We start from the raw sequence: 136273 nt of genomic DNA, 5'->3' as shown, positions 1-136273 counted from the left end.
TAAGATGTATATTTGCTACATAAGCTCCCTCTATAGAGAAGGGAGAATAAAAGAAAAGCAAAGGCTCAAAGCAAGGAGTTCAACAGATTACATCTTGTAATAATAATTTTACTAACTGAAACCTTAGAAAATCTGTAAACATATCCTAGCTGTGCCTAGAAGACAAAAAAATGTCGTGTGTGTTTAAAAGAATTAATAGTATTAGAGCCATACAGGTACCCTGAGACCATCATAGCTCAGCTGGATGTCAAGCCCCTCTGTCTCCATCAGCTTGGCAAGTTCATTGTTTACTTTCTCGTGATCCATTAAATGCATCATTCCTGAAGATATCATTCAGTCAAGTCATCAAGAGCAACATCATGTAAACAATAAAAGCTACATCATGTGAAATTCGATCAAATTAAACGACCTTTTCTTATCGTGTCCATAAACAAGAAATAAGTAGCCGAACTTTGATGCTTTAGTTCTGAATAAACTGGAGTAACATGAATAGTAATAGTTAACTTCTGACATTGAAAGGTTCTGAAAAGTGACCAACATGAATATTTAGATCTAAGTTACTATACAGATATTTTCTTCTTTTATGTGACAAGCAATAGGAGAAAATATCAAACACACCATTGGAAAACAAACAGCAAGCTCGGCGTGAGTGATTGTAGGACACCCTCATCATGCTTATTGTGCACATGAAGTATCAAATTATTGAACAGTTAACTAAGGAGATCATTTTTTTAGTATATTGCCCCTTTTTTCCTTTCTGAGATTAAATTCTGCCAATCAATAGAAAGGCAGATAAGCTTTCTCAAACATGCAATAGAACAATGTACCTTTTCTCATAGTAAACTGTGCATTCTGTTCCAGAGTGATTAATGTTTTTATAAATTAACATGAAAAGTTAAAGTGCACATAGAGTTTAAACTGAAGAAGTCTAGCAGCGTTAATTCAGTAAAGGCATTAAACGAGCCTCAAAATGATTACCAGTAAACAGTGTTTTCTTTGGTTTGATTTTCCTAACTTCCTCAAGGGCCTGCAGAAGTGAAGAATATATCACCATGGAATACAGTGAAGCAATAAGAAGCTAGAGCTGATTGATATATTAGAACTAACTACCCACCCGTGGTAATCCAAAGTGTGTTGAAGAAGAACGATCGGGTCTAAGAGCATCCTGGACATAATTATAATAAAATCAAGCTTAAATCCAGTTATACAAAAAGTTAATAAAAACACTAAGTAACATAAGAAAATATGCAGCTTCAAGAGAATCCCATAATCTCATGCTTTAACAATTCACATATATATATAGAAAAAGTTATAACGTCAATACCATTATTAGAAGTTCACAGTCTTCCAGAAGTTTGTAGGTTTCTTTAGGTATATCACTGACATCACTGTGTACATCAGAGATATTAAGACCATGTGTGTTGAACTTGAACCAACAGAATATATTGTAAAAAATTAGCTTTGCACTTTGATCTACCTTATGTAGCATACACGACCAAAACGAAAACCAAGAGAGCGGTAACCCTGACCATGCCAGACAGGCAAAGGAATAACCTGAAAAATACAGAAATCATATCTTCAGCAAAATAAATTAGACAGGGTACACTCGAAAGTACACTTAGCGCAAACTGACATAATTAAAAACATATTAATTTCGTTTGGACATGCAATTTAAAAAGGCACATTCAAAATTACTTACCTTATAGTTTACATACTTTTGGCCAACAAATCGATGGTCACAGGTGTCTACCGGAGATCATGACCAAAACAACATATTTTGAGAACATAGGTGTTAGAATTTCAATGGTTACTCTCATTGAGAAGAGGATGGCACTCGAGATAGGGCAATTTTCTGGTTTTCTTCATTCACTAAACACAAAAGCCATGCCTACCCGAAGGAGGTTGGATACATATATATAGCCATAGCTGGCTGCTAGCCTATTGCTGCACCCTCCTAGTCTAAAATTCGAAATTTGAATGGGATGCTGTCCTAGAGGGCATCCAAACTGAATAAAGCATAAAGGAGGCATAAAGGAGATGCTAACTGCTGTTGTCCTACTAACCGCAGCTGTCCTAGCAACTGAAAAATATGCTAAAGGGTAGATGCTATCCTGAAAAAGGTGAAACTACCCAAAAGCAAAAAGAAGAATCATGACTAAGGACCACAAAGACTTATCCAACATTCTCCCCCTAAGTCTTGTGCGTCGTCTTGTGGGGAAGTTGGGCCATCCCGATCCTAGAGCAGAGCTCGAGGAACTTGATCCTCCCAAGAGGCTTGGTGAGCAAGTCCGCAAGCTGGTCCTTGGTGTTGATGTAGCTCGCCTTGATGCTCCCTTCCTCCAAGTAGCTTCGGATGAAGTGGTACCTCACCCGGATGTGCTTGCTCCGTTCGTGAAAAACGGGGTTCTTTGCCAGGGCCAGAGCGGACTTGCTATCCACCCTGAGCTCCACCGTTCCAGTGTCTCTGCCGAGGAGATCACTAAGCAGTCGAGCAAGCCAGAGCGCCTGGGTCGAAGCGGCGGAGGCCGCCATGTACTCGGCCTCGCAGCTGGACAGGGCCACCACCTGCTGCTTGACCAACTGCCAGCTAACGAGGCACTTGCCGAGGAAGAAGAGAATCCCGCTCGTGCTCTTGCTGGTGTCGATGTCGCCGGCGTGGTCGCTGTCGCTGTACCCGACGAAGTGTGCCTTGCTAGGACACCTCGGGTAGTAGAGACCGTGGTCGAGAGTCCCCGCAACGTAGCGGATGATCCTCTTCACAGCCTGCTGGTGCTTCGTCGTCGGTCGCTGCATGAACCGACTGACGTAGCTAACGAAGAAGGCCAAGTCCGGCCGTGTGTGGGTGAGGTAGCGAAGGCTCCCCACAAGACGTCGGTACTGTGTAGCATCCACCTCCTCCGCCGTGCTGTCGCGGCTCAGCTTCAGTCTCTCCTCCATCGGAGTGAGAGCTGGGTTGCAATCGGTGAGCCCAGCCAGCTCAACGACGCGCTTGGCGTAGGCGGTCTGTCGAAGCGTGATCCCGGAGTTGTCCTGGTGCACTTCGATCCCCAGGTAGAAGGAGAGAGGCCCCAGATCACTCATCTGGAAGGTGGCCTTCATCTCCTCCTTGAACGCCGCGACCTCCGCATCCTTGGTGCCGGTGATCACCAAGTCATCGACGTAGACACCCACCAGCAAGGCATTTCCTCCATTGCCCCGCCGGTAGATGGCCGCCTCGTGCGGGCTTTGCTCGAAGCCCATCCCCTTGAGCGTGGAATCCAACTTGGCATTCCACGCCCTCGGTGCCTGCCGCAAGCCGTAGAGGGCCTTGTGCAGGCGTAGCACCTTGCCCTCCTTGCCGGGGATCACAAATCCCGGCGGCTGGTGCACGTAGACCTCCTCCTTCAAGTCGCCGTTTAGAAACGCCGACTTGACGTCCATGTGATGGACGCCCCAGCCTTCCTGAGCAGCCAGCGCAAGGAGTCGCATGGACTCCATCCGTGCCACGGGAGCGAAGGCATCGTCGTAGTCGATCCCCTCCTGCTGCACGAAACCGCGTGCCACCAAGCGAGCCTTGTGCTTGACGATGGCTCCGGCTTCATCCCTCTTCAGCTTGAACACCCACTTAAGAGTGATCGCGCGGTGACCACGAGGGAGGTCAGCAAGCTCCCAGGTACGGTTCTCCTGAACCGCGTCCATCTCCGACTGCATCACGGCACGCCATGCCGCGTGTTTCTCGGCCTCTGCAAAAGACCGAGGCTCACCGTCGTCGCACACAAGGTGCAACTGCGCCTCTAGGTCGCGAGGCACTAGTCCCGGCACCGGCTGGTCGCCGAGAAGATCCTCCATCGTACGGTACCGTAGCTGCTCGCCGTCGTGGTACGCGTCAATGCGCTCCCCGTCGTGGGAGAGCGGAGTAGCGAACTCCACCGGGCTGCGCTCAACACGAGCTGGCGTCGGAGTAGACGTGCTTGGAGTGGCTGTTGGTGCTGGAGCATGTGGAGTCACTGGCTGGGGTGGTGTCGACGAAGAGCTCGTCGTAGTCGAAGTCGTGGCCCGAGGGTGTGTTGGTGTCGGAGTCGGTGGAGATTCGGGGCCTGGGCCTACTCCCCCAGCTCCCTCGAAGTGGACGTAGTCGACGGTGAAGTCGTCGTACGTCGGAGTCGAACCATCGTCCACCACCTTGTCCCATACCCACCCTCGCCCTTCGTCGAACACAACGTCGCGCGCAGTGCGCACACGCTGTGTCTCCGAGTCGAGGATGCGGTAGGCCTTCGAGCCCTCCGCGTAGCCGATGAACACCCCTGGGGTGCTCCTGTCATCGAGCTTGCCGATGTGGCCAAGCTCCTTGGCGAACGCGAGGCAGCCGAAGACCCGCAGGTGGGAGACCGCCGGCTTGCGCCCATGCCAAGCCTCGTACGGTGTCCTGCCATCGAGGGCCTTGGTAGGCGAGCGGTTGAGGATGTAGGCGGCCGTCACCACCGCCTCCCCCCAGAAGATGGCCGGCATCCCCCTCTGCTTGAGAAGGGCCCAAGCCATCCCCACAACCGTCTGGTTGCGCCGCTCGACGACGCCGTTCTGCTGCGGGCTGTACAGCGTGGTGTAGTGGCGCTGAATGCCCTCATCAGCGCAGTACGACGCGAATTCAGCCGCTGTGAATTCGCCGCCGTTGTCGGTGCGCAGCACGCGCAGCTTGCGGCCGCACTCCGCCTCTGCAGCAGCCTGCGCATGCCTGATGGCGTCCGCAGCCTCTCCCTTGCTGCCGAGGACCATCACCCACATGTAGCGGGAGAGATCGTCGATGAGCAGCAGGAAGTAACGTCGTCCTCCTGGTGTGGCCGGTGTCACTGGGCCACACAAGTCCCCGTGCACGAGCTCGAGCCGCTCCTTGGCTCGGAAGCTCGTCTGCTGGGGAAAGGGGATCCGCCGCTGCTTCGTCACCACGCAGACGTCGCAGAGCTGCTCCACGTGGTCAAGGCACGGCATGCCTCGCACCATCTCCTTGGCACTGAGCTGCTTCAGGGCCTCGAAGTGGAGGTGCCCGAAGCGCTCGTGCCACTGCCACGCCTCGTCGTCCCGACGAGCGGCGAGGCAAACTGGTTGTGCGACCTGCGCGCTGAGGATGTAGAGTCGATTAGTGCCTCTGGTTACCTTGGCAAGAAGGCGACGACGGCGATCCCAAATCCTCATGAGTCCGTCCTCGACCAACACGCGTGAGCCGTTCTCATCCAGTTGTCCCACGCTGATGATAGAATTCCTCAACGCGGGGATGTAGTAGACTCCGGTGAGCAGCCTGTGCTCACCGGACTTGGCGGTGAAGGTGACGGAGCCAACACCCTTGATCTCCACGCCGGAGGCGTCCCCGAACTTGACGGAGCCTCGGACGCTGGAGTCGAACTCGGTGAAGAACTCCCGTCGGCCGGTCATGTGATGGGTGGCGCCGGTGTCGAGGTACCACCCATCAGCCTTGTCGTTGCTGGAGCCGTTGCAGAGGGAGACGAGTACCTTCGGCTCATCAAGGTGGAGGAAAGCCGCTGCGGCCGGTGCCGCTGGAGGTAGCTCGATGCTTGCATGAGCTAGGAGCAGAGCCGGCTCTTCCTCCACCCGTGCGACGTGGGCCTGGCCGCGTCGTGGCTGTCGACAGTCTTTGGCCCAATGGCCAAGCTTGCCACAGTTGCGGCAGGCGTCGTCTCATGCCGGCTTGTGGTTGCCGGTGGCAACGCCCTGGGCGCCTCTGCGGGCGCCACCCTCGGCATGTCTTCGCGCCCACCGTAGCTGGACACCTCCCCGCGCCTTGCACGGCTTACGGCCGCCTGTCGGGGAAGATGACTCCCCCTTCCTCCCGTCACCCTGAGAAGCCTCCCACTGCTCCCGAGTGAGATGGAGCTTCCCGCCGATGGTGATGGGCCCCGAGAGAGGCTGTGGCTCATCACCATCGACGACCTTGAGGCGACCTAACGCCTCCTCGATCGACATCGAGCGAGCGATCTGCCTGTACTTCTCAGGGACGCAGCGGAAGAGCTTCTCGACAGCTCTCTCCTCGTCGTAGGTGTCGTCGCCGTACTGCACCATTTTCTGCAAGAGAGTGTTGAGACGGAGAGCAAAGTCATCAACATCCTCACCTGGCTTGAAGGCCAGGTTCTCCCACTCCTTGAGGAGTGCCTGCAGTGTGGACTTGTGGGCGTGGTCGCTGCCGATGCGTGCCGCAGCGATGGCGTCCCAAGCCTCCTTGGCAATCCGCTTCTGGGAAAGCGAGAACTGCATCTCGGGTGGGACTGCAGCGATGAGGGCATCCAGTGCCCGCCGATCCTCGTCGTAGTTGACGTCACCGTACCGGACTGCCTCCCACATGTGCCGCACCTGGAGCCTCACCCTCATCACCGTGGCCCACTCGATGTAGTTGGTTTTGGTGAGGGTAGGCCACCCACCGCCGGGACCAAAGTCCCTGACCACCGTCTGGACGCCGTGGTGACCATGGCGCCGGTCAGGGGAGAGAGAGCCGCGCTGCCTGCGAGGGCCGCGTGCGGGCTCCGGGCTGCCGCCGGCACGCCCGTGCCCGTCTAGGTTCCCGTCGGCGGGCGCGCGGTCCCTTGGGCCGCCGCCGCCGCCGTGGAGGTGGGCTGCTGCCCACCGCTCTGCTCGCTCCCGTGCCCTTCCTCTTGCCAGCTCCTCAAGCTCCCTGTCGGCGGTGATGTCGCCGGCGATTGAGCCGTTGATGCTGCTGCGCAAGGTCTCAACCTCTACCTCCGCCGCACGTGCCGCATCTTCCGCCGCCTCCGCCTCCGCCCTGGCTGCTGCCAACTCAGCTGCCGCCAGTCTGGCCGCCCTCGCTGCTGCTGCAGCGGTCTGAGCCGTTGCTCGCCTGCGCTCTTCTGCTGCGGCGAGCTCGGCGTCCTGCTGACGCCGAGTGCTCGAGGCGACCGAACGCCGAGACCGAGCGTCGGACATGGCGCACCTCCGGGGGGCTGCTGCGTGGAGAGGGGGAAGGGAAAGGGGAAGGAGGAGCAACCGGTGCTGCTGCTGCTGCTGGCTGAGAGCTCAACCGAGCTTGGGAAGGGGTGGAACAAGAGATGTTTAGCCTACAGGAAAGTGTGGCTCTGATACCAGATGTTAGAATTTCAATGGTTACTCTCATTGAGAAGAGGATGGCACTCGAGATGGGGCAATTTTCTGGTTTTCTTCATTCACTAAACACAAAAGCCATGCCTACCCGAGGGAGGTTGGATACATATATATAGCCATAGCTGGCTGCTAGCCTATTGCTGTACCCTCCTAGTCTAAAATTCGAAATTTGAATGGGATGCTGTCCTAGAGGGCATCCAAACTGAATAAAGCATAAAGGAGGCATAAAGGAGATGCTAACTGCTGCTGTCCTACTAACCGCAGCTGTCCTAGCAACTGAAAAATATGCTAAAGGGTAGATGCTGTCCTGAAAAAGGTGAAACTACCCAAAAGCAAAAAGAAGAATCACGACCAAGGACCACAAAGACTTATCCAACAATAGGATGTAACTAATAGGTTCATGACGGATTTACTAACATTTAACTCAGAACAACATTGGAATTCAAATAACTCAAAGTATAGACATGGTCAGTTAATTAAGTTATGATAGTAAACAAAAATAAGGATATAGAAGTAAATTTATCCTTTTATTACCTGCCTACATAGAGTATAAAGTATTATTACAGTGCAGTCAACTGAGTTGAGAAAAAGAAATTTCTTTGCGGATTGAAGAGCTAATTATTGCTGATAGCGTGTGGTTTATGTCTACTTCTTGCTTACATAAATTATTATTTTAGACAACAGACCTCAAGGTTATGAACTGTAAATGGTTCCTCTTTAATAATGTTGAATTGCAATGCTGAAACTGCAGCTCCAGGTATAACCACACTTGTGTCAATCAAATAGTAGTGAGTCATCTTCATCACCTGATAGCGAACAAATAGTACAAGCATAGAAAGAAAAGTGAGCCAGTGGCCCAGTTGTTAAAATCTTGCATACATAAAGAGAAGTTGTGAGTTTCATTTCAATTGGCATGACAGTTGTCTACGTGAGGAATGAAACTTTCTGAGGCTGCAATTCTAGAGAAGCAAAAACAAAACTACAAACATAGCACCAACCTCATAATCACGTTCTGCTACATAAATCGGGATGGTGGGCTGGACATTGTTCGTCCAATCGCGAAGACAATCAAGGCCTGTACCAAAGGAGTTCTTATTTCTTTTAGAAAGCTCAAGAGCAAAACGAGCATGGTGTGTTGTCTCAATCAATATTAATAAAGTTGCTTGCTTCAATAAAAGTATTTGCAAACCTCCGATTGCATCCGCATGAGAATGAGTAATAATCACAGCATCAATTGTCCTCAATCTGAATGTCAGAAGCTAGCGTTTAACAAGGCTAAATTTCTCGGAAACAAATATGGAGCACGTCAGCAGTTCAATACCCATAAGCAGGAAACCACTGGAGCGCAGAGTGGTAGAAGAACCTAGCAGAGGAAGCAGAGAAAAACACAGTGGTGTCTCATTACTCTCTCTCACTCTTTTTCAATTCAAGAATGATAACCCAGAATGGAAGAGAAATGAAGCAAACTTTCAGACTCCCAGATCAACCAAAGGCGCATACTTACTTGCCAGCGTCAATTAGGATGTTCGCCGTGCCAGACGGCGTGGCATGGCGCAGGAGGATGGACGTGTTGCGCCTCCTGTTCCGATTCCCTGGCTCGGCTGCCTTGGTACAGACCTGCGTGCAGGAAAGGACAAAGAAGAAAGTGAGCAAATGACATTGAGCAACCAATCAACAAAAAGTATGACATAGAAACGACATCGCGCTGCTGCAATGAAGAGGGTGGCCGTACGGTGCAGGTCTTGGAGGGATTGGTGAGGCAGCTGACACGCGGGATGCCCTCGCTGGTGCCCGTGCCGAGGAAGATGAGCTCCGACTGCTGCCGCTGCTTCTCCTGCTCGGACGGCGAGGTGGACACCGCGCCACCGAGGGACGCGCCGGCGCTGCACGATGTTGAGGAGGAGAAGGAGCGAGCTGGAAGAAACGGGAGCAATTCATCAGAAGGAGCTAGGCATTACGTCGAACAGCTGAGGCGCGAGCTGTATGTACGTCATACGGCAGCAGCAATTCACGCCAGGCAACGCACCAGAGCTGAGGCGCGGGAGGTAAGGGCAGAACGATGACGGCGCGATGGCCGCCGCCGTGGCGCGGACGAGAGGAGGGAGCCCGCGCGCCACGGCGAGGCCCCGAATCGAGCGCGCGCGCGGCGCCGGCGGCACGTGCGCGGCGCGCAGGAGAGCGGCGATCGCGCCCGCACCCGCACCCGCGCCGGCCATCTCCGGAGAGGATAGAGAGAGATACGGCCACGGTTCGCCGGCGGGCTGTGGCGGCGGGCGGCGGCGGCGGCGGCGGCGGCGGGCGAATCGGGGACGGTCAAACGACGTCTCGGCCACCGGCCGCTCGCTTGTCGCGCGCGGCGGGGTTGGAGACGGAGCGACACGGGCGACGCTGACAGGTGGGCCCCGCGTAACCGCACAGAAAGTCCCCGACCTTTCCGTCCGTTCAGCGCCCATCCCATTGACAGGTGGGGTCAAAACCGATATGGTCCTAGTAGATGTCAGAGGGACACATGGGCCTCTTTAAGCTAGTTTTGGGTACATTGGGCTTTTGTGTTGGGCCGGCCCAAGAATATTCCATTCCTCCCTTTCCCTTCTCCATCGTCTGGGTTCCATTCCACGAACTACCCAATCCATCCATCCGCCGCGCCTCTCTCTCCTTCATCATCAATTCCGGCGAGGATATCGCCGGATCGACGCGCCGCCGGCGGGAGCCAGCCGCAGGTGCGCAACTATATCTTTCTGTGTACCCCGGCGACATGTTCTTTTTCCATAGTTAGGTTTGGGATCTGACGAGAGAGAGAGAGAGAGAGAGCAGTTCGTATCGTTTTAGCACTCGCCGCGCAGGGCAGGGATCCGCGTAGGGTTCTCCTGATCTGGGGATGGGGAGGATTAGGAGTTAGGGCTTCGATTTGGGAAGCTGTTGATTCCGGATCAGTGAGCTCTCGATCAAGAGTACTACCTGCAGACTGCAGTCTCCCGAAAAAAAAAACAAAAAAAAAAGAGTAATACTGTGGTGATCTGATTATATTGAGTGTACATTATGTTTTCTTTTGCTTGCCATTGCCGATTTGATGGTTCAGCACTGACAGCCGAAAAACAGTTGCCCTGTGCAACGTTCCCAGTGTATTATTTGGCTGGATGCTGCAACATTTAGCAAGCAGAACGGTGAGGAAAGATGATTAAAGTCTTTTTATTTGGGCATGATGTCAAACGGTGTATTTACCATTTTCGCTCGATTGGATTAAGGCAAATGGTCTGCTATTTACCTTTTTTTTTTACGGGCACGGATCCTGCGTAGGGATGAATGGCAAGTATCAGGTTTTGTGTTGTTTATCACGGGCTGAAATCCTGAATGCTCTTGTTGGAATTTTGTGCAGAGTGGAGCTTGGAATAGGCAGCTTTCTACTGTGGATCAAAAGCGTGATGAACAAAGATAAAGTTCATGACAAGGAGACTCACGGAACGAGCAACGATATAAGTCATAAAACATCTGTGGACAAGGTTAAGGCCCCCAATCTGTTTGAACGAGCCAAGGAAGAGGTTGAGGCTCTGGTTGGAGCTGTTCATGATAAGATGGAGCACAATTCCAGTCCCCATGGAAATAATGCTGGTAATTTGTTTGAACCAACGGTGTTTTCCGTAATTTAATTTCTGTGAAGATGCTGAGCACCTTTTATTATCCCCAGAAAGAAGAGTAGGATTTTAAACTATCTGGCAGAAAAGATGGAAAAAAGGATAATATAGAGGAGCATCGGCTAGGCCCAAAGCACCCAGAGAGACAATTCACATCTAAGCTTAATGTTACCATCAGTCCATCACAGTATCGCACGATCCTTTGCCTCATCACCTAAGTCACGACCTTAGCTGCTTAACAACAGGACCAAAAAACACAAAGCTCATATAAGATAAATGCACAAGCTTAAGCTCTTCAATGCCTAATAGGCCGACACGTAGTTCTTCAGTAATTATGTCCTACTTCCTTCGTTTTACAATGTAAGTCATTCTAGTATTTTCTATATTCATGTTGATGTTAATGAATCTGGATAGATATATATGTCTAGATTCATTAACATCAATATAAATGTGGGAAATGCTAGAATGACTTACATTGTGAAACGGAGGGAGTACAAAATCTGATCTAGCAATTATGCGCTACAGCATACTCAATTGACAATTGCTAAATTTTAGCTTGATGTTTTTTACCTTGTGTATTGAGTTCCTTGTATAATATGATGGGTCATTAATCATGCATTGGGCATATATCAGAATTTATTTCTCTTTGTTGAAAAAGTCTGGTTTTCTGTAACAAGATTTTTCTGAGATAACACAAACACAAGTTCAAGAATATTAGCATCTTCATTTTTCTCCCTTTTATTGCAAAAACATCCTTTTCAGTAATTGTTTGTCAAATTTGATGCCACCAACCGACTTTAAAACATGATGCAGCTAAATCATGAAACTTTCTGGAAATCCTTTCAGGCATAAAAGTTTAGATATGTATGCCCTAAAAATAGTTTGAATACAAATACCTTGCTTGAATTCCTTTGAAGAATTTGCAGCACACAAAAAAAAAAATCAACAATGACTTGTCAGCTCTTTGTGTGTGATATTCATGCATGATGGTCAGATTCTTTTATGCATTGATTAACCTTATCTTCCTGTCTAATGATTATGATACACACCATTACAAAATTGTGTAGACCTGCATAAGGACTCAAAGGATGAAAGCAAGGTGTCAATGAACAAAATAGAGACCCACAAGAATGAAACTCATGGTACAAGCGATGATATAAATGAGAATACACCAGTTGAGAGAGTTAAAGGTCCAAATGTGTTTGAGCGTGCCAAGGAAGAGATTGAAGCTATTGTTGAAGCCTTCCACCCAAAGAAGGGATCTGACAAGTGAAGATTGAGATGTTCTGTTGCCTCTGTCTGCACTTGATGTGAAAACATTGACATGAGTTATTAATAGATCCATGGATGAGTTGTGAGATATCCATCGGCTGGTCTTATTATGGCCAAACTATGGAGTTGTAACTGTTGAATGGTTCATTGTACCACTGATATATATATGAGCAGAGTGTGTATCATGTGTGACATGAAAGTATTACTGTTCTTCAGTGTTTGATTTTAGTGTATGTTGAACTTAGTCCTTTGCATGATATGGTATTTTACTTGCTACCATACATGCAAAAATCTTTTGAGGTGCATAAATAAAGAGAGAGTCAATTGCTGTACAATTTTATAACCTTATGCTAAGCCTGTGGTTTGGGTTCAACATGCTTCACAAAATAACAGCATTTCCTTAGTGAAACAAGACAGAAACGCGAGATATGAACGATATGATACCTCAAACCACATGTTCTTTGAAAAATAAAATTTTGAGTTAAATGTTGGTGTTGCTACACCTAGTAGTATAGAGTCTTGAAAAAAATTCCTCTCTTTTGATTTGTGTGGTTTCAAACGCTTCATCTAACTGATCATTCCTGTTATTTTCCTATCCATAAGATTTGAGGGAACTATTTCGAAGGATCCTTTCTCAAGACTCTAAACGGTGTGATTTTCTTAAAACTTTTTGTATAAATTTCTTAGAATACTGTTCTAATATTTTTTTTAACTTTATACTCCATCCGTATTTTAATGTATGACGCCGTTGACTTTTTGACAAACGTTTGACCTATCGTCTTATTCAAAAAATTTATGTAATTATCATTTATTTTATTGTGACTTGATTTATCATCAAATGTTTTTTAAGCATGATATAAGTATTTTTATATTCGTATAAAAAATTTGAATAAGATGAATGGTCAAACGTTGGTTAAAAAGTCAACGGCGTCATACATTAAAATACGGAGGGAGTAACATTTATTTAATTTGTTTGTTCCCTCGAATAATTATCGCAACATTACGCGAAGCAACAACTCAAATGGATATTTCATATTATTTTATCAATGAATAAGATCTCGTCGTTGGCTTCTCATCACAAAAAAAATAAATATAAATTTATTAGAATATTGTTTTAACCTATTTTTTAAAACTTTATAACAGTTAGTTTATTTGTCTGTACCCTCAAATAATTATTACAATACTGTAAAAAAAACAAATCAAATAGGGATTTCATATTATATTTTTTAATAATGAATAGATCTGGCCGTTGGTTTCTGATCTAAAGGCCCAGCCCAACCAGCCGCTGTCTCTTCCCCCCACTCCTCGACTCGCTCTCGCTTCCGAAGCAGCGGCGGCGGCGGCGGCGTTGGCGGGGATGGACGCGCGGGGGTGGGACGAGGCGGCGTACAGGCGGGGCATCCTGCGGGAGCGGGACCTCTCCTGCCGCACCCTCTTCCGCGCCGTCTTCTTCGACCACCACGACGACGACGCCGACGTCCTCCTCGCCGCCGCCTCCAGCGACGGCTCCCTCGCCTCCTTCTCCCTCTCCTCCTGCATCTCCTCCTCCTCCTCCCACCCCACCCCACAGGTTCGTTCTTCCCCACACCCGCTCCATGTGCCGCGTCCTCGTGCGCAGCTAAGGTGTTCGATCTTTTGTTTTGATTTGATTGGATTCAGACCCACCCGGATGCCGCGGTCTCTCTGGTTGATCCCGTCTGCATCGTCCAAGCGCACAGTGGCCCGGCCTACGACGTCAGGTTCTACCCGGATTCGCAGCAGCCGCTGCTCTTCAGGTGAATTGCTGTGCTGCTGCTCGTCTTCTCGGTGGCCGTTTTTGTTCAGGTGACATGGCATGACATTTGGCGACGTGATCCGTTGGTTGTGGCAGCGGCGGGGATGACGGGCGCCTTCGGGGATGGAGATGGCACGAGATGCAGAGCTGCCTTGTGCCGCTATCTCTGCAAGGTGCTGCAAAAGAACCCTCACTTCTTACTAGGATTGACTTGGTTAATTAGTTTGGTGTGTGCTTTACCTAGAAGTTCTACCTGTACTTGCTTGCGCACACCCCACAAAGAAAAGGCTAAATTTTTAACAAAGATGTAAAACATTTTGCAAGTCCCATTTCCTTTTCTAGTGCTCTAGTGCATGTTTTTTTTGTGGGGCTAATGCATGTTGTTTAATAGGTTACTTTGTCATTGCTTTTCTTTCCAGGGGATCATTTGGAGCCAGTACTTGATTTGGTGAACCCTCAGCATGAGTAAGTATTCTGTGAAAAAGGACATACATCTGATAATCATTTGACATATCGTTTATTCTAGAGAAATATGCACTTGCACTCTCATCCTCCATCTTTTCAGAGCTTTTGTTTTCGATTTTGTAGGGGTCCTTGGGGTGCTCGCTCTCCAATACCTGAAAACAACGCCATTGCGATTAACAAACAGGTCAACACCAGAAAGTCTGCATTTTCACTTCATCCAAAGAAGCAAAATAATCTCTTGTGTGCATTTTTGTTCATTGTGTATATTATATAGAAATGATGCACATTGTTACTTGCTTAAAAAAAGATATCTTATTCAGTTATTCTTTCTCATCATTCTTCTTCGCAACAGGAAGGATCTGTTTATGCAGCGGCCGGGGATGCATGTGCTTATTGCTGGGATGTGGTATGTATTTTCTTGAGGTAAATGCAATATATAGAAGTCCTGAGCTACATGGAAGGAACTACAGATTGCTTATGATTCATGTGGCACAGGCTTCCATAATTTTCTATTTTCTGTGTGCCTGCTTGAGAAAATATCTGATAGTAGGTTTTACAATGTCTTGTTCTTTCAGGAGAGTGGTAAATGTAAAATGACCTTCAAGGGACATACTGACTATTTGCACAGCATTGCAGTCCGCGAAGCGAACCGCCAGGTTGGTTTGTTATTATTGTACTGATATAGTCCAATACCATTTTCCCATAGATGTCTTGCCTTCATTTTGTAGTAACTTTTAGTTAATAGAGCCTTTCCTTTTTCAGGTAGTTACAGGATCAGAGGATGGCACAGCCCGTATCTGGGGTGAGCAGTGCTTTTGATAGGATAATTTTGTCTTGTACTTGAAGTGTGCCTTCTCATGTTCATCCTGTTCTAACTGGTCATTTTGTATATCTGCTCGTTGATTCAAGCAAAGAAAAAGCACCAACTAGCTATTTGTCTTTTTGTACTCTTTAATTCACATCTGGTGATCTGGTCACAGGTCACATCATATTCACAAAATTTATCCTCTCTCTTATGAGTTTACCTTCAGACAGGTTTAGAAAGATTTGGCACTACATGGAAATCCATAAAAAGGCATTCTCTTATTTCTGCTCTTTGTGCACTGCAGATTGCAGAAGTGGAAAGTGCACTCAGGTTATACGTCCGGTGAAAAACAAGACTTTTGAGGGGTCATGGGTCAGTTGTGTTGCCATTGATGCAAGTGAAAGCTGGCTGGTAGGATGCACTTCAAGCTGATATAACAATGTGTTATGCATCATGTATTTTACAGTTATTATTATCTTGGTCCTATTTTTCCCAGGCTTGTGGTACTTCTAGTGGTATATCAGTTTGGAGCCTTCTTTCAAATGAGTGCATCTTTAATGTGGATTGCCATGCTCCTGTTCAAGATTTGCTGTTTGACAGAAACCAAGTAAGTCTATCTATTCGTCATGTTCAAGCTAGAGTTTAGCAAACCAGTAAAATTGCCCATGGTTAGAAATGGCTCATCTTGTATTTCAAAGATGGGCTGGCAAAAAATTTAGGACGGATCATTCCATTCTTTAGTCTTTGTGAGTTTAACAAATGCTATACCTGTAGTAAACTAGTGTTCCCCTAGTCAATTATTTCCATTAACAAGGCATATGATAGTTCCACAAGTGCATGATTTATCTATTTAACCAATGCCCTTTCTAAATTTTTTTATGCATAATTGTTTGCCAAATGAAAGTTTGCATAATTGTGTGGATATGAAATTATTATCAGATAATCTCTCAGATATGCACAGAAAATGCAATAAATTATTTCCTGATGATTTATGACATGGTTGCCAAAATTTGAAGCTTTGTGATGTTATTGTTGGAGAGAAACAGAATAAAATCAAAAGCTTTTGCTTCCAAACAAATATAAGAGTGCCTCTTCAGCCAACTAGTTATTATTCCTGCAAGGAAAGCATTTTATTATTGTCTGCTCACATCTATTAGAGATTTACCAAAGCAATGTTGAGTCTGGCGATAGACAATAGAGCAGCACGAAGGATGCATTGTTTCCCAACTCTTGTGGTTTAGGAATTATCAACTGTTTGTTTTCTTATACTCCATTTTCACCATTCAGATCTTAGCAGTCGGTGCTGAACCTCTGCTCTCTCGTTTCTCTATCAATGGGACTCTTCTTTCACAAATCAAGTGTGCTCCTCACTCAGCATTTTCTGTCTCCATACATTCTTCAGGGGTATGTCTGTCTGTCTCTTGATTCTCATTTTGAAATGACTTGGGTATCTGTTTCACCCTACTTCTGGAGTCTGGCCGATTTGTCCTGAGTTTACTACCTTTGTTGTGCAGATGGCAGCTGTTGCTGGATATGGAGGCCTTGTGGATGTAATATCACAATTTGGGAGTCATTTGTGCACTTTTGGCTGCCGGAGCCTGGATAAGTAAGATCTATTGGAACAATTAGCTAAGCACTCTTAATAGTGTAAAGAACTGGAAAAACACTGCCAAGATCTAATTAAGTACTACTACTAGTAATCATACACTTGGGAGCTGTTCAGCTGTAACACTAGTTCATCTCTGTGCTAACTTATGTAATTCACAGTTGTGCCGTTGCTGCTCCGACAGAGATGGCTCTAGATCCTTAAGTTTATTGCTGTTACTATTTCCCTAATGAATTCCCTTGTACGGATTACCTGCTGGTTGCTGCAACACTGCTCTCTTTGCTGACTTGCTCCCTCCGCCCCCATAAAATACAAACTCAGGATAGGATTTCCCCATAAAATACAAACTCAGGATAGGATTTTAAGATGAGATGTGACACATTTTAATATTCTTCAGATTATTCTTAGATAGCCTATCCAAACTCAAGTTTGTCTTTTTATGGGACAAAAGGAGTACATCAGCTTACCTGTGGCATCACGTGGCACTTGTTTCTCTTTATTAGGCAATATTTATCACAGCTCCATATCTAGATTTAAAATTTATATGCTACTACCTCTGTCCCCTAATATAAAGGATATTCACTATTTTCTTGTAACGTTTGACCACTCGTCTTATTTAAAAAATTTGTGTAAATATAAAAAACGAAAAGTTGTGCGTAAAGTACTGTGGATAATAAAGTAAGTCAAATAAAATAAATAATAATTCCAAAAATTTTTCTTGAATAAAACTAATGGTCAAACAGTGCAAGCAAAATGTCTAAATCCCTTATATTAGGAGACGGAGGGAGTAAATTATAATCACTTAAAAATTATATTTCATCCAAAAATGGAATAAATAATTCATTCAGAAGTAATCAATGTAATTGCCGATTGAAAAATCTATGGATTTGTGGAGGTGGAAATATCCAACTCCAAAAAAAAAAAAAAGAAAACCTTAGATCCAAAGTTATGCTAGCTCTAAAACATCTTAGATCGGAAGCTATGCCAAATCACAGTAACCTTTAGAAGTTTTGATGCATAATTGATAGCACCTTCGAAGCTGTAAACCTGTAATAACAAATTCTTTTAGGAGTTACCAAGAATGAGTTATCTTATGTCTGAGATATCTGGACTGCAAAATTCAGTAGCAAATGCAGAGCTGACAGCTGGGCATATTGACTTCTATCCCAAAGGATAACAGATCACATTCTTGCTGATTACAGCACTTGCAAAGCTGACCAAGATTTGAAAAGAAAAAGACCAATTTGGCAAATGGAAATTCATAGTGTCACAAGCGTGCTAAGGCCTAGGCCTTTATAATACAAACAAGAGCCGGCTAAACCAGCCACTAAAAATACAAGTTTTTATTATACAAACAAGAGCTGGCTACTCCAGCAACTGAAAATACAAGTTTTATACTAAATACATTGTTGATGTCGACGGATTTTTTTTCCCCAGTTCCACCACCACTGACCCCATATATGTACAACATTCGGGCAAACGCATGCAACATACAGAAGCACCCAGTTTCTGAAAATATATACAGCAAATTCATCCTATATGTACATGAAGATATGAAAATATCATCAGCAAGGCTTCCAAACCAACAACAGAACAGATATGAATGAGCTCCAAGAATATGGTCTTCATTCTTCTAACATCATGAAGCACATACCTGAAGCTTTATCTATCACCTATTCGATCGAAGTGCGCGCTAGGCGTTAATCTAGCCATGGTGGTAGATGATAATGGAACTTACAACCTGGGCAAGAGCCACCCAAGAGTCCAGCCGAGAAGCAGTCCAGCACCAACGATGCCTACACCGACCGCAAACACGACAGCCTTGCGCAAGTGGCTATCCTTGTTATGCTTCCTTCCTTTCTTCCTTGTTCCATCCTTCCGTTCTTGCCCTGGCGGCACCTTTTCTTTGAGCATGATCCAGGGGAGTTCAGGGAACATGGCTGCTATCTGGTGTTCCTTGAACCTGAGCTGGAGGCATATGTTCTCCAGCTGCAGCATTTTCAGCCATTGCTTGCACGCAAAGAGATGAGAGGCCTGACGGAATAATAGCTTGATGACATGGTCTTTCTCATCATAAGCTTTCTTGGCAGCCATCTCAGCCTCCCTCGCGCGTGTTTGTGAATGGCGGAGTGCATCCAGCAACTGGGCCCTCTCAGCGGCACTCCGATATGTCGGCTTGCTGCCTGGTGTGCGATCATCAGAATTACAAGAATCCTGTGTGCCCCTGCATCTGAATGCGATTATGTCAATATATGGACCATAACCAGGAAGAAGCTTGGACAAACAAATTGGTATCTGGGACTTTCCAGGGATGAGAAATAACACGACATGGAAGGCATGCATGACTACCATTACTTCAATTTTGGATCATAACAAGGAATCAAAAGATTCACACAATTTCATACATACAAAATCGGAATAAAATTTGTGTTTGCTCATTTTCAGAACTAGTTTCACACATACAAAATTGGAATAACATTTGTGTTTGTTCATTTTCAGAACTAGTTCGTAATGTGATACGTGAAAATAATAAGCCATAAGATTTATCCTTGTAAAGCAAAACATCGGTATTCTAAAAGTGGGTCTACTGGGCTGTTCACAAGGAACAAGCACACCTACTTGTTATCACGTAATCACCTGTTTGGCCCTCTAAATGGGCCAGTTAGACCGGATTTGCCTAGGTTGGGGACCAAACAAAAAGCCACATACCACTTTCTTAAAATAACTAGTATCATTAAGAATTTAAGACGGCCTGAATCCAAGAAGGAAGACACCGGCAAATCATAGTGAATTCCAGCGATTGTGAAAGAATATAACATACCCACGTGCATCATTTCTTTGATGTTGCCAGCCTTCACCATCAGATGAATTTGTCTCATTGGTGCTTGAAATGCTATAGCTGCACAGCATAGTGTCATACTGCACTGGAGGTGATTCTTTGCCAGTATAAGGTCCATAATCATCCTTGTTTTCGTGGTTGTTCAATTTTGAACCATGAGCACGTTGGGTGGGTCTTGGCAGCTCATTTTTGCCTACGTTGTGCATTTCACTTTCTGCAACTACGGAAGCCAAACCATCCGCTTCAGCTGCCTGCCACCATGGCCGAGACTTCCTGTTTTCTTGCCAAGGTGCATCCATCTCATAGCATGCCGTCTGTGGTTTCTTTGGATACAAAGGATCAAAAGTTTTGAAGTCCATATGTTCTTTGTCCTCATGAAGATAGGTGGCACTTCCCCTGCATTTGAGGGTCATTTCAGAATAGGCAGGAAGACTCTTGAGCTCTTCAAAACCTGTCTCATATGTTTGTTTCATAAAAGCTGTTGAAACTATCCATGGGGGCTCAAAAGGATCAGCTGTTTTCTTAGGATTGATGTCCTCAAGTTTGGACACTGGTGCGAAACTTTCGACTTTCTTTACATCAACTTCCCCACACATATAATTCAGGTCCTCGCTAGCAAGCACATTCTGGCACCCAAAATTGGGCTGCAACTGAAGCCACCATTGGGTATCTTTTGGCAGATTGGAGTTCATTGCATTCCAGTTTAAAGGCATAAAGTTGGGGATATGGCAGTCTTGCGGATTTGTTTGATTTCCATTGTTGGTCTCATGCTGTTGCCCAGATGGCGGGCAGCAACCGAGTTTCGGAGCTCTCTTTGCGTCCTCTTGAACCCGGCAGCGGTTAGCAGCACGCTGCCAAGCAGCCCTTGTTTCAGCAGCTGCCATTACTCACATGCTAAGAAACTGCACCCTGCACATCAGAAAAATTGTTTGTCAATGTCCTCGGAAAAAGTTGTTCATCAGCACTACTTCCATAGAAGCTCTAAAGAAAACAAATGATAGTATTAACAGCCTATTTTACAATGTTTTCATGACAGAAAGTGCATGCATCATCCACGCTAGAAAATTTGAAGACCGATCCATCAAGATTCATGAACTGTTTGCTCAAAAAGAATCTACAACCATAAAATGAATACGGACAAGCACAATAACGAGAAGACATGATGCTCAGATATGCAAGCAACGTCGAAATAAATGAAATGAAATGAAATGCCCATGGCAAAGTAGAAAACAATCACTACTAATTACAGCCAGATTTGAGGCGGGAAACGATTATCCAATTCTCCGACAGATTTCACTGATTTGAGGTAAGGGACGAATCACAGATGCAGAAATACAGAAACAGGTCGGATTCTTCGAACTAGGAAAATTTCAAGTATCTGACTGGACCAAATGGGCACGCAAAATGAACACTGAACCCGAGATGCTCGAGCAAGTCAGACAAAATCGAAAGATTCCGAATCTCCGATTCTCCTCGCTCCCTCCTCCCGATGATCCGATTCTCTAAAATTTTACAGGTGAAGGCAAAAGCCACCTCACCTGGATCAGCAAAAGACCGGAAGCTTGAACAAAGCTGCAAGATCAAGGCAGGTTCTTGGACGAAGAGGCTCCAACCCGACGACGATGACGATGATTCCTTCGGATCACCACCATCTCACGACCGGATCTCGCAGCTCCCTCGCCGTCGCCGCTGACAGACTGAATCTAGAAAAGCGAACCCCTAAAGGGGACAAGAAGAACACGGAGAAGAGTGGAAGCCAAGGGAGAGGAGCTAATAAAGAAGGGATCTTTGCTCCTCTCCGGATAATGACGTGAAGGCAAAGCAAGCAGCAATCCTACCAGAAGAAACAATCCATCCAGCAATAATAATAGTAGTAATAAAGATTTCAATTACTCCCAAAATCAAAACTTTTTTATAAATTGGCAAGAAAGACCAATTAAGCTGCCGTTTCTGCGCTGCTCACCGCCCCTGAAAGCGCCATTTTTTCTCCCCACAAAGATTGGATTTTTGCTCGGGTCCTTCCTCTCCCAACTCCCAGATTTTTTATTTTTGTTCTTCTCCTTGCCGTGTCATCTGATTTTCTCGCTCATTTTTTTGTTGGTATTTTTATTTTTGGGGGAAGAGGTTGTCCAGGAAAGGGGGCAAAGATCCGTGCCGTCCCGTGGCTTCCTGGATCAATTTGGGTGATGAGAATCTGAGAAATCCACATCCATTTATGGGAGTGACGTGGGCTTCTCTCCCGCTGGTGAGGTGGGGACAGGTGTTTCCTTGCTGATGCAGCCACCTCAACCCCCACTGATGAGTGTTGTGGCAAAGCAGGGAGCCACTGGAATTTATTTCTCGAACCTCTCTCTCTCTGCCGCCTAAAGTAATGGAAGTAAAAAGAAGAAAAGCATATGGTTCATAGGAAAAAGAAAGGGAGTACTGTATGCTGTGATGAAGTGCTGAGTGACTAGTCAACTTTTTTTTTTTTTAAAGAGTACAGTAAGAACCAAAAGAGTACGGTTTGAGTCTATATAAGGTTATTCAAATTTCTCAATTTAACTTTGAGAGCGAAGTTTAGAGTAAAGTCATGAAGCGGCTTGAATCTCGATCCATCTCTTTAGTTTATCTTTCAAATCATTTTAACCCTTTCTATTTTTTTTTAAGTTGAGTTAAAACCATTCAATTGGGTTCCAGCATTAAAAGAGGTGGATATCAAACAAGCCCAAAACAAATTGTAATATGTATTGCCAATACATCATAAGTATGTTAGTGATAAGTCATAATTTTAAAATGGGGACACTAATTTTACATTAAGTAATTTTATGAGATATTGCAAATTTATAGTGAAATTTAATTAGTTCGCGTGCACTATTTAAACTTACGGCACAACCCTAGTGCTCTCCTTCCAATCCAAAAATGTTAGTATAATCTGTTAGTGGGTTGACCAGATATGTCACTGGCTAATTGGGTTGTACTAGTTAAATTAAAGGTTTGATACATAGAACCAACATCACTAATCTATTTTTTCTTAATACAAACCTTTGATGGTTTATATATTTCAAACTATTAATACAAACCTTTGATGGTTTATATATTTCAAACTATATGTTATTTATAAATTCCATTTAAACCATCTTACCCTACTTAAAAGGTATGATAAAACGACTTTAATATTAATTATTTTTAAATATTTAATAGTAATTTGCTCACATTATAAAAGTAACTCAGTTGAGAAGTAACTTTCCATAAAATAATGCTACAATAATTACATAGGGATAAGTTGGAAATAAGAAACTATATGAAGTAAATTCACAAGTAAAATGTAGAGAATATTCATAAGTATATACATGGATTTTCTTATTTGAAGTAATCACTATATTATTTTTCTTGATATAAGAAGTAACTTTTCACGATATTAAAGTAACGATATTGTTATAGGGAAATAACTATAAAAAAATAGAATAACTCTCAATGATATAAGAGGCAACTACACTACTAGGAAAGTACTATATTCTAAAATATAAGGCACAACTATCACTAACACAAAGACCAAAAAATAATTTAATCACTTCCTCGGTTGGATCACATTGATGCATACAAGTAATGTGAGGGGGGTTGATGTTAGAGTATTTAAAACAGAGCAAATTTAGAGTACGAGGTGCTAGTTAATGTATACATGCATGCACGCATTATATCATGAGACAGAGAGAAAAAAAGTGGTTGAGACGCAGAGGGAGTAACTCATAAAAATATATAGTAATAATTTCTTCACAGTATTAAAAGTCATAAAAAATCTACGATGTCTCATGCTTACGTGCCGTTCCTCTTTTTTTCTTTATTGTGTGTGTGGTTTGGGCTTATGCATGAGAGGTGAGCGCATAACAGACCTTTTCAATACCATGATTAAGCATTTGGGAAGTTGGCTGGCTGGCCAAGTAGCACCTTTGGATGTTGCCAAGTGCTACATTTTGAATTGAATGCAAACTTGAGAGCGAGCCCAATTGACCAATTGGACAAAACGAAACGCCAAAGATAGATGTGAACCTGTAGAAAACTTGAGGATCAAATTAGTATCACACTCGTATGTAGATTTTCACAAGAACTAACCTAGACCATTTTTCTCTTCATCTCTTGTAAATTCTTTTATAGAGCACATAGTAAATTCATTCGAACTTTCTCGATTATTTCTATCAACGGAACGACCCCACATCTCTTTCAGCTGTCCAATCCAATATGGCCACATGGGTTAGACAGCTACGTCGGTGAAGTGCCCAACTTTTTCAGCAATCCGGATGCTGCCATGATGCACGAACTTACTATTCTACTCCCAGTTCCAGTTGTTGGTGAAGTGAAGATTTTCAGCGTACATCCTGGTCCTTCAGGCTTCAATAGATCATAAAAAAGAGCATGGAACATGCTTTGTTTGTAGTTTATCCCACACAAGAATCTAATTCTCGATGTTCTCTTTACACTGCACTACTACAGCAACCACCTTTTACACGTTACCGTGCCAAACAAAGGCAAACGATATCAAAAAAAAGGAGAAAAAGAAAAAGAAAAGGTAAAGGAAAGATAAACTGTACGGTGTAATCTTTATCTGCCTAACTCGTCTTTACTACTACTTTACTCCCAAAACTGCTACATTAAGCTGAACCAGATCCTGTCCACTAATCAAGAATTAGTCTTTTTTTACCTGCCCATTGTTTTGTTGCAACTTACAACGCAGAGTGCGCCTTCACGCCATCCATTCTCCTTAAGCAGTGAACAGATTGAGTTTAAGAAGGCCAAGGAATCCCTCAACGAAACCCTGGATGCAAAGCAAACTTATTAAGATGCAATCTTAAGTAATGTTAATGTTTGCAAGCAAAGGAAAACCCAGTGACCCACAGGAATCAATGATTTCTCTGCATATAATTACTTTCATTTTTCTTTTTGAAACTTCTGCACGTTGATCTTTACTGAACTTGACAAAATAATCGTTGTCTTGAGCTGTGTGCGCGGTTGCTTCCTATTCGAGGTTCAGGCAAACTGGCCAATGTTTAGATTCAGGCAAACTGGCCAATGGTTTGACTAAACCACATATAACTCCGGCAGTGGTTGGTCCACGACTAGGACATGCCTCTCTTTCCCCACCATAAGCAGCAATGACCCAGCTTATAGACTTATAGTTATAGCTTTATAAGTTGGGGAAAAAGGCAGCAGGTATTTCCGATGTGATGCTGTGAATTTATATTGCATAAATAAATACATTCTTCAAAGCGATAGATGATGTTATGTGGTTAACAACCTAGGTTAAGTTATTGTTATCCAATGCTACCATGGGATATAAAATAGAGTTGTACCTTCCGCTAGAAGCCAAGATCAAACGAAGGGCAATCATCATCTGTTAACGTCAGGTCGCCTGCAGATAAAAAGGGGTAACTGCCACATTTTTTTTCCACCACTCTGTAATCTGAACTGAGCTGCAAATGCATATGTAGTCAACTAGTCATTGATTAGCATAGTATAATCAAACAGTAGGTGCTAGTACTCACAGCATGATCTTATGATGCAAAACAATATGCAGCTGTGGACAGTTATAAAAACCAAGTAATTTGATTGCTCTCATGAATCTGAAACTACCTTAAATTCACAAACGGCAGTCTTTTTCCAAGAAAGGTTATATAGGATGCAAACCTGGTCTGCAGTTTCACCTTTACCCGATGGAGGGTCTGAGCTAGTAGTACACATAGCTGGTGCAGAATCTGCCATGTATAGACCAATATATGTACGTTTACTCTTGGATGGCAAAAAACCCTAAAAGTAAAGCACAATTTTGCTCTAACTCCACAAAAGGGAAATTAATTGAAACAGCTTCCAGTACCTTTAGAACTTTCAGTTTGATGGTTCCTTGTTGAACCTTGACTCTGCTCTTTTGCATTGGATACATCAGATGTTGGGGTATCCACCATGTCCAATTCCAGACTATCAAAAGTTGTTGGTCTCCTATAAAGCATATTCGAGTAAACCCATTTTCTTATTCGACTTGTCATGTTAGATATTACTACTTTATTGTCCAGAAGGCAATCTTCTAGGATATAACTGAAGATATGCACACAAAATCTTACATGACTGTCTGATGATCATTAGTTGGATGGGCACTCCCTGATAACTCACTCTGAAGTGTAGTGCATATTGAGTTCCTTGGCTGCAGAGTTTCTAAATTTAAACAAGCCAGCACTGATGCACGAAGTTGTGTAGCACAATGAGACATTCGAGAGTTCATATTAACACCAATAGTTCTGTTTGAACTGTTGATCACTGAAATGTTAGAAGCTGTCTTGCTATGATCCGCATCACGAGCTATATTTGATCCAAAGGATGCTGAGGAGTGTACTTGTGAAGCTGGAACACTTTGGGAGTATTTCATTTCCGATGGGGGCCTCATGATAGACAGTATTTGGGATGCTAAAAAAGCATAGCAGTGTTATTAATATGAAGCACATGATCAATAAGTAAGTAGCGTAAGTCATTCAAGTTAGCCATGCAATCCACAAAGGATCACTAACATACACTTGTAAAAATGAATGAATTTCTTGAAAGTACTCTACTGCGTGAATTGTTATTGTATGAGCACAATGCAGGAACTCTTTGCATTTTATTTTTATTTTATGCTCTTCAGATTGCCAAAGAGAAATATTTGATGATAAACAAGAAAGGGTAAAGCAGAACGACCACTATAGAAGCATACAGAACTGTTTCAGCTTTTATTTAAATTTGATGAAGTCATAAAGAATACCTCAAATATCCCTTGTAATATGTAAAATCACATATTTAAATAGCTACTTACCAGTAAATAAACCTGAATAATTAAGCTACACATTCGCAGGAATAAGGGACGACCATTTTCCTTATCAGTAATACAACTATGAAATAATTACTGCAAGATGCATGCAACAGAGACATATCTAATCTGACCATAAAGAATGTCCTGAAAGTACGCTGCTAAAAGGCACCTACCAGAAAGCTATTTTGAAATCCATATCATGGAGTTTCTGAAATAATCAACCTTAACTGAAACTAGTCTTAATGAACAAAGTCAATATTGGTCACAACAACCTTAGCATTGCACAACAGAAGAGAGAACACTGATAGAATGTGCCAGTAAAAGTTTCACTAGAGCAGACTTGTCTTGTATTTTATTTTCTGAAGTGCACATATATCAAATCAATTATCTATTTAATACAATAAATAAAAGCATTACAAATTTGTTAAAACAATGGCTGATTGGATTGTCTTACTTTCGGTGCTTGGGTATAGGGATAATAGTAGCCAGGTGGGTGCATAGATTACTTATCTACTGTTCGTGTTGTTGACATACATGAAGGAAACATGCAACATAATTTTTCTGTTGCGTGGTCAAACCTTTTCAAACTAGAAAGTAGGTAAAGTATACATACCAGTTCTCAAAGAATCATCCGTGTTACCAAAAGTTGTTCTGCCAGCCTCTCTCCTCAAAAAACTAGTGGAAGATCCTGATTTACCATCCTGAAGATCTGCAGAAAATAAATAAAACATGGGCATTTCTGGATTAGAGTATGTCAACAGCAGGAGGGTAAAAAATAGGTGTAAGTATGCTACATCAAGTCTGTTTACCACAGAATCCTAGAGGACTGTCCACTCTATCATAACTTGATTTGCCAACTTCTTGTGGATTATAGCTTGCAGCATATTCTGTTTTATCTTGCTTATTATCTGCAAAAACTGGGGAAAGAACCAGCACTTTAACTATATAAAAATATAACTACTGGAAGACAGATATTGTGCATAAAGTTAAACCCAATTACCATTAAATTGATGTGGATCATCCAAGTTACTAAATGTTGATTTGCCAAGGTCTGTCTTGTAGCCAACAGTAAAATCTGGTTTAGCCTTCTGAGTATCTGCAAACAGGCAAACAGCAGCCTTACTACCTAAAGATACATAGGGAGTAGTAGGACATAGAACTAAGTGTTTATGATATCATGTTCAATTACCATGAAATTTTAGTGTATCAATCATGTTAGTATGTATTGATTTGGCAACCGTTGGCCTGTTGAAACCATTACTACCTTGTAATCTACTCTTTTGAAAATCTGAAAATTTGTAGAGACAAATGAATTATTACATTAAAGTATGTCATAAGCAGCAAAGTACTAATGTGTGGAACTCTGTGATCACATACGATTGAACTTCAGTGGACTGACAAATTTTGGAGATTTGTTTCTCCCATCTGTCCTGTCAGTTGTATTATGTCCATTCGCTGATCCAGTTTGACTCAAAACCACCTCTGAAGGGTGTTTAGACTCTACATCTGCACACCAATTAATGCAGTAAAATAAATATGTGCATGATATAGAAAAAAAAAGGAATATATGTTTAAAAACTACATTTGAATATTTTCAGAGTATCGTAAGCTACAGAGTGGACACAAATGAAAACTAACCATTCTTTTGTTTTCTTATCTCACAAACTTCGATAAGATAATTAGGCAACTGGTATTTCATCCCGCTTTCAACAGATTCACCTGACTTGAGATATCTGCTGCCAAGCACTCCACCATCTTCATCCAGCAGAACAATCTGAACATCCAATTATTAAAAAACTATAACACCATTCTACAACTAGCAAAATATCACAGCATTTCATTACATAGCATCTAGCAGTGACATCGAAAACAGCAATCATATATTGCCAAACCTTGCACTAGAAACTTCTCAGTGTTGATATTAATAAGCATGAAACTAACGGATTGAATGCTAATTGCTAACCTGCTTTGCATGCGAACCAACTTGCACAAGCTTTATCACACCATCATGGTACTTCTTTGCCTTCTGTGTTAGTTGGGTGGTATATAAGGCACTCCATTCTACAAAGAATGTACATTCACTATTAGCTTTGAAATATATCAATAATTTACAATTTGTACATATCGCAAATATCTGACATATACAGAGAGAACACATGAACCTTTAAATCCAGAGTCTGTTGAACCCATAATGCTTCCTGAGCTACCAGCATCCACAACTCCAATCTTTGAAGTTTCTGGCTTACTTGAACCAGCAGTATTTGATGATTTACTGTCCTCAAGATCTATACTTGTAGAGACAAACATTTCGCACTGTGATATGTTGGACGAGGACAATCATAGCTAACTGATGTTTAACATTAATTCATTAAATCAATCTTAAAAAAAAAACATTATACCCATGTACCATGAAATTTCTGTGGACTGGTAAATTTGAGTGGTTTACTCGTTGGACCTGATCCTGTTTTGTTACTTGTATTCTCCCCACTCCTTGGTCTTGTTTGCACCATAGGTTCCTCCGAGGAATTAGTTTGTAAACCTGCGTATTGGCAATGCAGAAATAACAACCTTTCAATATGTGGGCAAAGGAAAAAAGGAACTCCAATTAGGCACAGCAAAAATGTTGACGTCTCACAACGCACAGGTCCAAAGATTAGATACAGAAATCGTCAATATATTGAAAAATGCACAAAACCAACCTTTGTTTACACTCTTCGCCTCACAAATCTCAATAAGACAGTTAGGGAAATGACATTTCTTCCCAGTTTCCAAAGATTCCCCTGACTTGAGGTACCTGGTGGCTAGCACTCCGCCCTCTTCATCCAGCAAAATTATCTGGACGAGTAATCCAAAACAACATATCACATCATTTTTCCCCAGTCCACTACCACAGCATTCTAAGATAAACTGGTCTCATGAGGATCAAGTAACCTACCACCAATCTATCATCCATTAGCTACCCAACAATCAGAATATGCCGTATACCAAATTACCAACTACGAAATGTGCATTCTGCTAACCTGCTTCGCGTGCGAACTGACCTGCGCGAGCCTGACGACACCGTCATGGAACTTCTTCGCCTTCTGAGTCAGCTGGGTGGTGTACAGTGCGGTCCACTCTGCAATCAAAAGCACACCCGATTCATTCATCAGATTACGCCCATTCTGTTCAGCGATCAAACACCTTGTGAGCATACGCAGAGCAGGCGGCTCGCAAACCTTGGAAACTCGAACCCACGGCTTCATCCTTGCCACCGCCACCGCCACCCCCCTTCGTGTTAGGGTCCGCGAACGCACGGGGAGGCCGCGAGTTCACCGCGCTGGGACGCGCCCTGGCGCTTGCGCCGCCGCGGTGGACGCCTCGGGAAGCGGGGGATGCGGCGGCGGAGGAGGACCCCGACCCGGGGTGGGGCTCGGGCTCGCCGACGTCGACGAGGTGGCGCTGGAACGCGAGCGAGGCGCCGGGGAACACCTCCTCGCCGGCGCGGAGCGTCCTGCACTCGACGGTGCCGCCCGCGTCGTCGAGGAGGACGAGGTTGCCGGAGGCGCGGTGGAGGACGATGGCGCCGTCCTGGTACGCCTTGCGCTTCTGCTTCACGTGCTTCGTGTACGTCGCTGCCCACCGCCGCGGCTCCGCCTCCGCCTCCGCCGCCATCGGAGACGGCGAGCTCGATCGATGGGTGGGGGAATTGAGTTTTCGCGGAGAGAATTCGAAAATGGAGAGAAGAGGGAAGCTGCAAAGGGGAAATTTATTGGGCTTGATTTGGGCCTGGAATGGTAAGCCCGGCCCAGTACTAATTCTGGGCCCATCTAGATCGTGGGCCATACGGAAATCACAGGAATTGGTTTTGGTAGCTGCGTGTGCTCTCAGCTGGGGACTCCTAGCTAGCGTGTCCTCGCTGCTAGCTAGCGCTCCTCCCCTATTAACTACCTCTATTAACACTATTAGTTAATATATACTAACTATCTCTATTAGTTAATATACTTAACACTAATAATAGTAATTAGGAAAGATTATGGAGATTTTTTTACTAACAGATTAAAAAAATTTTAAGTTAGATTTGAAAATTTTCGATTTAAATTTTAAAGTCAAATTTTAAAAACTTTCAACTCAGATTTGAAAACTTTCAACTCAAATTCGAAATTTCAAATCGAGATTTGAAAACTTTCAACTCGATATTCGAAAACTTTCAAGTCCAGATTTGAAATTTTGAAAACTTTCAAATTGAGATTTGAAAATTTTCAACTCGAGATTCAAAAACTTTCAAGTCCAGATTTGAAAATTTTGAAAACTTTCAAATCGAGATTTGAAAACTTTCAAGTCAAGATTTAAAAACTTTCAAGTTCAAATTTGATTTTCAACTCAAAATTTAAAACTTTCAAACTCAAAACATGCTAAAGATTAAAAAAAATAATCAGAAAAAAGGAAAAAGCGAAAAAAAAGGGGGTAAAGAAAAACGAAAAAAAAAAAAGAGTGGGAGGCGCGCGCTGGCGGCGGGCCGGAAACGTGCGCGCGCGGAGTAGCAATCGCGCTCTCAGCTTCGAGAGATTCCGCAGAAAACCGTTCAAAATTCCGTATCAACGAAAGGTTCACATGTTCATGTTGTAAATATGAATCTAACGTGGACCGGAGGATTCTTCTAAAATGGCATGATATAATTACAGCTTCTGCAAAATGAAACGAACTCACACGAGCCTGATTTATACACTGCCACTTTGCAAACATTCTGCACAGCAGACAACTTGATCGTGTGTTGACAGAAACCTTTTCAAATCTGCAGGATGTAGAAGGCCATCAGGGCATCAGGCATGGATGGAGCTATGGAAGTAGCCAAGGTAAAAAAAAAAAAAGGAATGGCAGCAACTGCAGACCATGCACCACAATCCACACACACTCAAGCTACATCCTTTGTCGTTGATCTCGCAATGGACAAAGGCCACTAATGCTGTTGCAGGTCAACTTGTGTTGGCAATAATCCATAGATGAATCTTAAAACTGCCTGCCTCTTGAGTAACACTGCAGAAATTTCACAATATGAACATGCAATGCTTTACTACTGACTTTTCTCCCGGACTCAACGAAGTTTCGCCAGTTAAGATTCAGAGATATTCATTCTGATCATCCTCAGGTTCCTCTTCATCCTCACTGATGTAAGTTTGCAGGTAGGCCTCCTCTCCTTCATCCTGCAACAACAGAAGCTACCTGTCAACCACTAGCGATGTGCCGGCATTTGAAGGTGATCACAACACCACCAAACACCGCGAGCTATAAGTGTGTATTAACAAAATGTAATTTGCAGCAGTGCTTTTGAACTCAGCATTTTTCATGCATGATTACCTCTATTTTATCGTCATCTTTAGACAAATCAGCCTCAACTGTTTGAAGTAACTCCGCATCTGGTTTTTCCCCAGCAACTTGCATTCGTACCTGATGGTCATGACATAGGAAGAGAACATCATCAAGAAATGTTTACTACTATAAGAAAATATAAGTCATACTGTCATAGAGAACTCGTGTATAAATGACTTACAAGTTGAGACTTCAGCTTCCAGATCTTGTCTCGCAGATTTGAGATATGATGATTTAATCCCTAGATTATTTTAGACCATGTAATTGATTAAATACATATACAACTTACGTAGAGTTCAAAAAATAAAATAATGGAAAAAGAAAATCAGATTTTGCACTTGAATTACCTCCCGCCTTTGGAGCTCTATAGACCGTGCCAATGCTTTTCTCCTTGACAATAGGTTTCGAGGCTTCAAAATTTGGGGCGTCTTGTAGTTCTTACCCCGGTACAAAATGATTGCATATCCTTTTGTCGTCTTATCAACTGAAATGAGCACTCCTCCACTTTCAGCTTCCAGAGATATTGCAATATGTTTTACTTGTGGAAAGCTCTTCCCCTTTACAAGAACCTTGACTAATTCTCGATGCTTCCAATGCAAGTGCATGTTCTGTACTGTTCCATCAAAAACTTCTCGTCTTCCTGAGAAAATTTTAATGCATATAGACAAGTCATAAAACACCACATGCATTTTATATCACAACTGTTAAGTGAGAAGTGCCAGTTGTACCAAGCATTAGAAAGGCCTTCATTTTCAGGCCAATTCTGCGAAGTAAGAAGCGTTCCTCATCTGTAACAGTTTCCAAATCAGTTGGAAGCTCTGCTGGAGAGAGAAATTCTTGAACTTTAGCCAAGGCCTTTTCTGCTTTTATGACCTTTGTTTTTGCCTGCACAGGAGTAGATATTACACAAATAATCACAAAGATATCTTTGTGCAATGGAGGAAAAAGTAGCTAAAATGCTACTTACAAATGAGTAATGAAATTAAAATACTAAACTTTTGTTTCTAGAGATGCATTTTGAAGAGCATACCAAAATCAATTTTCTCTTCAAGTTCCTCAAAAGAGAGGTATGTTTTGTTAGAATCATGTGATTCTTCTCCTTTTTCCTGAGCTCAGCATTAATGGAATCTCCCCATCGAGATTTTGCCTCTCTAGTTTCCGTGAGAGTGCCAGCAACTGGGGGATTTTTAAATACTTTGGGTTTGACACTGATCGAGGCTGATGCTTTAAGCCGAGCCAATTCTTCCTCATCCTGCCAAGTGATTGCTTGCTCTTGCTTCTCCACCAAGACTTGCCTTACTTTAGGTGTTATGAAATCATTGCCCCTGTAGAAGACAATGTACTCCTTGTTCCTCGATAGAAGCACTCCTCCTGTTAATTTCTGCAGGTGTTCCGTTACACAGATTCAAAACATGCATAGGCTGCAGTGTGCAAGAGAAACTAATACAATGATCATATTTCAAGGTTAACCATCAGTCATGCATCGAATCAAGAAAAGAAGGCATTCAATACGTCACAAGAACAAGCAGGCGAAGAGGTAAATTAGTATGGAAGTGCAGAGGAGAAGAAAGCAAAGTCCATTAGTGGATTTCTTAAGCGTTCTTTGTCAGATTGTTACTCTCAGCTTTCTCAGAAATTTGACATTTCAAGGATTCAAAAAGTGTGAATTAAGCAAAAGAACTAATTAAGGCAGCAAAATAGCTACTTATCAAGCAATGCCATGTTTATTTGATTCAACACATACATAACACTGTGGAGACAGGAATGCAAACAGGCAAACTACTGATAATAGTTATCTTGATCTTTTACCCTGATTTCTTCTGCCATTCTGTCATTGCATGTATTTGGAACCCCCCTCTTGATGGCAATCTTTGCAATAGAACTTTTCTCCCACAATTTAACGATAGCAGTAGCTAATCCTTGGTGTTCCCTGTTTCTCCCTAAACCACACGGTACGCATGAAGTGTGAAAAGATGGAAATTAATTGACAAATTGAATACTATGCGGTAGATGAAAAGCTACTCAGATAAGTTCACTGAAATACCTAGAGCAAAATGAGGAGCAGTTTGCCTTGCAAGTCTACGCAGAGCCGTCATTTCCTTATTCCGAAGGGTACTTTTAACCTTGTAAGGAAGTAGTCTAAATGGTGTCTTGTAACCAGGAACAACACCAGGAAGCAAGTCAGCATCCACAGGAATAGGGCCACGACCAGACCAATCTTTATACCGCGGTCCCAACTGATCCAAGAAGCTATCGATATCAAATGTCTCTGTAGGTTTTTCAGAGGAATTGACAATATATGCTGAGCGATTCAGTCCATCTGCACCTGACTTCTGAAATTTATGTTCAACATGGATAGGTTCAACACTATTACTACTAACTCTTTTATCAAAATTAACCTCTGTAGTTTGTGTATACGACTGCACACATCGAAGGTTGTAGTTCATTCCCCTATATAAAACAACTGATCTCCCTGACCTCCATATTACAATTCCTCCAGTCCTCTCCTGATAGATAAGAGCAAGATAACAAAGTAACTATCAGATTTCACGCCACGAAAAAATTGTGATGAACAAAACATGAGACAGCAAAAGGTAACCGCACCTCTAGTATATCATGAGTTCTCTTCATGTTCAGGCTTGGAGGTCCTTCAAATCTCAGCTTGACCACCTCTTCCACCCTCCATTTCTGATGAATGCTCTCCACAATGAGCTGAGTGACCCCTCCTGGACCAACCCTCATCCTCTCCTTCATCCTCAATGCCACATCTCTAAGCCTCCGCAGCTCGTGCTCAGGGATAGTCCTCTCAGCCAGCTCCGTGTTGCTGCGCTTTCTCGGCCTATCAACATCCCCCTCCCTCTCCCATGGGAGGAGCACAGGACCGAGCTTCTGGACAAAATCCTCGGTCTCGGGACACTCAATTGCAGCATTTCTACTACTTTCCTCCATCGAATTCCTCATTGTGTTAACAATTGAATTTACGCTACTCCGCCTAGTACCTCTATAAAACCCACCACCTGAAGAAACATGGTCCAGTACCGAATCCATCATAGAAGAAGAATTTGCGGCCGGTGCTGCATAATCCTCGGAGAATTCCCCGTCTGAGCTATCACCTAGCGTCTCCTCCTCACTCCCCAAATCTTCGTCTTCGTCTCCGTCTTCATCAACTAAACCCATCTCATCCTCGGAAGCACCATCCCCATCCAACCCTTCCTCGTCAGAAACCAATTGGTTCGTCATGGGCTCTTCTTCCCCGTGCATCCACGGCGCTGACACCGGCCGGCTCCCGAGAAGGAAGCTCGGCTCGGGACGCGGCCCATCCTCCTGGGCCTCGGCCGCTTCGCCGCCGACCACGACGCCATCGCCATCACCATCCGAGGAATCGTAGTCGAAGTCGAAGTAATCCACGATGGACTGCAGCGTGGAGCTCCCACTCCAACCGGATTCCTGATCGCCCGCGGCCTCACCCTCACCTCCGCCCGGCTGCTGCTGCTGCTGCTGCTGCTGCCAGGGGAAGGAGGCGCGCTGGGACGGCGCCCTCGCGGACCAGCGGCGGATGGCCTGCTTCTCGAAGCTCGGCTTCAGGGACCTCCTCTTCTTACCACCCCTCTTCCCGCTGGCGACGTCCAGCGCCGGGGCCTTCTCCGGCGAGGAGGTCGAGGGGGAAGAGGAGGAGACTCCGGCCCCGGCGGCGGCGGCGGCGGTGGCGCGGCGGAGACTCAGTGGCCTCGTGGAGCGGAGAGTGGAGGGGAAGGGGGGTTTGGGGGAGAGCGCGTGCGGTGGTGGTGGGAAGAGCAGCGCCATTGGAGGCGAGGAGAGGAGCTCCGATGAGAGAGAGGTGGGAGATGATGGTCGAGGAGATATGAGCGGCCATGAGAAGTGGGCCTTGGGCCATAATTTTTCTCTTGGCTAGTTCTTGGGCCGTCAATCTTTTAGTTTTGGGCTTTAATGTTTGGGTCTGCACCCACAATATTTATAGGAAAAAGTACACCAGAGCTCCCTCATCTTATCACCGAATTATAAAATCATCCCTCAACCTAAAAATCAGATATATAACATCCCTAGACGGGTCACTCTAGGTCCCTAGACAGTTTTTACCCCGGTTTTGTCCTACGTGGCAGATGAGTCAACGTGGGGCCACGTGGGACCCACGTGTCAATGACTACTTCCTTTTCTCTCTCTACCTCTCTTCCTCTCTCTTCTTGGCAACCGGCCGCGCGGAAGGACTGAGGAGCGCGGCTGACGACGGGCGGGGAGAGGAGCGGAGGGGGAGATGGACGCGGCGGCGGTGCCACCGGTAAGGGCGAGGCCGTCGCCTCGCCCTCGCCGTCGCCTCGCCCTCGCCTCGCTCTCCGCTCTGCTTGACGGGAGGCAACTCCAGCGCTCGGCCACGCGTCCCCCTGGGCGCTGCGTCCTCCACCGCTCCCAACCCGGCAGCGGCGGCTCTCATTGGCGGGATGCTGAGTCGAGAGCTGCTACTGATTGACAAGAAAGAATCAACTAGCATCTCGCGTGTTACTCGCCAAGTTTCAGTACGCAGCGAGGTGACGAACAATAATCAACTCGATTTGATCGAGCTTCGCTCCCAGCTGATCCCATGGGGGACTGTTTCGGCTCCGAGGAGGCTGAAGCTACTGCGACCGTGAGGGCACCAACATAAGGCCACCATGGACGCTGGCAAGGTATTCAAATGCTTGTGGCATTTCTTCTCCCTTGGTTCTTGACAACATATTCTGATCAAATTTCAAACTTCGCAGCAGAAGCAGCCGCTCCAGCAAATAGGCGTAGTCCCATCATGGCACTGCACAACGTGTTTGCTTCCATAAGCAGCGCCACCGGGCATCACGTCGGAAGGTCGAGCTCGTCCATGAGCAGCATCACCAAGCAGCAGCAGTAGCAGCAACAATATGCCCCTGGGAGCAGCAGGCGGCGCAGTCATCGGCTTCGCCGGGGCGCTCTACCCGGAGCCGGAGGGGAGGATCCTGGAGGTCCCCAACCTCTGAATCTTCACGTTCGCGGAGCTCAGGGCGGCGACGAGGAACTTCAAGCCGGACAGCGTACTCGGCGAGGGTGGGTTTGGGCGAGCGCTGGAGTTGCTTCTCGTCAAGCAGAGCGGAGAGCGAGGCGACGGCGAGGCCATCGCCGGTGGCGCCCCGCCGCATCCATCTCCACCTCCGCTCCTCTCCCCGCCCGTCGTCAGCCGCGCTCCTCAGTCCTCCCGCACGGCCGGTTGCCAAGAAGAGAGAGAGGAAGAGAGGTAGAGAAGAAGAGAGAGGAAAGAGGTAGAGAGAGGGGAAAGAAAGTAGTCATTGACATGTGGGACCCATGTGGGTCCCACGCTGACTCAGTTGCCACGTAGGACAAAACCGGGTTCAAAACCGCCTAACGGCCTAAAGTGACCTGGTTTTGTAAGTTAAGAGATATTATATATCTGGTTTTGGATTGAGGGATGATTTTGTAATTCAGTGACAAGATGAGGGACCTCCGGTGTACTTTTTCCATATTTATATGGGCTCGGCTTTTGTGCCCACGGTCGTTTTTGGGCTTTTGGCTTCGGCTCACAATCGCCTTGGGCCCACAGCAAACGAAATGATGTCATCGGCAAGTTTCTTCGAGATCGCTACCTCGCGCATGCGCTAGCTTCGTTGCTGGCGCACGTGTACGTTTCTATTTTTAATTTAAAATTTCTAACTCAAATTTAAAAAAATTTAACACAAAATTTAAAACTTTCCCCTCAAATTTTACACTTTATCATAATTTTGGAAACTTTTAACTCATCTCTTCTCTACTATTATAAATATTAAATATATTTTTACCGGTATTTTGGTACGTCGTCCGTGTTTAAGTAGGTTTTAAGATTGATTGCTTTTGGAAGTATATATCCGTGTTTGAGTTATATTTTAAGCTTGTTTGCTTTTAGAAATAAAAAAAAGTCGTATAAAGTTAGATTTTAAGCTCTTTTGCTTTTGGAAATACAGGAGTCGTATAAAAGTTGGATTTTAAACACGTTTGCTTTTGGAAATACAAAGGAGTCGTATAAGAAATTAATTTAAAAAAACTCTCATGCTAACTTGAGATGACGGACTCCTAATTCCACCTCATGATTTTCTAAAAACAAAATCCAAGCGAATTCCCACCGTGAATTTTACCCTAGCTAAACCCAATAACAATAATAATATTAAAATAGCATTCACCCGTTGCAGCGCACGGGCATTTTTCTAGTTTATTAAAACATTCAACTTATAAATTTTAAAACTTTCTATTTCAAATTTAAAACTTTTCAACTTATATGTGAAAACTCTCAACTCAAATTTTGAAACATCCTATTCCAAACTAAAAACTTTCAACCACAATTTTAAAAACTTTCAACTCATGTAAATCTTTCAGTTGAAATTTAAAACTTTCAATTCCAAACTAAAAAATTTCAACCTATATTTTAGAATTTTCAAATCAATTTGTATATTATTATTATTATACTATTAAGAATCAGTAAAACCAGTAAGAAGTAGGATTATTGCTAGTTACGTAGGCTTAGCATGGGGTTGCACGAGATTCGCTCGCGGCGTGTACAATAGATTAGCTCTAATCCACAGCCATGTACTAGAGATGAACTTTATTTTATTTACCATATTGGGCCCACCATCTCCTTCTTTCATGTATTGATTGGGAGAGAATGCAGGTGGGGTCCACCCTGCATCGTACTGTGCGCCTGCTGTCGACGCTAATTTAGTCGCCCACTCTGATTCTCTCTCCTCTTCTTTATCTTCCAACTCATCCAAAGATCTGACATGGCATGTATATAGCCTGCTGATATTGCTAACTAGTGGCCGCTAGTTTCTTTTCTTAAGACATCCACTTTTGATTTCCTAAATATTAGATTGAGAAAACAGACGAATAAGAAAAATATAAGATTTAGACAATAATACAAATATAAAATAGAGAATTGTAAAACATTGGAAAAAATACATAAATGAACGTTTGATGGACCGCGGAAAAACCCGTAGGAATTGAATTGAATGACGAAGATACATTCAAAGTAAACTTTCCAGTAGGTTGGACTCATGTTAAAAACACCCAAAACTTGCCACGTGTTCCTTTGAAGCGTAGAAATAGGAAAAAGACAAGATCTGACAGGAATGCAAGTATATGATTGCAAAACACAAGATAACCACATGAATAACCGTTTGATTAGACCGCGAAAAAAATATAGGAATTTGAGAAGAGATAAAGACTCAAAGGAAACTTTTCATGAATTTCTACCCTATGTTAAATCTCCTCAAAAATTTGCATAACATGAGACATTCCACATAAATTTCTTAAGATTTAATTGTGTCTATTCATTTGATTCAAAGGGCTATCTAGGAAATCCTTTAGAAATGAAATCCTCCAAAATTCCTACAACTTTTCTTGGAATCAAAGGGGTTCTATAGCAACATTACTTACGAATTTCATAGGATTCTATAATTTTCAATCATTTATTTCAAACGGTCATATATGTGAAAAATCATATAAGATTGGAATTCTACAATATTTTTATGTTTTTCCTTCAAATGAAGGGCCTTAACATTATCTAAAAAAAATGAAGGGCCTTAAAAGTTAAAATTGTTGTTACTATAAAAGGAACTTCTAAAAATATCTTCTTGGACCTAAATTTGGATGGCTCTGGATGACTTGGCAGCATGTGGCATCATAGTTAGCAATTTTAAATAAATTATATATAGGGTTAGGGGAAAAGACAAAGGAAAAAAACAAGATTGACATTTATTATTCATTGTATTTTGCTGTCGTTACTCTTCAATCACGTTGACTCCATGTAGACGCCAGTTCATCGAATAACATAAGACCCATGATAAAATGTGAGTGGTTTTCAAAGTTAGGTTTCGTAGTTGAGAGTCCAAAGTTATAACATTCTTTTTTTAAGTAAAAAAAGTACACTCCTGGTAAAAAAAAAACTTGGTATGTAGGTGTAATTTAGTTAAAAAAAAACTTAGAAATTGAATGTCTAAGTACAATAAGTTAGTGAGTATATTCCAGTACAAGAAAATGTGTGTAACAACTTGACTAATTACATGTTGTTTGGTTAACGAGTGCTAGATGAGTTTTCTTATGATGTCAAATTGTCAATGCGACGTAACAATCATGCAAATATTACCCTACAATCTTGGATTAAATCTATAAAGAATTGAATCAATTTGCACCACCGGTTTAGAATTTATCTTCACATTCTCATATCTCAACAGAAATACACAATTTTCTACGTGGTAAAATCTAATTGACTTTTAGTGACTATATTTTAAAAAATAAGTATGCTTATATAAATCTGCGCAAGTGTGTTGACACAATATGTTGTTGTATCAATATACCAAAATTGTACCCACCTTGCAAGTCATCCACATACTAAGTTATTGCATTAGCACGCTCACTTTGTAAGTTCTTAAACTAAATTGCACTCACATATCACCTTGCAAGTCATTCACCCAGTACGTTACTCGCTTAGTAAATTCGTGAAACTAAATTGCATTCATATCACCTTGCAAGATATCCATTTGCTAAGTTAATTATTGCATTAGCACGCTCACTTTGTAAGTGAACTAAATTGCACAGTATATCAAGTTGATGTCCCATGAATACAGTTTACTTCTTTTTTTTTTGGTTTTTTTTTTCTTTTCATCCGGTCAGTTATAAATGGCGTACCATTCATTTGTGAAAAATATAGATATATATAAATTGCTTTTATCAAATCAGGACTAGCCTATTGCAAAACACAGAAAATGTTGGTCAAATGGAAAAAAAAACTGTAGATTGAATATGACAGACGAATAAATATATAGTGATTGAGCGAAAGGGCTGGTAGCCTAGTGGTTACAAGAGCCTCAATAGCACCTGAGGTCCTGGCTTCGACTCCCCATGGGAGCGAATTTTCCCATGGGAGCGAATTTTCCAGGATTTAACGGCGTTGTGCTTTCAGTGGTAGGCGACGTACCCGTCGACAGCGAGGAGATGCTCATAGGGGTAGTCTGCGTTGTACTGTGTAATTTTAAAATATATATATATATATAGTGATTGAATATAATAGACGAATAATACGAAATAAATTTATATCTGTTCTAATTTATATCTGTGTAATTTTAAAATATATATATATATATATATAGTGATTGAATATAATAGACGAATAATACGAAATAAATTTATATCTGTTCTTTTACGCTCATAGGGGTAGTCTGCGTTGTACTGTGTAATTTTAAAATATATATATATATAGTGATTGAATATAATAGACGAATAATACGAAATAAATTTATATCTGTTCTAATTTATATCTGTGTAATTTTAAAATATATATATATATAGTGATTGAATATAATAGACGAATAATACGAAATAAATTTATATCTGTTCTTTGCCAGCAGTGAAGGAACTTGCGGGTTGTGACCATTCCCAACCCAAAACACTAAATATAGTTTCCATAAACTCCAGACCAGATCACTAATAAACTAGTACTAGTCACTACTCTTCCAGTCGTGGTGACTTCGTCAATCGGTCCAGTCTTCGAAGATGCACTAGTACTAGTCACTACTCTTCCAGTCGTGGTGACTTCGTCAATCGGTCCAGTCTTCGAAGATGCTCATTAGGGACCAGATCACTAATAAACTAGTACTAGTCACTACTCTTCCAGTCGTGGTGACTTTGTCAATCGGTCCAGTCTTCGAAGATGCTCATAGGGGTAATGGCAGTGAAGGAACTTGCGGGTTGTGACCATTCCCAACCTAAACTAGTACTAGTCACTACTCTTCCAATCATGGTGACTTCGTCAATCGGTCCAGTCTTCGAAGATGCTCATAGGGGTAGTCTGCGTTGTACTGTGTAATTTTAAAAAAATATATATAGTGATTGAATATAATAGACGAATAATACGAAATAAATTTATATCCGTTCTTTGCCAGCAGTGAAGGAACTTGTGGGTTGTGACCATTCCCAACCCAAAACACTAATATAGTTTCCATAAACTCCAGATCACTAATATACTAGTACTAGTCACTACTATTCCAATGCAAACATCACTATTCCATACTTAAATTTAGTGCTACTTATCTCATATGATGTCTTCGATGTTATGTAGAAATCATATCTCATGCAAGACATGGTTTCCTTCTCTTTCCTCATTTATTCACTTGCCATATCATTTTTCATCCTAGATGGCAAGACATAGTTTCCTTCTCTTTCCTCATTTATTCACTTGCCATATCATTTTTTATCCTAGGTCGCAGCTTATTTAATACTATGGACACTATCCTAGTCATTAGGATGGGAATAGCCTAACATCAATTCCATTGCAATTTAGTCGGTGCTCCAAAAGATGCGGTAAGAGTTCAATTCAGGAGATAAAGACAAAGAAGAGAACATTACATGCTACCCATGACTGCAACTGTACAAGATGAACAAGTAAAAAAATAATGGAGGTAAAACAAAGTATCAATAGCACGACAGAACAGTGTTCCACTGAAAAATGGGCACCATTGTCGCCATCATCATCATCAGCCAACAGCATCTCAGTACAGCCTGCGAGAGCAATCAGGCGAACCACAGAAGCAAGGTTTAACCTTCTCCTTGCCATTCTTATCCTCGACTTTACCGTAATTGTAATCGTAAGTAAGCTCTTGCAGCGGCGGTATGTTCTCGGTGGCAAAGAACATGATGTGCGGTTTCTTCATGTCATCATGATCCCAGAGAACATTTTGAGCATACAGATTAGGCGAGCAGCTGTGGTTGATGAATCTTCCAACATTGCTGCACTTTGATGCATCGATAGTACTGCCTTCAGTATCCTCCGTTGTTTTACTGCCTTCAGTATCCTCCGTTGTCTTGGACGTAGAAGATTCTAGACCCAAAATGCCTTCAAATTTAGGATCCTCCCAAACTTCATTATGATAGTGATGACCAATATCAAAAAGGTACTCATCAGTCTCTACATGTTCATCTCCATTTTCTTGCAGCACCTCACCTGCATACTCACATACGAAACTGCCTGAAGAGACAGAGCTCAGAGATCTTACACCCCAACCTTTGTTCCCCGTCTTGAATATTTCCAGCGGAATTTTGATACCATGCTGACTCACCCTGTTGTGGCATGTTGGAGGGCACCTGCACATAGTTTTGACCATTAGATTAGCTAGATTAGCTCCCTGCTTTAGAACAGAACTTCTACTTCCGGTTTAACTTGATATTCCAATACAAACAAATAAATTCTATTGTAAAAACTAATTAACTTGACGTGAATTGGTTGCTTCTGTAATCAATATGTTGGTTTGAGCATTTGGTATTTCACAGCTTTCAAACAGAATTTACAATTCGGGTTTAATCTAATAATAATTCTGGCGCGAAAAACAATTAACTTGAGGCAAACAATGCATATTAGCATTAGTTAGCTCAAAGCATCGGAACAGAACTTGTAGTTTCAAATTAACCTAATTGTGCAATGTGAATGAGTAGTTCTGATATGCAAACCTACCAATTTAAGGTGAATGAACCAATTTCGCTGTTATGATAATATGTCTAGCTCTCTGATTGAGAACATATTTTATTATTCCCTTCAACCTAATGATCTGCTGTAAATGAATAGTTCTGGTGTGAAAACCTACAGACTTAAGGTGAAAATGGTTGGTTTTATGAGAAATTTTAAACTATGCCACCAACAATTTTATGTTCCTTGTGTGTTGCAGGGTGTTTCACTGACAAATGAATCTGCAACCAAATGTCAGCCCTCGTTGAAAGGGTAAAAATTTCAGAAGCAATGAGAAATATTTCCTGGTTCTGTGAATCTACTTTGGTATTATCAGAATATGATGCAAATGTTACTCCTATTTAGTTATTGTTATTATTTTGGATTGCTAAGCTTTTGCACGTCATACCTGCATGATGGGCCACACTCATATACGAGAGGTTTTGCCTCAACAATAGCACCATTGGAATTGAAAGGGATTTCACCTCCATTCTTCACTGCACAGGCACATCTATTAGAGTCTGAGCAACCATTCGTGCAATCACAGCCTTTCAGAGGTTCTTTTGCATAGGAATGTGGATATATGACTTCCGTAGTGTACTTAAATGCTGTTGGCTGCGTATCGTCAATTGTGTTGATCGCAGGTATGGGAATCCTCTCCCTTCCTTGAGATATATCAGGCACACAAACACCTTCGCGAACTTTGGACTTCCTCGTTGCCTTGATTATGTGTAATGCTAACTCGGGTTGACCTGGGATCCTTTGCAACTTGTACTTGTAGACCATCGAGCCCTCTGGGCCTTCTTTCCAATAATCCACCACCATGTACAGCCCATCATAAATATATGTTGAGATTTGCTTGGATTTAGAATGGCTAGCTTCACCTTTACTATGACCTTTGAATCCATGAATCACTCGGACCGGAGTCTTAGTTTCAATAGAATTCTTCAAAGCTAGATTACCACGCTCAAGCTTTTGATCTCCAGCTGCCTTATTCCCGATGGCCTTTCCTCCAGAACCCGTATATATGAGTTCATCGGAGCTAGACAATTCATCATGATAACCTCCGGAAGCAACAATACTTATAGCAACGAGGATTCCATTCACCTTTGTACTGTCAATACCTCCTTGATATGGGCGATGGAGTCCAACAAATGACAATTCGATTCTAAAATTAAACTCATCTCCAACTTCAACTCCCGCAACATTGCCAACAATAGGTCCGGGCTTAATAAAACCGTTTTGTTTTAGGGCTTTACCAGCCTCGATGTCAATTCTTCCAATATTACCTTTATGTTGTTCCTCAACTTGCACAAGCTTTCGGCATGCCGCATGGAATTTTATGAGTAAATTCCTTATTTTGCTTCGGGGATCTGTGCCAGAAGGAGCAGAAGGAGGGAGTGTAACACATAACTCCTTCTTTCCTCCACAAACAACTAGTGCCTTTCCTCCACGCACTAGCTCCTTAGAGTTGCCTTCACCATCCGAGTAAGAAGCCTTAGAGTTGCCTTCATCCTCAAAGTAAGAATCCTCCTTGTCCTCTATGGCCTCATGCTTGATCGCTTTACAAGAGGCAACTTCCGGGGAAACTTCTTCCCTTGGAGTAGTATCTTTCAATTGTTTCCTTGGCCTACCAAACTTTTTCTTAAGCTTAGGAGTACGAGACTCGGAGGAACCACCAATAGACTTCCTTCTTCGTGTCCACGGGCATTTGTCTGGGGCCATTAGTGCTTGTACAATTATCCTGTCACTGACAAGGTCTCTATCATCATTTTCTTCAATTCCATTAGTCGTAGCATGCTTCCCAGATGTAGCCTCCTTTATGAGGCTATTCACGCCGCCCTTGCATTTGCCTGTGGCATCAACCTTACGAGCAATATCACCTTGCTTCAAGCTCATATCCGAGCGCACCACACCTCTCTGAGTGCTTGAAGCCTTCGTTTTCATCTTACCATCTCCAGAGAATCTAGCGTCATTTTGCAATGCCCCATTCATCTTATCACTCTTTAATATCTTCTTTTTTGCTTTTACATCGACAAGATCTCTCATACGAGTCTCGGGAGTACCTTTTTGTAATCTCTCTTCATATTTGCTTACCATCTTGCCATCCCCAGCACTTCGTGCTACAAGCTTCTTTTCTTGTTGTGATCCCTTTCCATTCACCCTCTCAACAAAACCATGGCTAGGAGAAGGTTTGGCAATAGAATCATTTGGGTGCGTACTACCATTCTTGGCTCCTTCAAAATCATCTAGGGCAACATTTGTGGCAACTTGGAACTCTTGGATCCTATTTTCTACCTTGCTAGATTCATCATCTTCAATTGTCTTGCCATCTATTGCCTCACTAGAATGGTCTAGACCGCACACCAAAGAAGCACCCTGGACTGAAATAGGGGTTCTCGCCAAGGAATCCTCCATAGAGGCACCACCGGTAGCTACACTAATAGGTGTTGCTTCTAAAGGCAACTCCTCCATAGAGGCACCACTTTCCGCAAGAGTAGAAGCAGCCCTCCCACAGTCACGTGGAAATTTGCGTATGGCTGAGATCGCCCTTCTTTTGGGTGGAGGATTCAGAACTGACATCAACCACCTCTTTTTTCTGCCACCATCATGTACATCATTTGTCCTCTCTAATTGACCAACACCTACTCTACTTTCCGTCTCTCGGCCATCCCGATCGCTAGTAACTTCCTTTCTCTCGAATTCACAGCCCCCCTTGCCTCCCTCCCTGTCCATCAACAAACTGGCCACATCCCTAACATTCTCCGCAGAACCGTTAGAGACATTAGCACCACAACTAACTGGTGCAGCTACTGCCAAAGGCATCACATCAAGCACCTCGCCCATTCCCTGATCATCTGACAACCGAGCATCTGTATCATTAGGTAGCTGCGCCTCTCCGGTCTCCCGCCCCTCTCCCTCATCCACCTCCATCCTCTCTGCCTCCGGCTGAGACGGGCCGTGCGAGAGGGCACCATTGCATGCGGCCGAGGAAACCGCAGCCGAGGCAACCTGCTCCTCCTCATTGCCCTCGGTGACACCATGGACACCCTTATCTCCAACATCTCCTCTGCCCTCGACACTGTTATCCCCAACATCACCTGCTATGATAGACGGCGGCGGCGGCAGCGAAGAAGCTGCGGTTGGGCCGCCTGATAGCGGCACGGAACGGTCAGGTGAGACAGCCACCCCCTCCGCTCCGCCCTGGTTGGCGACAACGCCCTCGACGCCCTTACTTCCATCGTCACCGGCCACGGGAGCAGTCGGCGGCGGCGGCGGCGGCGGGGCGGGGAAGCGGCCGCAGAGGGGGGGCCAGGAGCGCTTGGCGGAGACCGCCCTCCGCTTCACCCCACGCGCCACCAGCCACGCCGCCAGCCCCGCCGGCGCCGGCGCCGGTGGCGGCGGCGGTTCCACGCCACCCATCACCACCAACACCACAAAAAAAATACAAACCCTACAAACATAGTACAGATCGGAATCAGACCACCACGCGCACACCGCCCGCCTCACCAAATCAAACCAAACCGAGGAACTACAAATCCAATCCCCCTCCCCTCCCCCAAAACAAAATTCCCCACCCCCAAACCGTAAAATCCGAAACGGCGCTACCGCGGCGACGAAGAGGGGGAGGGACGAGGAGCTCACCTCCGCGGCGGAGACGGGCGGCGGCGGCGACGGTGAGGGGATCGAAATGTGGTAGGCAGGGCGGATGAGTCGGCTGGGTGTGCTCTGCTGCTCCGCGCGCAGACCTCGGACTGGGCGTGTGGCCGCCGCGTGTGGGGGTTGCTAAAAATAGGCCGTCTCTCTCTCTCTTCGGCTCTTCTGCTCTTCCTCTCGCTCGAGTCTCGAATGTTGAATCCGCCCCCGTGGATTCGGGACGGTGGGGGCTACAGGGACTGATCTGGTCGCCGCGTGTATATTTGGGAGGGATTTGTGGATTTGTTTTTTTTTTTTTTTTACTTTCCTTCGAGTGGAAATGGGAGGGGCTGTTGAATGTTTTCTCCCTTTTGTGAGTTAGTCCCTTGTGATGTTTGTGGAAATTTTTAATCTTAAGTAAACTTGGAAACAAAACATTGGCTATGGTGGCATTGGATGCTTTATTTATTATAGATATTTGGCGAGGTGGTACAGCTGCTAGCTGCGGATGCGCCACAGTCATGGAAGACAGTAGTTGTAGTAATTTATTGTCAGAAATAAATTTAGGGAAAACATTGTCTGTTGTGTAATTGGGCGCATTATTATAGAGCATATAATGGGCGTGTTTAGCTGAGTGGTACAACTGCTAGTTGCGGATGCACTACAACCACGGAAGGCAAGCAGCTGGGTACAACACATTTGCTATCAAGTGAAGTGGAACATGATTAATATATTAATGGTAAATTTATGCGATACGTAGATGGAAAGTCATGGCTTCTAGGAAGTGCTTAATTCATCCTCCGTCCCAAAAAAAAAAGACAAACCCTAAATATAAATCTGGACATAATGTATTTTCAAGATTTATTTCTAGGATTTATCTTTTTTTTAACGGAGGGAGTATGGGTTTAAAAAATTAGATAGTAATAATACGAGGCATCAAAGTATAATTCAACACTGTAAAAAAAGGGGTGATGATTTGGTTTTATATAGTGGATTATTGATAGGAATTACTTTGTTGGTCAGATGGTGGTTGGCGTGGTGTCACCAACAAAATTTATCAACTGAATAACAATTATTATTTTTTTCAGCTGGTGCTTGCACAGTATAGCAATAATTATACCGAGCTGTTTTTCAGGAGATAAGTTTTGGTTGGTGACACCACGCCAACTCTCTTTAACGTCTTGTTTGGATTCTTCTAGTTTTCATTTGTCACATATATAAGAATTTTTTGCACTTGTTATGTGAGGTTGTTTTATCCAACTGCAGCGGCCGAACTTCAAACTAGGGCCTTACGATGGCAGACACTTGGGGAAACTTATCACGTGCGCGTGCGCTAGTAGATAAAGTCACTTACATACCTATGGAACTTATTCGATCTGTCTTTTCTCTCGTTGAGAACTTTTAATTTTAACTTGATTTAAAAATTTTCTAGTCAAAGATTTGAAATTGTCGAGGGTGGATATCCCGACCACGGTATTTATAGAGTATGGGGATCATTAGAACCAAGGTATATACGATACAACAGACAAATTTATACCGGTTTGAGCCTTCAAAATGAGTAATAAACCTAGTCTAGTTTATATGAATTATAGACGAAAATAGCACAAAAGAGTACAATAGGTACAATAGGGAATAAGAAGATTGGACTCACTTGACTAGACGCTGTGGAGAAAAAGGTCCGACGAGATCTATCTTTGGCTCCCTCCGGATTGCCGACGTGCAACTCGATGCCCCTCCCTCCTTGAACTGAGGGTGGGGGACTTATATTTATAGCGTAGATCATCTTCTTCTGCAAGTAGATCTCAAAGAGATAAGACCGGATACAAGCCCCAGGTTACTTTATCTTTTCTGAACAGGACTTTAACACCTTATATTCCAAGAAGATAATTTCCTTCTTTATTTGTCGTATTTCCTTAATTAAAGTATATCTACTCGTATAGTATATGGTATTGACGTATTCCATAAATCCATGTATAGGAACTATGCCTTATCTTTAACACTGATAAAAACTTTCAACTCAGATTTAAAAACTTTTAAATCAAGATTTAAAGTTTTCAACTCAAATTTGTAAACTTTCAACTTAACATTGGAACTTTTAATTTAGACTTGAAAACTATAAAGTCAAGATTTGAAAACTTTCAACCCAAATTTGGAAGCTTTAATCTCAAAATTTAAAACATTCGACTCAAAATTCAAAAACTTTCAACTCAAAATTCAAAACTTTCAACTAAAATTTAAAGAAACTTTCATCTCAAAAATCAAGTTGAAAGTTTTCAATAGAATATTTTAAAATTTGAAATGAAAAATTCAGATTGTAAATTACAAAAAATCACAAAAAAAATCAAGTGCGTGTGGGCTCGTGAAAAAAAAGTCGCATGTGGGCGCAGACACTAACAATGGAGCTGGCGCGTCGGGCTGAATAGGATTCTCGCAGATACTTGTGGGTGCAACAATGGAGTGTCCATCACTTGTAGTCACTCATGTCCACTAGAAACAGTGGAATAGCCTGCATGCATATTATGCTTACCCAAGCTGTATGAACCTTTTGGCTCTACCACTATTCAAGGTGATTTACACCTAACAGTTGTTTCAGTCAACAATACAAAGAGAGGGATTAGCTCTTGATATAGAATCTTTAGGTCCTCTTTAAAACACAAAATTGAGAAAACAGACAATATGATTATATGAAAAACACATAATTTTAATAGAATACAGTGTAAAACAAATTATTATAAAACATACAAAAATACAAAAAATGGTCGTTTTAATTGGACCGCAAGAAAAACACAGGGATTTAAGGAGAGATGAAGACTCAAAAGAAACTTTCCATGAGGTTGGGCCTCATGTTAAATTTCTTCTGAAACTTGCATGGAATAAGACATTTCATAGGATTCAATAGTATCCAATCATTTGTTTCAAATGACTATATAGAAAAAAGTTTATAGGATTAGAATCCTATAAAATTCCTATGTTGTTTCCTTAAAACCAAAGGAGCCTTAAAGGTAACTACAGAAACAATCCTTGTTAGTTTAGATTATGATAAAATCCATATGATAGAGTCTGATTTGAGCATAAAACTTTTTATGCCCAAAAAGAAGTTGTACTTAACGATATATTTAAAAAGGAAATAGTAATTAAATAAAAAATGCTTATCTACAAATCACATTAAAATAACACCACCGGAAGCGTGTGCGTGTCCAAGACTTTGTAAGAATTATAAATGTCTGTACATATGCCTGAACATACATACGAGAGATTGACAATACATAACGACACTTCTTGAATTATGACTTCATAAACAGGGCAACAATGAGCTGCTATGTTGAAAGAAGCATGTGGGATTTTCTCAAAAAAAAAAAAAAAAAGAAGCATGTGGGATACTAAGGAAAGACTTAGCATCCATTATTGATAAAGAATAAATGGTAAGAAAACCTTGCATCCAGGAGGAATTATTTGAACTCAAGCTGACGGCATACTCCTACATGTTTTTCTCACAATGAGCTGCTATGACAATGTATGCTTTGGCGAAAGTTGGCATCACAGCAAATGCATCAAATTCTGGAGGCATCAAATCAGAGTTTGATGAGAAGATCATGCACAGTCTGAGCAAGCTCAGCTTCACCCCTGATGCCATCAACCCACCTTGCGCTGATCCGCACATTCTCCAGGCTCTGCTTTAGTGCCCTCTTAAACCCGGGCTTAGTGCGGGTTGCGAAGAACTGGGAGATCTCTGCTTCCTTCTCTTTAGAGGTGAACTGCCAAGAAACAAGGATCAGCAATGGCCCGATCAGAATAACATATACGGAATTGGGGAATAGAAAAGTGCAGATGTATGATACCAATGTGACAATAGATTTGACATAATCCGATAAGATTGCGCTTGCTGCAAATGTCTTCGTGATACGATCCCAGTTTTCCTGCATTCACATAATAGGGCATGTAAGCAAAATGTTTTGAATATCCCACTGTTGGCTTATAGTATAATAGCTCTTTGTAAGGAAATAGAAAGAACACGAGGTTAACAAAACGTGAAATTTAATTCCTGAACAAGGGCATCCCACTCGATTTTTCATTCAAAGGTTTTTCTTTAAGAGGCAACTTGCGTATAGTTTCATAGTAACTAAAACTGACTTTTAAAAAGTCATGATTTATTTTTCAAAAGTATTTCATACATACGGTAAGCGATCATCTATTATCATATTCCCTCTGGTCAAAGTACTTGAAGTTTGAGTTTTTCACGGTATTTGAGTTACGACTTTGGCCACAATTTTCTGTAACAGAACAAGTTCTTAAAATCCAATAGGTTTACGAGATTATGAAATACTTCTGAAGACATCGATATTTTGACATAAATATTAACCAGATCTTGTCCAAAATATCAAGTAATTATGATCAGAGGAGGGCACACACAATTTCACTTAGCTTGTATAACAAGAGAGCAAACAGAGATTCAATATAATGAAGCACTTCAGCAGATAGTAGATATTCCCTACTAGTGTGGTTGGGGGGTAAATTGATGAGAACAAAAATTAAGTGCTTCAGCGGATAGTAGGGAAGTATTTTTTTTTTCCTTTACAAATATAATCACCACCTTAGCGTACGTATCTATGGAGTATTATTTCAGCATTGAAGTGCGCAATGAATTTAGCTATTTACTATAATTTGGAATGTAGAAGCATACATAATATTTGATGATTTATAGAAGAATAAACATGCAAAATTCTTAAGTGAATCACGTCACAATTTTTATGTGGCGATAACACATCTATCCCTACCCCTATACTAAATTGGGCACTGAGCCTCCAAGGGAGCTTCTATGTTAACCAAAAAGACGGTCATTGATTAGGTGGATCCTATTATCATAACCCTACATTATAGGAGAGTTCATGTTAGATAAGAACACTTATAAAATTGTGGACTCTCTAGTTTTTCCAGAATTTAGAATTAATAAATACGAAGCTGTACTTATCTTGGACTCTCGATTTTTATTTATTTCTGAAATTCGAAATTAATAGTTAGAAAGTTGTTTCTAACATGGACTTTTATTTTTATCTGATTTTAATATATATAGTTAAAAATTTAATATTTATAATATCAACAATAATATATAATGCAACACACTGATACCTTCAACCAGGACCATGCAGTTTCACGTGCGTCAATAATAACACTTCGAAGGACAAGATATGCATCTTGATTGCGCACCTGACAAGCAAGATAAGCAAATGAGATATGTATATAACTTACAGGTAGTTAGCATAGAACTACAAATTCGTCCATGACCTTCCAATGGAGTCATGAAAGAAGAAACAATCAATAGCTTATACCTCATCTGTGAAAATAAAATTCAACGATTCAAGAACAATATCCTTATCCTGGCAAGAAGATAGTATGCCTATAAAAAGGGACACAAAACCTTCAGGGAAGAAACCCAAAATATCATTCTTTGTTAACCTAAGAAGATTGAAAAGTACGAACCTAATACATTTAACCTTTCCTCCACTTCAGTTGATTCCCTATATATCTTTAGAAGAGCATCATAGCCAGATCTGTTTGTGCTACTAACATTATGCATCACAGAGAGGTATGCAGCCTGATCAATGCAAAAACTACAGATAGATGAGTCTATTAAAAGGGCAGAAGACCAGGTAAAATAATATGGCTAAAAGGTAGTACCTTTCTAGTATCTGGAGGAAGAAGGGAAGTATTGCGATCATCAAAGAAGATTTGGAAACGCCTAACTCCCTCACTTATAGTCTTATCATGCCCAAGCTGAACTAGGCCAACCAAGAGCACTGGTCTAAGCATTGCATCCAGGTGGCTTTCACTGTTCTTAGGGTCCCACCCTAATTTTCTGCAAATAAACATGGCCATACAAGAAGCATATCTAAACAAACATACCCAAACAAAAGGAATGTATCTTGGGAAATAATATATTGAGAGTTAAAGGGCAGGAAAATACTCAGCAGTAGGGAGAAGAAGCTTGATAAAAAGTTGTTTGATTTCACCAGCCAATTCAGGAGTAGCATCAACTGATATTTTAGCTACACTAGAAGTTACCTGACAAGCCAAAATAAAATATGTAGACAAATAAGCGCCAAAGAATAACCGGACATCGTGGAATAATCAATTGGTCATGAAATACACATACAGAATTTATGTGTGAAAGAACACTGAAATCATCCTCGTCACGGCAAGCATACAGTAAATGTAGTAACGACGACAATGTTTGCTTGCCAGCAATAGAAAGAGCATGTGCATCTTCCACGATGCCTGTAATAATAGTGTTATAATACCAGTTACCAAATCACTGTAAATTGTAATCGAGACTAATTGTGCCATGTTGTGTTTGTGTCTACCGATTTTGTCCATTAGGGAGAGCTTCTTCATCTGCAATGCATTTCGAAGTGCAGTTGTAAGTTCATCATCATATTTGACTCTATAAAATCCTGTTTCATCAATATTCAGCTTAATCCAGAAGTTTCCACTATTCTGTCGGTCTTGGTCATCGTACTGTGAATTGATGCCCTTTATGTCGCTGAATTTATGTTTCAGTAAGAATCTTTTCTGCATATCATGTGAATTGTATCCTAAAGTAATAGGGACAATCCACATGCCAGAATCAGAGGATCCATCTAATAAAAACTGGTCCTGCAACAAAAAAAAAAAGGGTCAGCAATGCAACAAAAAAAAAAAGGGTTAGCAATTCATCATAGCAAAATTTATCATTTTGTTGCTGAATTTTGCATGTATGGATAAGATTATGAGAACTGCTACATTGCGGATCTTGTGCAGCATGCCCTCTTTGAGGACTAGGAAAATTTTCCAACCAGCTTATTATATCTTCTTAACTAGCAGGTAACAAATATTAAACCCAGATAAAGTTGTCAAAAATTTTCAACATGGGGTTTTGTCATAAATAATAAGCAGAGGATTTTAAGTATGGAATTCTGACTACCTAACCACACTAACAAAAATATAAAGGCAGAGCAAACTATATGTGCATAATGAATTTACGTATTGGGTGGTTCGCATGTAAATGAATGTAATCCATTGAATGATCATATTCTTTTCGATAATTCATTACCTGTTCAAGTTCCACGTCATGCCCTTTAAGCTTCACACCAATAACAGGATAACCTTGTTTCTTCGTCCATGTAGTCATCAAATTCTTAACAGGTTCACCAGATACCTCTTCAAGAACAGCCCACAGGTCCTCGGTTTTAGCATTCGAGTAGGCATATTTTTTTATATATGAAGCTAATGCTTTCTGAAAGAGCAACAGTTCCACAGTACAAGATGACGGAGCCATACATTAGTTGAAGAAAAGTAGAGTAGTGGACAAAAGAGGCAAGAGTTGGCCTTAAATAAGTATGTAACTAGCTAATTGAACCTTTAATTATTGAGTGTGCGATTTGCTAGGTTTACAATGTGGTAAAAATTTCTCCCTCCATTCTCTCTCACTTGTACGTGGTGGTTTATGTTGTGATGTTTGATCATGACTACTAAAAAAGATCATTATGCTGAAAATTGGATACAAATTGAGGTGTTTTACAATGCTCTCTACTAGTAATAGAACTAATCTGGACCGTTTTTTTTTTTCTAATTCAATGGATCATATCCATTTATACTACCACATCAACTAATGGTAGTAGAATATTTTTTTCTACTGGTAGTAGAACTCATAAATGTCAACAGTTAAGATTACTTCTAAGATGATAACACTTGTAGTAGACTACAACCATTAGAGAACATTGTAAAAGTACTCTACCAATTAATAGGGCCCAAGGATATTGACACCTTACACTCAAAGGGATAATAATGTATTTGCTCATAGAAGTTGAGTGTGTCCTTTATTTACCCTCATGAAACTACCTCTCTTATTGTTATCATTCCCAACTTTTCCCCCTTCTTTGCTTCTCCCAATGCACTTCTACTCAGTTTTTCAGGAAATTCCCATCTTATCTCCACATAGGGCAGTCATGGGCCCAGGATCATGGTAACAGCGCATACCAAGGAGATAAGGGACATGACAACGTGTAGGGTAGTTTTAGTCAAGGATGAGATGGGGATGTACGGGTAAAGGAGCTGGTTGATTGCGCTAGTGAAGCCATGGGAGATTGCGATAGAGTGGAAGAGTAGCAAGTCAAGAGACACAACTGTTTGTTCATCAAATAACTAAATAGGGGAATAAAATGAAGTGTCATTTCTCCCTCCAACAGCAAGGAAGGAAGGAAATGGTTCGAGGTAATTTCACACACTTCTAACTTCGAATAAGCCGTAAAGTTATGCAAATGATACCCAGAGTGAATAAAAGAATGACAAGTATAAAACCTGAAAACGCTCTGCACCAAGGTAACTTTGCAGCATACGAATAACAGAAGCACCCTTGTCATAGCTTATGGAATCAAAAATCGAGTCTATCTCACTGGCATGGTGTATTTCGACCTGTAGAAAACAGTAACACATAGTGAGGCAAATCGCTAACCAGCATTTAGACAAGTGAAAATGTTTGATGCCACCAGCTGATGCTTTGTAATTGTGCTGGTGTGGTGCATCGTGTGAATCTGACATCCAAATTAACATTTGAGACTAAAAAGATTAAATCATCAATTTAAATATCGCGTATTCATTGTCCAGATTCAGTGAGGAATCAACCAACGGATGTGATAAGAATGTAACCAAAATTATGCATCACCGTTACTTACAGTCGTCAAATTTGCAGTTCAAAATACGCTCTCTGTTTTATACAGGATAAAGTGCGTAGTATTTATGGTTTTAGAAAAAAAAAATGGTGAACACCGTATGAAATGCATCAATTTTTTGAACGACTGCACTAGACCATGGCATGTATCAAACAGTTATTACCTCAATAGGATGAGACTCAGCTAGAGAGTCCAATTTTAGAGCAGAGGTGGTACTGTCAAGAAATTGGGTCCAGATATTCCACTCAGGGAAAAAGGAATCTACTGCCAAATAGCTCATCTGTTCAAACAAAAGGTCCAAGCACTCAGTTGGTAGTATTTTGATATCAAATTTCTAAAAATCAGTGTTGTATAATTGATTACCCATGTAGCAAAACCCTCGTTTAGCCACAAGTGAGTCCACCATTCCATGGTTACAAGATTGCCGAACCATTGATGAGCCAATTCATGCGCGACAGTAATTGCTACCTAAACAGAACAGATGTGGACAGAGATTTACATATAAACTACTTGATCACCCAAGGAAAATATCTCAATATGAAATCATTCTTAAAAACTGTAATGTAAATTTCTTTATAGAATTGGTGGATCATAGTGACAATATATTCTCAGTGTTATGATATATACATTATGTTTGAGAACTGTTTAAGAACTGAACTATAAGTAATGCATCACTGTTTAAGAACTGAACTGTAAATAATGAAAAAAAAAAACATGTAGCTGAATATTCTCAGTGTTATGATATATACATTCTGTTTGGTGGATGCTGATGAAGACTGCTCATCAAAAAGCAAATATATTTCCCGGTAAGTGACCAATCCATAGTTCTCCATGGCTCCATTTGTAAAATCGGGGATAGCAACCATATCCAACTTAGGTAGTGGATAAGGGGTATCAAAGAATCTACAGCATTCAAGGAATGAAATTTTGGTCAATGACTCTTTCAAGCAACAACCTTGGGTAAATAGGATATATATTAACATGAATCATTTTTTATTTCTTTAGAAACCAATTTAGAAGAAATGATAGGTCGCGCGCATACTCTTTATAGAGATTCAATGACTTCACTCCAACATCTAATGCAAACTTCCCTTGATTACTCTTACCAACTTGAGTGTACACACGAACTTTGTTGCCTGAATACAATTAAAAACAATAAAAAAAACAATGGAAAGTAAAAGGAAAAGAATGGCACCTACAGAAATACTTCAATGTGAGAAACTATGAAGTATGCTGGATTACTGGTACGTACCTTCCGATGTTACACCTTCTATATAATCAAACAAACCAACAACTATTGCCACCAAATAAGTTGACATAACGGGTGATTCCTCATACTCGACAGTCTTGATAGGACCAGCAATTTTCTCATTAACTATAGGCATGTTCGACAAAGCTACCAGCTCAGATGGAACTTCAAGTGTTAACTTGAACTTCGCCTGAAATTTTAAATATGAAGAGGGGAAACATTAGAGAGATAGATCCGGCGATGTTCTAACACATAGTGCATCAAACCTCTGGATGAGAAAATTCTGATTGGTGAACAGGTTTTGCTTCCGTAATAATTAATTAACCTTGAAAGAAGGCTCATCCCAGCAAGGGAAGCACCGTCGAGCATCCACGGACTCAAACTGTGTCACTGCCATGTTTTTTGTCTCCCCCTTGTATTCATATTTACTGCAATAAAATGGCAGTTTCTCATATGAAAAGGTCACATGAGTCGTACCCAGAAATCATCAAAATACTCTCTCCGTTTCCATTTAAGTGTCACTGTTGACCGCTGCTGTTTCAACTTTGACCATAATAATTTAATTTTTAAATTTCAATGTTTTGATGAAAAAAGGGTATGAACTTATTTAGCATGCATCGAGCTTTCATAATATAGTATATTTCGAAAATATTTATAAATTTGTTGCTAAAATGTGAGCGGTCAAACTTTGGATGCGAATAATATCCAGCGACAACTATTCATTGCTGGAGAGGGTAAATCCTAGTCCACAGGTTCATAAGAACTTCCCAACCACATCAATCAACTGATGATCAGTTCAAATTTGTAACGATGATCATGAGTTCTCGAGGGGATGAACATAACTTTTTTCTCTCAAATTCAATGCAAGTGGTTGTGAAAATTTGCAAAACAAATTAGCAAATATAGAGTAACATCTAATACTCCGCCAAAAATCATATTCAAATTCGATCTACACGTTGAGAAACGAAAAAAACAAGTCAGATACGAATAGTAGCAATTTATACTCAAAAAAGGCAACCACCTTACCAAGTATAGTATTTTTTTTATTTACTACCTACTTCATCATGTTTTGTACCAACCATGTATTTTAATGTTATAAGATAATCCCTCTAAATATATGATTCTATCATAATTCATCTGTACAATATATCATCTATAGGTACAAAATTGTCCCAAAAACCTCACTATTGGTTTGTTTTGATTCGTGGCAAAGCACAGTTATTTGGCTAGTACTATGTGAACTGAGTTTTGACTTGATTAGTTCATATATAAGGTATGAACATTGTCAAAACAAATTTAGAATTTATAACAACTATTTGGATGAAGTTTGAACAAACGAGGGCACATCTCCTTGAGGGGTTTAGACCAATTTATCTTTGAAAATATAGAATTCCCAAGAGATTAAAGCGCAAATTTAGCCTCTGCGAGGCTACGATCACCACGAATTTTTTTTCAAATGCAAAGTTTACCTTCTGTAGAATCCCCTCATCTGATCGTTGAGCGTGCCGTTGAACCTCATGGCGAGCACGCCCTCGCCGAGCGGCAGCTCCCCGGCGAACTCCAGCACCAGGATCTCGTCCTCCTCGAACACCGACACCTCCGCCGGCGCCAAGCCCTGCAACCAACCACGGCGAGATCGATCGATCGACGGCGAGCGAGGAGGAGGAGGAGAAGGTCAGGTCGGTCTACTTACCTGGAAGCGGATGGAGGCGCGGTCGACGGCGAGGTCGGCGGCGTTGAGGACGAGGAAGCGGGTGGGCGCGGAGACGTCGACGGCCACGGACGCCTCGCCGGAGAACATGCAGGCGGCGAGGTCCGGCCGGAGCCGGAGCTCGTACCGCCGCGGCGCCGCGAACCGCGGCAGCCGCGCCTGCCCGCGGAACTCCGCCGCCGCCGCCGCCATCACCGCCTCCGCCTCCGCCGCTTTGAGATTCGCGCGCGCGTGATCGAAAAGGTTTGAACAAATTATTTAGCCGCGAAAAGAACCCGAGCAAATTAAAATCGAAGCCGCGAGGGGTGGGTTTATTTATAGCCGTGTTTAGTTACTTTTCAAAAATAAAAATTAAATATGCGGACACACATTTTAAGTATTAAATGTAGACTAATAATAAAATAAACTGCAAGATGAATCTATTAAGCCTTATTAATCTGTCATTAGCAAATGTTTACTGTAGCACCACATTGTCAAATCATGACGTAATTAGGCTCAAAAGATTCGTCTCGCAATTTACATGCAAACTGAGTAATTAATTTTTTTTCGTCCACAGTTAATGCTTCATATATATGTCCTAATATTTGATGTGGTGAAATTTTTGGAAGTTTGAAGGGAACTAAACTCAGCCATATATATATGGATCGGTATGAACTTGCGAAGAAACTCAGCCATATATATATGGATCGGTATGAATTTGCGAAGGCCCAAGTAGCTAATGGCTGACGTCGCAAGAACCAAAAAAAAATGACGGTGATTGCCGGCGGCGAGTCGAATAGTGGTAAGAAGAAATAATAATTTTTTGACCGGCATTAGCCGCCGGCCGGCCGAATTTGTTCAGGGGAGGTTTGATCCGACGAGTCCATGATGATATCCTAAACAAGCAGTAATCGGAAGGTTCGATCATATATCCGGATGATCATAATCATTGAGCGTCCCTCAGACATGAGTGAGTTTTTTTTTAAAGGAATGATACACACACATACTTAGGACCTCCCTTTTTAAAATGTATGACATCGTTGACTTTTCGTATCATTCGTGTTATTCAAAAATTTATTATAAATATGTACAAGTATAAGTTAAGATTATATTTTATTTTATGATAAAACAAGTCACAACAAAATAAATAATATTTATATAATTCTTTTAGTAAGATGAACAATCATATGTTATAAAAAATCAATGATATAATATATTTTTAAAATGGAGCGAGTATTTATGTAAGATTTCTAATGATACGGACACGGTGACGGAGCCAAGAAATTAGTAGAGCCCAATTTGTGTACGTGACGATGCATCAGCCCTTGTCGCTCTCGGGTTTGTTACAGATAAGTTTTATATGGATAACAAAGAATAGAAATTGAGGAGTAGGTGCCCTTTTAATAATGACTAATGAGCAAGGAATATTCATCTTTCTGCTCGGTTTCATTATTTAAACAGGAGGTTTTCAGTTCCATTTTGGAGATTGAGGGTTTAAGAATTAAGACTGCTTGTAATGGTTTCTTGTTTTCTGTTTATAGCATGATAAAGTAACAAACAAGATACTCCATCCGTTTCACATTCATATTAATGTTAATGAATATAGAGGGAGTACGTTTTTACTGTGCTTGGTTATTTTAAGAATGAAATGAAAAAAAAACAGGGGAAAGGGGAGAGCTCTCTTAAATTATCACGATTTTTTTTCCTGGAGGTACTAACCGCTTTGTGATCAGTCCGCTAGTTCATACAAATCCGACTTAGGCCGTGTTTGGTACGCAAAACGAAGTTCGTTTTATTGCATGATTAATTAAGTATTAACTATTTTTTTTAAAAAAATAGATTAATATGGTTTTTTAAACAACTTTCATATAGAAAGTTTTTTTCAGAAAATGGAGGAGAAGAACACAGCCTAAGTTATCATGGCCAAGGAGAACAATCGCCCGACAAATAGTTGAGCTCGGTCTGATACAGAATGCTGAAAGGTAAAATCTTATTCACTCGGACACTTCAAAGCTACAGTAGAATTGTGCGACAACTCTTGAATCATATGCATGGCTCCTGGGCACAAGCTGTACACAACCTATGAAGAGAAACGGTAAGCACTATATATCCCTTTGCCTCGTATGCAGCCTATGCTTCATGACTTATAAACAGAGAGCAACAATGTGCTGGGATGCTGCTGCTACGACAAATGCTTCGCCTAAAGTTGGCACTTCATAGCAGGGAATGCAGCTCCCGGGGGGGAGGGATCACACCGGATACAGATCAGGGTTTGTGAAGAAGCTCATGGACAGTCTGAGCAAGCTTAGCTTCACCCCTGATGCCTTCGATCCACCTGGCGTTGATCAGCACCCTCTCGAGGCTCTGCTTCAGTGTCCTCTCGTACCCGGGCTTAGTGCGGGTCGCGAAGAACTGGGAGATCTCTGCTTCCTTCTCTTTCGAGGTGAACTACCGGCAAACAAAGAAGCAGCGTGTTTCAGCAAATGGCATGATGAGAGATAACTCGTGCGGAATTGAACAGAGAATGCAGATGAGTAATACCAGTGTAACAATAGATCTTATGAAATCCGATATGAGGGAACTTCCTGAAAATGCCTCCGAGATACGATCCCAGTTTTCCTGCATCCGAACGAAACAACATATGTAAGCTCAACATTTTCTATTACTTCATTGCATGTTTAATACTCTCTCCGTCCCCAAATATAAGGGAGTCTAGGTTGTTTCGGAGAAATTAAGGATAGAGGAAAAATACTATGAGCCCATCATTAAATAATGAGGGGTGTGTAGGGAGTGGGAGGGTGGTTGGGGCAATATGGGGAGAAATTTGAATCACGGGTGGTTGGAGGGATTAGCAGGACTCTATGACACCTTGTTTGCAAGGACAAATTTTGAATGTGTGAATCTCTTATATTTGGGGACGAAGGGGGTATTTTGTAAGGAAATGGATAGAAGCAAGATAAACAAGAGTGGAAGTTACTAATTCTCAAACGAGGGTAACCCATTTGATTTATCATTCAAAGTGTTCTTTGGAGAGGCTACTTGCATAGGTTCATAGCAATAAAGACTGATTTTCAAAAGTCATGGAAATTTTCGAGAATAATTAGTAATATAGCATATGCGGTAATCTACCATCCTACAAAATTTCTTTGTAAAACATGACTTGTACAAGGAGGCAAAAAAAGACAATATCATCACGGAGTGAAGTGACTTTAAAAGAAAGATTCAATGGGTAAGGTAACATGAAAATAATATAGTGTAAAATAGTCCAGCAAAGTAGCTAAGGAAACTATAATTGTCCTTTTCTCTTACAAATATAACCCCCATTTGACGTATCTACACAATTCGATTACTTGAAGGAAATGCTACTTGAAGAAAGCACGAAATTTAGCTATTTACTTATAATTTTGAATGTAGAAAATTTGCATAATTTTGATGCTTTCTAGGGCAGAAAAAACATCCAATAAGTGGATATTTCATTATATTTAAAGATCCTAGGAGAATCACATGCTTCAAAGGTCCAGATATCACAAATTTTATGTTGCGGTAACGCATAGAGGTAACTGGACTTTTTGTACCTTCAACCAGGACCATGCAGTTTCACGTGCCTCTATTATGACACCTCCAAGCACACGATATGCATCTTGATTGCGAACCTATAAGCAAGAGAAACAAATGAGACCTGTATATAACTTACAGGTAGCTAATGTAAAAGTATAAGTTCAATCAGGTCCTTCCAATGGAGTCATGGAAGAAAAAAACCATTTAGCAATTTACCTCATCTGTGAAAATTAAATTCAATGATTCAAGAACAATATCCTTATCCTGGCAAGAAGAAAGTGTGCCTACAGATAAGGAGACAGAGCCCTCAGGAAGTCTGGATAACCCAAAATATCAGCAAGCATTGTTAACACAAGATGGCTGAGAAGATATCAACCTAAGACACGTAACTTTTCCTCCCCTTCAGCTGATTTCCTGTAGACCTTTAGAAGAGCATCATAACCAGATCTGTTTGTGCTACTAACATTATGCATCACAGAGAGGTATGCAGCCTGAAAAAAAAAATGCAAAATATACAGAGATGAATTCGTCTTCAAATAGAAGATATACATATATCAATTCATTTTTGTAAAAAAAGATACAGATGAGTCAAAAAAGAAAGAGGACCATGTAAAGTAGGGGTAAAAGAAGGACCTTTCTAGTATCTGGAGTAAGAAGGGAAGTGTTGCGATCATCAAAGAAGATTTGGAAACGCCTGAATCCCTCATTTATAGTCTTATCATGCCCAAGCTGAACAAGGGCAACCAAAAGCATTGGTCTGAGCATTGCATCCAGGTGGCTTTCACCATCTTTAGGGTCCCAACCTAATTTTCTGCAAATAAAACTTATGTCATCGTGTATGCATGGCCACAAAGGAAGGCATGTTTAACAAACATACACATAGTATGAACATACAATGGGAAATAATATATTGAGAACTAAAAAGCAGCAAACATGGTAAACATACTTAGCAGGCGGGAGAAGAAGCTTGATAAAAAGTTGCTTGATGTCACCAGCCAGGTCAGGAGTAGCATCAATTGATATTTTCGCAACACTTGAAGTTACCTGACAAGCCAAAGTAAAAGATATATACAAATCATTGCCAACGAATAACTGAATATCCTGGAATTTAATTCAACATAAAATACACATACAGAATTTATGTGTGAAAGAACACTGTAATCAGCCTCGTCACGGAACGCATACAGCAAGTGGAGCAACGATGACAATGTTTGCTTGCAGGCAATAGAAAGGGCATGTGCATCGTCCACAATGCCTGTAATATAGTGTTATAACACCTTTAATCGCTGCAATAGCGCCCAGGAAAAAAAACATTGCAATAGAAATTTAATAGTGCCACAGGTTGTGTTTACCAATTTCGTCCATTAGAGAGAGCTTCTTGGTCTGCAATGCATTTCGAAGTGCAGCTGTAAGCTCATCATCATATTTAACCCTATAAAATCCTGTTTCATCAATGTTCAACTTAATCCAAAAGTTTCCACCCTTCTGTCGGCTATCACATTGCGAAACAATGGCCTTTATGTTATCATGTTTATGTTTCAACAATAATCTTTTCTGTTTATCATGTGAACAGCATCCTAAAGTAATAGGGACAATCCAGATGCCAGCACCAGAGGTTCCATTTAACAAAAATTGGTCCTGTGACAAAAAAGAGAGAGAGAGAGAGAGAGCGTCAGAAATGCGTCAAAACAGAATTTCACCCGTGTGCCGTTGAAATTTTGATATTATGGGAACTACTTGTGGAACTTGTCTTCCACTGAAAGGGCAACGTAAATTCTAGTCAGCCAATTACATCTTCATAAATAGCAGGCACAAAAATTAAACTAAGATGAAGTTCTGTCATAATTTTTTTATGTAATATTTGTCATAAACATTTCATACAGGATTTTAATTTAGGAATTGTACCTCACTAATCATACCTCAGCAAAATAGAAAGGAAAAGCAAACCATATGCATAATGAATTTACATATAGGTGGTTCAGAAGTAGATGAATAAGCAGTACATTGGAATGACGCTACTCTTTTCGATAATTTATTACCTGTTCAAGTTCCAAGTCGTGCCCTTTAAGCTTCACGCTGATAACAGGATAACCTTGTTGCTTCGTCCATGTAGTCATCAAATCCTTGACAGGTTCACCAGATACCTCTTCAAGAACAGCCCACAAGTCCTCGGTTTTAGCATTTGAGTAGGCATACTTTTTTATATATGAAGCTAATGCTTTCTGAAAGAGTAACAGTTCCACAAGTTTAGTACAAGAGGATGCATTAGGAGAATTTGTGGAGTCACACAGCAATAATGAAGAAACAAGATAAAGAAGTAAGCAAGAATTGACCTTCGATAAATATGTAATTAACAAAAATGGAGCTTTATCATATTAGTGGGTTTACAATTTGTTCATATTTATGATATGATCAACAAAAAAAGGGCAAAGATAGCTCCAACTCCTGTAACTTGTACATGGTGTTACAGGTTGTAAATTGTTACCCACCCTAGAGAAGTACACAAGATGGCCATCAAACCCTTATTGAAGTTGTGCCTCTCTCTACAGGATTAATATTTTCATCTGTTGAATCTTGCTTCTTTAATTCATTTGAGTATATGTCCAAAAGTACCATGCAAGTACGTGCAATGAAGTATTAATGGTTGACTCGTCATCGATAACAGGGTACTCGTTAAACAAAAGCAAGATGATTAGGGGGGAAATGGTAATATTTGCCCTAAAAAATATAGGAAGCTTTTAAAAAAAAGAATTTCACTTACAAAATCACTAACAAAAGAACATTAACACCAATTGTATCACCTAAGGATCATTCACGCATCTAAAATATTGGAAACTTGGAATATCCAAAGGTCCACCTGACGTTTTTCAACTAAATGAATAGTGGACAGACTAAAGGGTCAATGCTTCCTCCGAGAGCAAAGAAAGAAAATGGTTTGGGGTAATTTTCATACGCTTCTAAGCAATACAGTTGAGCAAAAGGTGCTCACTACAGATAAGAATAACACGATTCTGAAGAATTTCAAGGAGAGCCAGTATGAAACCTGAAAATGCTCTGCACCTAGGTAACTTTGTAGCATACGAATAACAGAAGCACCCTTGTCATAGCTAATGGCATCGAAAATCTCATCTACCTCACTGGCATGGTGTATTTCAACCTGAGTAAACAGCAACAAATATTGAAACAAATCACTAGTCAGCATTGAAACAAAATGTTAAAGTGCCACCAGCTGAAGTGTAATTGTATTGGTGCACTTATTAATTTGACCTCAAAATTAACATTTCCATCTTATTACCACATAGAAAAGTCAAGATTCAACAGTGAATTAGCTAGTGGATATTTAAGAATGTAACCAGCATATTATGCATCGGCGTCACTTATCATGGTCAAAATTTGCACACCAATATATTCTCTACTTTCTACAGCGATATAATGCATAGCATTTACGGTTTTAGACAAATTTGGTGTACACCATAAGAAATGCATCAATGTTTTGAACCATTGAACCAGAGTACCAGACCATGGCATGTATCAAACAGCTATTACCTCAATAGGATGGGACTCAGCTTGTGAATCCAATTTGAGAGCAGAGGTTGTACTATCAAGAAACTGTGTCCAGATATTCCATTGAGGGAAAAAAGAATCTACTGACAAATGGCTCATCTGTCGAAATAAAAGGTCCAACCATTCAGTATACAGTAGTATCCTGATATTAAATTTCTAAAATTCAGTGTTGTATAATTGATTACCCATGTAGCAAAACCCTCGTTTAGCCACAAGTGAGTCCACCATTCCATGGTTACAAGATTACCAAACCATTGATGAGCCAGTTCATGTGCCACGGTAATTGCAACCTAAAAAGAACAGTTGCTTACACTGAAGGAATTTGGACGTCCCAAAGAAAATGTCTAATAATTAATAATGCATCACTATTTACAAAGTGAACCATAAATGATGAAATATGTAACTAAAAAGAATCTGAGTTATGATATATACGTTCTGTTTGAAAGATGCTGATGAAGACTGCTCATCAAAAAGCAAAGAAACTTCCCGGTAAGTGACCAATCCATAGTTCTCCATGGCCCCAGCAGCGAAATCAGGAATAGCAACCATGTCCAACTTAGGGAGTGGATATGGAGTATCAAAGTAGCTAGAGCACAGAAGGAATGAACTATTGGTTAATGATTTAATTCAAGCAACAACCTTGGTCACATAGAATATGCATTAGCTGAATTATTATAGTTGTTTAGAAACTAATTAGAAAGCAATACAGGTACAGGTTGTGATCATACTCTTTGTAGAAATTCAATGACTTCACTCCAATATCTAGTGCAAACTTCCCTTGACTACTCTTACCAACTTGAGTGTACACACGGACTTTGTTGCCTGAACACAATTAAACACACTAATGAAATGGAATGTAAAAGGGAAAAAATGGCTCCTAAAGCACCTTCAATGTGAGAAACTATGAACCATCAACAATGTTGAATTACTGGGACGAGAATAAAGATGGTTACCTTCCGATGTTACACCTTCTACATAATCAAACAAACCAACAACTATGGCCACCAAATAAGTTGACATAAGCGGCGATTCTTCGTAGTGGATGGTCTTGATAGGACCAGCAATTGTCTCACAAGTTACTGGCATGTTGGACAATGCTACTAGCTCAGATGGAACTTCAAGTGTTAACTTGAACTTTGCCTGAAAATATTAAATATGAAGAGGGGAAACAACAGAAAAATAGATATGATATGTCAACACATATTGCATCAAACATCTGGACAAGAAAATTATGATTATTGAACAAGTCGTGCTATCATAAGAATTAACCTTGAATGCAGGCTCATCCCAGCAGGGGAAGCACCGTCGAGCATCCACAGCCTCAAACTGTGTCACCGCCATGTTTTTTGTCTCCCCTTTATACTCATATTTACTGCAACGAATGGCATTTTCTCATATGAAAATGTAGATGATACACACAACTTGTCGAAATAGACCCAAAGCACAGATTCATAACTACTTTCCAACCACATGCTTGCATAAAAAGCCCTCAGCATCTATAGAAAAGTATTCTTGCAACTGATTTGTGAATCAAAATCAATATAAGTGCAAAGTAGGCAGACCATCAGACTATATATTTATCAGTTATCTCCTTTGCCTACAACTCCACGATTTTGCACTGACGATTCCGAGCATTTCAACAGAGGTTCACGGAATAAAGCAGAAATTTCAACAAACGAAAGTGCCAGCTTTCAGGCTGTGAACTTGCCACTGCCATTGGTGATTTAAATGCATTAAAAATTACCTTCGGTAAAATCCCCTCATCTGATCGTTGAGCGTGCCGTTGAAGTCCATGGCGAGCACGCCCTCGCCGAGCGGCAGCTCCCCGTCGAACTCCAGCACCAGGATCTCGTCGTCCTCGAACAGCGACACCTCCGTCGGCGCCAACCCCTGCAACCAACCACAACCACGGCGAGTGAGACTGCGGCGCGGCGAGGAGGAGGAGGAGGAGGTGCAGAGAGGTCTATATATCTACTACCTGGAAGCGGATGGAGGCGCGGTCGACGGCGAGGTCGGCGGCGTTGAGGACGAGGAAGCGGGTGGGCGCGGAGACGTCGACGACCACGGACACGTCGCCGGTGAAGACGCATACGTCGAGGTCGGGCCGGAGGCGGAGCTCGTACCGCCGCGGCGCCGCGAACCGCGGCAGCCTCGCCTGCCCGCGGAACTGGTCGGCCGAACCCGCCGGAGCCGGAGCCGGCGCCATCGCCGCCGGTGAAGGGGAGGGGGCCGGGGCCGCTTTGAGATTCGTGCACTGCGCGCGGGATTAAGAGAAAAGATTCGGGTTTAGTTAAGGCCGAGAGAGAGAGAAGAAGGGAAGACGCGGCGAGCAAAGGCGAAGCGTGCGGGGTTTGGTTTTATAATCTATCGGAAGTAGGAGTATTAACGTCTAGCCAACGACTGACAGTGACAGTCAAATTATCATCACAGCAAAAAAAAAAAAAAAGTCAGTTTCATCCGAATCTACTCCACATGTTTCATACTCCTACTTATATAGCGGAAGTTTTCTTTTTACACACACGCACACACCACTACACACGTAACACCCCACTAATATGTCCCCTAACATATGCTCTAAGAGACGAAAACTAGCGACACATCACTGATCTCACTAAAATCATGTTCGAAAGTTCATTTGCATATACGTAATATTCGTGGGCACCAGAATTTAAATTATGGTGGGTAAAATTATACACCCACGACTCTACCACGCATCACTGGTGCTTCTCCTAGCAAAAGTTTTTATAATGAATGAAGCATTTCTGAACATACCATTACACACGCACACTAATACGTTTCTAACCCACATTAAAGGAAATGGAGACCGTTCTAATTGAATAATGATGCTATGGAAATGACTAGGACGGTATTTTAGTCAGAACTAAACCGTTCTATTTATAGAATCATGAAGTTAGTTTAAGTCCAGATTAAACGTCTTTCAGAGTTCATTGCTCGACGAATATGGTAGCACATAGGCTCGTAAAAGAAGTTGTTTCTCTAGCTGTTTTACAGGGTATTTGTTCCTAAGGGTTTTATTCTATCTTCTCTAGAGTACGATTGTGCAAATGTGACTTAAATAGAGTTACTACTTACTCCCTCCGTCAAAAAATAAATAAATCTAGGACTGGATGTGACATATCCTAGTACAACGAATCTGGACAAATGTATGTCCAGATTCATTGTATTAGGATGTGTCATATCTAGTACTAAGTTGGTTTTTTAGGGACAAATGAAGTACGCAGTTTCTCAAGAAAAAAAGAAGAAAAGAAATACTCCCTCCTTCAAAAAAAATATGAGACATATTTTATTCTTCGATTTCTCCAAAAATATGAGTCTTGTGTGCTAAATTAAATTGTTGATTGAAAACCAAGAAGCCATTTAATACTTATTGGTTACATGTTCATTGGTTTGCTATATGGTGAGTAAGTTAATTGCTTTTTGGTTTTGATGAAAAAGGAATAGGCCTTATATTTTTTGGAAGGAGGGAGTAGAGACCAGCAGCAACTCCCCATACCATCAATAAATCCCACTGAAAACGTCCTTATTATGTACTTAATATACGTGGACAACGAATTTTAAACCCAGATGAGTTACCCTCCTTTATTGTGAACTCATTTAAACCCTTAATATACGTCTATTAATTGTGAACTCATTTTTAGCTCCAAATGTTACACTCGAAGTTCTAAAACATTTCCAAGTTCAAACCATGGTTATGTGAAATTTATAACGTGCAAAGGATCAAACAAAACCTGCAGGATCGATGATTACTGTTCTATACCGTGTTTGTTGCTGGCGTTGTAACTATGGGTCATTATTCTAGATTTCACCAACGATGTTTACTGCTCCCTTGGTTTTAAAATATAGGATGTAGGACTTTGGCCAACAAATAATATTTATATAACACGAAAAATATAATTATAAAAAAGTATTTTTGAATACGAATCGAGTGGTATCATTTTTTTTCAAAAGGATACATTTAATGAAGTAACTGTTGGTCAAGACTTTAAAAAACAAAATACATCCTATAACTTAAAACGAAGCGAGTACAATATTAAATTGTTAACCATACATATCGAATCTTATATAGTTTGGTCACCAATACTTGATGCTCCACGAATTTAAATAAATTTTGATGCATAATACTCCCTCCATCTCATACCTCCATCTCATAATTATTTTGACACAATTAACTTTACCAATAAAGTTTGACCAGTCATCTTATTAAAATAATCGTGTAAATGCTATTTATTTTGTCATCATTTGTTTTGTTATCAATGATATTTTAAGTGTGACTTATATTTTTTTCACATTTGCATATAACTTTTAAATAAAACGAGCGATCAAACTACATCAGTCGTGTCAAATATTTATGATGAGAGGGAGCTAGTGCTTTTCTATTTTGCCGTTGTTTCTTTTTGAAATATTTTGCTGAGATATTTTTATTTGCTGTTCTTAATATAAGCTCGATGTCATCTTTTATGGGCCACGGAACATAATTGTTCCCTCAAAGTGAAGGTGTGTCACACTGTCACTCTACATTAATCACCCAATATTTTCGATTTTCATACTGAAACACAGCACGTGCCTTGAACAGCTTAAACACGGGGCCCAGGGTGATCAGGATATTATAAAATGATATCCAAATTCTGTAGCGCATATTTTGTTTGTTCTTGAGCTGCTCTCATGCGCATGTCTGTGAATGGATCATAAACAAATGAGCATGTGCACTGCGTTGGTTCATTTTTTTTCTATTTTAACACATGGGAGCATATCCAATTATTGTCGCTGATGTTTCAGAGAAATATAATCGAAAAAGGATCACATGATGAAGTAATGATAATTCGATTGAAAGCATAATTTTTATTAATTCAAATCAGCTTCATAATGAATGGTGCCACTTTATGAAAAATGGGAATGGCAACGGCACCGACAAGCGCAATAATGCAAAAGGGCGTTTCAGTTATTATCGTATCCTATTATCATTAATGAGTTTTTTTAAAGATGCCTTGATCGAACAATTATATGCAGCTCCAACATATATGACAAATTCCTATCGATAAGCGTCACGCACTATTCTACTATGGGCGAATAAGCTTGTTAATTAGAGTTGATTCAGGGGATTAATCAGGATGAAGAAGCTTTGTTGTCGGTTGTCACATTACGAATCCACTGCACTTTGAACAGCAGACGAAATTGGAATTAGAGCAGAGTGGGTGCAGTAGACTAACTTAGTGGACTATAAAATATGCTATGTCATTCTAATTTCTATATATGTGGAGAAAGAACTAAAGGAAAATAAAGTGGGCGACTCATCGTCAGTTGATAGCACAATCTATCGCACTCCGTAACAGACGTGCAGTCGGTGCTGATCTTTTTTTATAAAAAGAAAAAAAAACATGTGTTTTGTGCAGCCGTAAGGGCGTTCACAATGCACACATGACATGTGGCAAAGTCTGTCCACCTATACACAATATCCGTGTGGAGGAGAGGAGGTGGGACCCATGTGAAAACTAGGTTCGTGTGGCTTGTTTTGGCTCCGAGAACCTCAACTAAATTTGTCAGAGAAAAAGCATGCCACACACAGAGCAGGAGAGAGAGGGAAGAAGCTCGCCGGAGAAGCCACTTCCACGCCGAAGAAGCTCGCCGGAGAGGGAGAGGAGTAGGAGCGCCGCTGCCGCCGCCGTCGTCCGTGGCTCTGTGCTGGCGCCCCGCCGTCATCCCCAGTGCCGTGGTCGTGAGATCCGCTGCGCCGCTTGACGCCGTTTCCGTCTTCTGCCACGCCACTCAAAGGCGCCGCGGCCACTCGACGCCGCCGCCGTCATCCGCCGTGCCGAGCTCCACCGAAGGCGGCGAGATGCGGGGAGAGAGAGGACCGGACGAGAGGCGACGAGGAGGAGGCGAACGAGAAGGCACCTGGCCGCCCCGCCGCTGCCGCTTCGGAAGAGGAGAGGGGGGTTGGATCTCGCCACCCTGCCGCTCCGCCGAGCCGCCCTCGATCCGCCGCCACCGCTTGGGCCGTCCCGGCGCTCGCGCCTCGCGCCGCCCTCGATCCGCCGCGGGCGACATCGCTGCTCGCGCCAAGGAAGACGCAGACGAGGTGGCGGGGGCACGCAAGAGGAGACGTGACCAAGTCCGCCGCCGCCGTCGGGCGCCGAGCCCGTGGGATGTCGTTTGCCACCGCCCGCCGCCATCGAACACTGAGGCGGGTAGGGGAGGGAGGCAGGCGCCGATGGGGTCGCCCGGAGATGGAGAGGAATCGGTTGGGAGGGGATGGATGGGAAAGGTAAAGAGGAGAGAGAGAGAGAGAGATAGATGAAAGATGAAAAGGTGATGTTGGTGGAGCCATTTCAATTAGCTTGCACTGTGGGTTAAGTTGCTTGGTACAAGTTCCATCCAATGTGACATCCCCAGGCAGAACAAATAATGTGACGCATTGCTCTTGTCCTAACAAGCCCATCCTGCCCTAGTGAATTAGCGATCTTCCCTCCCCGTGCACTCCTTTTAACTTGCTCTTAGGCATTTTCCATCATACTTAAGTTGGTCACGCGTGTATAATAATTCTGTTGACGAGACTATGATTAAATTGTCTGTCCTCTCTTACCGATTTAAGCAACGTATCGATGGGTACGTCGCCTACCGTTTAAAGAATAATTAAACATAATCAGAGGCGGATCTAGAAAGAGCTAACAGGAGGGCTGAACAAACTATACAAAACTATAGTCCACTCTTCTAATAGATATATGTCAAAAAAATTTAGTAGTGAGTGGGGATTCAAGACCCCATAGCTCCATGGCATATCTACCACTGACCATAATAATAATTAGTCGTAAATGCGAGCACCTATGTTAAGTTTAGGACTTGAACCCGGGTGGATTATTTTCACCACAAAAAATTTAACCAGTTGATATACATTCAATTCGTAGCTAGAGGTCTAAATTTAAGCCCCAGTAAACACAACTTAAAAAGGTTGCAATATGCTTGTTCTTTAAGCTGATCCCAAAGAAGCTTCCATGCGGGGAAAGAATCATGCTGCTCTAATCATTTTCCCTATAGCGCATAAACCATACAACAACAAATAAAATAAATAAATAAATAAATAATATGTAAATCTAACATAAAAATAGACCACGATGAAAGGACTTCAAAATTTGGTTGTGGCTGATAATAAGTTAACAAGAAGACGATGAGAAGCACACGAGGAAAAAAAAACTCTCATGGAATAGGTATCACCCGGCCCGGCCCGGCCCGGCCCAGGGTGAATGGAAGTGGGCCTCAAAGATTAACGGCCCTACTTTACTGAACGTACAGCCCAGCATGTTGACGGTCCAAAGGCTGCATGAAAGCAGCAGAAGCAGGAGACCTGAACCTCAACAGCTGGTGCCCTACTACTGGTCACTGCGGATAGCATTCATGGCGCAGCTAACATACAGTAACATGCAGTGATCCACCCTTGCATGCGCACGCTACAACCACCAGTCTACACAGATCTGGGTATGACCGTGAATACGACACAACTAACCTAGCCCGTGATTCCACGAGCATTAATTAGTCAATGCCAAATATGTTAGTACTCCCAACCCACAGTAGACAATTCGGAACCTATTCTAACGGGCTTTGATTTGGAGAAAAAACATTGAGTATTTTAGAGGATTTCAATTCTACTATATAAAAAATTTCTATGAATACTTTTGAATCGAAGAAATGAATCCTATCCAATCATTTGAAACTCCTATGGAATAGACAATCCTATAGAGATTTTAGAGAAAATTTAGCAAGGGCTCAAAGCTCTTGGAAATTTTGCTTTGGGTCTATCTCCCTCATCCGATTTTTGAGTTTTTCCTACGGTTTAAACGGTCATTTCTATGTGTTTTCCTGTATTTTGCAATCATTTGTTTTACATTTTAATTCCTGTTAGAATCTATGTGCTTTTTTTATTTCTTCAAAGGGATCCTAACTATTACGAATGTCCTTATACTATATTACTCAGTTTCTAGGACGCCCTCTTTCGATAATATGCAGTGATATAGCATATATAGAATTGAACTTAATTTCTAAAAAAGGTTTTCAATGTCACTTTGGTAAACGTAATTTTCTATTCGGAGAGTGAAAAAATTACAGAACCTGCTGGTAAATTAAGGATTAGTATTGTAGTATTTTTGAGAATATATATACTTGTTAGTATTATATTATCCTTTATCCAATTTGATCATCGGATATACTCCCTCTCTCTTTAATATTATAAGTTATTTGATTTTTTCTTAGTTATAATTTTTTTGGGTTTAACTAAATTTATAGAAAAAAATAGCACCATTTACAACACCAAATTAGTTTAATTAAATTTGGCATTAAATATATTTTGATAATATATTTGTTTGTATTGAAAATGTTATTACTATAATTTTTCTATAAATTTAGTCAAATTAAATAAGTTTGAAGTAGAAAAAAAATCAAATTAAACGACTTATAATATGAAAGGAGAGAGTATATATGTATAGTAAGTATGGACGGTGTACATCCAGTTTAAACATAGAGTCTGGATATTAATCAAAATTTTAAAAATATTTATGCACGTGTACATCCAGTTTAAATATAGAGTCCGGATTTGAATCAAGATTTTAAAAATATTTATGCACAAGGAAATATGTGTTCCTGTGACCATGCCGTAAAGATACTTACGAGATAAGTTGGCAACGCAACACCACTTAAATCTATTCGCCATTGACATTTCCACGTATATACGCCTACAATAGTAGAGTTATAAACCCAGTCACTTACCTGCGTGGAAGCGCCCCCGCCGCCGCCGCCGCCGCAGTGCCGCCCCAGCCTCCGCCCGCGTTCCCCGCCGCCGTACCTCATCTCCTCCGCCGCCGCCGCCGCCGCGGCAGCGACGACGACGACGACGAGCGGCAGGAGCAGCAGCGCCGCCGCAGTGGCGGCTCGAGCCATGGAGAACGAAATCAAAAGCCCGGCCCCTTCTTCTTCTCTCTCACTTCTCACTCACTCACTCACGCACGCACGCACGCCGCCGGCGACCTAAGCACACGGTGGTTTCCCCCTCTCTCCGGCGAGGTGGTCTCCTCCTCCAATTCTCCTCGGCGAGTGCGTGCGTGCGCGGGCGGTGGCGCGCATAAGTAGGGCTAGGCTTGGACTGGAGCGCGCGCGGTTGCGCCGGCTACGTTGACCGGGGAAGTTGTAAGCTTAGCTCTATCTCGTCTCGTCTCTCTCTGCTAGTAGCAGCCAGTCAAGCGATGCGATCGATATGATTCAAACCTGAAAAAAATCGATGCCACTTCTCCCGGATCGATCCGTCGATATCGATCGATAACGACGGCGAAAGACGCCAACAAGGAAAACAAATTAACCAACCACTCAGCTTGTACTGTCTACTACTTCCCGTCCAAAACAATCGAATTTTAGCTATTAATTGCAAGTTAAAATTTTAACTATATGTATTTAATGGATGGTTATCGTGTTATTTGGATTGAAATGTAATGTGATCGACCAACATTAAACCAGACTAGTCTACAATCTACAAGTCTATATCCTCCGTCTAAAAAAACAACTTTTACCTATGTAATTAAGTATCTAGACGTTGGCTATATCTAGATACATAGTCAAAAATTGTTTTTTTAGGATAGGAGTACCGATTAGCATCACCAAGGTTCCCGTAACATCCTCTCAAGTCCAAAATTAGAGACTTTTAGGTGATACAATCCCTCCAACAAATCTTCTAACCACCTACTCCTGTGTCTGGAAATATAACTAGTCTTAGGCCCTATTTGTTTCAGCTTAAGATTATTGTAACTAGATTATTAAATCAAATTACTATAAGCTAGATTATAATAAGTTGACATAGAATAAGCTACGAGTTGTTTGTTTCTCTGGATTATTAGAGACATATAAGGGTAGTGGGTCTTTAGCCACTCAATAATCTAGAAAAAGCTCCTATAGAGGAGATTATTGGATTATACTAATCTAGCTTATAGATTATAATAATCTACTTGTTTGTTTTAGCTTACTACTAATAATCCAGATTATAATAATCCTAAGCTGAATCAAACAGGGCCTTAGATTAGACTACTACAAATTTAGATAGACTGACTAAATTTATAGGAAGATAAACTGTCTAGATTCGTAGTATTAGGATACACTGTCTAGATTTACTTGACAGCGAATGTAGACCGTTTATCCTAGTCTTGGAATCTAGTTTTGGAATCTCTGGGTTAAAACCTAGTTTTGGAAGTTGGAAATAGAGACAACGACATCTTATATGTTGTGACCTTCTTGGAGGAGTCGCATTGGGGGTTCTCTGATGACGTGGTGTCCTTGGTAGCAATGCTCTCGTCAAACTGGCTTTGATGGCTATGATGGTGGCGAGATTTGGCTGAATGATTAATTTACAACTCATTTACTTTCCGACGTTTTATTTTATTTTTGGTTCAACGTTGGTTATCGAATGTGAGTGAAATCCAATCAGCACAATGATCAACCGTTGATTACAGAGATTATGTATTCTATTTTAAGGTAGACAAAAACTAAATGCATCTTATAAGCCGCTGGGAGAAACAAACGGTTATACTCTTACCAATCACATTTCAATGGTAGAGAAACCATCTTTGGTCGGTTGCCCAAAATCCACAATAATCCCGGTTTGAATAAGAACCGGGACTAAAGATCATATCCCGGTTGAAAAAGCTGACGTCACTTTTTGATCTTTAGTCTCGGTTGGTGGTCCCGGTTCGAAAGAAGGCAGGCTATGTCAGATCCCTTTATGACCAACCGGGACTAAAGATCCATTTTTAATCCCGGTTGCTTATAACAACCGAGACAAAAGAAAAACGAAAAAAAAATCGCGCCGCGCCTCCTCGAGAGGACCAACAGCCTTATCCTCTCATCCTCTCATCTCTCCTCCTCTCCCTTATCTTCTCCAATCTTCTTCTCCCTTCTCATCTTCTCATCTCCTTCTTCTCTTCTTCCCCCTTCCTCCCCCTCCCCTGCGGCCACGGCAGATCCCTCCCCGACATAGGCGCGGCCGCGCGCGGCGGATGCAGTTGCGGCAGCGCTGGCAGCGGCGGGCGGCAGAAGTGCCGCGGTGGCGGTGGGCGGCGGATGCAGCCGCGACGGCGTAGGCGGCGGCCGCGCGTGGCGAGCAGCGGATGCAGCCGCAGCAGCAGCTGGGCTGCGGCGCGTGCGCCGCAGCCGTGCGGCCTGGCGGAGGGCGGCGGCCAGGCGACAGCGGTGAAGCGACCAGTGGATTTGTTTTTTTCCCATGGAGTTGTGATGAATTTGCTTTTGAGAATTTGTGATGTATTTGATCTGTGCGATGTAAACATGTGATGTATTTGTGATGTTTCTTTTTAGAATTTGTAATGTATTTGTTTTGAATATCTGTGATGTATTTGGATATGGTGGATTTGTAGATGATCGATTTGGGATTTGGAGATGATATTTTGTTCCGTGATTTTGGGGATGATTTGGGGATGTGGTGAAATCAATATTCAAAGTAAAAAACAATAAAAGAAAAAAGAAAATACTAACCGGATCTGGCTTCATTTTTACTCCGATTAGTAACATCAACCGGGGTTAAAAATGGCTCCATCTTTAGTCCCGGTTGGTGTTACTAACCGGGACCAAAGATCGATTTCCAGGACTAAAGATAGCGATCTTTAGTCCCGGATTCGTAGTCCCGGCTGGAAAACCGGGACTAAGGGGGGTTGCAAATCGGGAGTAAAAATCGTTTCTCCACCGGTGTTTGAAAGTTTAGCCATGTGTATCTCTGTCTTTAGGTGGTATTTTAAAGTAGACTTCTTATTTTTAATCAAGCCATGATTTTATATTTCATTGTTGTTTACACTGCAACCTCTATATGTAATAATTGCATTTTAAGCAAATATTAGAATAAAGTTTATTACTAAAAAAATATCTATATCACAAAAGGTGAGTATGCTCACTAAAAAGAGTCACTGAAGAAGAAGATAGTACTACCATGTACTACCTCCGTCCTAAAATAAGTGCAGCCGTGGATATCCGTGTCCAACGTTTGACTGTCCATTTTATTTGAAAAATTTGTGAAAAAAATAAAAATATTTAGTCGCACATAAAGTACTATTCATGTTTTATCATCTAATAGCAATAAAATACTAATAATAAAAAAATTCAAATAAGACGAAAACCATGTAAAACTATATTTATTTATTTTAGGACGGAGGGAGTACCAACTAGGCAACTACTACTATAGTTCTAAAAAAAAGTACTACCAACTACTACCAAGCGATGGATGGATCATGGATGCATGGATGGTGGATGGCTGTCGCTCTGGCTCATCCTCGGACGAATCACTTTGCAGTCAACATTAATTCCAGCTAGTAGTACTAATATTCAGTTAATTGACCTGATCAAGTGACTTCTCCCTGCCGGTGGTTTCAATTAGATGGAGTGTAGAAGTAGAACTGTACATATATATGTTCGCCAATCGCCACGAAATACGTGCAGCCAGTGGCCAGGATTCGATTATTTTATATCAGCGGCCAGCGTTTTAGTTGCGCACCATTGAAATGGTCCTCCGTCCTCGTAAAAATTTACTATGGATTGAGATTCAGTAACATGACCTCGTGGTTGATTTACTATGGATTTTATTGAGTAATGAGTTGTTTATTCTTAAAAACAGGAATCTACCAACTGATGATGTAATCTTGTAATAAATTGTGGTAAAAAATACATGCATATTTGATTTAGAGGCCGGACGTGTGTTTCCATTATTATCAGAAAAAACATGTGCGCCCTCCGTTCTTCTTAACTACTAGCTAGTATGAGATCCTTGCCCACTTTCATTTGTAAGAAAAATAATTTTAATCTTATGAAAAAAAAATCCTACTATAGTATTTGAAATAAAGGGTTGAATCATAATCTTTACTTTAAAATTCTTATGAAATGGACACACTTATAAAGATTACGGAGACATGTTAGCAAGAGCTTGAACCGATTGGAAAATTTTGACTCTATATATCTCTCATCCAATTCCCATTTTTTTCTATGGTCTATATATTTAAAAGATTATTTCTATATTTTGTAATCTTTTATTTTGTACTTACATTCCTGTTAACATTATGTATTCTTTTTTATTCCTCCCTTTTTTTAATCATGTGTTTCGAGGGAGTGTATCTATATAGTCTTTAACTTTATAGATAATCATGAAATATATAACCTCACCAAGAATATATTATATTTCCTCCATTCTAAGATATAAATATTATGGGGCTGTTTGGTTCTTTATCCTACCAAATAATCTATAGTAGTACCAATTTTTTGGCATATTTTGGTACCAATATTTCAGTAGGTAGAGATGTATTAAATATATTAGTATTGATACTAAGTACCGGTCTAAACCACATAGCTATTTGTCAACATTTATCTTTGATTGGTGGCATGCTGCCATGAGCCCATAATTGGAGAACGTGTGTATACAATGTTTAATTTGCTAATGGCTCTAGAGATGAGGAGTTATAGAGGTGGAGGTAGAGATGTCGCAAATATACACCTGTTGTGAAACAATGTTGATATGTTTTGTGTTGAACGGGTATCACACTACAAGAAAAGGCATTTTCCCCAACGTGGGGGTCTTATTTTCGCAGTCGGACATGATTCTTGGAGCCAAATAACCGCCTAAAAAAAATATAAATCGGCATGAAGTTCGCTGTCCGCCTGCGAAAATGACCACTTAAGCGACGCCTACGAAAATAGATTTTCGTAGGCGCACCTTATGTGGTCCGTCTGCAAAAATAGTACCTACAAAAAAAAATCTAATCATCCTCATCCTTATCCTCTCCACCACCATCTTTATCCTCTCCTCTCCACCACTCATTTCCCTCCCCCTCCTCTCTCTCTCTCTCCCCCCACACTTGGAAAAATTGCCCTGCTCCCTCCTCTCCCACTCCCGCGAGCCGCCGCATCCCTCCTCGCCGCCGGCGGCCTCCCTCCTCGACGACGACGACCGCAACGCCGCCGACGGCTCCCTCCGCTCCAGATCCGCGCGCCGCTGGCTCCCTCCTCTCCCACGTCCGCGCCGCCAGCGCCCTCCACGACGACGTCCGCGCGCCGCTGCATCCCTCCTCGCCGCCAGCGGCCCCCCTCCTCGACGCCACCGACGGCTCCCTCCGCTCTAGATCCGCGCGCCGTCGGCTCCCTCCTCTCCCACGTCCGCGCCGCCGGCGCCCTCCACGACGACGTCCGCGAGCCGCCGCATCCCTCCTCGCCGCCGCCGGCCCCCCCTCCTCGACGACGACGACGACCGCGATGCCGCCGACGGCTCCCTCCGCTCTAGATCCGCGCGCCGCCAGCTCCCTCCTCTCCCACGTCCGTGCCGCCGGCGCCCTCCACGACGACGTCCGCGAGCCGCCGCATCCCTCCTCGCCGCCGGCGACCTCCCTCCCTCCTCGACGACGACGATGACCGCGACGCCGCCAACGGCTCCCTCCGCTCCAGATCCGCACGCCGCCGGCTCCCTCATCTCCCACGTCCGCGCCGCCGGCTCCCTCCACGACGACGTCCGCGCGCTGCCGCATCCCTCCGCTGCTGGCCACGACGAGCGACGACGCGCGCCGCCGGCTTCTCTCCTCGCCGCCTCCGCCGGCTGCTTCATCTCCTCGCCCCCTCCGCCGCTGCGACGACGACGATGATGGCGCCGACGGTAGCGGACTGAGGGGAGCCCTAGCCGGCGGCGCCCCGTGTTTTTTTAATTTTCCTGAGATGATTTTCACAGGCGGGCTATGGACCCGCTTGCGAAAATGGTCCATTTTCACAGTCGAGATGGTAGCGGCGGTCCTCTCCCCCGACTGCAAAAATGGTTTTGGGCCGCCTGGAAAAATCTTTTTTCTAGTAGTGTCAATGCTAAGATATGCGAGATATATATCGAGGCTAATAACCTTTTGAGCTACAATATATCCATCGATCTAATGAACCTCTCCCACCTATGATGATTTCAACGAGAGGAAAAGTCACTACTAGAAAAAGCATTTTTCCAAATATAGGGGTCTTTTTTTCGCAGACGGATATGACCCTTAGAACCAAATAACCGCCTACAAAAATATAAATCGGAGTGAAGTTCGCTGTACGCCTGTGAAAATAATTTTCGCAGGCGGACCACTAAAGCGGCGTCTGCGAAAATCTGTTTTTGCAGGCGAACCTTATGTGATCTGCCTGTAAAAATCGTACCTACCCAAAAAAAAACCCACCCTTATCTTCTCCTCCCACCCCTCCCACCACTCAACTCTCTCTCTCTCTCCCTCTTCCTCACTGACTCAGTCTCCTCTCCTCTCCTCTCCCTCACTGACTCTCCTCTCCTCTCCGGCGGTGCGGCGGGAACGGAGGCGCGGCGGGGATGGCAGCGCTGCGGGGGCGGCGGCGCGGCGTGGACGGCTACTGTGGCGGCGTGGTAGCGCGGCCGACGGCGTCTCCCCTCCCTCCCTCCCTCACAGATCTGGCCGGAGGAGGGAGGGGGAGGCCAGCGGGGGCGACGGCGGCGGCTCCTCTCGCCCCCTCCCTCCCAGATCTGGCCGGAGGAGGGAGAGGGGAAGCCGGTGGGGGCGACGGCGGTGACGACGGCGCGGGGTGACGACGGCGGCTACGATGCGCGTGGGGCGGCCGGCGGCGTCTCCCCTCCCTTCCTCCCTCGCAGATCTGGCCGAAGGAGAGAGGGGGGAGGCCGCCGGCGGCGACGATGGCGTGGAGCGGCGGCGGCGATGACGACGACGGCGGCGGCGGCTCCCCTCCCCTCCCCTCTCAGATGCGGCGATTTTTTTTGTTCGTTTTTTTTTTGCATTTTCGCAGGCGGGCCGTTGCCCCAACTGTGAAAATCGATGATTTTCGCAGTCGCTGTGGTGCAGGCGGACCTCCCTCCCGCCTGCAAAAATTAGTTTTGGCCGCCTGGGAAAATTGGTTTTCTAGTAGTGAGTAGTGGAGGGTTTATGTTAGAGATGACTTAGATTTAGTGGTCTATGGAAAAGTTTTCAAATGTATATATTGACGTATTGCAGTCCTAATGTCAGGAAGTAAGGTTATTGAAATTTACTTTGAATTCTATCTAGGCTCCAGAGCTATAGACTTCACAGTTTCGTTCAAATTGAGCGAAATTTTTATAAGGACTGACTAGCTAACGTTTGGAAAAAAAAAACTTACCAGATAGCTATAAGATTAGTGCAATACAATCCTAACTCTAACCCTGACCCTACACCTCCTATCCTCCCTTCTCACTCCTAGTGGCCATAGGATCAAGCGCTCGATGCCCTCCGCCGCTACCACCAACACGGGCCTTGCCTGGTGGAAAGCATTGACAGCGCTGGCAAGGCCCCCAGGCCAGCCTCCTCCCCCTCCCCCTCCCCCCTCACCTACCTTTCTCTCCTCCTCAAGTTGAGGTGTCTTTGCTCTGTTGTTTTCCCCATCTGCAGCAGCTCCCCGCGATCGAATCCGCCACCACCTACCTGTTGGCACCACGCCGTTCATCTGTGTCCACCATCCACGGTTGACCATCACCTCCCACAGTTAATCAGCTATCCCTCCAAGCACGATGATCCCCTCCTCTTTCTTACCCCTACCTAGTACCCTAAATCCTAACTGCACTGCCTTCGTCAAGGTCACCGAGAGGAGGAGCTGGGTCACTAGAGTAGAATCACGAAACAAATATAAGGGCATGTTTGGTTTATTTCAACTCCTAGATTCACCTCAAATCAAGCTAGAGCCCACCAAACAGTCTAGCTCCACAAAAAGAAAAATGGAACGGAGCAGACTAGATCGCTCCACAAAATTGTACTAGCGGCGTGGAGCAGCATTCCCGTAGCTCCACAACTCCAACTTCAACTCAATTTCAGAAGTAACCCGAAACTGGAACCAAAATTACCCGCAAATGCATGTACCGCTTCCCCCACGAAGAGGAGCGCACGGTGCGGGCGAAAAAAGCGGTACATCGCACTACTACAAAATTGATTTTTTATGGCATCACCTTATTATTTTCTCTAGCGGTTATATGTGGAAACCGCCAGCGAAAATATAACAAGGGATGGGGGGTTATGAACCGCCAGTGAAAATAAATCTTCACTGGTGGCGAGTTAAAAGAGCCGCTAGCAAAAACATAGCTATTTTCGCTAGCGGACTACTTAAATAGCCGCCAGCAATTTTTGCTATCAAATGTTTAGGAACGCCGCCTGAGAAAATAAATTCAACATATAAATACACCCACCTCAGCCTCCCTCCTCTCTCTCTCTCCGGCTTTCTCTGGAAAACGAGAATTTTCAGAATATACCACCGAATACGCACCGTTTTCAGGATAGGCCACTCAATTCGCACTACTTTTAGAATATGCCATTTGGACGCGAATTTTCTTCGTTCCGTGACACTCCCGTCCTTCCACCGTCACTTCTTACCAGCGCCAGCAATTCCGTGACGGAGAAGGAGGAGATGTCACCTCCGGCTCACCGGCCACCTCCTCCGTAGACACGCCCGTTCGCCCCACCGGCCATTGCCGGCGAGCCCCACCGTCGACGACGGTGATAGGATGACGAGCGGCGGTGGCTTGTAGCCGAGAGGATCTGGTCGCCGAGGTCCTCCATGCGCCGCTCCCCGCACGCACATCTGGAGCTCGCTGGCATGGGGGAGGAGGAGCTCGCCGTTGCGTGAAGAAGCTCGCTGGTGTGGGGGAGGAGGAGCTCGCCGGTGTGTGGGAGGAGGAGCTCGCCGGTGTGGGGTCCTCCTCGCCGGTGTGGGGGAGGGGGAGCTTGCCGGTGTGTGGGAGGAGGAGCTCGCCGGTGTGGGGGAGGGGGAGCTCGCCGGTGTGGGGGAGGGGGAGCTCGCCGGCGTGGGTGGGGGAGTTCGTCGCTGTGGGGGAGGAGGAGCTTGCCCGCGTGGGGAACAGGAGCTCGCCGATGTGGGGGAGGAGGAGCTCGCCAGCAGGGGTACAAGAGCTCACCGGCGGTGCCCAGATGAGCGCTTGCAAACGGCGCAAGAGGAGGAACTGACGCCACGCGGCTTCGGGAGACGGAGTGTCACGAACTGAAGAAAATTCGCGTCCAAATGACATGTTCTGAAAGTAGTGCGAATTGAGTGGTCTATCCTGAAAACTGTGCGTATTCGGTGGCATATTCTGAAAATTCTCCTCTCTCCCTACTCCTCTCTCTCCGGCCTTCCTCTACCACCGCCGGCTGCCGTGGCTTCCATCGCCGCCGCCGCATCCGTCCTAGGGAAAGCAAGGGTGAGGGGGATGGATCCGCTGCCGGTGGCACGCGGGGAGCGCGGGGCAGCCACTGCCCGCCGCGGGGTCTCGTCGTCACGGTCGTCGCTGCCGGGCCACGGGGAGGACGGATCCGCCGCCGTCGAGCCGCGGGGAGCGCGGATCCAGTGCTGCCGGGCCGCGGGGTGGATGGATCCGCCGCCGTCGAGCCACGGGGAGCGCGGGATCCACCGCCGCCAGCACGCGGGGAGAGCGGAGCCACCACCGGCCGTGGGGCCTCGTCGTTGGCTGCGTCGCGGATCTCGTTGTCACCGTCGGGCTGTGGGGAGCGCGGATCCGCCGCCTGGGCCGCGAGCGGTGGTGCTCGGTCGACGACGGCGACAACAGGTGGTAGCGGCTTAAAATTTATGTGGATTTGTGTTTGGATTTCTGTGGACTCGTGCAACGATCCGATCCGGTTAGTGTGTTTGGAGATGGGAACGGAAATTTGTGTGATTGTGAATGGAAATTTGTGACTGTAAATTGGTGATGTAAATTTATGTGGATTTGTGGATCGATGAGTGGATTTGGGATTAATTTGAACTGGCGTTGACGGAGGTGGACGGAGCGGTGTCGCTCTGTCATTTTTCTTAGCCTCGGCAAGTATTAACACTGGCAGCTGGTATAGTCTACCGCCTGTGAAAATTCATTTTCACTGGTGGCTAGCTTACAAAAACCGCTAGAGAAAATGGATTGGTGCTGGCGGTTGGCTACCGCCAGTGAAAACACTGTATTATCACTGGCCTTTACTCACTGGCGGTGGCGTTGGCCGCCAGCAAAAACTCATTTTGGCCACCAGCAAAAATAGTTTTTCTAGTAGTGTCGGCAGCGCAGCGGCTGCAGTGCAGGTTCCTTCCCCTCTCTTTCCCTCTTCTTTCTCTTCTCCCCTCATGTCTCTTCCCTCTCCTGTCCATGAGATTTTGACCACCGGTGGCTCTTGCTACAGACAAGGGTGACGGTGGAGGGGTGAGGAAGCAAGCCCCCATCCCTCCCCCCTCCCCCAAGCCCCAAACGGTGTCCCCTCCTCAAACACCTAGAAATCCCCCAATTTTTTCTTTCAAAGGTGCATGATTTCTGTGGGATGGATTTATTTTTCGGGGTACATTGAATCACAGCAGGTGTTTTGTTCTCTATTTCTCTTTCAAGGTGAGATGATAATGTCTGTAGGTGGGTTGGGTTGTATGCTTGATTTATTACAAGTTGTTTCCACGGTTCTATGACATTATTTCAGATTGATGCATATACTTGTATTTAAGGAAAACATGATGTATCCAAGGATGTATTTTGTGATGATCTAGTCGTTCGTATTACAGGATAATGTATTTTGTGGTCCTGCTACCCGTTATTATTTCTAAACATTTTTATTATTACATATATGTCATGCAACAACTAAAATTTTATCAATTTTACTTTAATAGAAAAAATACCCGTGTGTTGCAACGGGTAAAAATATTTTTTCAGTGATACAACAACTATTAATAACTGAGCAATAAATTGCATGCCTCTCTTTGACTTAGCCCACAAGTGAAGCCACAGGCCCAGCTCGCACATATGGCATCTTCAACCTACGAGAGACAATCACGTGCCCGTATGCCAGAGCCGATCCTCCCTATCAAATTGGGCTGAATCTTTCTTGATATTCCAAAATTGGCTGAGGGTGTTTGATCCGCTCGATCCCTTTTTATATTTTTTTTTCTCAAAATCGGAGTAAATCCATAACACTCGGGATAAAAATGGTTAGGGGAGGTCACCGGTCGGCCTTCATTGGCGAATTGAGATTAAATCTGAATAATTAAAGTCCAATTGAAAGGGAAAACGCGAGGAAAATAATGAAAGATAAGTGTGGAATCGATTTTTTAATTAATTGAAGGAGAAAACATATGGTGATACAAACCGACGGGACAGCGGGACGGAAAAAATAATACGGCGGTAAAAAAACAACGAAAAAATGGCGATGAGAAAAACCGGAGGAAGGCTGATCGGGAAACCAGCGACAAAAAAATAATACGAGACAGAAAAAAAACAAAAGTTTTATGTATTTTTTAATTAGTTATATATAGATATGAATTATAAAAAACCAACTAAAAGTTGACTCAGAAACGGATGACGTACGAAGATCCTGACAAAAATATTTTCAATTTTTATAATAGTAGAGGTTAAATTTTAACCTTCCATACTTATAGCGTTCAAATCATTAATAACAATAACAACTATTAATCCTACATCAAATAAACAGAAAAATAACAAGGGTAGCATTTTCCATCACCCTGGGCTAGCCAAACACTTTTAGGGCTCCTTTGGCAGCCCGGGATCCCACCGGGATCCCAGCCCATTCCCTGGGAGAAAGGCCCGCGGGGGAAATTGTCACGGGTTTTATTCCATATCCATTTGGAAGCCCACGAGGCAGGGATTTCCCGGCCCAATCCGCGGGGAAACCCTAGGGAAAGGTCCCCGACCTCCGGAGGTCGGGAATTTTTCCTCTCTCGATCCGCCGCTGCTTCTCGCTCGCGCAACCGGAGTCGCTTCTCTCTCGCGCGAACAACAGTGGGCGCCGCCGCGCCTCCTTCTCCGGTGAGACGCGCCACCGCCGGGACTCCTCCTCCGGCGAGAAGGGTAAGCCCTTCTCCTTATTCCCCTCCTCTCCTCCTCCTGGGTTTCCGTTCTCCTCTTCCTCTAGGGTTTCCGCCTCCTCTAGTTAGCTCCCAATCTCGCTCTCCGGTCTCAGCGCTTGCATCGCAGGCACCGACGCGTGGGCGCGGCGGGTGGCACCGCGGCAGCCGGTGCAACGACGACGAAGCGGCGAGCCGGCAGCGCGGGCACACGGCTCCAAGCAGGCGGGGACAGGGGGGATCCAAGGCGGCGCAACTCACCGGCAGAGGAGGCGCTGAGGCGCAGATCCGCCTCCTCCTCCTCGCTGCGCGACGCCAGCCAGTGATTGCCCGGCTAGGTTTGTGCGTGCCCTTGTAGCTGCTGCTTGATTCTTGGGGGTTCGTGCAGTACTTCAGTTTTCTTGGTGTATGTATGGCATGTTTCTTGATTTGGTTTGGGAGAGTTGTAATCTGTTCTCCTGTTCTTTCTAATACATTGTAGTATTGTACCCTGCAGTAGCATTTCATTTTGTTATGGAAGCGATTCAGAAGGGGATATGGGTGGGCGTATGGTGCTCTTGTTTTAGATCATGAATGAGTTTTGGTAAGATGATGTTCTAATTTGATGGAGTAGGTTGTGCTCTGGTTTTTTCTGCAGTGTAATTATCATGCTTAGTGCAGTCTAAATATGTGAGATCAATGTGCCAGTCCCAAGAAATGAGGAATTATCACACATGCAGTGAGGATCATTCAACTAGTGAGGTATATGAGAAATTTTAGTCTGCAAACCAGTAACAGTTTTTTGCAGTTAATTAGAGATGCAGTTCTTTTAGTTGGATGCTGTCAGCTCTGTTAACCTAGAGGTAGATCTCAGTACTGGTTGAGCTGCTAGCATCAAGTTTTTTGTTTTTTCTGGAGGTATTTTTTAGTCTGATCCATTCTTGTAGTCTCTGTCAGGGAACTGTAGAATTAGTGGTCAATTTAGCATGCATGTTGGGACTAAATAAATGGTAACAATCATATTTTTGATAGGAACTCATACTTACTACAAAATAAAGTCTTTCATGCTCTATACTTATACATTAGTCCAAACTTTAGTTTCATGTCATGTATCACCAGCAGAAAATGAGCAAGGTGGCATTGTGCATTCAAAAAACACAAGCTTTGGCAGCAACCTATATACAAAGACACGCACACACAGATGTTTCAATCTCCTCTCTCTCACTCACTGCACAATACACTGGCCAAACAAAGTGACCTAGTAGTACTGATTAATTAAAACAACAACAACTACTACTACTTTTTTTCCTTATCATGTCCATAATGATAATTCATAATTGTGCTCTTGCATTCTTCCTCTTGCCAGGATTCAATTTGAATTGCATGCTCAACTTACTTTCAAATATGGACTTGAAATAGAGTATTGTTGGAAAACTATCAATACAAAAACATGGACTTCAAATGTGTTTGATTTAAAAATAATGGTGTGTATCTGCATGTAGGGTGTTTGATCTAAAAAGAAAGTGCTTATACCAAGAGTTTGTTTACGCTGATGTAGCTGACAATTGCAATATGTTGGTTGATGTGCATGCATTTTTTTCCTAAGCTAGTATCAATGGCCGTCCTTCAAATTTGATTGCTGAAGTATCACTATTTTATATTTATTACTTAAATTTCAGATTATCTTTTTCATCCTGGCAGATTTATTAGAATATATGAAGATTTGTTGAAGAGATGATGAAGAAGATAGAAGAGATAAAGATTTAAATGGACCCATGTCTCATTCTTGATCAAGACATTTGTGGATATAAATATGATGTACAGTTCTATATTTGTGGATGCAAGGATGATTCCAAAGATTTTAAATTTTGTATGATATGGATGATTCTAAAGCTTAACTTATGCCATGTCACGAAGTTGGTTTCCACATAAACTCACCTATATTTCTTTGTATTTCTCTGAATTTCTAATACTTGTTGATTTTTTATGTTTATATTTTTTTTTCTGAATTTTTGTAGCTTGTTTCCTATTTATATGGATTTTCTATATTCTTTCTATTTTTCCTGAAATTTCTATAATATATCTAGAGACATGTTTTGTTGTTCAAACACTGTTTAGCAGTTTGCCTGTCTAAATCCCCCTTCCCCCATCAACCCCCTCACCCTACTCCCAAATGGTATCAGGGAAAATACCCCTAACAGGAGTGATTCCCCTGGAGGTGGAAGGGGATCGGTTGGTGTAGGGGAAAATCTCTGTACGGGACTTTTTCCCGGGGTTTCCTCCCCCTGCTTCCAAAGGAGCCCCTAGGGATAAAGCTAGCTCCCACTGGAGCTAGTGTTTGAGGGGAATTAACTATTTGCCACTTATCCAAATGGTATTTTTAGATTTGCCTTTTTTTTTCCCTTTTAAGGTGATGGCTTCTTAACAGTTTTACCACTTTTGTTTACGTGGCGTGCCAACGTGGCTTGCAACATTAAAAAGCAGAGCGGGACCCACAAATCAGCCTCTCCCCTAGCTTTATCTTCCTCCTCCAGCTTGCCAACGGGGAGGAGCTCGCTCCCAATCCGGCATCCCTCCCTGCCTCCCTCCAAGCCCAGCGCCGGCGAGCTCCCTACCTCCCTCCAAGCCTGGTGCCAGCAAGCTCCCTACCTCCCTCCAAGCCTGGTGCCAGCAAGCTCCCTTCCTCCCTCCAAGCCTGGCTCCGGCGCGTCGGACCAGTTGAGCAAGTCTACGAAGATCGGGACCGCGTCGGGTTCGCGGCTCATCGCGCGGCGGCCCTCGGGGCATGCTGCCATAAGGTTGCAGATCGCGGCGAGCACGTGGTCCACCGCCATAGGCGATGGAGAGGTTCGACGACGATAAGCGACGGTGCTGGCCTGATGGATAGCAGGTGTGACGCGCCCGCTGGCGCGATGGAGAGGTTCAGGAGCGCGCACAGCGGCGCAGGGCGTCGTGCCGCGCTTGCTCCGTCGGCACGGCCTCGCCCACCGGAGCTACACACGGGTGGCCCTCCCCTTAGCGGCATATCTCCTCGGTGGCGGGCGTGTGGAGGCGGGCGGCCGTCCTCTCAGCGGTGGTGCCGGAGCTCGGGGACACCGGGCATGGAGCGGGCTTGTCCCCATTGGCAAGCTAGAGGATGAGTGAGGAGGAAGATGAAGTGAAGGGGAGAGACTGGCTTGTGGGTCCCAATCTGCTTTTTAGGTTACAAGTCACGTTGGCACGCCACGTAGGTAAAAATGGCAAATTGGTAAGAAGCCATCATCTTATAAGGGCAAGAAAATAAGAGCAAATTTAAGAGGGGTATTTGGATAAATGGCAAATGCAATAGTGACAAATAGTTAAATTCCCAAGAGTTTGAAGCTAGAATTTGAGTTCGAGCCCTTCCAAACATGCTACTCCTTCCATCCCAAAATAAGTGCAGTTTTAGCACTGTTCATGTTCAACATTTGACCGTTCGTCTTATTTGAAAAACAATTATGATTAGTATTTTTATTATTGTTAGATGATAATACATGAATAGTATTTTATATGACTAATATTTTTAATTTTTTATAAATTTTTTAAATAAGACGGATGGTCAAAACGCTGTACACGAATATCTATAGCTGCACTTATTTTGGGACGGGAGGTAGTAGTAGCTATCTGAACGAGACTACGTCGAGACAGAGACAAAACGATTACGTAAAGCTTGATTTCCGCCTTCAGGGGTTTCTGAACGAGAGAGAGACAGACGGCGGCGGGCGGCGGCGGCGGCGGCGAGGAAGCCGAAGCCTGAGAGGATGGTGTTTGGCCGGAGCAAGTCGTCCTCGTCGACGGCGTCTCCTCCCCCTGCTGCGGCGGCTTCCTCGGCGGCCGCGGCGGCGTGCTCGGAGCTGCGTGCGGCGTACCACGAGTGCTTCAACCGCTGGTACGCGGAGAAGTTCGCCAAGGGGCAATGGCACAAGGACGACTGCGTCGGCGAGTGGCACAAGTACCGCGCCTGCCTCGAGGTCACTCCCTTCTCGCCGCCTCCGAATTCGATCACAGCATCACTGATTTATTACCGATCCCCTCAATTTGTTGCAAAGACGACTGCCCTAGGGATTGCTCTTGTGTTTTCGCAGTTTAGGATGGGGTTTCATTTAAGTAGGTTTTTAGTTTATATGGCAAGAAATCGAGTTGTTTTCTAGTGTGTTGGTTGCTAGATCAAGTTGATAAAAAGTGGCTTATGTAATGGTGATGGCTAAAGCCTAAAGGGGATTCTTCTTTGAAGAATCATCTGATTTGGAGCTCCTAGTTAGACCTCTGTCTGTTTGTTGGTCATGATTCAGGCTAGGCGGCGCATGCGCTGCGCTGGCCTGTTGAATTCCTCCGTTACAAATGTGTGAGATTAGTGCTGCTTGATTCGCTGGTGCTGATTGTTCATTTTTTTCGCACTTGAAGTATGGAAACACACACGGATCTTTAGGGATTTAGTCCAAATCGACTATGCAACTGTTTGGGTGAGAAGTGGGGCTCTTTGACATTCAGACATTCAGAGTGGAGTTGTACTATATGGCAGCATAGTGGCTGCAATAGAGTTTTGAGGGAATCGCCTTTCCGTCACTTAACAGCCCTTTTGTAGATTGTCTATACTGTCTCTTTGTTATTTGATCTCATAAATCTTGATGAAATTCATCAGGTCAATCTTTGGGCTGGCCTGTCTTAAGAAAAAAATTTTGTGCTGCTGTGTGCAATTAGAAATTCAGAAACCTTTCTGAAACTAGCAATACAGGCATTTATCTTCCATTCTTGAACAGAAGTTACACAACGGTGTAGTTGTCCTTGCATTTGGTTTATTGGTTTATGAAAAACAGTTGGGGAAGAATATTCTGGTATTGTTGTATTGCTAACTGGCATCTGAATGCTTTCCAAACCATTTTCCTACATGGTGAATTCGCACCATTGTATCAGCTTCTAGCCAATTGTAGTTAGTGTATTGCTGACTGAGAATTTGCACTAGGGCTAGCCCAGTGTGTTGGAGGTTGGCAACCCAGCCTGAAGATAGCCCATTTGTAGCAAAATTCAATGTTCTTGATGACTTTTGTTTCTTATAGTACTAAGTTATCAGAATAACGTGAATATTCATGTTTTGGGGATTGAGCGCATCAATTTTCTGAAATCTGACAAAAGAGTGATCATGTTGTGGTATTCATCATAACATATTTGTCTGAGTATTTCCCAGGATTTCTTCAATTTAACATAAATCATGCCTCCCATCACCATTGTTTCACTAGTGACAGGTCTCTGGGTAAATTATGTTCCTCCTATGAATATGATGCTTGTTTTTCGCTAAACGAATCTATGGATGTTCCATGTTTTTATTACTTGCAGGAACATCTGGAAGACAAGAATCTCAGGCAAATCCTATTGGAATCAGAAACATCTGCCTACTATGCCCAGTTTGATGCTGATTCTTCTTCTCGAAAAGGTGGCACCTCGACGAAGTGACAACCTAGGGCTAACCACATATGATCAAGTTTCGCTTGACTCAACCTGGATTAGGAGACCCTCATAGATGAACGAAAAAGGTGTTTGTATTTTACATATTAGATGCATGTTCATGCTGTTGCATCGCGCTGCAGTTCAGCAGCTGAGATGTAAGCTTTTCCAAGATCATATTGAACTCAAACCTACAACTTTGATGTACCCTGAAATTTGCAGCAGTTTCTCTTCCTGAATCTGGGAGAACAGCTTCAAGTATATGTAAACTTAAAAAATATTCTCCAACCCACCAATTTTGTGCTGCATCGATGCAAATTTTCAATACCTCCTATATGCCATCTTCCAAAGTACTTTGAGCATAGTTCTGGTAGCGTGACAGTGACTTGCAGTCTTGGAGGCTCTTGTGTTGTCCGAATCAGATGCCTTGACTTTGTTGTCTATTATGATGGATTCATTCAACAAAGCTTATTGTTTGTCACATAGGCCTGATCCTCTCTGATGTGGTGGCAAACAAGCAGTGAAAGCTACCAGTCTACCACTCACTCAGGGAAGCTTCGTAGCAAAGCAAAGCATCAGCCTTCACCTTGTCCAGAGCCCAGAGAAAAGGGATCCCCTTCAAGCTGCTGTTCTTCATGGCCAAGAAAGGCAAGAACAACTCTACCAGAAGAGCCTCTGCTTCTTCTTCTTTTTCCTCTGCCGCAGCCGATGGCGATGGATCGCCATGGCTGCGGCTGACGGCCTTCGCCGTGCTCACCCTCCACTCGGCTTTCTCTGCATATCTGGCTAGAGATGACGCGAGGCTGGTCGCCCTCGTCGTCGTCGGCTACCTCCTGATGCTGGTGCTGCTGTTCTATGGCCTGGCCGTGCCTGTCCAACAGAAGAGAGACTAAGGTGAGGCTTCAGCAATCAGTCCTCAAGCATGAACCTGCCTTGTTTTTTTTTTTCCTTTTTGCTGGTTTGGTTTTCTTGCATGGTTGATCTTGGTATTGAACTATGGATGTTATGTACAACCTTGTACATGCTGATCAAATGTGTATCTGTATGTTTAATTACTGATGTTATCCAAGAATCACATGCATAATATAAGCAATTCGAAAGAGCTACACACTATGGAGTTCAGTATACACTTGCACAACTGCACTGAGCTGTTAGAGTTATTGTACATATACTGATCTAGATCAATGATTTTATTTGAATACTTGTACTTTTTGTAACTTTGATCAGGATTGTCTGCTCGAGTTTGTACTTTAGCGGTTGCATATATAAGAGAGGCGTGTGATTGATCAGAAATGTCTAGTTTTGTATACAAATACAAGCACTTGAACAAGAAAGTCCTTTGAAGTTCACGGCAGAAAAAAAAAAAAAAATCTTCACATCGAACAAAAACTCCCTGTAAACAGTGTAGAAGACAATAGCCTGAAAGTCGGGGATATGCTTCTGACCATCATCACACCGGCAGTGAAAAATATCAGAAATTTTGTGTTGTTGATTTTCTTATTATATGACAATGAAGTTTTTTTTTTTGAACGAACCATTCAGATGCTACATTGATTATTATTTTTAAAATATTCCCAGCATATCCTTAAAAAAATATGAAAATTCAATTGAACAAAACAATGATTTTTTTTTAAAAAAAACATATTTGTATGCAGAGTAGGTTACTGTAAGACGGATAAGGAACAACTGGCTAAACAATCTCTGAAATCTGAATATGTGATAGACTTGTTAGTTCCAATTCAAATCACCGTCCCCATGTTTTAAGCCTCTTGCAAGCAAATATGTAGTTCTTCATACTGTAAAACTTTGCGATCGAACTAATAATAGTTGGAAATGGGATGCGTTAGGATTTTAAACCAAAATACAGTATATCGCAGCAAATCATCATAAGTTAAATCAGAACACCCTCCTTGGTTCAATAGAACTGCATTAGACATGTTTTCCTTTCCCACAAAAATGTTCTGTGAAGCAAGCACTATGAACAAAAACAAACTAGTCTGTCAGGAAGGATCAGGATCATGCTGAAAAAGACCAAAAGTAGTTATTTCCGGTGAAACAGTTGCTTCGGCTATTCAGAACATTTGCATAAGATGAACATTAGCGATGTAAGATACAAGGCATCTCTCAACTTATAAAAATGATATACCAAAGGTTTTAAGACAGTAATAATACCCAATTTTAACTATTATAGCGAGTTGACTGTAGTCAACCCAGCCGAGTCAACGTAGAATCACGTAGGATCCACACTTTGGCAGCCAACCTTTCCCCTTCCGATTTTACCCTCCTCCATCTCTCTAGGCCGGGAGGCAGGCGGCAGGCCTAATTTAGATGGGCGTAATTTGGGCCGCTACCATTGGTAGAGTCCAAAATATAGGTGGGCCGGATTTAGTAGTCGTGAAGTAAATCTTAGCGGGCCTACATGGACTGGGCTTGGCTAGCTGTCTGTCTGATGGATTAGACATTTTGCCAGGTGGGTGCTGACGTGTTCACCTTTTTCTCAACCACACGATCTCAAATTCTCAATCGAACGGCGGACACGAAACCAACGATCCAGTTTACCCTCGCAGTTCGCCCCGCCGTCGACGCCGCCGCCGGCCGCCGGGGCTTCCGCCGGCGTTGACGCGTGGAAGCTGCGGACCTGCTCCTCCGCCCCCATCCGATCGCCCTGGAGCGACCGCCACCTCCAGAGTCCAGAAGCTCCGCTGCGCCGCCCGAGCTCGATCGCCATTCGCGCAGCGTCGCAGCTCGAGTTGCCCGCCGCCGTCGCCTCCGCTTCGTCGGCGGCGAGGGGCGACGAGCTACCGGATGAATTACCAGAATCAGCAGCCAATCGAGCTCGCCCCGTCGCCCGCCCACACATCCACACCAGAATCTGCAGCCATGTACCTGCAATCCTGCATTATATTTTTGTATGGTTTTCTCGCACGATTTGATCTTTGGTATATGTGTAGTAATTCATCCGTTTCATAATGCAAAACTTTCTAACATTGGCCACATTTATATAAATGTTAATGAATCTATAAATATATATATCTGTAGATTATGTATATAGTTTCATTAACATTTATATGGATATGGATAATGCTAGAAAGTCTTACATTATGAAACGGATGGAGTTACAATCAGTTTGTATGCTTGTGAAATGGTGTGTTTATATATTTATTTATTTTAAGAATCAAATGTATAAGCGATTCGAAAGAAGCTAACAAACTATGAGGTTCAATATACACTTGCACAACTGCACTAACTGAATAGTTACAATTTATTGTACATATAGCCTTTGTACTCTTCGCAACTTTTCTCTTCGTCACCTTCTTGGATTTATGCTTCAGCGGCTGCGTATGTAGGAGGTGTTTGATTGATCGGAAACATAATTGGTATGCAAGCACTTGAACAAGACAATCCTTTGAAGTTCATGGCAGGGAAAAAAAAAGCAATCTTCTTCACAACAAAACAAAAACTCCCTGTAAAAAATTGTGCACAAGACGTCAGGACCTTCAGAGGAAAGGATAGACTTTTGAAAATCGTCATACTTGTAGTAACTAGTAAGTACAAAAATAATCCTTGTTCTGAATACCAAAATATCAGAAATTTTATGTTCTTTGAGATGATTTTTTTCTGAACTAACCGTCCAGATGCTGCATTGATTAATAACCTTAAAACTTCTGCGTTTGAAAAAATATGAAAATTTTCAACTGAATAAACCATGGGATATAAACAAGTATTTGTTTGTGAAGTAGATTACTGTCAAATGGATAAGAAAGAACTAGAAAAGTAATCTATGAATATGTGATGACTTACTAGTTACAATTCAAATCACTGTTCCCATATTTTCAGCCTCTTGCAAGCAAATATGTTGTTCTTGATACTGCAATAACTTTGCAAACTGAAAATAATTGGAAATGGGATGCATTAGCATTTTAAACAAAAAAAGAAATATAGCAGTAATCCATCATGAGTTAAACCAATAATACCTGAGATGCTTTGAGGTCAAGCTCATCCCATTCAAAGGATGGATTTGTACCTTCAACAATTCCGGCACCAGCATAAACTAAAGTGCTATGACCCTAGAACAAACAACAGCTTGGTAACTAATTGTCCCTTAGGATATGGTAACAACATGGACATATTTGACAAAAAACATCACATATCCCAATTATATGATCAATCGTACTGACTTCATTTTTTTCTTACTTTTCCTAGTAGTGCTGATCTAATCCCAACAGCAAACTCACTTTCAGCTCCTCCAAACCAACCAACAGGTCCAGCATACATTCCACGGTCAAAAATTTCTGATGGACATAACAATAGAACATTCACTGATCACCATAAATAAACCTTGCTTTCATCAAAAAATCTTTTATCGTCAATTTTATTTGTAATTATGAAAACAACAATATAGCTGCAATAGATTATAGAGGCACATACCATAATCTTGTATGAATTGGCGTGCCTCTTCAGTGGGCAGACCACAAACGGCTGGGCTCGGATGAAGAGTATTTAGGATGTCAAACTGCAATGGCCAGGCCAACACAAAGAATCAGATCGGGTGTGGTCATTTTTTGACAATATGGTAAATTAAAATCCAAAATTCTTCTTGCAAGTAAACCCCAAAAAAAATCTGAAAATTCCAATATAAAAGACTGAAGAAAGCCCTGAATCATAGACTACCTCATCGTCTTCATTCCTCATTCTCGCAGCTAACTGAGCTGACAGGTGTTGTACTCTTGGAAGTTTCCGAAGGGCCTTGCTGGGATGGACAACCACATCATCACAGATCATCTGTAAAATATAATAAATTCCTTGGTTGAATAAAACTGCACTAGCCATGTTTTCCCCAAATAATATTCTTGCAACTAGGAACAAAACAAACTATGTCAAGTATCATACTAAAAAAATCAGTCAGTGTAAAACTCAACTTGCCTCCAGCTTCTTCTCTATGCTGTCCCGTACTATAGTAAATTCATTATCCTCTTTGCTACTGCAAGAAAATTTTATATAAGGACCTCCTTTTATTTTCTTCACACACGGTGTTGATATCGCCTTAAATCATCTGGAGATAGGTTCATTATATTTTTATGAATCGAAGAAGGGAAAGGTACCTTAGTAGCAAATCTTGACCAATTTGAAAGTCATCGGCCCTTGTTTTCCCCCTTGCTCGTGTACCAGCTAAAGCCTCGCTGGAAATGTTTAAGTATTTCCGATGAAATAATTGCTCTGGCTATTCAGAATATTTGCATAAAATGAACATTAGTTAGAACTTAGGTCACTGTTATTTAACATGAGAAAGCCAAAATAAGAAAAAACAACCAAGTTCGTGTAAATATAGTAAGAGATATTCTAATAAATCATTTGGAGTAAAATCGATACAAGAGATCACACAGAAGATGTGATGAAGGAATTTGTTTTTCAGAATAGAATTGACATACACTATTTCCAACAAATGCAGGAGCATCAGGTGGCTGTATGCAGAACTGATAAGCATTTTGGCCCTCAACCTGTATATTCAGAGTGTCAGAAAGATCTAATTGTTTTAACAGCAATACAAGAGATGCAATATACCTTTAAACATGCCAACAGTTCAACAGGGTCAATGCAAGTATCAGTAATATATCTGCTACACCTTGCCAGTACGACCTGCAGAAAATATCGATGCAAGCTTATTTCAAAATAATGATCACAACATAACTTGTCTAGATTTTTTCTTTAGCAAACAGTAAATGAGATGAATAATTGACCTTTACTAATTCTCTTTGCTTCCCTTTAATCATCTGGAGAGCTTTGGTAACGGCAAGATCCCAGGATGCCTTTGTGGGTACATGATTAAGTTTTACTATGGTTGTTTGCAGGGTAGAATTGTTCACTTTAATTGGACTGGATGATATCTGCAGAAAGCACAACAAGGTTACTATCTTCCACAGTTCCACATGACTGACAGAATTGGAAGAAAGAGAAATGCATACCTTCTGCAAAGTTGATTGGAGCTCCTTCACAGCATTTTGCCATGTCCAAGAAAGTGAATCATCCCATGCAATCGTCGTTGCGAGAACCGAGCTCTCTTCAAGCTCATTGTACTCAACCTACACCAAGTATCAGAAACACTTCAAAGGAGTCAGTATCACATTCCATTTATTACAATAACTGGGGTGATCCTGGTAATTAAATAGTAAGGACTTACTTGAGGAACAATGAAGTAAAATGATCCAAATTCCTCCCATTCAACTGAATAATCGCTTGTCGCATCGAAGCGGATAGCACCATAAGCACGAATCAGTGGGCAATCCCTTGGAAGAAATCTATATGGACATAAATCAGCGGTCAGCACCAGCATGAACCTCATTGGAATAAAAAATAAATAAAAGCAATCATGAAGCAACAATCAAGAAATTCGAAGATAATAAAGGATCATGGGAAGACCATGCGAAGTGTTCACTGACACAGTATGGGCCAAGACCAGCATGAAGCTCATTGAAATAAATAAATAAATAAATTTATAAAAACAATCAAGGAATTCAAAGATAATTCAAGATCATATGAAGAATTTACTAACACAGTGCAAGATCATGTGTTTTTTTTCTGTTGAATACACGCAAAAGTTTTGTGCTTCGTGATAAAGGGGGACCAGAGAAAAGGGTCTTAAACCAATACACAAAGCACTTCCAAGTGAGCTTTTATCCCTTCTATTTCTTTTTCTGGAAGAAAACGCCGTAAATTTCTTATTAATCCAACTGAAATTTAACAAAAATTTACTAGCAACTAGCTGTTCATTTACTTCTTAAATTTTCTACGCATGGTCAGTTTCTACTATTGTAATCTCTCTATTTTTTTTCTAAAAGTTAATAACATCATATACTCCCCATCCTAAAATATAAGTATTTTTTAACAGTGTAAGTTAAACATTTTTAACTTTGACTATCAATAGGAAAAAGATAAAAAGAAATAGGTTCAAAATCAATAAATAGAGTATGGTCAAACATATGTTCAAAATCAATATTATGGGCTGTTCAGATTGATACAATTTTCAATCATACTATTTTTTTTTTGACAAATTTACTAAAAAAATATCTACATTTAGTTTGTTGCCAAAATTTCATAAATATAAAAGAAATCCTATCTAAATTTTGTTAATATTGTCAACTTGCTAAAATTTTGACATTATCAAAATTTGATAAGGTTTATCATCACGTATTAAAAAATGGAGTAGTAGATGGCACCATCGATTACCTCTTGATGGCGCGCCAGTCGCGGAGGGAGAACGGCTCGGTCCCACGGAAGAACACGGCGGACCCGACGCCGGCGACGCTCACCGGCCGCTGCCGCTGCTCCCCTCCTCCGACGCCGCCGCCTGAACCGTTGCCGTTGCCGATGGCGAGGGCCGGCCACTCGGGCAAGGGAGCGGCGGCACGCGCGGAGAAGAAGCAGCGCGCGCGCAGGTGGTCGCCCTGCGCGTGCAGCCACTCCACGGCGTCCCCTCGCTGCCGGACGGGCACCTCGATGCGGATGATGCCGGAGGGCGACGCCGGCGGCGGGTCGGCCTCCAGCGCCGCCACCGCCGCCCTGAGCTGCCCCACGGCGTCCCCCGCCGCCCCCGCCGCCGGCAACGCCCGCGTCTCCCGCACCGCCACCACCCCCGCCCCCGCCACCGCCGCGCCGCACCCGTTCATCGACAGCGAGCACGACGGCCGCTGCACCCATCTCCCCACCTATACCAAGCAAAAGCCAAGAAATGCGTCACCGATCAGCTCTCGGAGGAAGCAGAAGCAAAAAGAAACCGTGGGAGAGAGAGAGAGTACGTACGAGTCTCGCCGACGGGAGCGGGCGGCAGCCGGAGGAACGCAGAGACGGCGACGGCGACGACGGCGACAGCGTCCGCGGTGGCGGCGGCGGCGCCATTGGCTTGGTTGTGAGCTCGCTGTGGTCGTGAGGAGGAAGAAGAGGGTGAGTGAGAGTGAGGTGAGGGGTGCCCCACGCGCGCGCGGAGGAGTTCGCGTCGCGAGGGAAAGCGCGAAGAGATAAGAGGAGATTCTCTCTATTTCTCAGGGGGATAAGTGGCACAACCGTAATTTTCCACGCTCCTAGCTGCCACGTGGCAGCTTCCTACAGGTCAGCACTTTGGTCATTTACCTTTCACCCTAGAGCATGTACAATAGCAAAATATAAGCTAGCTATAAACATATTTTAAAGAGATAAAGAAAGAGAGAGAAGAGCAGTGGGCTACAGATCTGCAGCACGGACTCTAAGATGTACTGTGTGTATGATAGGTAGGACCAGGTATTTATAGTATAGTAAGCAACTATTGTATGAATTAGCTATTACATTGGCTATAGATGATTTGGAGCTAGTAGTTGGCTATACTATTAAACTTGCTCTTATGACCTATTTGGGGAAGCTTCTAGCTGTTGCAGCTTTTTCTAGAATTAAAAACTACTCCAAACAGTCTAACTTTTGGTCTAGATTCTAAGAAGCTGTAGTTGTAGAATCTATAAAATGAAGTAGAAGCCAGAAATTGGAAACTTAACTTTTTCAGATTCTGATTCTCGAAAATTGGTTACCAATCAGTTGTTTCTCAGAATCTTAAGCTCTCTCAAACAGGCCCTTAGGCCATCCCTAACCCTCCATGTTTTCTAATATCCATAGCATTAAATACATTGTAATATAAACAAGAATCTAACGTAGAGAGAGAGAGAGAGTTAATAATGAGAGGTAAAAAAAATGAAGAACCATTTCTTCTGCAAAAACTATCTCTACACAAGAACCAATAATGAAAAAAAATATCTCTATACAAGAACCAAAAATAAAAATAAGAAGATAGGTGGATCAAAAGAGAGAATAGAAATAATTGGATGAGAATTTAATTTGAAGACACGCTGTCTTCCCCAACCCTTTATTATCAGTAATATGTTTCCTCCTTTGGAAGAAGATATTAGATTATTAATGTTGAATAATTTTGTTTTCTGTTGTCTCGTCTCTATTATATAGGAGTATATCTGAAGTCCGCATGGTACACGAAATCAATCAATCAAACTTATCTGAAACTTTTTTTTTCTTTTCCGATAGATTTTAAACAAATTTACATGCCTACGATCGCTTTTATTTTCCGAAGGATATTATAAACAATTCACGCGACTATTCTTTTTCTTTTCCGACAGATTTTAAACAAATTCACATGCCTGCGTCGCTTTTATTTTCAAAAGGATATGATAAACAATTCACGTGCCTACGTGGTGCAGCCACAGAATGATTTTCAACGTGTAAGAGTACGTGTAATTGTACAGGTATTTAGACGGACTGAATATGTTAATAGTACACATTTGCTCAGCATTTATAGACACCTTGACAAGCATATAAACAGTTAGTTTAATTGGAGCACCATAACCACAAGCACAGTGTGGACAATGACAGTGTGAAAATAGTAACAAAAAATTGTCACCTAGAAGCAAGTTCATAATTTTGCCGAGCTTGAATTATTGGGGTGCAAAGGTTGCTCATTGAACAAGTGCTAACACCGATAACAGAAAAAAAAATCCTCAAATTAAACATGGCAGTTCTTGGAATCTATAGACTGCAACAACCAAAAGATGCGCACGCGCCAAGATGTTTTTCAACTCATCTCAATTTCACCTTTGAAATGTAAGTACACCCTGAGAAAAATCAAGGCTTGAGGGCCACCGCAATGCCGACCTTTGAGCTCTTGTCAATGGCCTTGGTGTCAACTTCTGCTGAGATGGTCCACACAGACTTCGGCCTCCACTCGTGCTGGAGCAGCGCGCTGGCCTTGCCGGAATTGTTGAAGCGGGCCTTCACGACGGTAAGCGGGTCAAGAGTGTGCTGGGTACCGAAGGTGAGGGAGTTCTCGTTGCTCGAGAAGCTGTGTGTCAGCTCAGCTCCAACAGCCGTGGCCGAATGGTTCACAATGTGGTAATAAGATGCAGTGAGACTGTCTCCCTTGTTGTTCCTGCAAGACAGTTTCAAATTAATTATGGATTTTGGATTTTTGGTAAACAATACAATCAACTAGTAAGTCCTACATATGGGATCAGTTATATCTATCTAAAGATGAGGATAATAGAGATTGATGTTTAGCTAATATGAGATGCAAGCCAAGATACTTATTTCTAGATTCAACATATTTGTTTGATTTTAATAAAAGAATATAACACCAAACGTCAGTTTTCAATGTTAATAAGTGGTGTATTGTCCAAAGTATCTTGATCGTATATGGTCAACTAAAATAGTAGCGGCTTTTGAATGGTGATCACAAACATGGCTTGTAAACATTATCCTGCTCTCTGTAGTTAACGAGAACAAGGAAACATGTCAACTACAATAAGATATTAGCACTGATAAGTTTACTCTATTTTATCTCATGTTTCCTACCATTATTGAAAGAGGTAGATCATGAAACCTGATAAAGATATATATATATATATATATATATATATATATATATATATATATATATATATTACAGTTAGTTAAAACTCTATGTGGGCTACACGTTGTTCAGATGACTAGAACAGACACATTGCTTCTAGCGAGACAGATGGAATGGTGAATAGGATTTACAAATGTGGATTTCACAACAACTTAAAGAGTTATGAAGTTAGAAGATGATGAAGGCAACGATTCACTGTAAGCCCAAGACACTTACAGGTTCAATGATGCGATAAGATCATCATTACTGAAGCTCAATCCAGCATTATATTTGGTCAAATTCCCCGTGGCGGTATCAAGTGAGACATCAGCACCAACAGCAAGAGCCTTGGTTCCAAAAACACTGGAGAGATTGACTACAGGACTGGCAGTCAAACCAATACTTGCACTAACACCAGCATAATCATGCGAGTATTGAAGCTCAAACTGAAACCAGAAAGGGGGAGAGTGAGGACAACCAACCGAGAAGGTTTCATTTAAAATAAGCAGTAATGTGGCGCATGAGCAAATTACCTTTCCAGATCTTTGATCTGGAACAGCAAAGCTCAAGATGGACTTCAATCCTGGTGTTAGCTCATCGACGGTTACAGTAGTAACAACCTGGCCAAAGATTGAAGCAGTCAATACAAAAAAGGAAGAGCATGGCATACAGCTAATCACAGAACATATTGCTCAATGCAATCAATACTAGTAGCATATTCGGTACGAATTCGTCAGATGGCAACATAAAATCATTTCATATAGAACAAGGATTCAAACCATTGCAATGTAGCAGGCAACCACAAAATCTAAATAAGTTGTGTGCAAGTTTATTTGGGTGTGTCTGTGTATTTCATATAGAAAAAGGATTTCAGACCATTGCAATGTAGAAGGCAATCACAAAATGTAAATAAGTTGTGTGCAAGTTTATCTGAGTGTATGTGTGCATGAGAGAGAGTCATACATTTGAGTCTGAGTTTGCTTTCACATCTACAGTGATGTTCTTGTTCTTTATCTGTGATTGGATCTCACCAAAAATCAGATCAGCCTTCTTTGTACTGGTAGCAGTGATAGCCTGCATGAAGGAATAACAAGTCAAAGCGCAAAACAAATAACATCATAGTTGCCACAACAGGCATGATTGTATCAAAATTTACAATCATACAGGAAAAGCAACACTAAGATAACCCTCAAATATACACCCCAACCAGTCACCACCTTTACAAGCTATCATAATGAACATGTAATTGATTAGTACAGCCTTTAGTAGTTTAGGTTATTCCAACAATACAATACAGTTTTGTGTTTATTAGGAACAAAATTCACTTTTATCCATGCTTCTCTTAGCAGGAGCACACTTCAACTATTCCACTTACAAGCAGTTGCATGAAGGGATTTCTCCCATAACTTTTAGTTTTCTTTAAAAACCTTAAGTATACCCTTAGAATAAGGGCAAAGTATAATTGCATAATGTACCAAACAAGAGTCCTCCCTGCTTCAGTAATAGACTTATTTGCTTAAATAAACAAGATTAATTAAACTAATGTTCTGCAACCAACAAGCTCATGTTCCACCTCTTTCAAAACAATCAAACCACCAATCAGTTGCCAAGCATGCTGTTGTTTCAACCCAACCCCCTACCTATCATTATCAATGACAACAAAAACCATGTTCCACCTCTTTCAAAACAATCAAACCACCAATCAGTTGCCAAGTATGCTGTTGTTTTAACCCAACTCCCTACCTATCATTATCAATAACAAAAAAGACCTACCTAGGATATAGATTACTCCTAATCATTTTACTACTATCCAAGAGATAATCTCTCGAACAATCTTTTAGCTTACAAATCCCGCGTCTCACTAAGCAACAGGTGCATTGCTAATCCTCCTAAACAAGCGAAACAAACCAAGGCACAAGCGAGACCTGGCAAATCTCCTGGCATTCATATACCTCCTACAATGCACTAACTACGGGCTATAAACAAACTAATCCATCGCAAAGATCACACATCACAAAATAACAACAGCAGGTAGGGGCAGTAAATCACACAAATAAATCAAGGCAAGCCTCTTCCTCGCAAGACTACATACAACAAGTCAACAAAAAAAAAAAAAGAACTCGAGCACTCACGACGCCATTGCTGGTGTAGGTGGTGAGGGTGAACTTGTGGTCGGTCTGGTAGTCCCTGTACAGCAGATCTGCAGCAAACACAAACAACTCATCATCATCAACAACAACAACAACAAACAAACAATAAGAAAAATCAAATCCAAGAACCACCAAAGCTCTAATCCCTCAAAGAGAAGGGGACGGGCCGCTCACCCCTGGCCTTCTTGCCGATCTCCGGGTACAGGCCTGGCCCCACCATCTCCCTCGTCGACGACGCGATGCGGCGGCGCGCGAGCTTGCGCAGGTGGGCGGAGGAAGAAGGCTGCGGCGGCGGCGGATAGGAGGAGGAGGAGGTGGAGGTTGCGGGAGAGGAGAGGAGAGGAGAAAATAAAGGCAGAGAAAAAAAACACGGCGAGGCGAGGCTGCGTGTGGGCCCTGATAAACCCTAGATTTATTTTGTTTCTGTTTTATCTCTTTTTCTTCGTTTTTATCTTTATTTATACTTTGCTTCTGTTATGTCAGTAGAGTTCAAATGACGTTGTTATCTCTAGGTGTCTCAAGTATCTAACCGTCCTTTGATATCATCTTGGTTTTGGATCTTTTTTTTTTGTTCAAAATTCAAATGGTTTATAAATTTGTGATGATATCAGGTGCAAAATGGGTTAGTATTGCAAATAAATGTAAATACTATTTGATTGAATCTAAATTTCACATTTTCATAATTCACAATTGAAAGTATATTTTATGCCTCTTATCATCTGCATGTTAACTTATCAGCCACAATATTTTGAAACTTAATTTTGATGTGTTTTCACCGCAATCTAATTTTCAGCATTGGCTTTTACACCCCAACATTATATATATATATATATATATATATATATATATATATATATATATATATATATATATAACTTATGGAGAAATTATGGAGGAGGTGATGGATTTAAGTGGGAATAGTACTAATATTCAATCCACTTTAGATTCTATGGTACCTTCTTCTAATAGTATTTCTCATGGAAAGAAAGGTAAAAAAAAATAATAATAATAATAATTATTAGTTTTAAATGAAAGGAATATTTTGGAATTGTGATGGGTTCAAGGACCCGAAAAAACATAAGTTTGTTTCTGATTTAACCAAAGAACATCAACTTGATTTTATTGTTTTATCTGAGACTGTTAAAAAAGAATTTTCTACAGCTGCTCTTAATAATCTTTGTGCTGGTAAAGATTTTTTGTGGCACTGTAAACCTCCTAGGGGCAGATCTGGTGGTCTTCTTTTGGGTATTAATTTACTAAATTTTGACGTTGGTTTGATCGATGAGGGGGAATTTTACATTAAGTTCCACTTACGAAATAAGGCTGATAATTTTAAATGGGCCTTAGTTTTGGTGTATGGACCTGCACAGAATGAGATTAAGGATCAATTCCTTGCAGAATTAGTTAACATGTGTAGTCATGAGACCTTACCAATTCTTATTGGTGGTGATTTTAATATTATTCGTAGTCCTAATGAAAAAAATAATAACAATTATGATGATAGATGGCCCTTTTTGTTTAATGCTATTATTGATGGGTTGTGCCTTAGGGAGATACAATTGTCTGGTAGGAATTTTACTTGGGCAAATAACCTGGAACACCCAACATATGAGTAACTGGATAGTGTTTTAGTGTCAACGGAATGGGAGCAAAAGTATCATTTATCCTTTGTCGTTGCTCTAAATAGAGATATTTCAGACCATACTCCTTTGCTTCTAAATACAAAATCTTCCTCTTTTAGTAACGCTCAACATAGTTTTAAGTTTGAACTTGGTTGGCTGTTACGTGATGGATTTGTTGATATGGTAAAGGACGTTTGGTCTGGGGTTGATGAAGGTAATACTCCTATGGAGCGATGGCAAGCAAAAATTCGCTGCTTAAGACAGCATCTTAGGGGTTGGGCTAAACATACTAGTGGCTTATACAAAAAAGAGAAAAAGCATATTTTAGATAAGTTGGATGCGCTGGATAAAAAGGTTGAGACTGTTGTTTTGTCTTAAGAGGAAGTTGATATTAGATGGTTTTTTAGGAATAGGTTATCTGCGATTCTAAGGGAAGAAGAAATTAAATGGTATCAGAGGGCTAAGACTAAGGATATTATGGAGGGTGACTCTAATACAAAATATTTCCATTTAGTGGCAAATGGAAAACATAAGAAAACTAGAATTTATCAATTACAGGAAGGTGATCAATTAATAAGAGGTGATGCTAATTTAAAGTCGCATATTACCACTTATTATAAAGGTCTTTTTGGACCTCCTGATGAGTCTGACCTTCAGTTCGATGAAAATTATATTGCTGACATTCCTCAAGTTTCACATTTGGAGAATGAAGCTTTAACTAAGGAATTTACTGAAAATGAGGTTAAGGATGCTATTTTCCAAATGGAACATAACAAAGCTCCGGGTCCAGATGGATTTCCTGCTGAGTTTTACCAAGTTTTCTGGAATGTCATTAAATTTGACCTCTTAGAACTATTTAAGGATTTTTCATTCTGGGAGTTTGCCTTTATATTCGCTTAACTTTGGTACTATTATTCTTTTGCTTAAGTGTGCTGAGGCTATGAAGATTCAACAGTATAGACCTATATGCCTACTTAATGTTAGCTTTAAGATTTTTACCAAAGTTGCTACAAATAGAATAATGGATGTTGCCCAAAAGGTAATTAGTCCTACTCAAACTGCGTTCATTCCTGGGAGGAATATTATGGAAGGGGTGGTTATTTTACATGAGACTTTACATGAATTACATCGCAAAGATAAAAGTGTGTAATTTCTAAGATTGATTTTGAGAAAGCTTATGACAAAGTTAGATGGCCTTTTTTACAACAAACTTTGAGAATGAAAGGCTTTTCTCCTAGATGGTGTGAGTGGATAGCATCTTTTGTTCAAGGCGGTCATGTTGGTATAAAAGTTAATGATTAAATTGGTAATTGTTTTCAAACTTTCAAAGGTCTTAGGGAAGGGGATCCTTTATCTCCTATTCTTTTTAATATAGTAGCTGACATGCTTACTCTATTGATTAAGAGGGCTAAAGAGGCCGGTCTCTTGAATGGGGTTATTCCTCATCTTGTTGATGATGGTTTGTCTATCTTGCAATACGCAGATGATACTATTATCTTTTTGGAGCATGACTTGCAACAGGCAAAGAATTTGAAACTGATTTTATCGGTCTTTGAAAATTTATCTGGCCTAAAAATTAATTTTCACAAGAGCGAATTATTTTGTTTTGGTCAGGCAAAGGAATGTTATGAGCAATATTCTGAGATTTTTGGTTGCAAGTTAAGGGCCTTTCCTTTTAAATACCTTAGAATTCCGATGCATTTTAGGAAGCTTTCTAATAAAGATTGGAAACTTATTGAAGAGAGAATTGAGAAAAAGCTTAGTAGTTGGAAAGGTAAGCATTTATCTGTTGGTGGTAGATTGGTGTTGATTAATTCTCTTCTTTCAAGTTTAGCAATGTTTATGATATCTTTTTTTTGAGGTGCCGAAAGGGGTCCTTCATAAAATTGATTATTATAGATCACGATTCTTTTGGCAAGGGGATGATCATAAGAAAAAGTACAAGCTCACTAGATGGAATGTTGTTTGTCAACCCAAGGACCGGGGGGGGGGGGGTCTTGGGATTCATAACCTGGAGATACAAAATAAATGTCTTTTAAGTAAATGGTTGTTTAAGCTAATTAATGAGGAAGGGGTTTGGCATGACTTATTGAAGAGGAAATATCTTTATAATAAGTTTATAACCTAGGTTGTAAAAAAAAGGTGATTCCCATTTTTGGTCTGGTCTTATGAATGTCAAAAGTACTTTCTTAAATATGGGTTTTTGGATTGTCAATAATGAGGAACAAATTAGATTTTGGGAGGATAAGTGGCCAGGTAACTTGGCTTTTAAGGACAAATATCCATCTTTGTACGCAATTGTTCGTAGGAAAACATCTTCTATTGCCACTGTAATGGGTTCTGTTCCGCTTAATGTTTCTTTTAGGAGAGCTTTAGTTGGTCAGAATCTTGCTTGTTGGCATGAGTTGTGTGTATCTTTAGTTCATATTCAGTTGAATGATTCGTCTGACAGTTTTAGATGGAATTTCCATCAGAATGGGTTGTTCTCGGTGAGGTCTATGTACCTAGCTTTAATTAATAATGGCTATATCGATAGGAATAAGTGTATTTGGAAGCTTAAGCTGCCACTTAAGATTAAAATCTTCATGTGGTACTTGCTTAAAGGGGTTGTGGTAACTAAGGATAATTTGGCAAGGCGTAACTGGAATGGTAGCTTGAGGTGTTCATTTTATTTGAAGAATGAGACTATTCAACATCTCTTTATTGATTGTCATTTTGCGAAGTTTCTGTGAAGAGCAGTTCAATTCTCTTTTGGCTTTAATCTTCCAGTTAGCATTTCTCATATTTTTGATGGGTGGCTTTTGGGAGTTGATAAGAAAATGAGTAAACTGATACTTGTTGGAGCCTCTACCATTTGTTGGGCAATATGGCTGAGTAGGAACGATATGTTTTTTGATAAATCACCGTCATTTTCCTAATATGCAGGTCATTTTCAGAGCAACTCATAGGCTTCGGTTTTGGACACAACTACAAAGGTGTGATGAAGATGAAGAGTATTTAAAAGTTGCATGTCGGAAGTTGGAGACTATGGTTATGCAACTTTTTGCTAATTATGGTTGGCGATTTACAAATAGACTTTAATAATTGTGATCTCCTTATGATAATTTGGATTCTTTATTTTTGTTATGGTGTGTTCTATTTAATTAGATCTACACTATGTTCTTAAACGTTTCTATGTAATAATTGGCTGTAACTCTATTTGAGTAAAGGCCAGGATATTATATTCTATTATCTTAAAAAAATATAAAAAACTTTTTTCAAAATTTTATTATAATCGTTCCGTTTATTTTGTCATGACTTATCAGTCATAACTCAAAAGGTCAAAGCCTATGTCAACTAACCTGGTTGCGCAGCTATAATTATGTGTTGCTTTTGTTGTGCCCCATAGCATTTTCATTTTTTCAGAGTAGCTGAATACACAGGCTGGAGATGTGGCTGTCTAGCCTGCTGAGACTTGAGAGCTAGAGCATCAAACGGGTTTATTCTTTTCCAAACCATGTGGTTGAATGTAAGGATTCTAAGGGATATATTCTCTATTCAACAAGATGTACATGATTGAGCGATGTATAATCAAATAGTCCTTTTGATATTGTGTCTAAACTTTTGATCAAAATCTTGTCTAGCTGGATTCATATGTTCTTAGGTTCCAAATCATGAATGCATTGAAATTGTATACAGTGCATATCGGTATAATGGAAAATATTGAAAATGCGACAAAGGTCCATGATATATACATATCTTGATCCAATGGTCCAATGGCCAATGGATAATAAATACATAATACCGTGTGTGGGTTTTTATTTCCATTGCAGCTTAAATGTAACTAAGGCTGTATTCTTTTCTTTAAAACCAGGAAATAGAGAAATAAAATAGTTCTTTTCTCCCTGTGCTGCTAGATTCTTATATTTTCGTGGAACCCACCGTATTGCCTGCTTATACATATATATATTGTGAGATTTTCAATAACAAATACTTACTTTTTCCCTAACTCCAAACTGTAACTTCTTTGTTTTCCGTTAACATGTTTTTTTCAAACTATTAAATGGTGTGTATGTGTGTTTTTTTTTGCAAAATCTTTTATATAGAAGTTTATTTTAAAAATCAAATAAACTTATATTTAAATTTTATAATAATTAATATTCAATTAATTATACTATAATGGCTTACTTCGTTTTAGCTGTCGTAAAAAAGCTAAACCAAATATATCCAAACTAGGCCTAACTCTTCATCAGCCAATGGGTGAATGTACTGTGAAAGTATAGCACGAATGTCATTTGAGGTTCCATTAGAAAAAAGTAGAAAAGCAAAATAAAAAGGGCAAGTTAGGGATGACTTAGGATAAAGAAAGAGTTGGATGTTGATTTACAAGCCATGGTACATTAGGCAATTAAAATTCGACTAAGGTGACATTCTTATAAAGTTGTCTCCATAGCAAACACGGTAATTTTAGTTAAAAAAAATGAACTTAGGTTGTGTTCGTTGCTCCATGTTGGAAACTTATCCTCCCACACGAAAAACGAGGTGACTTATTAGAGCATGATTAATTAAGTATAGTATAAGCTAAAAACATAAAAAAGAGATTAATATGATTTTTTTCAAGCAATTTTTCTATAATTTCTTTTCAAGTATTAGCATTTTTTCTATTTTTTTAAAAAAAGAACGCATCATTTAGTAGTTTAGGAAACGTGTGCGTGAAAAACGAAGGAGCTAAGGTTAGCAAAGAGGATAAACGAAAGACATGACATTGCTGATAAATCTATAAATATAATGCATTATGAAATAAACAAATAAAGTGAGACATAGAGAAAAAAAACCACCTCCAACATTTTTCAAATGAATCATGCTTAAAAGGCAAATTTTGCTACATGACACTCATATTTTATGTAATTAGCTGATAGATATCGCAAAACGTGTTACTGCTGAAAGATACCTAAAAAACTAGTAATTTGCCGAGGACACTTTCGACTCAATTGGAGAGAAAAATTCTCCAAAAGGATGAGGATGCCCCTAAGACCAAAAACTTCCAAGCTGAGGCTAGAGTGAAAATGGAATATGATGTATGCTAGCGATATACTTGGGGTGATGGCAAATTTAAAGTTGCATAATTTTCAAATTTTCACTCCATGTTTGAAGCATGTGGTACTAGGGACATTCTCATCTTTCCTAAGAACTTATCTCTTCAATTGAGGCGAAAGTGTCATCTAGCAAATTATTAGGGTATCTTTCAACCGTGACACGTTTTTTTACGACTACCAGCAAATCACACAAAATTTGAATGACCTGTAGCAAAATTTACCAGTTTAAAATAGATGAAGAGGGCAAAACCTACACATCAAAATATCATTTCAAGCCCATAATCCTACCCAAGCCAACATGGCCCAGGCTTTGAGGGCTGTGTCTATGTAGCCCAAAATCAATTAAACAAAAGGTTAAGGAGATGTTGGTTTAGGCCCTGTTTGATTCAGCTTAGGATTATTATAATCTGAATTATTAGAAGTAAGCTGAAAATAAACAAGTAGATTATTATGATAGATTATTATAATCTATAAGCTAGATTAGTATAATCTAATAATCTCCTAGGGAGGAGCTTTTTTCTGATTATTGAGTGGTTAAAGACCCACTACCCTTAGATGCCTCCAATAATCTAGAGAAACAAATAACTCACAGCTTATTCTAAACCTGCTTATTATAATCCAGTTTAGAGTAATCTAATTTAATAATCTTGATTACAATAATCTTAAACTGAACAAACAAACCCTTAGCTAGGCCTAATGTTGGAACAGCCAGAACATCTTGCTTTTTGGTAGGCTTGTTAGGCTTTGTTATTCCAACTAGAAATTTCCTTTTGAAAAGCGAATGAGAATAGCAGAAATATGTTAGAATGTAAATTAAAGAATTAACCAATCCAAAACATATGGAAATTTACAGGAAATTTGCAGGAGTTTTTAACCCAGATGTTTTGCTCTTTTTTTTTGGGTAAAAATAGAGAAACTGTTTCTTCTGCAAAGGAAAGCAACGCTGTCTTTTCTTTGTCCAAAACAAACTCAAGGCCCCATCAAACGGCATATTTGCAAACGAAAAATAATTAGTGAATAAAACTTTTATATGCGTGTTCTTAGCGATCTAAAAGCAACGACTGAAAAATAAACTTCAATGAAAAAACCTCAAAATCAGCTTCAAATTTAAGGTTAAAAATTCAAATTTTGTCTGACCAGCATAATAATAAGCGAAAAGATGAGACCGTCGAGGAAAAACATTCTACAGAAATAAACCTGTCAAATAAAAAGTTCTATTTATAAATAAACAGGCAAGTGTTTGACTTTCTTGGCCTAATGTATTAGGTTTTCTGAGAAGGGAATGCTGTTCTTTATTACTTATCCATTTTGAAATATAGCAACCTACATGTAACATTATACTACCTCCATTTTTAAATGCATAATGTTTTTAAATATCACCACTTATTTTATTAAAAATATATATGTAAATATAATTTATTATGTTATGACTTGTTGTATCATTAAATACTTTAAAAATGGCTTATATTTTCTTATGCACACTAAAATTTTAAATAAGATGTATAGTCAATTGTGAAGCACGAAAGTCAACATCGTACATGACAAAGGAAAAAAATATGTGTTGTTAATACATTTTCTAATCAAATATTACCGTAATGTACACCTCCCTCAAAAAAAACCAAAACACTTTCCAGGCTCATCCTCGTAAGTTATATTTTTTCTGGACGATGGTATTTTATTATGTACAAAGATGATATGGACTTCATCCGTAAAAAGAAAATCAATCTAGGAGTGAATACATCCCTCTAGTATAACGCGAATCTGGAGTTCTATCCTATCAGATTAAGTTTTTTTTATAGAGAAAGTTACCACAAAGTTATGCAACAAATCACCTATAAACATCCTGTCGTACTAAGATAAATCCCATGGCATCATCAGCCGCCCAACAATAGGCATAAGGTTATCAGTATCCTGATTCGTATCCTAGCATCTTACGATACTACGATCTTACCAAGCCGAAACGATACTGATCCCACATATTATCCTAATATCTCGATTCTACTATTCATTACTACACGATCCTACGAAATCTTAGGTGGTATCCTGATCCTACGATCTCTACGATACTACAAAATATTGTTTAAAATAACATGGTTTGAAAATAATGTAAATAAATATGCTCAAATTTATATAAAAATCAGTTAAATATATCATATCCAACGTGGTTTCTCTTGATAAATATCTCTATTTGCATGATATATATCATTACTGCATTTATTTTATATAGAATGGCTATATATACTTAATATAAATATTAATTAAACTTTAAAAAGTAAATCTTATAATATGTCGATACTACGATACGATATTACTTTGAGCAAAACGATTACTTTGAGCAAAACGATAGTACTTGGTATTCGATCCTGACGACCTTGATAGGCATAAGCCACAACACTGTGGATCTCAAAGAAAAGTCATAACAATGTGCATCACCATCAGCTGCCCAGCATCGATCAATTCTTCAAGACGATCCAATAATAATCCCTTCCCCTCCCCATCCAAAAGCACCTTTTAAATTATTCCGCGATTTCGCAATCACCCGAATTCACTTCGTGTTATCCCCAAATCTCGCGTCATCTCTCTTTGACCTGGGCCGAGCAATCGATCATCCCAATCCACTCGGGCTTTAAACAAATCGCTGCAAATTTGTTGTTTTCCCCTTAAATTTTTATGCCAAGATCGCTTAAATTCAACCGGCCAGGTGGGGATTTCCTAGGAGAGGAAGGCGATGGCGCCGCCGCGGAAGCAGCAGCAGGAGGAGGAGGAGATGGTTGCCGGCGGAGGCGAGGCGGCGGCGCTGCGGGCGCCGGCGGACGTGATCGCGCGGGTGTTCTCGCAGCTGGACTGCGTCGACCTCCTCAGCTGCTCGCTTGTGTGCAGGTCAGTGAGCAAGCACGACGCGATTCCCGGTTGTTGCACGCGGCGTGTTCGACGTAATGCCCACCCCGACGCGTCGGGATCGCTCGATGCAGTGAATGGAATCCATTTCGCTCGATTTCTCCGAGTCAATGGCTATGATGTAGCTTGCTTTCTGTTGGTATCTGCCTTTTCTTACAGCCTGGATCGTAGCTGATAACTCTGCTCTGCACAGTGGAGAGTTGAATTGATGATGGATTAATCGTTGGTGAATTAGGAAGCAACCAACTTGACTCCATCTGTGGATCATGATCCTAATTTAAGGTTTTTATAAAGAAAATACAGCCAAGTAAACATCCATTATATTTCTTGCTCCAACGTGTAACTACACATGAGTTCAATCACTGCTTGATCAGTTTCTAGACCTTAGCAGATTCTGAAGCTGTGTCTTTCTTAAAAAGAAGTTAATACTGAAACAAAATTACTCATCTTTTCTTCTCATGTTACCTCAAGCAATTTGTTCAGTACCCCTTCTGACCTGAAATTTACTCATCACTTGTGAATCATCAGGCAATGGTACCGCGACTCGGCGGAGCTGCGAGAGGAGTGGAGAAAGGAGTACATGGAGGCCTGGAACCAGTTTGGTCTCTACGTCAAGCAGCAGCCGCAGCAGCCATGCCCGACCTGCTCAAGTTCGATAAGAACCCTGCGAAGCTTGTGTTCCTGAGATCTGATGCTCCTTTCATTCCCTGTCATGCCATTTTCACAAAGGCAAAGCATAGCAGATAGCACCAACTTCTGTATTGCACATGAGCATTGGTGGTGGCAGATTTGTGTGTTTTGGGTAGTGTCAGTGCTGCCTCTGCAACAGATTCATCAGTATGTATGTACATGGACATGGTGAATAAAACTGATGTTAGTTACATGGTGGATTGCTCTTCTGTATAATTGTATTGTTGATTGGTGTGTAATGCAGTAATGCAATGTGCCTCTTGATATATGCAAGAAAATTCATGTGAACAAAACCAAGCAGCAAAAGTAGGAATCTGCCATTAATTGAGCCACCAAAAACCAAGCTACATGCACACCATTATTATGAACATTGCCTCTAGGCCCTGTTCACATAAACCCCTCCAGCTTTGCACAACACAGCCTGATATCCATATTATGGTACACATCAAGCTCAGTCTGATTCAGATGGATTTTCCACAACCATATATACAACACAGAATAATATCACCAAATTATATCCTGGAACTTGCAATCTGTTGTAGGTGATATACCAACCAGTATTATAATATATGTCTGACAAATGGTTTACGGATATAAGTAATGAGCGCAACTCATGAAAGTCTTAACAACCATCTACTCATCTAGTAGGTAACAAGTATAAGATCCACAACTTAAGAGAGATTGGCATGCGTGTAGACCTAAAATATATTACTTAACCATTGCTCTAACAGTTTATTTCACACGATATGGTTCTAGGATAGTGATGAAGAACTCCATGCTGCTTGCAAAACAGAAGCCATCATTCAGTCCTTGCGTTCGGCGTTGGCCTGGAGGAGGCCATCTCTTATCTGCGCCGCGACATCCTTGACTGCTCCAGGGCCATGGGGGATGAACACTGAGGTGGACTTGGAGGAGGCCCCAATCTCCTTCATGGTGTCAAAGTACTGGGTAACAAGAACCATGTCCATGATATCCTTTGCAGTGGTTCCAGGGACATTCTCCGAGAAGGCGAGCACGCTGTCTCTGAGCCCATCCACTATGGCCTGACGCTGCCTCGCAATACCGACACCAGCCAGGTACTTGGACTCTGCCTCTCCTTCAGCTTTCTTGATCTGTAGGATCTTCTCGGCTTCGGCTTTCTCATTGGCTGCCACCCTCAATCTAGCAGCTGCTCAACAATACCATAAATCAAGATGTTAGATGGAAATAATTCCGAGTACATGCTACAGAATCAAAAACAATCAATCAATGTGTAAATGATTATGTGATTGATGAAAGGAACTATTGCCAACTCAATCTTTGTCGAGAAGATCGAAAGCAAGCAACAATTATGCAGGGAAAGGGCAATGGTTACTTGCCTGCGTTGATCTCATTCATTGCTCTCTTGACATGGACATCAGGCTCAATATCAATGATCAGAGTTTGCACAATCTCATACCCATATGCAGACATTGCCTACAACAATAATAAATCCAGTCAGTCCCAAAAAAAAAATGTTTTCTTGTCTCTAGGATAGCAAATAGTAGACAAACCTTTTCAAGCTCATCTTCAACAGCCTTTGCAATATCATTCTTCTGCTCAAATGCATCATCCAAGTTCAGCTTTGGAACAGTAGCTCTAATGACTAAAAATAAGCAATGTTGCCCAATGAGAAACATAGAATTCCTTTCCTTCACTAATTAAAAACTTAGCATGTATATATGATGCTCAAAAACTGAAACTGTTAACTTCAACTAGCCTAGCAAAGAACACATGAAAACAAAACTATATAGGAAAAGAGATGGAGGCTTCCACATGTGAAATAGAATTTCATACAGATGGAAGTGCAGAACATTTACCATCAAAGACATAAGACTGGATTTGTTCCCTGGTGTTGCTTAGTTTGTAGAAAGCATCAGATGCCTTGTCAGCAAGAGCACGGTATTGCACAGATGCAACAACAGTGACAAAGACATTGTCCTAAATTCACAAATATCCATACATTAGAGCTAGGAAAAAATATACCAAGTGAGTTATCTCAAAGAGGTTGATGAAAATGCATCTGGGTTTCACTTGATAACAGAAATATGTTCTTCACTCATATTGTTCATATTCCAGCAAAGCATGAAACAGAGAAAAAATAGAACGAGATTGGAGTAAACCTTTGTCTTTGTTTCGCAGCGGACATCCAGCTGCTTCACACGCAGTGAGAGGTAACCAGCAATTTGTTGTCCTATGCACCAAGGTAAGAAGTGGCATCCAGGCTCTAGAACCTCACTGAACTTGCCGAAATTTTCTTTGATGGCTACAGTTGACTGATCAATCTGTACTAAACCCAAACACTGACCCATGTCTTACCTGCAAAAGAAAACGACTTAAACTTGAAAGACGGTTCAGATACTGCAGAAAGTATAATTTTATTTATTTAACATCTCACAAGTGAAGCTTGCAATGCAAAATCAGTGAAGGTATCACTGAAAAGCGAGGCTACAAATTTTAGGATATGCTTCACAATAATTTGTACAGATTGAAGTTAACAGTTGAAATGTTGAATCATGCCCAACCAGAATGACATTACCTGATGACAAATATAAAGTAGTTCGTAATGCAGCTCAATGCTTTGAAAATTAGTAAATCTGAGACACCACAAAACAGCTCAATCATATCAACTCGTGGCACAACATCATCCCAAAGAACTCATCCCATCTAATTATTTCCAATAAGCACATTCTTGAGACAGTAAAAAGGTGGATCATATGCAATCAAAATAATAATACATCATGGAAACTTATAAAAATATATCTACATGAAACACCACAACACTTAGAAAATTGCGAAGAATGAGTCACAAAAACCTTCTGCATTATCCGTTAGAAAAACTAGAAGGAAAAACAACTGATCAGATCAGCGAGCAGGGCAAGACAAACAACTGATGGCGCACTAAAAAAACACTTGGATCGAAGTAAACGATCGCCACCAAGATGCAAATTTCTAGGCCACCTAAAGGCAAACTAAACTAGCACACCCAAACTACATAAACAGATCCATCAAACAAACCCGCAAAAACGACTATCGAACCCAAGCTTTTTAGTAGGATTTAAACACGCTGAATATACCCCACAAAAAAGAAGAAAATATTTCTTCCACTTTAATTTTTCACAAGCATAACCATCTCACAAAATCCCCCCAAAGAACCCCAGGCCCGTGCCCGCATTATCAAAATCCATCTAATAGTCGGAGAGGAGATGAAAACCTTCAAGAAATCCTCGAAAACCTTCTTACCACCTTCTTACCTTCGATCGAGGCAGAGGAGAATCCGACGAAGAATTCAAATTCGCCGAAGCAAACACTGGGAGGAGATGATTCGAGAGCGGTTGCGGCTTTGATTTGCTTTGGGGTTTTGAGAGCTCCATCGTGTGGGGGTCTATATATACAGACGCGGTCGAGAAGTAGAGGCGGTGCTCTTTAATTTAATTAATTACCGCGATGGACGGCCCAGATCTTCTCCCGATGACGATCGGACGGCGGTGATTCGCCTGTCGTCGAATATGGTAGTCGCGGATACTTCTTGGTGACGGGAAAGGACTGTAATTAGGAAATAGTTTTATTTTTGGTTGATGTTTTAAGAAAGTTTCTAGTAGGGTTTTATTTTGGTCCATATTTACCATGTCCTGATCGATATATTTATTACGTTTTCTTTTAGAAAATGAGATAAAATTTTGGTTGAAAGTTTGGCGGTAACATTGGCAAGTTTTAAATTTTTGTAGAAAAAATGCCTATGCGTTGCAACGGGTGAATGCTATTCTTTTAATTGTATTATTGTTATACGGTTTAGTTACGATAAAATTTTTTGTGAGAATTCACTTGGATATTTTTTTTAGAAAATCATAATATGCAATTAGGAGTCCGACTTTTATCTCAAGTTAGCATGCAAGTTTTTTTAAAGAAATTTCTTATAAGACTTCTCTTTTGTATTTCCATAAGCAAACAAACTTAAAATCTGACTCATACACAGATTTGTATTTCCAAAAGGGAACGAACATGAAAACCGACTCAAATACAGATAACGTACCAAAATATCAGAAAAACATCTTCAATTTTTAAAATAGTAGAGAAGAGATAGAGATTATCTAAAAAAAATTTGAAGTATATTTTCCACGAACCCACCGGGAAATACCGTGTAAACTTTCAATACAAGAAGAGAAACCACATAGACTAAAAATATCGTCGATTTTCTAAAAATGAGTTATGAGATATTTCTAAATGTGCAAGCATCTCTGTCACATTTCCTTTTTATGTTTGGAAAGATGTACTATATGAATTATGAAAACAGGCATGGTTTCCAATGGTCCATATGCAATGCACCTATATATAGGAAGATTATATGCCTAAATGATGACCTGCGTGAATTAGGAAGGACACATTATTGGTATAATATAATAGCACTGGCACACATAATTGGATCGTTCCTTGCAAGCTACTATCTTCGAGTAATACTTGAAGTTGCAAGTGGCATCCTGCATCATCTCACTAGCTTACAAGGCCTAACTTGTAATATGCCCGTGTTAAACGCTACGGTACAATTCTATTTGTCTTTAATTATTTCTAAAATTTAATGTCATCAAAAAATATTTTTATATGATCTGTGCATTTGAACTTTAATTAAATCATATCGTACATAAAATATATTTCACGTAAAGTGCAGTACTATGATATTACGTGGGCTCAATAAAACTTTACAAGACTTAATTATATATAATCACTTAAGTATACAATATAAAAGGGCAATATACGCATAAAAATATGTTTGGATCATATTGTCATACTATCAAAAAGTCATAGTAACTGATTCACATTCAGTTTCAGCAAAACAATACACACATAAAAAGGCAATATTCAGATATTGCTGATTCAGTCTCAGCAGTAGGAACAACCAGGAAATTTGTACCGGTCCTAGAAATCGATTCAATCACAAGCAATACTGAATAGGCAACATAACAACAAAGTTTCATCGAATTTGGTTGTGCATTTCACAAGCAGTATTAAATAGGCCTAAACGACAATGTTTAATGAACTTTCTTGTGTAATTCACAGTAAATACTATTTTATCCTAAGGCCAAAACACAGTAGCGACTATTAAATCATGGTTCATTCTCGGGGGGTTCATCGGAAACGTTGTCATTGCAAATCTTCATTGTTATCTCGATGGGAGAAGACCAGCGAGGATCATATCCTTCTCCCACCTTCTTTTCTCACCTCGTCCTTCTTCTACCTTCTTGCACTTGTAGTCTTCCATGGAACTCTCAACACGCCAGCAACCATCGCATATGAACTGAAACATCATCATGATGGCATTCGCGTGGCCCATGTAATAATTCCCCTTGTTTGCTGTTTGCCCTGACGAAGGCTGCACCTTCGCATCATCCTCAGAGTTCATTGACTCCTTAGATGTGGCTTGATGTGGTGAAAAATCCACATCATCCATTGATGCCATGCCTTACTACAATACAAAAGAAGTAGGAGATCAATAGGTGCAAACTGAAGTATATAATAATTTCCAATACAAGAGAGATAGATTGGAGAACGATACCAAGATGATGAGTTGAAGTTCAGCGGTCCTATGCAGCCGGCAATCAGTGATCAATAATTTTTCTTGGTTCACCCACATATATATAGGCTAAGGAGGATAATGTTACCATTGCTGCTATCATGATATTTATGGAAAAACATAGCAATATTGTCTTGTATGTCTTGTGAGTTGACATGTATGGGCATGCAACACATGGAAATATTGCTAAAATAGCAGCTGATAGAGATTTGGATATGATCTGCTAACCTTAACTCTGATCTGCTGCAGGATAGCGTAATTGAGATATAATATATGATCAAATATTTTGTTACTATGTTAAAAAATAGCAGGATATTGTCAATGTGATTTTATGCAATTTAAAATATAATAGGTGGGGTTTCATGAAATTTACTTTTAAAAGAATATATATGTTTCGGCAATAGAGCACAAAATGAGATTATTTAATATTCAAAGAAGAACGTTGATGTTTTCCATCACATCTTTTTCTATCTTTCGAAACCAATGCAGTTCCTAATGTACCACTTCACCATTAGTGCATAGACATAAAAGTCCAAACCATCTATAACCATATAATGTTTGATTATCTCGTTTACAATAGAGTTTATTATTTGTATTTTTCTTATAGACCATAAAAAATAGCTATTCTTATACACATACCACCAAACATAATTTGTTCAGACTGCATAATACAATTGACTCCACAGATGTTCCTCAATCTTGTTTTTCAGCTTCAGCTGTAAAAATAAGAGAAATACAATAATTAGCTCAAAAACAGTCCTAGTAATATGCCCGTACTAACGCTACGGTTATATTTTTTTGATGTAAACCAAACAACCAAAATGTAAAATATGTTTTTGTTAATGTAGTATTGGAGTAGTATAGATTTAAGCTTCACATAAATATATAAGACCTCTGCTAGGGATCATGCATGGGTTTTCAAGCTTCATGTAAAGTCATGAGCAGAGATCAAAATATAGTAGATCAGTATCCTTTCCATAGATTTGGTCAACAATTAAAAGTCAAAATGTCATACAGGACCAAGAAGCTAAGCCACAAAATTTATATCCTTTGTATTTGTACAAAAGTAATTGAAGAAAAGCCATTCGAGAAGCCACAAAGATTTCCAACTTTTGCATTTCTAGAGAAGTAATTAAGAATAAAATCAGCCATTTGTGTATATCCCAATTTATACAGGCCATTTTGATAATATTGTATCTCTAAGAGGTCATGGTGTTCCCTGACTTCCTGTTATTGTTATAAATAGAACAATCAAAATGAGCTAACATGACATCATTATTTTATTGTGATCCTGCTATTCTGCAATGACAGAAGACAATGGGCAACTAAACTTTGGAAAGAATATGTGCAATCATTCCCTGTGTACTTAATCACATAACACAATGATAATATGCATGCTAGGTCCTAATTCAAATACCCATCGAAGAAAAGGATAAGATCTTGATACAAGCCTTTCAGGTTGAGGTGCCAGGTTAGGCTAGATTCCCTTTGATGGTACATATGCTGATGATCTGCACCCATGCAAAACAACACCCTTTTAAGATACAAATGTCAGTTTGCCAAGAATGTAATAAAAAATTAAAAACCAGCAAAATGAACCAGTGAATCAATTTATGGAACAACCACCAAACATGAGAGATATTGATGGTCACCGTGGCAAGAGTTTTAATTCTATTAATGGGCATATCCCATATTGCTCAGAACAAGGTTGGATACAAGCCATAGTGCTGCCATGGAAATTACCATACAGATGGTTTTGGGTTTTAATCATGGCATGGTTTAATCATAGGTTGGGTTCAAAGGTTAAATAGCCACCCCGACATTCTTTCCAAATGTTGATTAAACAACATATTTTGTCCAAAAGCATATATTTCTTCTTGTGTTACATGTCCTCTTTCCTAAGATGCAACTTCAAAATTCAGGCAATAACAGTTAAACGGTATACTACTATGTTTGTTTGGGTAACTGAACCCAGGTATACAAGCCTAGCCTTCAGCACACATTTAGCGAGAAGGTACTGCAACCCCACCTGAGAGCAAAGGTTGGCGATGGTGAAGACGGTGGCGGAAGTTACGTTGTTGATCAGCACGGGCTGCGCCTCAGTCGAGCTTAGGTACCACGAGACCACCTTGGCATCGACCCCAACCCCGCCGCTCATACTGCTCGGGAGTGGCATGAAGGCGGCATCCAGGCACGGCGCCGACCTCTTACAGATTCTAAAACCTGCACCACAAAATCGAGTAAACATCAAACACACAACCATAGGCCCCCCTGATTCCACATACAGAAAGGAGAAATCCTAATAACACCTTTTGAGTTGGAGGTTGGGGGAGCTTGGGTGTGAGGAAGGCGGATCGCATGCTGTCAGCAAACGACGCAGCGGGAGACTCCCTGTTAAATGGAATCAGGAACTTCAGTCCATGGGAACCATTAGTGTGTCCAGCTTAATGGTTCACCAAAAACAAGCTTTACTAAACCATCACGAAGGTGTAAAATAAATTATTTATACTCTAGCTTAATTTGTCTACCAAAAGCAATGGATGGCGGAAACATGAACGTTTAATTAGTTCATCCATCTTTGATCACTAAATCTTGTACTTGAGAGCAACAAGTTATTTTACGTAATAACCAGGACAAATTATTTGGTTAATAAATTCCTAAAATGCAGTCTGTTTGGCAAAAGAAAACAAGCAGACAAGCAGACACTCAAAGATGTATCACATCTGACTTCTAGTGTCAGTGATATTGTACACATTTATTTTTCTTCTAAACCACGAATTCATTTTTCTTCTAGGATCACTGATATTGTACACAATCATTTTTCTAAACATTCGGAAGAAAGATATATTGACCCATGGCAAGTTTTGTTTTTCTGAATTTGGCATATATATTGTATATGAATTTTATAGCCTTGGACAATCATGTTTCTGTTTTATTTATTTTTTTAAGTTGGGGGGAGACCATGTTTCTGAAATGGCTCATCTGCCCGATTGGCTTGATCTGGAAAAAAGAAAAACAAGGTCCTCACAGCCCTGCATGTTTAGTACGAACAGTCAATCAAATACAGTCTCCATCAATTTTTCTACCATGCTGCATCAACGAAGACATGGCAGAAGAGGAGGAACTGAAGGAGCCACTCACTTAGGCTTAGGAGTTCAGATGGCGAATTTCCAGGACGTTGGTGGTCCAGAGCCGTGTGCCGTTGGGGATCAGCAGCGACGTAGTCGTGGATGACGGGTGGTGACTCGTGAAGGCGGTGATGGAGGATCGGCAGGCAGCGTGGTCATGGTCATGGTCGACGGGGATCGGCAGTGGCGTGGCCACGGAAGACGGGCGGCAACTCTTGGACGCGCGACGGAGATCGGCGGCTGCGCGGTGCGGCGGAGGATGGGGATCGCGAGGAGCTAGGGTTTGCGAGGGAGAGAGAGGGGGGGATCGGAGCCAGGACTGGGAAAAGAACAATTGACATTGAAGTGGTACAAATCAACCAGGAAGAAAAAGTAAGAAAGGGGGAACATACTGGATGCTGTGATGGTAGTATGGACGTCGAGGAATCGCCTTCGACCTGATGGAGATGCGACGGAAACCGTCCCTATAGACAGCGCGCCGCAGTTTCGGCGGCGGGAGTTCCCGGTGGAGATCGGAGGCGGTGCAGAGGAAACCGGCGAGAAGGGCGACGAGCGGCGGAGTGACGCACGACGGTGGACTGGCGGCGTTCGGCGGGGAAGTTAGGTTTAGGGTTTGGAGAGCGATGGAGGCGGCGGGAGGAGTGAGAGCTAGAGGGGGCGGTGCGTGGGTTCGCGGTGCGCATCAGGGGAGGAAGCGGAGGATGCGATGTGGGGAGGTGGAGGGGGAGGGGAGCTATTCCGTACGTTAAGATTGAGATTAGATAATCTGGACCGTTGAGCGAGGAATGAAAGAATGAGTGATGAGTGAATGAGTGAAACCATTTGTTCAACTATAGGATAGATGAATCAACATTTAGGTAGGTAATGACACTCACGCGCACCAAAGCCTCTGTTTGGAACAAGGGAATAAAATCGAATTTTCGCCACCAAAATTCTTCCATCACAAACATGACTAAATATGTGAATGCTGATTTCGAGACCAAACATATGGTAACATTCTAATAAATAGATTATTCGTGGACACGAGGTTTTGAAATAACAAGCAATATACTAAAGAGAACTTTTCAAAGATACTCCCTCCGTTTCTAAATATTTGACACCGTTGACTTTTTATCACATGTTTGACCGTTCGTCTTATTTAAAAACTTTTGTGAAATATGTAAAACTATATGTATACATATAAGTATATTTAACAATGAATTAAATGATAAGGAAATAAATAATAATTACTTAAATTTTTTTAATAAGATAAACGGTCAAACATATTTAAAAAAGTAACGGCGTCAAATATTTAGACGGAGGGAATATATCTTTAGAAGCGTGGAGCAAGTAATACACGGCAATAATCTGGTGAATACGCAGAAAAGAACACAACCTCACATTCACAGCGTGTTCATGAGCCAAGAAAATTTATGACCATGCAGGAAATTGATGTTTTGCACCTTCCAGGAAACAGTGTAGAAATGATGGCATTGCCTTCTTTAAGCGAAATGCAGGTAAAACCGCGGGGTGTGTATCACTATCCGTTTCTAGGCAAAACGCAGAGAATCACGTTGCCTCTGCTGCAAGTCTGCAACCAAGACTTGGCTTGCTGCAAGAAAACAGTATGGCGCTCTGCAAATATGCATCAACAAGAGAACAAGAGATGCACAGCTGGGAAAATGCCTATAGATCAACAAGAGAGCATTTTTGGAGAACAATAATGCACTCACAACAGAACCACATTGGCATATCTACCAACCATTTTTGCATTTTAGGGTATGTGCAGTTTCGCATAAACAGTCTGGTAGGATGCACCTATGCCTCCGAAATGATGTAAGGGCAATCATTAGGAGGATCATTGTGTAATTAAATTAACCAAAGCTAGCTTACTTTGGAGGAAAAATATATAGAAAAGGGTCTATCAGCATCCAGTTAAAACCTCAGTGCAAACATCCACAAGGGAAATCTGGTACCTACAGCTCCTTTTCACCTATATCCATTTTCACATGTCAATCTACAGGAAAGATCAATTCAGATTGCACAACAATGTTCAGCCAAGCCACTCAGCCCCAACCAAGTTCCACCAACTAGACCAGGATTATGCGCCTCTAGTTATTTCACGTTCGGCTTGGGTGAGTAGCGGAACGGGGAAGCACGGGGGCCATCGGACAGGCTCCTCATCGGTTGCTGCCCGTTCCGAGCAAATGAACCCTGCACCTTAAGGGCATGGCTCCTACCATTCATGCTGCTCGAGTGCGCCATTCTCTCAGCTTGCATTGTCTGATAGAAGTACGAGGAGCTAGCCATGTCCTTGAGGTTGAGCAGTGGCTTGAGAACCTCTACCACTTGGCTCATCAGTGGCCGGGCTTTCGGGTCCCGGTTGAGACAGGCACGTGCTAACTGTGCTGCCTTCTGGGCACCTTTGACCGAGAAGTTACCCTCCAAACGAGGGTCAATTAGCTTGTAGAAGCGCTGCCTTTCTCCTAGGAGGGGGCGTGCCCACTCAACAAGGTTGTGCTCACCATTTGGGCGGTTCTTGTCCATTGACCTGCGCCCTGACATCATCTCAAGTAGCACCACACCAAAACTATAGACATCACTCTTTGATGTCAAATGGCCTGAAAAGTGGAAAAAAAATACAACAAAATTATAAGAAGTGCCATAATGAAAATCGCATAAATACCAAAGGCAACAAATCTGTGTTTGAACTTCATTTGCACAAATAATCATTGAAAAATCCAGTGCCCAGCATTAGCCTAATATTAAGAAGATTGTTGATGATATGCAGGCAATAATACATTTTCCTGGAAATCAAATGAATGACAAACATCTGCGATATGGACAACATCACTTAACTCTACAGTTGCACTCTTAGACATATTTGTTTTGCCCCTGCAAATGTGTTTTCACAACAGTGCTGGGATTTCTAATCAAACAAGACACACTTGTGCAACTACTATTAATTGTAATGACAAGTAATTAAATATAATGGTATTTCCCTTCTACATTATTTTCCCAAGATCAAGTGTAAAGGCTTAATATAGTTCATAAATAGAGCTGACATTAATTACATTAATCATCACCAAAGAAACTAATTGATACATTGTATACATATCATTACTTCTAGTTTTACATCCGAGGAACTAACTAAAATATTTTGTATATTACATTCACAATATTTTGTACATTAACCACTAATCTACTATATCATGACAATTCTTCTTATAATCATTTCCATTCCATAGATTGAAGTGTCGCCGATAAGAGAGACCGAAAGACCATAGGGTGCATAAGCTGATCGTTGATGCAAGAACTGTAATAGTAAATCGCCATATCTGACTTGTTTTTGGCATACATAGGAGAGATAAAACAAAGTGGAAGTGAAACTATCTTCAAACCAGTTATGTTTTGTCCGAGTGATGACTGATGAAGCACTTACCTGTCATAACATACTCCGGAGCTGCATAACCATATGTTCCCATTACTCGAGTAGACACGTGAGTTTTGTCACCTACAGGGCCATCTTTGGCAAGCCCAAAATCTGAGAGTTTTGCATTGTAATCCTGCAAGAGTAGCATAATATATAAAATTACAAGATGTGAATCATGTGGTGTGCAATACGTAATCCAATTCAAGGACTTAAAACTTACAGCATCTAGCAGTATATTAGATGTTTTAAAATCACGGTAAATAACTGGTCTTTCTGCTTCTTCATGAAGGAAAGCAAGACCCTTTGCTGCTCCAAGAGCAACCTTCATTCTGATGGACCAAGGGAGAGGAAGAGACCCTATAGATGAATCATAATTCATATAAGATTCAATATTTCTATCTATTTAATATTTTTTCCAGCAGCAAGATACAATGACCAAACACTTCAGAAGAGCTACTCAAATATGATTAATGATAAATTCATTCATTAAAGCACAGGCATTGTATAAAAATTGAAGTTTCAATGGCTTGAGAAACTGGTCAGACACGTACTTCTGAACAGATGGTTATCTAAACTTCCACGAGGCATGAATTCATACACCAGCAATCTTTGGTCATCTTCAACACAATATCCAATCAGCCTCACCAAATTGGGATGGTGAAGGTTACCAAGGAAATCAACCTCTGCCTGAAATGAAGCAGAACAAATGTCACAGTCATTGGGGGTTCTAATGGGAACAGTACTAAACATGAACGGAACAAAAGCAAATTGAACAATAAGAATAACAAAGCACATACCACCCATTCTTTGTGCCCTTGAAGCCCATCATGATTGAGTGTTTTGACAGCAACTGTAAGGCCCGTACCAGGTTTCACAGGTGCAGTTCCATTCTCTTCAATCCACCCTTTAAAAACACATCCAAAACCCCCTTCTCCAAGGATACTCTCAGGCCTGAAGTTCCGGGTGGCACATTTTAGATCATTGAATGCAAACTTGCGCAACTGTGAGGCAACTTTTATTTCCTCTCCAGCTTTAGATGCTGATGAACTGCTCTCAGCATTACTAGTAGTTGTTGAGCCTGAGACTACTGATACAACTGGATGGTTCCTGCTACCATTTTCGGTTGACTTTTCTGCTGTTCCATGAAATGGATAACAGTTTTAATATGGCATACTAATGAGAAACGAAAGACTATCTCCTCAACAATAAATAAACCCCACAACACTAATTCAGATAAACACAAGTAATGAAAGTGGCAAACTGTACAGTAAATTCTGGGATACAGCTGAAGGACACAGTGGAGTGTAAAGTTTAGTTTTGGTCTTTTGGGGTATGGATCCCAAGAAAATATGACTTTCTCATGTACCATTCATTCATGTCCATCAATGAATGCTTAAAGCAGCCAAGCAGCCTTGATGAATGATGACTCATGATTTCAAACACCACATCTGCTGTCAAAACACCATCAAAGTCAGGTGGCTGATCCTAACATATCAACAACCATTCCTGACTGGAGAAACCAATGGTGCTCATTTATGTGTGCCGTTCTAATTAATTTGCTACGAGATTAAGTGTGGCATGCAAGGAGCAAGAAAAACCACATGACATACTAAAAATAGAATAGAAACCCCCAAAAACACTCATGCCACTGGTCCCATACGCTCATCCAATATCCATCTTCCAATTTAAACGGTAATAGGTAGTAATAAGAACTACAGCTCAGCTTGAAATATGATGCTGGATGATCTCTATGATTTGCCGACTGTTTGCCAATAATTACGTGTCCTACACGCTTGTCATAATAATTACTAGTCAATTTGTACATTCAATGCCCAAAACAGGGACGCGCGCAAAGCGCTGAGGATTCTAACTACAAACACATAGCTGCACTCAGCTCTCTAGAAAACTATATGCCTATGCACACGTACTCGACATTTACATTCTAACCTACTATAACCTCAGCGCTAATCAAGGCCATGTGGTTACATCACATCTAAATATCCAGACATATTTATGGCCAAAATCCATTTACATAACAGATTCCAAATTCCAATTGTAGTCGTTGCAGGTTAGCTCATCTTTAGAAAGGACGAAAGGGACGTTACCGCCGTGCGTGCTGGCGCTGCTGGTGGAGGTGTCCACCTTGGACCGCGGCGGCGGCGGGCAGCTCCCCATCGGCCACAGCCGGATGCAGCACCCGGTGGCCACCGTGGCGTCCTCCCCGCCACCACCGCCGCCGCTGCCCTTCCGTGGCAGCCGCCGCCTGCTGCTTCCGCTGCCGCTGCCGCTGCGGCTCCCGCTGCGGCTCCGGCTGCGGCGGCACCACCCCCACCTCTCCCTCTCCTCCTCCCCGGAGCTCTCCCACCCGTCGAACTGCCCCAGCTCCGGCGGCGCCACCCCCATCCCCTCCTCGCACTACACACACTCTCCCAAAAACCTCACAAAGAGGAGAGATCCCCTCCACCACCACCACCACCTCCTCCTCCTCCAAATCGCGCAAAACCACCTCACTCCGGGCGCCACGGACGCATCAGATCGGCCACAAAACCGCCGCCCTCACGCATCAACGAAAGCACCAAAAATCACCACCGCCGCCACCGCGGAAACAAAATCCCACCAGTATTTCCGCCGAGGAACACGCCCACAAATCAAACCAAACCAAATCAAATCACCCCCACCTACACCACCAAATCTCCCTCAACCCCACCACCACCACCACCACCCCCCACCCTCACCCAACCCAAGCTCACCACCACGCCCGGCTTACCGCAGCAGCTGAACCAGGTAGACAGCAGGACAGTCCACCTGCCTCGCTCGCCGGAGACGGCGGCGGCGGCGGCGGAGGAGGAGGCGGCGAGAGGTGGAGGGGGGGAATAAGCGGAGAGAATAATGGATTTGCGTCAAAGGAAGGAGGAGACAAGGAAGCGGAGGAAAAGCACAAATGTTCCTCGCTTCGCTTCACACTCTCTCTCTCTTCTCTTCGCTTTTTTCCTTTTTTTTTTTTTTTTTTTTTTTTTGGTGCTGCTTCTCTTCTTCTTCTCGGCTTTAGGGGAAGGGAGCACGTGGTCTACGTGGACCGCTTTTGCAGCGTGCGGCGGCACTGTCGGCTGGGGCCCGCGGCGAGGGGTGGGGCCCACCGAGCCGATGTGGCGCTGACGTGGACGGGGACCTACTCTTCTCCCTCCGTTTCGTCATTTTAAATCAAACTTTTTTTAAGGTTTAATTAAATTTATAAAAAAAGTTAGCAACATTGAGAATATTAAATCAGTTTTATTAAAGGTAATACTGAGTATATTTTGACAATATATTTATTTTGTATTAAAAAATTTGTTACATTCTTTTTGTAAAGTTAGTCAAAATAAAAATAATTTGATTAGAAAATAAATCGTAATAATTTATAATATAAAACGAAGAGAGTACTGTGTAATCGTGTTGTTTTTGCTTGGAATGATTGGGATACGGGGGAAATGAAGGGCTGTCCCTTTGTGAGATTTTTTCTTGTCCCAGTTCGTCGGTGAAGAGATTAGAGATGTTGAAGGGTTACAGTGCTACTCTCGTCGTTTCTTAGTTTGATTTTGTTGGCGTCCAAAAGGTGTCACAAACTCATAATTTGTTAACCTAGCGTTTGCTTGATTGGTTATACACTTTTATTACTTCTCGAATTCGCATATGGTGGACTCTACCTTTTTTTTAAGAACATAGTAGACTCTACTAGCATAGTTATCTCTAACTTATTGTTGCCCACATTTTATATGACATGTTGGCATGTTTCGATTAGTGCCAATTTATAGCTTACAATTTTTTATGTAAAATTGATAAATATATGGATGCATTTAGTTCATTACCAAATATTAGTAATATCTAGAGAATTTTGGCAACAACACATTTAGCCTACCTTATCAAAACTTTGCATTGTTATCACTTTACTAAAATTTTGGTTTTGCCAAATTTTTGACAGTTCATTTTAGCACTAATCTAAACATGCCTGTCTCATCTCTTTGACAAAGTGAGGTGGAGCAGGGGGAAGCACTAGCGATGTGATGGTGGAGTCGTGATGCATGACTCCGCCCAATACGGTTCAAGTCTAGTGCCACGAATATTACGCGCATGCAGGTGGGTTGGTGGGTTTTCAATAAAAAATTAGTGAGTTCAATGCACATGTCCAGATAATGCAGTGAGTGTCCTATAGCACATGACACCAAGATGCAGTTCAGATATCATGTGGACAACGAGAGGCCGACGGTGAGGCATGATATCTTAGGAAAAGTCATGTGCACGGGTTGTGCATGTGCTTCTTTATGTGCATCGTGCACCCTCATGGACTTCTTCATGCGCGGTCCACGCGTTCGTGGACTTCTTCATGCGCATCGTACGCCCTTGTGGATTTCTTGATGCGCAATCCGTGCTCTTGTGGATTTCTTCATGCGTGATCCGCACCCTCGTGGATTTCTTCATGTGCATCGCGTGCCCTTGTCGACTTCTTCATGCACAACCTGCGCCCTCATCGACTTCTTCTTGCGCAATCTATGCCCTCGTCAATAGATTCCTCGGAATCATCTTCATGGATTCTTAGCCAATGTACTTCGGTACTCGTCGATAGATTCTTCGGAATCATCTTCATGGCTTCTTAGTTAATGTACTTTGGTACTCGTCGATAAATTCTTCGGAATCGTCTTTATGGCTTCTTAGCCAATGTACTTCGGTACTCACTGATAAATTCTTCGGAATCGTCTTCATTCCGAGTTCTCTTTTTATTTTGTCCATGGCCTTATTGCAATCTCTTCCCCCATGGGATTGATATCCACCCCCCTTTAATACATTGGTTTCTTTTCAACCCGAGGCTAACACAAATCTTTCTTTAATCTAAAATAGTACTATTTGGTTGCATGTTGAAATAATTAAGGTTAAAAATTTATAACCCGGGGCATGGTTCCATTCCTCTTAGAGCCCAATACTAAACCCTACTATAAATCGTGTTCACACTTGGATGCTCCTCGAGATGGTGTCTAGCGGTAGTCCTAGATGTGCTGGATCATCTCTTGGTGTATGTGAGGAAAGGCGGTAAACAAAGCTCATTTTTGTCTTGTGTGGAGGGTGGCTTGTTGTTCCCTTAGAGTGACTTTGCCTTGACATGGCATGGAATAGGAACACCTCGGACCTCTGCCTTGTGATAGTCTCGCAAAGCTAGCTCATCTTTGTTCTGTGTGGAGGATGGTTTGTTGTTCCCTTAGAGCGACTTTGCCTTACATGGCACGGAATAGGAACACCTCTGACCTGTGCCTTATGGTAGTCTCGCAAAGCTCATCTTTGTTCTGTATGGAGGGTGGCTTGTTAGATCCCGTAGAGTGACTTTGCCTTGACATGTCACGGAATAGGAACACCTCTGACCTGTGCCTTGTGGTAGTCTCGCGGATGCCACATATATGCAAATGGATTTTCTTAGGTGTAGTAGTAGTCCTCGCCCCCGCTATGTTTGTCTTGACGGATATGGTATATATAGTAGGCAAATTTTGCTATAGGACATCGTAACTTCGCGGTTTTAACTGTAGGACACCGCGCGAAGTGACTTTTGGGGGAAGTCACTCTCAAAAGTTGGATATTTGCTGATGAAAACCGCACCTATTAAAATAATAATTTCCGGGTGAGGAGGAGAGAGAAATCACATGAAATGTCAAAAGTGCCCTTGGGCCCACATGTCAGCTCTGCTATTCCCCCCTCTCTCTATCAAGCGGTAGCAACAGGGTACGGCAGTGTTCTTCCTCGACACGACACATGCGCTAGCCGCCAGCGCACTCCGCGTGTCGACCATCACCGGCGGGGTGATCCACTTGATGGTCTCCGACAGAATCCCCAAGATGCTCGCGACCTCGAAGTCCAAGGCGTGACTGCTGGAGCGGCGCGGCCGGACAACGGCGACGCGCCCGTGCGGCGGGGTGGCACTGCCAGGCTACGATGGCGGGGAGTAGCCGTGTGGTGGCAGCGTGGTCCGGCGCGGGCGAGGCGGACGGTATGGTGGCCGACGGCAGCCAGCACCGAGGGTGTAGTCAGTGGTGGTTGTGGAGCCGTGCGAGCACGACGCGCAGGCCAGGATGGCGAGGACGTGGCAAAGCGGCCCGGGACGGCGCCGCGTCCCCCTTGAGGAGGGGACCGACCTCGCTGCTCGACGTCACACGCTGCTTCGTCGCCGGGGATAGCGCGGACGCCAACATCACCTACCACGTCGCCCGCCGCTACGCCCTCACCTCCACTACGTTCGCCAACCTCCGCCTCGCTGACCCCATTGCCATCCAGCCATTCTTCGGCGGCGAGGAGCGAACCCCCGCAGAGCTCCGGCTTATCGGTGCGCCCATCGTCTCCGTCCCGCGCACCGACTGGCTCTAGCGTGTGTTCCTCCCGCCCGGTGCCATCCCGTGCCGCTTCGCCACGGCCTCGCCGTCCTCCGCCGCAGTTGGCGACGACAACGCGGCTCTCCTCCTCGCCGTCCTCCGCCGCTCTTGCCGCGGCCGCTCTCGCCGTCCTTGAGCCCCGACGACCGACGCCACCCCATGCCCCTCTAGGAGAGAAGATAGAGAGAGAAGAGAAGAGAGATGGGAGAGCTGACATGTGGGTCCAGGGGCATTTTTGACATTTCACATGATCTCTCTCCTCTTCAACCGGAAATTATTATTTTAATCAGTGCGGTGTCCATTGGCAAATTACCACGTTTATGGAGTGTTTCCCCCAAAAGTGAGTTCGGGTGGTGTCCCACGGCTAAAACCACGAAGTCGAAGTGTTATGTGGCAAAATTTGCCAAAAAAAATAAGGCACATTTTGTTTTACAAGGTACTCCGTATTATCTAAGAATTTCTTTACTAATATATTATTTATGTGATACTTTCTTTACTAATATATTATTTATGTGATTTCAAAAATAAAATCTAATATTTTTAATACGAATGCAATCACATTAATTTCGTATACAAATTATACCTAATTAACTAATTATTGATCGCCCAAATGAAACATAATATGTCTAATATTTTTTGAGGGAGGGTTTTTTTTAATTTATTATTTATTTATTTTTATTTTTTTTAGAGAGGGAGGGTTATAGCTGCTCTTTTCCCTCACCTTCCCTCCTCCTGTCCTCCATATTAACAGAAACCTATATAAGAGATATGCTAATTCTTGGGTAGTAGCAGCGGTGTGGAGGTAGCTACTGGCAGGTCGGGCGGTGTCGAAACAAGATTTCGGCAATAATAAAAGGGGGTGGCTATCAAGCTAGGAAAGTGGATGGGTTTGGAGACAAGGAATTTTATACAGGTTCAGGCCTTCTTATTCAAGAAGTAATACCCTACTCCTGTCCGGGGATGATTCCGCCGAGTGTGTTATTGATTGTATAAACTGGAAAAAAGATCGAGCCCCGAGAGGCACACGGACCCTCCTTATATAGGGGAAGGAGTCCGCTTTACAAAGTACAGTCCATATCCTAACGGAATATGGGATTATAGATAAAATACAATCGTAACCGACTAGGATCCCGGGTATTTCCTTGACATACAAGTTAAAAACTAACCCAAGTCCTCACAAAGATATTCTATCTATATTTGGTACCGTATATCCGACTAAATTATAACTGTCATGCAGATATGGGGTATCCATAATCTCCACAGTAGCCCCCGAGACCTTCGCAGTTGACGAAATAACCTTCTCGAAACAAAAAAACAATAGTCCGAGTGCTTCAATTCAACTTGCTCCAGCTTGCCGAGTGCTAAAATCAGAGACTGCGAAGGGCGAAAATAAAACATGGTGCATCGAGTAGATGCACCTAATTAGGTGTAGCCCCCGACTATGTGATTAGTTGAAAAACTAAACATATAGTCAAGAACCGAGTGGTTTTATAGCGAAGCACGCATGGTACTTAGTAAGATACCCAGCCGACTGCTTCTCAACTTGAACATATCAAGGACAAAAAATACAAGAAGGGCCGAGTGATAAACACTCAAAGGTCCAAAAATAGACATGTTTGATAGGAATCTGAGTAAAAATCTCATAAAATGATCCACCAAACATGATAGAAAATCATGGTAATTAATGAGTCTAATAGCCTAGGCTGTGACCCTTACCATAACCAAAATAAGCATATAACATGCTAAAAGAATGACCATTAATAAACCAATCATCTCAAATCAACCCAAACAGCTTTTGCAGCCTAATAAAGCTTACAAAAACGGTATAACACCTTTCTGTCGGGCACCTTTTTATGTGCATCACAATAATTCCAAAGAATCATTGAATCACGTTAAAAAGGATTTTAACAGCATTGGGCCACACCATTGTGAACACAAATATCCAAAGCAAAAAGTGCCTAAGTCCCTAGGGATTACAACAGGCCACGCTGATTATAGTATTGGGCTGAAGTACTGTACAGGCCCAGGCCCATTAGTACTCCCGATACCCTAATAATACTGAAGCGAAAAACGTCTCTTCGTCTTCCCCGCCGAAACTCTCGCCATTTTCCCCATTTCCTGCTACAGTGCAAAACTGCGCCGGCCAAACTAGGGTTCATCAATCCGCTCCAATCCATCCTCAAAAACTTCACGAAATTTCTCCCCGTATCCACCGCTCCGATTCACCAAATCAAACCATCCAGTTCACATTCATGGCGGTAGAAAGAGAAAGCTTCGAGAGTCAGTGGGCGCCCTCTGATGGTGGCGCACGGCGTCCTTCCGGCGAAAGAGATCATCGGGTGGCGACCGGCATTCGGTGAGGCATTCCCGACCCCCGATACACACGAAATCGTGGTATTTGCTCATTTCTTCTATGGCGGATTTTCTCTTCCAACCTCAAGATTCTTCCGGGGAATTCTGAACTTCTACGGGATTAGCTTGCATCATCTGAATCCAAACTCCATAGTGCATATCGCCAATTTTATTCATGCCTGCGAAGCTTTTCTGGGCATTAGGCCACATTTCGCCTTGTTCCGCCGCATCTTCTTCCTCAAACCGCAGCCAAACAAGAGCAAACCATGTGTTGTTGGGGGCGCTGGTTTCCAACTCAGGGGAACACTAAGCCAAAAATACTTCTCCATGCCCTTTAAGACCTCAAACAAAGGTTGGCACGCAAATTGGTTTTATGTTCAAAACCCTGAGCCTTCTCTCCCCGAGTACTCCTGTCTTCCTCCTGTTTATCGGGATTCTTGGAACTCACTGCCAATGGGAGATGAAGTTGCGCAAGCAGTAGAACTGATGGAGCGCATGATAAAGCTGAAGGAACAAGGTTTGCAAGGAGAACAGATCACCCGACACTTTATCAAGTGTCGGTTAGCCCCAATCAAAGAGAGATCCCGCACAGCTTTTGAGTTCGATGGCAAACATGATCCAAATCGTGAAGATCCAGACTCTCTTGACTTTAAGGTCATGAAGGAAAGGATGTATAAGATCTTCTCAAACGCCATC

The 136273-nt window shown here is 42.0% G+C and overlaps 15 protein-coding genes, 1 long non-coding RNA gene and 1 pseudogene across 37 annotated transcripts in view; 5 read left to right on the top strand and 12 right to left on the bottom strand.

Moving 5' to 3' along the window:
• LOC127783633 (putative hydrolase C777.06c) overlaps positions 1–9453 on the bottom strand; it is a 10041-nt gene extending 588 nt beyond the window's left edge. Inside the window, exons 1-13 of one of the 2 annotated variants that reach the window (XM_052310821.1) lie at positions 9128–9453; positions 8834–9015; positions 8606–8718; positions 8423–8464; positions 8291–8346; positions 8100–8176; positions 7788–7907; positions 1478–1554; positions 1325–1388; positions 1115–1165; positions 979–1027; positions 410–475; positions 1–320 (exon numbers count right to left, since the gene is read on the bottom strand). The exon at positions 1–320 is cut by the window's left edge and continues 588 nt beyond it. In XM_052310821.1, coding sequence (XP_052166781.1) covers positions 202–320; positions 410–475; positions 979–1027; positions 1115–1165; positions 1325–1388; positions 1478–1554; positions 7788–7907; positions 8100–8176; positions 8291–8346; positions 8423–8464; positions 8606–8718; positions 8834–9015; positions 9128–9317 — 1206 coding nt within the window. In that variant the 5' untranslated portion in view covers positions 9318–9453 and the 3' untranslated portion in view covers positions 1–201. The remainder of the gene's footprint in view (positions 321–409; positions 476–978; positions 1028–1114; positions 1166–1324; positions 1389–1477; positions 1555–7787; positions 7908–8099; positions 8177–8290; positions 8347–8422; positions 8465–8605; positions 8719–8833; positions 9016–9127) is intronic. The other variant, XM_052310822.1, reaches the window with a different exon arrangement.
• A 217-nt stretch (positions 9454–9670) lies between these two features.
• LOC127783961 (uncharacterized) lies at positions 9671–12204 on the top strand. The gene is made up of 3 exons (XM_052311122.1): positions 9671–9821; positions 10478–10710; positions 11801–12204. The coding sequence occupies exons 2-3, from the start codon at positions 10524–10526 to the stop codon at positions 12004–12006; spliced, it is 393 nt and encodes a 130-aa protein (XP_052167082.1). The 5' UTR covers positions 9671–9821; positions 10478–10523; the 3' UTR covers positions 12007–12204.
• A 1104-nt stretch (positions 12205–13308) lies between these two features.
• LOC127784419 (THO complex subunit 6) lies at positions 13309–16906 on the top strand. The gene is made up of 12 exons (XM_052311714.1): positions 13309–13575; positions 13665–13780; positions 13876–13952; positions 14199–14244; positions 14368–14428; positions 14597–14650; positions 14820–14900; positions 15007–15046; positions 15354–15460; positions 15546–15656; positions 16337–16453; positions 16564–16906. Exons 1-12 carry the CDS (start codon positions 13363–13365, stop codon positions 16657–16659), a joined length of 1119 nt encoding a protein of 372 aa, XP_052167674.1. The 5' UTR covers positions 13309–13362; the 3' UTR covers positions 16660–16906.
• A 972-nt stretch (positions 16907–17878) lies between these two features.
• LOC127784417 (uncharacterized) lies at positions 17879–21679 on the bottom strand. 3 transcript variants are annotated; one of them, XM_052311712.1, is made up of 3 exons: positions 21458–21679; positions 19477–20403; positions 17879–18885 (listed from the first exon to the last, which is right to left on the bottom strand). In XM_052311712.1, the coding sequence occupies exons 2-3, from the start codon at positions 20376–20378 to the stop codon at positions 18390–18392; spliced, it is 1398 nt and encodes a 465-aa protein (XP_052167672.1). In that variant the 5' UTR covers positions 20379–20403; positions 21458–21679; the 3' UTR covers positions 17879–18389. The 3 variants fall into 3 exon arrangements, with proteins under 3 accessions (XP_052167672.1, XP_052167673.1, XP_052167671.1); XM_052311713.1 differs by lacking the exon at positions 21458–21679 and adding an exon at positions 21033–21447 and having other exon boundaries at positions 17879–18879; XM_052311711.1 differs by lacking the exon at positions 21458–21679 and adding an exon at positions 21033–21443.
• A 1295-nt stretch (positions 21680–22974) lies between these two features.
• Positions 22975–29999, bottom strand: LOC127784131 (uncharacterized). 4 transcript variants are annotated; one of them, XR_008019444.1, is made up of 17 exons: positions 29524–29999; positions 29326–29423; positions 29005–29140; positions 28713–28844; positions 28468–28590; positions 28269–28366; positions 27944–28079; positions 27683–27811; positions 27495–27593; positions 27306–27401; positions 27115–27222; positions 26919–27014; positions 25587–25926; positions 25343–25464; positions 25156–25223; positions 24822–24880; positions 22975–24286 (listed from the first exon to the last, which is right to left on the bottom strand). XR_008019444.1 is itself a non-coding variant. In XM_052311322.1 (17 exons), the coding sequence occupies exons 1-16, from the start codon at positions 29957–29959 to the stop codon at positions 24828–24830; spliced, it is 2331 nt and encodes a 776-aa protein (XP_052167282.1). In that variant the 5' UTR covers positions 29960–29999; the 3' UTR covers positions 22977–24286; positions 24822–24827. The 4 variants fall into 4 exon arrangements, 3 of the variants coding, with proteins under 3 accessions (XP_052167282.1, XP_052167284.1, XP_052167283.1); XM_052311322.1 differs by having other exon boundaries at positions 22977–24286; positions 24822–24941; XM_052311323.1 differs by having other exon boundaries at positions 22978–24286; positions 24822–24941; positions 29347–29423.
• Positions 30000–30914: 915 nt separating this feature from the next.
• Positions 30915–35496, bottom strand: LOC127785122 (CRM-domain containing factor CFM3, chloroplastic/mitochondrial-like). Its single transcript, XM_052312545.1, has 9 exons — positions 34259–35496; positions 33699–34161; positions 33464–33594; positions 32685–33035; positions 32383–32539; positions 32002–32294; positions 31836–31895; positions 31643–31732; positions 30915–31488 (listed from the first exon to the last, which is right to left on the bottom strand). The coding sequence occupies exons 1-9, from the start codon at positions 35456–35458 to the stop codon at positions 31405–31407; spliced, it is 2829 nt and encodes a 942-aa protein (XP_052168505.1). The 5' UTR covers positions 35459–35496; the 3' UTR covers positions 30915–31404.
• A 6473-nt stretch (positions 35497–41969) lies between these two features.
• On the bottom strand, positions 41970–47016 carry LOC127784769 (uncharacterized). Of its 2 annotated transcripts, XM_052312139.1 has the most exons (3): positions 46803–47016; positions 43567–46611; positions 41970–42799 (listed from the first exon to the last, which is right to left on the bottom strand). In XM_052312139.1, the coding sequence occupies exons 2-3, from the start codon at positions 46578–46580 to the stop codon at positions 42208–42210; spliced, it is 3606 nt and encodes a 1201-aa protein (XP_052168099.1). In that variant the 5' UTR covers positions 46581–46611; positions 46803–47016; the 3' UTR covers positions 41970–42207. The 2 variants fall into 2 exon arrangements, with proteins under 2 accessions (XP_052168099.1, XP_052168098.1); XM_052312138.1 differs by lacking the exon at positions 46803–47016 and having other exon boundaries at positions 43567–46695.
• Positions 47017–49978: 2962 nt separating this feature from the next.
• LOC127784761 (aminopeptidase M1-D) lies at positions 49979–58650 on the bottom strand. Its single transcript, XM_052312129.1, has 19 exons — positions 58441–58650; positions 58217–58362; positions 57073–57175; positions 56751–56937; positions 56541–56634; positions 56248–56401; positions 55862–55966; positions 55662–55778; positions 55128–55241; positions 53881–54063; positions 53153–53444; positions 52945–53066; positions 52756–52853; positions 52470–52647; positions 52272–52386; positions 52121–52188; positions 51921–51998; positions 50633–50710; positions 49979–50548 (listed from the first exon to the last, which is right to left on the bottom strand). Exons 1-19 carry the CDS (start codon positions 58648–58650, stop codon positions 50366–50368), a joined length of 2625 nt encoding a protein of 874 aa, XP_052168089.1. The 3' UTR covers positions 49979–50365.
• Positions 58651–60351: 1701 nt separating this feature from the next.
• Positions 60352–74724, bottom strand: LOC127784760 (aminopeptidase M1-C). The gene is made up of 20 exons (XM_052312128.1): positions 74335–74724; positions 67538–67813; positions 67304–67449; positions 66829–66931; positions 66513–66699; positions 66288–66381; positions 65992–66145; positions 65745–65849; positions 65542–65658; positions 65039–65152; positions 64035–64217; positions 63348–63633; positions 63129–63250; positions 62942–63039; positions 62629–62806; positions 62372–62486; positions 62212–62279; positions 62013–62090; positions 60979–61056; positions 60352–60885 (listed from the first exon to the last, which is right to left on the bottom strand). Exons 1-20 carry the CDS (start codon positions 74503–74505, stop codon positions 60703–60705), a joined length of 2856 nt encoding a protein of 951 aa, XP_052168088.1. The 5' UTR covers positions 74506–74724; the 3' UTR covers positions 60352–60702.
• A 4653-nt stretch (positions 74725–79377) lies between these two features.
• Positions 79378–80803, top strand: LOC127784253 (vegetative cell wall protein gp1-like; annotated as a pseudogene).
• Positions 80804–90091: 9288 nt separating this feature from the next.
• Positions 90092–109056, top strand: LOC127783910 (uncharacterized protein At4g33100). Of its 5 annotated transcripts, none has more exons than XR_008019390.1 (3): positions 90092–90392; positions 91756–92757; positions 108975–109056. XR_008019390.1 is itself a non-coding variant. In XM_052311062.1 (2 exons), the coding sequence occupies exons 1-2, from the start codon at positions 90183–90185 to the stop codon at positions 91870–91872; spliced, it is 327 nt and encodes a 108-aa protein (XP_052167022.1). In that variant the 5' UTR covers positions 90092–90182; the 3' UTR covers positions 91873–92971. The 5 variants fall into 5 exon arrangements, 1 of the variants encoding a protein (XP_052167022.1); XR_008019387.1 differs by lacking the exon at positions 108975–109056 and adding an exon at positions 97713–97851; XR_008019389.1 differs by lacking the exon at positions 108975–109056 and adding an exon at positions 94334–94437.
• On the bottom strand, positions 94723–99852 carry LOC127783908 (isochorismate synthase 1, chloroplastic-like). 2 transcript variants are annotated; one of them, XM_052311059.1, is made up of 15 exons: positions 99661–99852; positions 99088–99566; positions 98042–98159; positions 97827–97943; positions 97602–97748; positions 97426–97500; positions 97293–97361; positions 96966–97084; positions 96787–96844; positions 96535–96645; positions 96292–96376; positions 96058–96155; positions 95838–95930; positions 95665–95749; positions 94724–95327 (listed from the first exon to the last, which is right to left on the bottom strand). In XM_052311059.1, exons 1-14 carry the CDS (start codon positions 99754–99756, stop codon positions 95675–95677), a joined length of 1740 nt encoding a protein of 579 aa, XP_052167019.1. In that variant the 5' UTR covers positions 99757–99852; the 3' UTR covers positions 94724–95327; positions 95665–95674. The 2 variants fall into 2 exon arrangements, with proteins under 2 accessions (XP_052167018.1, XP_052167019.1); XM_052311058.1 differs by having other exon boundaries at positions 94723–95327; positions 97602–97943.
• On the bottom strand, positions 101305–104797 carry LOC127783909 (mitochondrial outer membrane protein porin 1). The gene is made up of 6 exons (XM_052311061.1): positions 104602–104797; positions 104410–104477; positions 103241–103351; positions 102811–102897; positions 102515–102723; positions 101305–101818 (listed from the first exon to the last, which is right to left on the bottom strand). Exons 1-6 carry the CDS (start codon positions 104645–104647, stop codon positions 101515–101517), a joined length of 825 nt encoding a protein of 274 aa, XP_052167021.1. The 5' UTR covers positions 104648–104797; the 3' UTR covers positions 101305–101514.
• A 4472-nt stretch (positions 109057–113528) lies between the features above and the next one.
• On the top strand, positions 113529–115004 carry LOC127783652 (uncharacterized). Its single transcript, XM_052310846.1, has 2 exons — positions 113529–114004; positions 114551–115004. Exons 1-2 carry the CDS (start codon positions 113853–113855, stop codon positions 114705–114707), a joined length of 309 nt encoding a protein of 102 aa, XP_052166806.1. The 5' UTR covers positions 113529–113852; the 3' UTR covers positions 114708–115004.
• An 83-nt stretch (positions 115005–115087) lies between these two features.
• Positions 115088–118083, bottom strand: LOC127783651 (hypersensitive-induced response protein-like protein 2). 3 transcript variants are annotated; one of them, XM_052310843.1, is made up of 7 exons: positions 117985–118076; positions 117270–117327; positions 116854–117049; positions 116551–116671; positions 116245–116336; positions 116071–116167; positions 115088–115880 (listed from the first exon to the last, which is right to left on the bottom strand). In XM_052310843.1, the coding sequence occupies exons 3-7, from the start codon at positions 117040–117042 to the stop codon at positions 115516–115518; spliced, it is 864 nt and encodes a 287-aa protein (XP_052166803.1). In that variant the 5' UTR covers positions 117043–117049; positions 117270–117327; positions 117985–118076; the 3' UTR covers positions 115088–115515. The 3 variants fall into 3 exon arrangements, with proteins under 3 accessions (XP_052166803.1, XP_052166805.1, XP_052166804.1); XM_052310845.1 differs by lacking the exon at positions 117270–117327 and having other exon boundaries at positions 117974–118076; XM_052310844.1 differs by lacking the exon at positions 117270–117327 and having other exon boundaries at positions 115090–115880; positions 117985–118083.
• Positions 118084–119679: 1596 nt separating this feature from the next.
• Positions 119680–124126, bottom strand: LOC127785099 (uncharacterized). Of its 7 annotated transcripts, none has more exons than XR_008019660.1 (8): positions 123820–124126; positions 123441–123746; positions 122609–122690; positions 122329–122522; positions 121717–121810; positions 120939–121015; positions 120282–120542; positions 119680–120191 (listed from the first exon to the last, which is right to left on the bottom strand). It is a non-coding gene; the product is annotated as an uncharacterized LOC127785099 (long non-coding RNA). The 7 variants fall into 7 exon arrangements; XR_008019661.1 differs by having other exon boundaries at positions 120282–120539; XR_008019662.1 differs by adding an exon at positions 123261–123331 and having other exon boundaries at positions 120282–121810.
• A 749-nt stretch (positions 124127–124875) lies between these two features.
• Positions 124876–129846, bottom strand: LOC127784469 (serine/threonine-protein kinase PBL34-like). Of its 2 annotated transcripts, none has more exons than XM_052311784.1 (6): positions 128945–129846; positions 127637–127971; positions 127391–127526; positions 127060–127196; positions 126849–126972; positions 124876–126027 (listed from the first exon to the last, which is right to left on the bottom strand). In XM_052311784.1, exons 1-6 carry the CDS (start codon positions 129240–129242, stop codon positions 125522–125524), a joined length of 1536 nt encoding a protein of 511 aa, XP_052167744.1. In that variant the 5' UTR covers positions 129243–129846; the 3' UTR covers positions 124876–125521. The 2 variants fall into 2 exon arrangements, with proteins under 2 accessions (XP_052167744.1, XP_052167742.1); XM_052311782.1 differs by having other exon boundaries at positions 124878–126027; positions 127637–127974; positions 128945–129845.
• Between the last annotated feature and the right edge of the window lie 6427 nt (positions 129847–136273).

Source organism: Oryza glaberrima, chromosome 9, assembly GCF_000147395.1.
Source record: "Oryza glaberrima chromosome 9, OglaRS2, whole genome shotgun sequence".
Taxonomy (NCBI): domain Eukaryota; kingdom Viridiplantae; phylum Streptophyta; class Magnoliopsida; order Poales; family Poaceae; genus Oryza; species Oryza glaberrima.
The sequence above is the reverse complement of the archived record's forward strand: the minus strand, read 5'-3'. Positions and strand labels throughout refer to the sequence as shown.

Bases quoted from the DNA above. Each gene is read 5' to 3' on its own strand.
- LOC127783651 (XM_052310844.1), bottom strand. From the start codon at position 117,042: ATGGGTCAGTGTTTGGGTTTAGTACAGATTGATCAGTCAACTGTAGCC. The intron at 116,672-116,853 runs GTTTACTCCAAT...TTGTGAATTTAG, and splicing joins GCTGCGAAACAAAGACAAAG to GACAATGTCTTTGTCACTGT. The intron at 116,168-116,244 runs GTTTGTCTACTA...TTATTGTTGTAG, and splicing joins TTGAAGATGAGCTTGAAAAG to GCAATGTCTGCATATGGGTA.
- LOC127784417 (XM_052311712.1), bottom strand. From the start codon at position 20,378: ATGGCAGCTGCTGAAACAAGGGCTGCTTGGCAGCGTGCTGCTAACCGC. The intron at 18,886-19,476 runs GTATGTTATATT...AATCGCATTCAG, and splicing joins CAAAGAAATGATGCACGTGG to ATGCAGGGGCACACAGGATT.
- LOC127783961 (XM_052311122.1), top strand. From the start codon at position 10,524: ATGAACAAAGATAAAGTTCATGACAAGGAGACTCACGGAACGAGCAAC. The intron at 10,711-11,800 runs GTAATTTGTTTG...AAAATTGTGTAG, and splicing joins TCCCCATGGAAATAATGCTG to ACCTGCATAAGGACTCAAAG.
- LOC127783909 (XM_052311061.1), bottom strand. From the start codon at position 104,647: ATGGTGGGGCCAGGCCTGTACCCGGAGATCGGCAAGAAGGCCAGGG. The intron at 104,478-104,601 runs GTGAGCGGCCCG...TGTTTGCTGCAG, and splicing joins GATCGGCAAGAAGGCCAGGG to ATCTGCTGTACAGGGACTAC. The intron at 102,724-102,810 runs GTAATTTGCTCA...TTCTGGTTTCAG, and splicing joins CAGATCAAAGATCTGGAAAG to TTTGAGCTTCAATACTCGCA.
- LOC127783910 (XM_052311062.1), top strand. From the start codon at position 90,183: ATGGTGTTTGGCCGGAGCAAGTCGTCCTCGTCGACGGCGTCTCCTCCC. The intron at 90,393-91,755 runs GTCACTCCCTTC...TATTACTTGCAG, and splicing joins AGTACCGCGCCTGCCTCGAG to GAACATCTGGAAGACAAGAA.
- LOC127784760 (XM_052312128.1), bottom strand. From the start codon at position 74,505: ATGGCTCGAGCCGCCACTGCGGCGGCGCTGCTGCTCCTGCCGCTCGTC. The intron at 67,814-74,334 runs GTAAGTGACTGG...TCCCGCGCGCAG, and splicing joins GCGGGGGCGCTTCCACGCAG to TGCACGAATCTCAAAGCGGC. The intron at 62,280-62,371 runs GTTGATATCTTC...CCTTATCTGTAG, and splicing joins GGAAAAGTTACGTGTCTTAG to GCACACTTTCTTCTTGCCAG.
- LOC127785122 (XM_052312545.1), bottom strand. From the start codon at position 35,458: ATGGCGCTGCTCTTCCCACCACCACCGCACGCGCTCTCCCCCAAACCC. The intron at 33,036-33,463 runs GTAAAAGATCAA...GAACACCTGCAG, and splicing joins GAATGGCAGAAGAAATCAGG to AAATTAACAGGAGGAGTGCT. The intron at 31,896-32,001 runs GTAATTCAAGTG...AAAATAATCTAG, and splicing joins TAGAGCTCCAAAGGCGGGAG to GGATTAAATCATCATATCTC.
- LOC127784761 (XM_052312129.1), bottom strand. From the start codon at position 58,650: ATGGCGGCGGCGGCGGCGGAGTTCCGCGGGCAGGCGCGGCTGCCGCGG. The intron at 57,176-58,216 runs GTAAACTTTGCA...ATTTTATTGCAG, and splicing joins ATGAGGGGATTCTACAGAAG to TAAATATGAATACAAGGGGG. The intron at 52,189-52,271 runs GTTCGTACTTTT...CCCTTTTTATAG, and splicing joins GGAAAGGTTAAATGTATTAG to GCATACTATCTTCTTGCCAG.
- LOC127784769 (XM_052312139.1), bottom strand. From the start codon at position 46,580: ATGGGTGGCGTGGAACCGCCGCCGCCACCGGCGCCGGCGCCGGCGGGG. The intron at 42,800-43,566 runs GTATGACGTGCA...AACTATGTGCAG, and splicing joins GAGTGTGGCCCATCATGCAG to GTGCCCTCCAACATGCCACA.
- LOC127783652 (XM_052310846.1), top strand. From the start codon at position 113,853: ATGGCGCCGCCGCGGAAGCAGCAGCAGGAGGAGGAGGAGATGGTTGCC. The intron at 114,005-114,550 runs GTCAGTGAGCAA...GTGAATCATCAG, and splicing joins AGCTGCTCGCTTGTGTGCAG to GCAATGGTACCGCGACTCGG.
- LOC127784131 (XM_052311322.1), bottom strand. From the start codon at position 29,959: ATGGCGGCGGAGGCGGAGGCGGAGCCGCGGCGGTGGGCAGCGACGTAC. The intron at 28,845-29,004 runs GTTGGTTTTGTG...GCCAATACGCAG, and splicing joins GGCGAAGAGTGTAAACAAAG to GTTTACAAACTAATTCCTCG. The intron at 27,812-27,943 runs GTTAGTTTTCAT...ATTGGTGTGCAG, and splicing joins GATAAGAAAACAAAAGAATG to ATGTAGAGTCTAAACACCCT.
- LOC127784469 (XM_052311782.1), bottom strand. From the start codon at position 129,242: ATGGGGGTGGCGCCGCCGGAGCTGGGGCAGTTCGACGGGTGGGAGAGC. The intron at 127,975-128,944 runs GTAACGTCCCTT...TTCATGGAACAG, and splicing joins CAGCGCCAGCACGCACGGCG to CAGAAAAGTCAACCGAAAAT. The intron at 126,973-127,059 runs GTAAGTTTTAAG...CTACTCTTGCAG, and splicing joins CTAATATACTGCTAGATGCT to GATTACAATGCAAAACTCTC.
- LOC127783908 (XM_052311058.1), bottom strand. From the start codon at position 99,756: ATGGCGCCGCCGCCGCCACCGCGGACGCTGTCGCCGTCGTCGCCGTCG. The intron at 97,362-97,425 runs GTATATTGCATC...CTGAATATACAG, and splicing joins AACTGTTGGCATGTTTAAAG to GTTGAGGGCCAAAATGCTTA. The intron at 96,646-96,786 runs GCAAGTTGAGTT...TATATTTTACAG, and splicing joins GCATAGAGAAGAAGCTGGAG to ATGATCTGTGATGATGTGGT.
- LOC127784419 (XM_052311714.1), top strand. From the start codon at position 13,363: ATGGACGCGCGGGGGTGGGACGAGGCGGCGTACAGGCGGGGCATCCTG. The intron at 14,651-14,819 runs GTATGTATTTTC...TTGTTCTTTCAG, and splicing joins GTGCTTATTGCTGGGATGTG to GAGAGTGGTAAATGTAAAAT. The intron at 15,461-15,545 runs GTAGGATGCACT...TATTTTTCCCAG, and splicing joins ATGCAAGTGAAAGCTGGCTG to GCTTGTGGTACTTCTAGTGG.